Source organism: Lissotriton vulgaris, chromosome 5 (assembly GCF_964263255.1).
Source record: "Lissotriton vulgaris chromosome 5, aLisVul1.2, whole genome shotgun sequence".
Classification (NCBI taxonomy): domain Eukaryota; kingdom Metazoa; phylum Chordata; class Amphibia; order Caudata; family Salamandridae; genus Lissotriton; species Lissotriton vulgaris.
Genome location: NC_141693.1, coordinates 44,979,153 through 45,123,331, shown reverse-complemented (window position 1 = coordinate 45,123,331; position 144,179 = coordinate 44,979,153). Strand labels below are relative to the sequence as shown.

Below are 144,179 nucleotides of genomic sequence, written 5' to 3'. Positions count from 1 at the left end.
GGTGTGGTGATGAAACAGAGGGTGGCATGGGTGGGCCAGAGGGTGGCATGAGTAGTCAGAGAGTGGCAGTGGTGACAGAGAGTGGCAGTGATGAAGAAGAGTGTCCCAAACAGGCTGGACACGTAGAAACAACAAGTTCGCAAAACTTGCGACCCGACAGGTAAGTTCGCAAATTGCGAAATTGTAAAAACCCTCGCGAACTGGCAGAAACACGGGCGAACACAAAAAAAAAAAAATCTGCAAATTCGCGGGAATTCGCGGATTTTGCGGATTGCGAGTTCGCAAATCCGCAAAATTCGCGAACGCGAGATCCGCAAAATTCGCCCATGCTTACCGCTCATACACGCGCTCCTGTTTTCTTATGATTCCGACTTCATGCGCACACTTTCTGTTAGGTGCACATGAAGTCTAATGTTAGCCTTTGTATATTATTGTTTAAACATGCATTCTCGTGAGGGCAGCCTGACTCTCTGGCATGGACGGTGGTACTTGTCAGTTACCATTCATGCTCCGGAGAGGAAGGACGCACTCCTGTGATGTTCTTAATATTAACCTGGAATAAATCTACATTTCATCTTTATTGCTCCCTGTGGATTATTTCTCCTTTGAAAACATCACCTTTTACAGAGGGGCATCTCTGGTGGGGGAGGGGATTCACTGGTGGAGGAGGGGCATCACTGATGGAGAAGGGGCATCAATGGTGGAGGAGGGATCGCTGATGGGGGAGGGCATTAATGGTGGAGGAGGGGCATCACTTGTGGCGGAGGGGCATCACTGGTAGGGGAGGGGCATCACTGGTGGTGGAGGGGCATCACTGGTAGGAGAGGGACTTCACTGGTGGAGATGGGGCATCACTGATGGAGAAGGGGCATCAATGGTGGAGTAGGGGTATCAATGGTGGAGGAGGGATCGCTGATGGGGGAGGGGCATCACTGGTGGAGGAGGGGCAACACTGGTGGCGGGGCATCTCTCGTGGGGAAGGTAAATCACTGGTGGTGAGGGGCATCACTGGTGGTGGAGGGGCATCAATTGTGGCGGAGGGGCATCACTGGTGGGGGAGGGGCATCACTTGTGGGGGAGGGGCATCACTTGTGGATGAGGCGCATTACTGGTGGGGGAGGGACATCACTGGTGGGGGAGGGGCATCACTGGTGGAGAAGGCGCACCACTTGTGGGGGAGGGGCATCACTGGTGAATCTGATTCAATGCACCTCCACTATGTGCTGATTTCACAGGGTGGAGAGGCCCGTCTGGGTTTTACGATTATTTCCGCATTTGTATGATGGGCAGTACCCGGGTGTTTAGATCATTGTACACCTGCTTCACTTTTTAGGGAACACCGCCCACCTCCTAGCAGAACAAACATTTGCAATGCAATAGGTCCCGCATTTGCCAGTGTGTAAGCTTTTGCCATTGTAAATGATAATGACTTTTATTTATCTGTTTTGCTAATTAACACATAAATAAAAGACTTTGTCGTTTACAATGCCAATAGATCAAAGTCTCACAAATGTGAGACCTATTGCATTGCAAAAGCTTGTTTTTAGGAATGTCTAGGACCATAGAAAGTCTCTCAGATGTTTTTGTGTGAAAGTATGATTCAATATTGTTTGGCTTCATGTTGGCTTGAGGCAGCAGAAAATTGGTAGTAAAATTCTGATTTCTTCCGAACAGTGGGGCCCCAAAATCTTCCTTGCCCGGGGCCCTGAAAATACGTAAGAGGGCCCTGCATTTAGATCTCTCACAGCGCCACTGTTGGGCCTTTAACACATGTTTACCATGGCTTGCACACAACTAATGCACTTTCTTACTATATCTGTACTAATTGTGCTGTCTTTTGTTTCGATTGTATGTTATATCCGGTGCTCAGGGGAGTGCTCACTGTACCCCCTAATGTTTGTGGATGGCAGGACGGTTCAGGGTCTGTGCTGTCCTTTCCTCTGCCTGTCCTCGGCTACTCCCTTGACACTCACCTTTAACAAATGAAAATAGGTCGGACTTATGGTTCTCTTCTATTCCCAACATGGGGGCACACTGCCACCTAGTGGAGATGCTTCTTATCGTGGTTAAACCAACGCCACATAGGGCCAGTACCGCGCATGCGCAGACATGCAGCACACGTGTCCCTCCCCAGCTCTCTCTTCTCTGCTCCTCAGTGTGGCCTGGACCCTCATTCTCTTGTGCTTCCTGATTCCTCATCAGTGAGTCTCAGATTCTCTTTCTCTGCTTTCTTTCTGAGGGCCTGCGGCTTCTTACCTTTGAATTCAAGCCATGCTCTTTACTGTAGCCATGGCGGGGCATGGGCAGGGATGTATGACATTACAACGCATGCTTTTACAACGCGGTTTTTACAACGCATACCATTACAACGCATAGTGCTTTTAGGCGCTGGATAGTGAATTGTTTAATTTACTATTCCAAGTCCAGTCCCCGTGGATAGTAGGGAAGGTGTTGGATAGTACATTAAACCTATTCCCTATCCTAGAGCGCCCCCCAGCGCAATGCATTGTAATGGTTTGCGTTGTAAAAGTTGCGTTGTAAAGGCACTGCGTGGTAAAAGTTGCGTTGTAAAGGTTGTTTACCCATGGGCAGCAAGGTATTACATTATAGCATTTATATATCGCTTACTACTCTTGTGTGGGGCACTGAAGCGCTTAAGCAGATGGATATTATGCTACATCGTGTAGGGTGTGTGGTTGGAAGTAGTTTGTTCCTATGTGAGAAGTGTTTCCAAGTCACGTGTGATGACCACTGAGGTGCGGTTATCGAGGTTCAGGATGCGGCGCTTGGTATTGGGTGAGGATACGCGAGAGATGGAGGGGCAAATTAGAAACATAATAAGGACTAATCAGCTCAGTCAGGGGGTGGCAGGGTGCGGTGTCCACATCAAGATGGGTAAATCCGAGAAGGTCCAGTCATCCATCTGCTGACATGCAGAGGTGGTTCTGATGAGTAAAGGGCACCAGAAGGGCAACAATAGAATTGGTGACGTAAGCAGGAGCCTTGCGCCATTTTATCTTCTTACATTAATTTCAAGGCAGGATACTGCCTACAGCTGAATACACCATGAAGGAGGGCAGAGGTGCAGGGGCACTCCAGGCAGCAACCAGAGCAGAAACTGCACACTCTTTAAAAGGACCGGATTCCACCTACTCCCGCTAGGCTGAAGGAGGCAAAGTGATTGGAGCAGGGGTTCACACCCATAGCCTCTCTCAAGCGCCCACTGGCTCTCAAAGGCAGACAAGCCCTAGTTGGTGCGTGGGTCAGGCCCCAGCCTGACCCACGCACCAACGTCTGTGGGTGAGAGACGAAGCGCTTGGAGGGGGGCTCAGGGCCGGACTGGGAACCAAAACCGGCCGTGGCAAAGTGCTCGGCTGCCCCCCCCCCCTGCCCTAGGGGGGTTGGGGGTTCGACCGAGCTCTTTGCTAGGGACGGTTTTCGGCCGTTTTTGTTACCAGGTTGATTTTGCAGCTATGCCCCCCCAGGGGCCCAAAACCGGCCCGCATCCTTGCGGCCCACCGCGGGACTGCCCGGTGCCCACAACAGCCAGTCCGGCCCTGGGGGGCTGCTCTGATAGCGCTAGAGCGAATCGGCTTGCTTTGTGTTACTCTGTAGCCCTCACTCCTCTTTGCAAGCCCAGTACTTTTCTAAGACCTCGGACACCCTTGTTCTTTTAGTTTGCATGAGAAGGCTTTCTTCTGACCTTTAGAATTTCCTCCCAGAACAACTTCCACTTTCATTATTAGAAGTGGATGATATTTCAGGGTAAAAAAGAGACATTAGGGCGAAAGGAGACTTGCCCCGCTGCCATTGTTTCTGTAAGGAAAGCTGCCTGGCATTGATGGAGTAGTTGTCAGTTTGTCCAGCCTCTACAGGTGCAGGGACAGCTGGAGACAAAGAAAGGGACAACCCGTGCAAGAGAGACACCGGCAGAGGAGGGAGACACACAGACACGCGCAAGCGCTTCCAGTTCCACTGTCACAACTGTGCCCCCTACTGCTGCGAGCACAGGGTATCCATGACATTCTCCAACAGAGATACTTTCTCTAGACGTAGAGGCAGGCAGTGCAAGGTTGGCAGCAGGCCCAAGCTAGGGACAGAGGGTTTGCCATGGGCGAACGTTGCAAACCAACGAAGAACGCAACGCTGAGTGTGCAGTGAAATCCAAACAGGTCCACTTAAACAAAGCAGTTCACTATGAAATTTGCTCCTTAGCAGGTTGTGTGACAGACGTTCCACAGTGTTGCGCGTCACTTCATTCTACATTGCACCTGCAATTGAACTTTTTTGAGGCTTTTTGCTCCTGTACACCTTAATTGCGATGATAGCACGTGCTTGTTGATGGGGCCATTATTGTGAATGTAGTGAAATACTAAACTCTCATTCAGACCTCAAGACTGCTGATTTCATGCCTACTGGACATTCCTGAGGTAACACAGGACATTGGCCCCACATTCCTCAACAACCACATAAACTTCCACAAACCCAACCAGACACCTCTGCTCAGCCAGACTCCTACTCGCACCCCCCACCCCCGCATATGCTGAACCAGATCTGGCGGTCGTGCCTTTTCCCACCTAACTCATAAAGCCTGGAATGACCTGCCCCAGCACATTAGAGCCGCCTACTCAGGTCTTGGATTCTGCAAGAAACCGAAGACCTGGCTCCTCACCTCGCCCATCCCAGGCTCGACTCATACAGAGGCTTCCTTAGCATCATGATAACTTCCTGGGTCACCTCTCCCAGCCCAGGCTCAACTCATACAGAGGCTTCCTTAGCATCATGATAACTTCCTGGGTCACCTCTCCCAGCCCAGGCTCACCTCATACAGACACTTCCTTAGCATCATGATAGCCGACAGCCCAAAACACACTATCTATACCCAAAGCAGACACCATAATAGAATACCCCTTCCCATGAAACCACCTCCTTAACTACAGAAGATAATGTGAAACACCATGACGACATTCCAATACACCACTTCCATATCACAACACCAAACCAACATCTCCATTTCCAACCGTCATCTAATGACAACACATTCAAATGTCAACCTTCCAATTCCTAAGGATAAGGGTATTACTCACATTGGTTGGTTCTGCCATTATTGCTTTAGGAGTCACCACGCCAATTTATAAATCAATAGGGCCCCTCAGCTTTCAGACCTGCAAATTTCTCCTCTAATTTTCAATAAGAAATAACACAGAAAAACATACAGAGCCCAAGTCACTGCATGCATAACCCAATAAATAATGCTTGGACAGCACGCTCGCGTGCCAAGTCACAACATTCATAACCACCGACTATGCTTCCGTCGCACCACATGCCTCTCCCTTGGCATCACATCTGTAATCTAGAAGTTCATTCCTACAAACCAAGACTCAACATCCACAACCGAATAAGATAATGCTACAACACCACTCACAGATCTCAAGACATCGCAGCTGTAATACAGAGGGATATTTCTACAAACCAAACTCATCATCCACAACCGAATAAGATAATGCCGCAACACCACACACAGATCTCAGGACATCACATCTGTAATCCAGAAGTTCATTCCTACAAACCAAGACCCAACATTCAAACCGAATAAGATAATGTCACAAGACCACACCCAAAATCAACCAACCACATTCACAGTAAGTATTCCAAGATGAGGCTGGCATCCTTTGACATCACACTTCACAACAAATTGATTCTGCCCAGCCACAGCTCAACATGTCACATCCATAGTTGTGCACCTCCACCACCCCCAAACAGTGCACCAATAGCCCAAGTAGAGAACGGTGCAAATCCAAACTCACTTTCCAAGACACCAAGCATATTCACCTATCATAACAGTAATTTCTTTTATCACAATCGTACACTTTGATAGAAGGCTTCTTGCCACTATAGAACAAAGAGTAGATTCTGAAAAAGATAATAAAGGGCAAGATGGCAATTAAACAAAAACAGAAATGGTTATTGTTTGCACAGTTCCTCACAACGCTGCACCTAGATCACAAATTACCAGTTCCGTCCCCTAGTTGATTTCTGCTACCGACCCTGATCCAAGACAAAACTCATCCCCTTAAAAGAGAATACCATAGCCCATACCCACATTTGAAAATGTCCCTTCAACACCTCAAAAATAGAATGCCACAGCAGTACATCCAAAGACATCTCCAACAAGACACCAGCCTTAGTACAACCCAAGATAGGAAATCCAAAATAAATTGCTGATGGCCAAAGTCAATGTCCTCACAACAAATCCCCAAACTTCTTCCTCTGCAGGTACCAAATGCCCCTGATGTGCTCCAATAAGTAGGGAGAGGAGCCACTCAAAATGCCTTTCAGGAACAAGGAAGACCACGCTTAGGGCTTATTTACAAACCCCCTGCGGCACCGATGTGTCACTCTTCATATGGGAAAAGGTCACGCATCAGCGGAGTAAGGGGCTTGTAAATAAGCCCCTTAAAGTCTTGTACATAATATTCACAATTTGATCCTTTATTTTCCAGGCTACTTTAAAATCTCTAGCCGACAAGTGTTTCGACTCGCATCACAGCCTAGACTTCCTCAGGGCCCAGTACTAATGATTCTCGCAAATATCTTCTATCTCACCACAGTAACCATGCTGCTAAAAGTAAACAAAACGATTAAAGTTCTCAGAGTATGGGTTGTCATGTTCAGTCAAACCGATATATACCTCACATCGGACACTTCATGTCGGGATGCGGTTACTGGCAGTGAGGTTCTAAGGTACCTTGCATTCCGGCTCACACTATGGTCGATCATATACAGATTTGACAGAACATGATAGCCCTCACTTGTGGAACTTTAATCCCTTTCAATACTTTTAGCAGTGTGGTTACTGCGGTGAGATTGAAGGTATTAGCGAGAATTATTAGTACTAGGCCCTGAGGAAGTCTAGGCGATGATGCAAGATGAAACACATGTTAGGTAGGCTAGAGGTTTTGAAGACATAATGAAAATAAAGTAGCAGATAATGCTTACTACATGCAACACCCTGCTACGTGTAATGTGTGTTCCTTGATTGTGCTCACAAAGACTGAACAAATGCAAACTAACCTGCCCAAAAGCCACCATAACAAGGCAACCTGACACCTCATGCAGTATTGTTAATCAGAAGTATGTGTAACGTTGGTCCTTTTAATACTGTGTGCGGTATTGCTGCCTGAATATATAGGGGTGCCTGCCACCTGAGAGTCTCTTCAGACCCCTGGAAATGAGTGTTGTTTTCTCCTATCTGCACCACATTACTTATCTCTCTACTATCACCCTTACTCTCAACCTTCACTAAACTTTTCCCCTATCGCTGCTACATTATGTATCTCTCTACTATCTCCCTTACTCTCTACCTTCACTGTCTTTATCTCCTATCTCCATTACATTACGTAGTTACGTACCTCTCTACTATCACCCTTACTCTCTACCGCCACTGTCCTTATGTCCCATCTCCTGTACATTACATGCTTCTCTACAATTATCCTTTTATACGTCTCTACCATCTCCCTTACTCTTTACCTCCACAGTCTTTTTCCTCCTATCTCCACCTCTTTACATATCTCTCTGCTATCACTCCTACTCTACATTCCTGCTGTCCTTATCTCCACTCTTTCCCCAATGTTCTCTCACTGCCCTGCCTCTGACTCCTTCAACACTCTGGACTAGTTCACTAGTTTACTCTTTTATCCCTGCCTTTCATTTGGGATCTGGCGATATATGGTTTTTATGTCTCCTGGGTAAAACAACAGGAGAATCCACAAATGGTGCCTGGTTTCAAGGTGGCGTGAGCGGAAGCCCTGATGCAGTAGCTTGACGCGCTGTGTGTATGTGTGTGAAAAGTGTGTGTTCTCCCCTCCTTATACTCTGTCACTAATCATAAGATCAATAATGTGCATCCGCAAATTGATAGATCCTACAAGACTTGCCCTCGACCTGTGAAGACAACAGACCAGCTCCATTCCAACCACTCCAACTCCAGCATCTTCCACCCTCTGGTACTCAACAGACAGATCGTGATGTTCTCAAGCGCCATCGCACCAAAGAGGAAGGAGGACAACATGAGGGGGAGGAAAAGAAGGATAATCAGCGGTCAGCAGCACCACCACTCGCCTTGGCTTGAGTAGGATATGGTATTTTCAGATCCATTTTACATTGTCCTCTGCTTGGACACACCACGGACAGGGTGAAGGATGAGTTGACCTGGACCAGTGAGTACCTAAATACCAGGACACCTTTTCTCTACAGAATCAGATCTTCTTTAGATGGTCTAGAGGTGGTGCATTATTTGATCCTCAGCGGTCAACAACAGTGAGCATGACTTTTAAAGTTGATAAAATCATCCTGCAAACTAATAGACATATATAAATGACAAACTGCTGCTTATTGCATGGTTTAATTACTGGGGTAGAGAGGAAGTAGTCAGGAAAGAAAAAGAGTTATGAAATTGAGTTTTTTATGATTTGGTACATGCAAGTTTTTTCCTAGTGAGCTCAACCTGCTCTCTTCTCTTTGTATCTTTCTTCTCAAGTGAGGTGATATCGCTCTTCTTTTTTATTCATTTTTGGCATGCTGGTCTATGATTCCCATCCTTTTATACCAAACTAGCAGCCCGTCCGAAGTTGTCCGGGTATGAATTGCTTCCGACCAGTAGTATATTGTTTTGTAGGATTTCGTTTGATAGCATTTCTTATCTGTGACAGGCCCGTGAAATGCTCCGATTCACAGTGCACTGCTGATGCACTTAAGAGTGCGCGTTCAGTAGTGTGTGTACTCGAGTTTCCCTACTTTATTTTTCCTTGCAATATTATATAGCGCAAACTCGACAACATGGCATGAGCACAATTTACATTACAGAAGAACACATTCATTTGTGGTAGGCACGGGGAGACAAAGCGATTTGCCTGGAATCACAGGATGTTGAGCTGATGCCGAGATTCGAATGTAGCTCCCCAGCTCTAAAGTTCCCAATTCTAGAACTTGTGGTGTGAGATGTGTCTAAAAGTGTATGTCGTGCTGGCCATCAATGAGAGAGACCTGTGCATTTTTCAAATCGCTGGTGCAAAGAATATGAGTATGTTGCTGGAGATGTGGGCCGCCGTGCCACCAATGTACTTACCGGGGAGGGTAAACACCCATTATTCCGCAACTTTCTTTCCGCATACCATCACTCCGCATACTTTCATTACGAAAGTACCATGACTCCGCAATGCCATTAGAACGCATGGCATTATATTTTATATGCTCTTACCACGCATACATTTACAACGAAATTCGGTGTAAATGCATGAATGGTAAAAGCATGTTGTTTTTTTTAATGTTTGGATAAGGTAAGTATGGGTATAGGGGTATATGTTTTGCGGGACTGAGGTATATGTTTTGGGGTGTTTGGGTATTTTCAGGGTTCAGATATAGTATTGGGTTCTGGGGTACAGGGGTCGTTTTAGGGTTTAGGGTTAGGTATGGGTTTTGGGGTACAGGGGTATTTTTAGGGTTCAGGGCTAGGTTTGGGTTTTGGGGTACAGGGGTATTTTTAGGGTTCAGGGGTAGGTTTGGGTTTTGTGGTACAGGGGTATTTATATATATATATACACAACAACTTTTAAATACAAGGTAATGAACTATGCACATATTTCCACTGAAGCATCGGTAATTCTGGAGTGTGATGGAAACAAAGATTTTAATAGGCTCAAAATAATCAAGACTCTATACTGAATGATGCGCAAATGATAAATATTTGCTGAAACCTGATTTCCACACATTATCATTTGTGTGCTGTATAGTTTTACCTGTAAGTTAGTAGCCATTTCAATGGAGAATGTGCGCACTATAACGGAAGCAGCTGCCTCAGCGTCCTGAGCCTCGGCGAAGCGGTCGCTCCCCTCGCTACTCCCTGCACATCAGCCTGCTTCTGCTGGTATCGTTATAACCTCGCTGTGCACGCTCTGCTCTCTGTAGCGCCTATTAGCAGACTTGGTTAACACTGCTATTTATTTATTTACTGTAGCGCCGTACCCCATCTCGTCCTGCACTCTTTGAATCACTGCCATTTTGTGTGTTTACTTGCTGTTGTTGTTGTTTAGCCTCGCCTACCAGCCCCGCACCGCCTCCCGGCTGCTCCTCCCTCCCACAGAGATTAAATCCCCTCACGGCCGGAAATAGCGCTGTGACCGTCCTGAGCCTCGGCGAAGCGGTCGCTCCCCTTGCTACTCCCTGCACATCAGCCTGCTTCTGCTGGTATCGTTATAACCTCGCTGTGCACGCTCTGCTCTCTGTAGCGCCTATTAGCAGACTTGGTTAACACTGATATTTATTTATTTACTGTAGCGCCGTACCCCATCTCGTCCTGCGCTCTTTGAATCACTGCCATTTTGTGTGTTCACTTGCTGTTGTTGTTGTTTAGCCTCGCCTACCAGCCCCGCACCCGCCCCCCGGCTGCTCCTCCCTCCCACAGAGATTAAATCCCCTCACGGCCGGAAATAGCGCTGTGACCGTCCTGAGCCTCGGCGAAGCGGTCGCTCCCCTCACTACTCCCTGCACATCAGCCTGCTTCTGCTGGTATCGTTATAACCTCGCTGTGCACGCTCTGCTCTCTGTAGCGCCTATTAGCAGACTTGGTTAACACTGCTATTTATTTATTTACTGTAGCGCCGTACCCCATCTCGTCCTGCGCTCTTTGAATCACTGCCATTTTGTGTGTGTACTTGCTGTTGTTGTTGTTTAGCCTCCCGGCTGCTCCTCCCTCGCCCCTCCCCCCTCCACTATCTATATATGACAGATGTTTTTACGCGCAGCGTCCACACGCAGCGGTCGCGCCCCAGTTGCGCCGAAGGTGCGCCAAAGGTAAGCCCGTCTACGCCCGTCCGCGCCAAGCCCGTGCCCAGCGCCAGACCCCCTGGCCCCCGTCCCACCCACCCCACCCGCATTTCATACGACGCCTCCACCCTCTTAGCCCTAAATCCCGGCCGTCTCCCCAACTGCGCCCAAGCCGCTCCTGGACACACCCATGGACCCTTCACATGCAACTCCTGCAAGTATGACGGCACCAAGACCAACTCTACATCCACGAACACCAAACAGAGATTTGACACCAACCACCTAAAATGTATCCTACTCAACACCCGCTCGGTCCACAGACACGCCATCGACCTTTGGAATCTACTAGACACCATCTCTCCGGACGTCGCCTTCCTAACAGAAACATGGATGAACGCCTCCTCAGCCCCAGACATCACCATTGCCATCCCGGAAGGATACAAGATCATCCGTAAGGACCGCACCAAGCAAACAGGAGGAGGCATCGCCATCGTCCTTAAGAATTCCATCCGCATCTCAACCAGCTCAGACTTCAACCTCGCTAGCGCCGAACACCTTCACTTCCAGATCCACACCGACCCCAAGACCACACTCAGAGGCACCCTCCTCTACAGGCCACCTGGACCCCGTGCACAATTCAGTGAAGACATCACTGACTTTATCACCCCACACGCCCTCCCCTCCGAGGACTACATTCTACTGGGAGACCTCAATTTTCATCTGGAAAAGAGCAACGACAGCAACGCCACCACCCTACTGGACAATCTCGCCAACCTTGGACTCAAACAACTTGTTAACACCCCCACTCACTACGCAGGTCACACACTCGACCCCATCTTCACCTCCAGCAAACATATCTCCTTCAGTCACACCACAGTTCTCCATTGGACGGACCACAGCTGCATTCACTTTGTCTACAAAAAGACCACAACCCACAACCATCCTCAACCTACTCTGCGAAGAAACTGGAACAAAATCACCATCGACCAGATCTCCTCATCGCTTATTCAAAACCCCCCTGCCCACTCTTCGAACCCCAACCAAGCAGCCATTAACTTCACTCAATGGCTAACCAACAGCGCCGACAACCTAGCACCTTTGAAAAAACGTCAAAACAAACTAGGCAGCAAAAACGCTCCCTGGTTCAACGATGATCTTAAGAAATCCAAGAAACTCTGTCGCTCCCTCGAGAAGGCCTGGAAAAAAGACCCAAACACCAGCACCAAGGACGCCTTCAAAAACGCCACCCGCACACACCACCAGCTGATCCGGACTGCCAAGAAAGCTGCACTTAAAGACCGACTAGACAACAACGCCCACAACAGCAAGGAATTATTCAACATCGTCAAAGAATTTACCAACCCCTCAGCCAACTCCAACAACATCACTCCCTCTCAAACCCTTTGCGACTCCCTAGCCTCGTTCTTCCACGACAAAATCGCAGACATCCACAACAGCTTCGACAACCAACCCGGAGACCAACCCTCCCAACCTTCTGCCGTACCCTCACCCCCCTCGAACATCCTCAACGACTGGAACCCTATCTCCACCGAGGACACCATCCGCCTGATGAACTCCATTCACTCTGGTTCCCCCACAGACCCATGCCCTCACCATATCTTCAACAAAGCAGACTCCATCATAGCACCACACCTCCGGGACGTCATCAACTGCTCCCTCAAATCCGCCACCTTCCCGGAAAGCTGGAAACACGCCGAACTCAGCGCCCTTCTGAAAAAAACCACAGCTGACCCCACCGAACTCAAAAACTACTGCCCCATCTCGCTCCTACCATTCCCGGCCAAAGTCATCGAGAAAGCTGTCAACAACCAGCTCGCCGCCTTCCTCGAAACCAACAAATCCCTCGACTCCTCACAGTCCGGCTTCCGAGCCAAACACAGCACTGAGACCGCCCTCATCGCAGCAACAGACGACATTCGAACTTTACTGGACAATGGAGACACAGTCGCCCTCATCCTCCTTGACCTCTCCGCAGCCTTCGACACAGTCTGTCATAGCACCCTCCTACAACGCCTCAGAAACATCGGAATCCAAGGAAAAGCACTGGAATGGATCACCTCGTTCCTCAGAGAGTCCGCCTTCCACCATTCAAGTCAGAGGCCACTGAAGTCATTTGCGGCGTGCCACAAGGATCTTCACTCAGCCCCACCCTCTTCAACGTATACATGAGCCCCCTCGCGACCATCGCACGCCAACACAACCTCAACATCATCTCCTACGCTGATGACACTCAACTGATCCTCTCACTCACCAAAGACCCGAACACTGCCAAAACCAACCTACATGAAGGAATGAAAGAAGTAGCCGAGTGGATGAAGCACAGCCGTCTGAAACTGAACTCAGACAAAACAGAAGTCCTTATCTTAGGTACCTCCCCCTCCGCCTGGGATGACTCTTGGTGGCCTGAGGCCCTTGGAAAAGCACCCATCCTGACGGACCACGCACGGAACCTAGGCGTCATCCTGGACTCCTCACTCTCGATGAACAGACAAGTCAACGCTGTTTCATCATCCTGCTTCAACATTCTTCGCATGCTCAAAAAAACATTTCGCTGGATCCCCACCGAAACTAGAAAAACGGTCACCCACACACTGGTCACGAGCCGCCTGGACGACGGTAACACCCTATACGCCGGTACCACCGCAAAACTTCAGAAAAAACTCCAACGCATCCAGAACGCATCAGCCAGACTCATACTAGACATCCCGCGTAAAGACCACATTTCTAGCCACCTGAAAAACCTCCACTGGCTCCCCGTCAATAAGAGGATAACATTCCGCCTCCTAACCCACGCACACAAAGCACTTTACGAACTTGGACCCGAATGCCTCAACACTCGACTTTCCTTCTACACCCCCTCCCGCCAGCTACTCTCCTCCAACTAAGCCCTTGCTACTGTACCTCGCATCAACCAAACAACCATGGGAGGAAGATCCTTCTCCTACCTGGCAGCTAAAACCTGGAACTCGCTTCCCACTCACCTTCGCCTCACTCAGAACCACCTAGCATTCAGAAAGCAACTTAAAACTTGGATATTCGACAAGTAAATCCCCACCCCTCTTCAAGCGCCTTTAGACCCTCTGGGTATGTAGCGCGCTATATAAATTATTTGACTTGACTTGATTTATAGCGCTTTAGAAATATATTTGCGACAGCGTGATCCAAAATTCAACACTGGTCCATACTCCACACTCACCACCGGCTCCCTACTTCACCCTCACATCGGCTCCATACTTCACCCTCACCACCTGTTCCATACTCCACCCTTACCACCAATCCATACTCCACCCTCACCACTGGCGCCATACTCCACCCTTACCACCGGTCCATACTCCACCCTCACCACCGGCTCCATGCTCCACCCTCACCACCGGTCCATACCCCACCCTCACCACCGGCGCCATACTCCACCCTTACCACCAGTCCATACTCCACCCTCACCACCGGCTCTATACTCCACCCTCACCACCGTCTCCATACTCCACCCTCGCCACCGGCTCCATACTCCACCCTTGCCACCAGCTCCATACTCCACCCTTACCACCGGCTCCATACTCCACCCTCACCACCGGCTCTATACTCCACCCTCCCCACCGTCTCCATACTCCACCCTCGCCACCGGCTCCATACTCCTCCTTCGCCACCAGCTCCATACTCCACCCTTACCACCGGCTCCATACTCCACCCTCACCACCGGCTCCATGCTCCACCCTCACCACCGGTCCATACCCCACCCTCACCACCGGCGCCATACTCCACCCTTACCACCAGTCCATACTCCACCCTCACCACCAGTCCATACTCCACCCTCACCACCGGCTCTATACTCCACCCTCACCACCGTCTCCATACTCCACCCTCACCACCGGCTCCATACTCCACCCTCGCCACCGGCTCCATACTCCACCCTCGCCACGGGCTCCATACTCCACCCTCGCCACCGGCTCCATACTCCACCCTTACCACCGGCTCCATACTCCACCCTTACCACCGGCTCCATACTCCACCCTCGCCACCGGCTCCATACTCCACCCTCGCCACCGGCTCCATACTCCACCCTCGCCACCGGCTCCATACTCCACCCTAGCCACCGGCTCCATACTCCACCCTTACCACCGGTCCATACTCTTGATGTCCAGAACATGACAGACTGCAACAGTCCCTTCAATCTTCCTCACGCAGTGACATATGTCTGCCACAGCTGGACCGACATTATTAGACACATGTAGAGCTCTGATAGGTTTGCGCAGGGATAAACATACCAGATACCATGGAATGTTTGTGTTTGGAGCGCTTCCATTGGGATGACTGTAGTTCCTGGGCCTGGAGCCCCTACGGAGACGTACCAACCCAGCAAATTTCTCAAAATGAAAGAGTAAGAAAGATCCAAGGGTGAATTGGCTCGCTTGAATCCCAGCATGGTTTAATTTCCAGAATACCCACCCAATGTCACAGTATGGGTTGAAATCACTATTTCTTAAGTTTTCTGGGACTGAAAACTTCACAATTCAAGCAAGCTGCAAAATTCTCACCACCGAATGTTCCCACCCCCAATACAATGTTTGTATGAACCTACAGCACGGAACAAGAGAAGGAGAGAACTTTAATCATGTGAGGACCACTTAGAGACCACATTTGCTGCCCACCATCACAGTGATGGCCAGTGTCTGACCATTACAATAGGCCCACCCACACATGTGAGGGGTTGTTCATATTGGTGGATGGGTGGAATGCAGGGTGGTGGGACTTCTGCTGCTCTCCACACATTCTGTAATTTACTGCCACAGAGATGTGGAGACATTCTACTTGTGAACCAAAGTTTGAAGTTTACAGGTAATGAAGGTAGGAAAGCGTGGAGGCATCTCTGTCACATCACTCAGGGTGACTGTGGTGGCTTTTATTGTGAAGTTTTGGGGGTTGGTAGGTTCCGGCCATCCCCAACCCATTAACCGCAGCATCCAGCTCCCAAAATTCAAATCTATATAAAGCTTTGTCTTGTGTTTTCCATGGACGCCTTCTTAGGCCTCTTCTACCCCCAGAGATGAGTCCACGCTTGTGGGGGCGGTGCTGATTGGGAGAAGTCTGGGAACAAAGAATGGAAGGACATTTGGTGTTGTCTCCTGGATTTCCCTTTCCATTTGATTTATGTCCATCTCAGGATCCACAAACAATGTCTCAGTGACACAAATGGCAGCCGGGCCTAAGCTCATTAATAAAAATGCTCGGCTTCCTTTCACTTGATGCTTTATTGATTCCTGATCGAGGGGTGCCTGGTCGTTACACTGTGAAACTCATTGTAAATCAGGGCTCGTCGCTGCCTTTGGATTTCTTGAGTTTTGATCAAGCTTCGAATGCTGCCCAGTCTGCACCAGGAAGAGGCTGATGGACAGAGCTGGGCTCTTTTGGGGGTCTCCCTTGTGTGCATGACATTACCCATATCTCTTTCTTTCGCACTTACATTCACTATTTATTTATTTCAACCCTGAGTTTGTCTTGGAATCCTAACGGAATTTGCATATCTTACCTTACACAACAGTGTGCCTACCTCTCAGTAATCTAGAGGTTTCTGGCAGTTTTTGGGGTCTCTGTTGGTTCCAAACACACTCCCACTTCATGAAATCTGCCTGATTTGAAATGTTCAAAGGCTCCGAGCTGGGGTGACCTCAGTCCAGGGTCACGAGGAGCTGTGTCCATGCTTTGATGGCTGTCGTCATAGTCCAAGGTCACACTGTGCACAGGGCCCTCATGACAGCTACAAACCCTTGTGGATATATTCTTCTTCACAAAAAACTTGTATTCTTCCAAATCAGAATCTTTTTAGTGATCTTCCAAAGGCAACTTGCAAATATTCGACAAATTAAAAAGTTTATCCAAACTTTTATCAGTAAGGATACCTACGCATTTCGGACTTCCAGTCCTTCATCAGTGGGACATTTACAATATACAATTATACATGCTCACTTGCTGAAACATGCAAGAAGCACACAGTCGTGTCCTAAAACTGCAACCTGTCTCAAATAAAAATTGTGATGTGAGTAAAAATAAATGTGTGAAAAAATAAAGCAAATGTATTCTTTCAAACTCCAAAGGAAGAGAATGTGCCACCATCACATGTGTGCAATTGTTACAAAAAGTGGAGCTGTCGAGTCACCGCGACATGCTCACCACCATCGGTCACCCGAAAAAACAATCCAAAGTAGAACAAGCATTGGCATAGCCAATAGGTCTCGCCTTTGGGACCTTATAATAGAGATTGTTAAGGAGATCGCTTTGCCTGTACTTAACGGTGTTGTTTAAGCGTTAACACATTTAATGTAGCCTCCTTCATTTTTAAAGCTGTCTACCAGAGAACCCCTACACTAACTTGTTATAAATGTTGAAGAACGTCATGAAAGCCTCCCTGTGAGGGGGAGGAGGGGGCTACAACTGCATTCCCAGATCTCGGAGAAAACTGGGAAAAGAGTATCGGTGGGGAGAGAGAAAGGATGGTAAGTGGAGAGGAGGAGGAAGCGGTCCCGCAAACAAGGACGTGATAGCTAATGGAAAGGAGGAAGGAGGAGAGGAGGACAGAGGATGGGTGGGGAGAGAGAAAGGATGGTAAGGAGGAGGAGGAAGTGGTGCCGCAAACAAGGACGTGGATAGCTAATGGAAAGGAGGAAGGAGGAGAGGAGGACAGAGGATGGGTGGGGAGAGAGAAAGGTTGGTAAGTAGAGAGGAGGAGGAAGTGGTGCCGCAAACAAGGACGTGGATAGCTAATGGAAAGGAGGAAGGAGGAGAGGAGGACAGAGGATGGGTGGGGAGAGAGAAAGGATGGTAAGTGGAGAGGAGGAGGAAGCGGAGCCGCAAACAAGGAAGTGATAGTAATGGAAAGGAGGAAGGAGGAGAGGAGGACAGAGGATGGGGGGGAGAGAGAAAGGATGGTAAGGAGGAGGAGGAGGAAGTGGTGCCGCAAACAAGGAAGTGGATAGCTAATGGAAAGGAGGAAGGAGGAGAGGAGGACTGAGGATGGGTGGGGAGAGAGAAAGGATTGTAAGTGGAGAGGAGGAGGAAGTGGTGCCGCAAACAAGGAAGTGGATAGCTAATGGAAAGGAGGAAGGAGGAGAGGAGGACTGAGGATGGGTGGGGAGAGAGAAAGGATGGTAAGTGGAGAGGAGGAGGAAGTGGAGCCGCAAACAAGGAAGTGGATAGCTAATGGAAAGGAGGAAGGAGGAGAGGAGGACTGAGGATGGGTGGGTAGAGAGAAAGGATGGTAAGTGGAGAGGAGGAGGAAGTGGAGCCGCAAACAAGGAAGTGATAGCTAATGGAAAGGAGGAAGGAGGAGAGGAGGACAGAGGATGGGTGGGGAGAGAGAAAGGATGGTAAGGAGGAGGAGGAGGAAGTGGTGCCGCAAACAAGGAAGTGGATAGCTAATGGAAAGGAGGAAGGAGGAGAGGAGGACTGAGGATGGGTGGGGAGAGAGAAAGGATTGTAAGTGGAGAGGAGGAGGAAGTGGTGCCGCAAACAAGGAAGTGGATAGCTAATGGAAAGGAGGAAGGAGGAGAGGAGGACTGAGGATGGGTGGGGAGAGAGAAAGGATGGTAAGTGGAGAGGAGGAGGAAGTGGAGCCGCAAACAAGGAAGTGGATAGCTAATGGAAAGGAGGAAGGAGGAGAGGAGGACTGAGGATGGGTGGGTAGAGAGAAAGGATGGTAAGTGGAGAGGAGGAGGAAGTGGAGCCGCAAACAAGGAAGTGATAGCTAATGGAAAGGAGGAAGGAGGAGAGGAGGACAGAGGATGGGTGGGGAGAGAGAAAGGATGGTAAGGAGGAGGAGGAGGAAGTGGTGCCGCAAACAAGGAAGTGGATAGCTAATGGAAAGGAGGAAGGAGGAGAGGAGGACTGAGGATGGGTGGGGAGAGAGAAAGGATTGTAAGTGGAGAGGAGGAGGAAGTGGTGCCGCAAACAAGGAAGTGGATAGCTAATGGAAAGGAGGAAGGAGGAGAGGAGGACTGAGGATGGGTGGGGAGAGAGAAAGGATGGTAAGTGGAGAGGAGGAGGAAGTGGAGCCGCAAACAAGGAAGTGGATAGCTAATGGAAAGGAGGAAGGAGGAGAGGAGGACTGAGGATGGGTGGGTAGAGAGAAAGGATGGTAAGTGGAGAGGAGGAGGAAGTGGAGCCGCAAACAAGGAAGTGATAGCTAATGGAAAGGACGAAGGAGGAGAGGAGGACAGAGGATGGGTGGGGAGAGAGAAAGGATGGTAAGGAGGGGGAGGAAGTGGTGCCGCAAACAAGGACGTGGATAGCTAATGGAAAGGAGGAAGGAGGAGAGGAGGACAGAGGATGGGTGGGGAGAGAGAAAGGGTGGTAAGTGGAGAGGAGGAGGAAGTGGTGCCGCAAACAAGGACGTGGATAGCTAATGGAAAGGAGGAAGGAGGAGAGGAGGACTGAGGATGGGTGGGGAGAGAGAAAGGATGGTAAGTGGAGAGGAGGGGGAAGTGGTGCCACAAACAAGGACGTGGATAGCTAATGGAAAGGAGGAAGGAGGAGAGGAGGACAGAGGATGGGTGGGGAGAGAGAAAGGATGGTAAGTGGAGAGGAGGAGGAAGCGGAGCCGCAAACAAGGAAGTGATAGCTAATGGAAAGGAGGAAGGAGGAGAGGAGGACTGAGGATGGGTGGGGAGAGAGAAAGGATGGTAAGTGGAGAGGAGGAGGAAGCGGTGCCGCAAACAAGGAAGTGATAGCTAATGGAAAGGAGGAAGGAGGAGAGGAGGACTGAGGATGGGTGGGGAGAGAGAAAGGATGGTAAGTGGAGAGGAGGAGGAAGCGGTGCCGCAAACAAGGAAGTGATAGCTAATGGAAAGGAGGAAGGAGGAGAGGAGGACAGAGGATGGGTGGGGAGAGAGAAAGGATGGTAAGTGGAGAGGAGGAGGAAGTGGTGCCGCAAACAAGGACGTGGATAGCTAATGGAAAGGAGGAAGGAGGAGAGGTTGGCCAGAAGAAATGGTGGTTGCTGATTGGTACACCTGGCCATGAGATAACTGTTCAAAATCTCAAGATTTGGGGACAGCCATCCGGGTAAAGTTGTTCCAATCTGCATTAAGACTTCCATCGAAAGTCACGTTTGCTCAAAAACATTTAAGAAAACAGGGCTGCTGCATTAGAAAAAACATCAAAAAGAAGGCTGCTTTTTGCATGTAATTCGTAAAACATTGTATGCGTGATAACTGGCTGTAAAATAGTCTCTCGTGCATTTCTCATGAATTGCAATGCAAGCCTTCAATAGGCAGACTGATAACCAAACAGCCAATACCATGAGGAGAAACAGTAATACTCCTGTGGGTGGGCCCACAATACCCCTGTAAGCATGCGTTTAAGAATTACTAACACATCATTTGCTAGATAGAAAAAACTGTCATTCGTCAGATTTTAAAATATGGGGCATAGCACTGTTGAACACTGGTTTGTATGCAAGTTAAAACGGTATATTCTGCTACAGGTGAGACCGGCCGGGAATACTACCTGTGTTGACACCTGGGGGCGCACCACCAGGCCTGTCCACACATATCGGGTCATTGGAAGCATGTGGTTAGTAGTGTGCTAGATTTGGTTTACTTACAACTGGGCCAGAGACATACCACTTCCCTATTTGTTGCTAAGAGGGGAGCGGAGGAAACGGGGCAGACAATAACCAAACAAACTTCAGGACTATAGCAGGGGTCTCCAGGGGAATCAGAGGAAAGAAGGCTCAGACACAAAGGATTCGAATATTATATTTACTGCAACACCTCTTTTACAGCTCTATTTCAAGGAACTGAAACCACAAATGTACCACTACGTTTGAGTCCTGAAACGGAAAACACTTGTGAACAAAGAAACTACTGTATGCTCTTAAGTGCCTGTGCTTAGAATAATAAATGCTGAGCAGAAATGCTCTGCTGACTGTGACCTCCTTCCGTGTATGCATCACATGCCCACACTATTGGCACAGTCACTAACAAGCCACAGACTCCATCATATTCAAATAAACGCACACTTTAACATGCACACGTGACCAAGATGTACATCATGACATGCACAAGTCGCGGCAGAACACAGCATAACACACGCAAAATACTGCCACAGATGTCATCCCCAACATATCACACTGCCATGTAACCACTACATGCACGAGTTACCACAATGACAACATCACATGCACACATCACCATAAAGAAAATCAATATGTTGCACGGCTGCAACCCAGGCAAGGTAAGCTCTGAAGAGGGAAAGGGGAGGAGAGAGGGGGAGGGGGAGAGAGGGAGGAAGAGTGAAGTGGGCGGGGAGACAGTGAAGAGGAAGGTAGACGGGAAAGAGAGATAGAAGTAAAAACGAGTCACAGGTAACACGCAGGAGGAAACATCGAGCAAAGATATACCTAGTCACAGGAGAACACGCAGGAACCAAACCTACACAGGGCAAACAACTCTTACACAGAGGAAAGCATCATAGTGGGGATATCACGTGCCATTCGTCTTCCACACGCCAAACACCCTCCCCAAAAAGAGTCTCCACAAGGAAATGGTGTCCACTGCGTAGCTTTTATTACTTATGCAAAAGACACCATCTTTATTTGTTACCAAAACTGTCCACATTGATCCTTTTATTACTCCACACATGTGCATATTAAGGCGCTTCATACCAACGCGCCACAGGTTACCATGTGTTTACAATTCAGCATTTCTTGGGGGGGGCGAGGTGTACCAGCAGGACACAACCCAACCCCTTTTCCACTATTTCCATTTGAGGTAGTAACACCAACAGAGCCTCCAAGCACCGGCTACTAGGGTAGGGCCAGAGAGTCCAGGACCACCAGCAAGACGGCCCCCTCTCCCGCCAGCCCCAGAGCCCCAATGACAGCCTCCCAGCTGCAGGGTCATGCAGTTTCCACCCAAAAGGAGTCCCCGGCCTTTTTCCTCTGGTCCGGGACCCGCCAAATCTACCTGGGTGGACCAGGCAGAGGAGACACAGATGAGCACCGTGTGTTTTACTTGTCAGCGGGTTTCTCTTTCACATAATGTAAGAAGGGACAGGTCCAAAAGGTGACTGTACAGGCCATCCAAGGTCCTCACGCGCTCCTTTGCCACTTCCACACCTGATGCACTTCCTCGTCTTTGGGACCAGGTGCTCTTTAGACACTTATGTGTGAGGTTTGCCCTGTGTGTGGGACACGTTCTCCGTGCCGGCTTCGTGGGGTGGTGAGCCGAGACAGTGGCTTGTGCATGGTGCTGCTCAAGCGCTTTTTATTTACCTGAGTCGTGCGCGGTACCATTAACTAGGCACTCCCCGCAGTGCAGGTTTCAGGACTCTGGGAGCGAGGGTCTAGTCAGGCATGCCTACGATGTAAACATTGTGGGCATGCGAGACAAAGAGTGCCAATTCATCCACCAATGAAAGAACAAACAAGTGTTGAAAATGCAATCGGACTCGTATTTCCTCAAGACCGATTGCATTTTAAATGACAGTGCGCTAGTGAAAGAAGGCACGAGCGAGAGGGGGTGAGGGAGGGTGCGGTCCAAGAAGTTACGGATTACGGGAGGGATCAGGGAGAGGCAGGGAAACAAAACAGTTTTTTAAGTAAAGGGGCCGATAGCCATGGAAGGACAAAATGATGTCATGGCAGTCAGGAGGCGGGAGTAATAAGCTGGTCACTAATCAGAATGCAGCATTTCAGATATAAGCCAATCAAAAGCATGGGCGGAAAGTGGGTGGAGCTTCCCTCATTATACTGTATACAGCATCTCTCGAGGAGACAGCGCATGCGCTGCCTAGCCGAGACCTAAAAATTACAATGACATCACAGCATCCAAACATGCACGTCTTAATTTCTTCTTCATTCACCACTTCTAAAAAATGCTCTTTCGGTGTCTGTGTGATGGTTTTCCCCCTTTCTTATGGATGGGGAACCCGGAACTTAGAGCCTTTACTGAGGATAAGACACGTGGTCTTTGGGAAGATTACAATGTAGTACTTTATTCAACACTAACAGTCCGACAGTCTATGTGCACCACAAATAATGTTAACGAAATGAGAGGGTAACGAGGTCCTGAATCATGGTCATCTAGCGTAAGGCCTTCTTCCTCAAGCCCTATCTCTCCAATACTTCAACCAGGGCTGGCGTCCCCAGAAGGTCACTGTCCGGACTGTATTTTACTACTCTATAATGTGCTCCCCGTCACCATCATTCCTGGATCACCGATAAGTAGTGAGTGAGAGGAAAGGAGAACTGAAGGACAAGGAAAGTGAGGTTCTGTAAGGGGTTGCAACTCAGAAACTACAAGTGCCCTATTCGTGCCAGAGACCCTTGAAGACCTTCACCGCCAACCTCCTCCAACCTTTCCTCCAAGACACTTGCCTGGGGCTACTGTCCTCCAGGACCGTAGCTCGGGTGTCGCGGCGTCCTGTTCCCTCGGGGGACGTCCAGATACTTGCACGGTGTTTGTTGGGGAACTCTCCGGTGCTGGTCCGTCGCCTTCTGCTCTTCCGCCGGTCTCCTCCATCCTCCAGTCTCCTTCCTCGAACACTCCAACTCCTCTGGTGTTTCCTCCTTAGTGCCGCTTCTCCGCCTCTCCCTCATAATCAACCGTCTTTTCTCCTCACCTCCTTCTTCCGCGAGGTCATTCCTCCTGCATCCGGTGTCCTGTCGTGTGACTCTCTTCCGTAAATCTTGTTAGCGGGAATTGCATGCACTTAGCCTCATATTGTTTTAGTTGCTTTTCCCAATTTACTGTGTGTTTTAAACTGCTCATTTGCACTGTGTTACGAGCTGGGAAGAGCTGTGTTAAAGCTCGGGGGGAGATACTTTATCCACAAGTTAGTGCTCTAGTCTTTGACGCTAACGCACGTCATACTCACATCGATAAATTAGCCCATGATGCGACTGCGCTCCTGGGCCTTCCGTAAATCTTGTTAGCGAGAATTGCATTCACTTAGCCTCATATTGTTTTAGCTGCTTTTAACAATTTACTGAGTGTTTTAAACTGCTCAATTGCACTGTGTTACGAGCTGGAAAGAGCTGTGTTAAAGCTCGGGGGGAGATACTTTACTCTCAAGTTAGCGCTCTAGTTTTTGACGCTAGCACGCGTCATACTAATATCTACTCTTGACTCCATTCAAAACTGGATGTCAACTCATCAACTGATTCTGAATCCCTCCAAAACTGAATTCCTCCTCTTCTCCTCCTCACTCTCTCCTCCCCCGGTTCAATCATGGATGGATCAGATGAATTTACTAAACAATAAACCCATCATTGTCGACTGCGCAAAATCCCTTGGTGTCATTCTAGACAAAAAACTCAATCTAACTCCCCACATCAATTCTATTGCAAAATCTGCTCGCTACCAACTGCGCCTTCTTTGGGGAATCCGTCGCTTCTTCCCGGAGCAGGACCTTATAACCCTGGTGCAATCTCTGGTCCTCTCCAGACTAGACTACTGCAATTCTCTTCTTACTGGATTCCCCAAATCTCACCTGTCCCCACTTAAGTCTGTCTTCCATTCAGCAGCTCGTTTCATTTATGGGGCCAAAAGAAGCGATCACATCACACCGATGTTATCCACCCTCCGCTGGCTTCCCTTCGAGGCTAGAGATATCTACAAGACCGCTTGTATCACCCACAAAGCCTTGCACTCCTCCTCTCCCCGCTACCTGGCGAATAAACTGAAACTCTCTGGAGGCTCTAGACCTTCACGCAATGCGGAGAATCTACTGCTTGAACCTCCCACTTTCAAGAAGGAAAGAACAATGTCCCAATCCTTTTCAGGCAACGCAGTGAGAATCTGGAACTCGTTTCCGCCTCAGCTACGGACCACCGCCTCCTCCCAGGCCTTCAAAAGGGACCTCAAAGTTCTCCTCCTCCAGAGACACCTCCAAAAGTAATTCACGTCCTCTTGCTATTTGGAGGAAGACTTCCCACTACTGATAATTTCTACTTTCCATGACCATGGAAGTGCCTTTCCAGTGTATTCCTGTCGTTGGAGTGTCTGCCTTTTTGCAGTATTCTCCATGTACTTGTGTTCGGTGCCCTTTTGTAACATGCACACACCACTTTGCCCTTGTAACACACGGTTGCTACCTCTCACATGTTTTTACCTTTGATACTTGCACAAGTGCCACCTTGCCTACGTAACGCTTGTTCTTGTGCCTAGCACTTATTGCAGTATTGTACCTCAAATTATACTCTGTTTTCTCTTATAACTGCACACTTGTCACTTTTCCTCTTGTGCACTTTTGACTACCTCATGTATTTTTGGTTGCTCACAATTTTTACTACCTCAAGTATTTTGTTTGCTCACAATTGTCACTATTACCTTTACTACCTCATGTATTTTTGGTTGCTCAAAATTTTTACTACCTCAAGTATTTTGTTTGCTCACAATTGTCACTATTGCCTTTACTGCCTCATGTACTTTTGGTTGCTCACAATTTTTACTACCTCATGTATTTTGTTTGCTCACAATTGTCACTATTACCTTATGTAAGTAATGTATGCTTTTGTAATCTGTTCTTTTGTAATGTTTCTCATTATGTTTCATTTCTGTTCCTAATGTGAAGCACTCTGACGCCTTCGGGTAAAGTCCGCGCTTTATAAAAATGCATAAATAAATAAATAAATAAATAAATAAATAAAAATACTCGCATCGATAAATTGGCTGATGACATAACCGCGCAGCTGACGCGCACTGTGGGCGCGCCGTGCCTAAGGCAAGCTTGTCTGCACCCGTCCGCGCCCAAACGGGGCCAGGGGCAGAAACCGCCGCCAGTTTTGGGAGGGACAGAATTACTTTTAATGTGGCACAAATCTATGATCTTAGAAGAGAGGCTATTAGTAGGTGTGCTCATGTTATGCTGCCAGGTAACACGAGCTTGCAATGTACTAATTGCAAATTCAACTTCCAAATCACCACTCGAACCTTAGTAAATTCCCCCAATAATACTTAACCGCTGCTCGCTCCCTAAACATTCTACTAACATGTATCTACCCCTTGAAGAGAGAAACCCTGATGTTTTATTTCTAACAGAGACCTGGTTAAATAAAGAAACAGATTATGCCATTGTCCAATCTCTTCCCTCAAATTATTAATCCAAAGGCTTGACCGCAATATAGGTCGTGGAGGTGGCTTGGCCATAATCTATAAGGACAACTTCACATGTAGAACAACCGCAACCCCCATCCCGACTGGGAAGTATGTCCTTTGTGATTGATTTTGCCACCCACGTACACATTTTCAGGGATTCTTGTTTACCGACCCCAGGCCCTTTTGACTTACCCGACGTTGGGGTAAATTTAGCCAGCGCCTCCCCCAACTTTACAATCTTGGGTTACTTTAACCTGAATTTTGATGATGATCAATCTGTTTCTTCATCAGAATTAGTTGATGAATTGTCAATGTTCCAACTCGCACTAAAAGTGGACAGTCCCACCCATATTAAAGGCCACTTGTTGGACCATATGTTTTCAAATATAAGTAATCTTTCACTAGAGGATGCTGTTCATATCCCTTGGTCAGACCACTTCTTACTCCCTTTCAATTGGGCACTACCAGATGCTATCCCACCATTTGTTAGAGCTACTAAATTTACCCGCAATTGGACGAAACTCCCCTTAGATATCTTGATAAGCAACCTTAAGGATACTTTTCCCTTATCTCACCCAAACCCCATTGTTGTTAATGACAATTTTAATAAGTGGCTCGAATCTTCACTCAACTGTGTCCTTCCAAGGAACGAGATCTCAGAAAAGGTGGGAGCAAAAAAAATAATCCTTTGTATTCCCAAAAACTACGCAAACTAAAGCAAATATGTAAAAGACATGAAAGAAGCTGAAGGAAGGACTTCTCCGCTTCCAGTAAAACCACATATTGAGAAGCCATCCAAATCGATACAAATTAAATAAAAAATGCTTAAGTCCTCTACTATCAAGAAAATATTTCAGCAACAAACACTTCCAGTGAGATATTTAAAATTGCCAAATCCCTTCTCACACCCCTCTAATGTCTCAGACAATGTTCAATTGCGGTGCGATCAAATTGCTGGTTTCTTTTCCACCTACTACAGATTCACAAGCGTCTGTATCAACTGATATAGTCACTCATCTTGATCCTGCTGGAGGAATTCCTGCCTCTGTATCTTACTACCCTGAAAGGGTTGCTGAGAGAGCTCAAATCAGGTTCCCCTTTATATTCCACCGCACCCCCTTCAATTCTCCATAAAATCTCAGAGGTGGTGTCAATAGTTATACTCAATTGTATAAATACATCACTCAAGACAGGGATTGTGCCTCCCCAATGGAAACAAGCAAGGGTCAAAGCACTCCTAAAGAAACTGAACCTGGATCCAAATACCTGGGGAAATTATCGACCAATTTCCTTACTGCCAGGAGTTAGTAAATTAGCAGAGAAATACATGAATTGGATTTTATCAGCCTTCTTGGAAAACAATAACCGTCTTCATCCATCGCAGACTGGATTTAGACCCCAACAAGGCACAGAGACGGCCCTTCTGGGTGCGGTAGAGCAAATCAGGAAGACCCTGGATAATGGAGGCTGCTCTGACCTTCTCTTATTGGACCTCAGCGCAGCCTTCGACACTGTAAATCTCCAGCTAATAATACAAAGACTGAGGGAGGCCGGAGTGACTGGTCTGACACTAAAATGGCTACAGTCTTTCCTCCAAAACAGGGTCTTTACATTCTTCAAAGAGGAATGCTCTTCAAAACAAATACCGTTGACTTCTGGGGTCGCACAGGGATCTTCCCTTAGCCCCACGATGTTCAATGTCTATATGAGCTTGCTGGCTGAAAGGGTATGCCCATTTGGTGTACAGATCGTCACATACGCCGACGACACTCATTTAATTATCTCCTTGAAGTAATTTAACCACCTTGACCCTGATCTAGCCACCTGCCTTGAGAAAGTCTTTAACTGGATGAGTGATTCTTTCATGAAACTCAATGGATCAAAGACCGAATTCCTGCTTTTAGGGAAGTCTGCTCCCCCAAACATAGACCACCTCTGGCCTAGCTGCCTAGCCCCCGCTGCCCCAAAAAAAACAAATAATAAGTCTAGGAGTCTGGCTTGATGATATTCTCAATTTTAAGGAACAATCACGCATAGTGGCAGCGAGTTGTTATGGTCTTCTAAGAATGTTTAGAAAGTTACTCCCCCTGCTCCCTTTTGCTGCTAGACGACTGCTGGTTCAAGCTCTTGTACTTTCACGACTCGATTATGACAATGTCATATACCTGGGAACCCCCCAGGCCACCACCAAAAGGCTTCAAATAGTACAGAACTGTGCGGCCCGCATGCTGTTGACCATTTCCAGATGATCCTGTGCAAGACCCGCTCTTGTTACCCTGCATTGGCTCCCTGTCCTGGAAAGAATTTGATTTAAGGCTCTGTGTATCACCTGTAAGTCATTCTCTGGAAAGGATCCACCTCTGATCCATCGCTGGATCAAACCATATGTACCCAACAGAGCTCTTAGATCTGAGAACAAAGGTTTAATCTTAGTTCTCAAGATTAAACGTGCACGTAGTGGAGGCTGACTGTTTACATACAATGCATCCGACTTTGGAACAGTCTCCCTCTCCACTCATGCTCTGATCCTAACTACCTCAAGTTCAGAAAACTTTTGAAAACATTTCCCTTTCCTTAATCTCCTCACAGTTTACATGGTGTCGTAGCGCTGGGATGCCCCTGGGTAACCATGTGCTTTATAAATGCTCTGTCATTCTTCATCAGAGATCTTCATGCTCCAAGAAGCTCCAGCCTCAACCATCTCTTGCTACCAAGATCTGTGCCCCCAACGCATCCTCTCCACTGTGTGCCTTCATCATTGATGAGCTGCTGGAGGTCCTCTTGTGACTTCTGTGCCTCCGGCCTGTGGGTCCTCTTGAGGGTCTTCTTTGGCTCCAGTGGGCTCTGCTGCTTGCTTGGGCCTGCTCTGACTTACATGTTCGTGGTGAGTCCCATGGACCTTGCTGATCCCGACATTGCACCTTTTTTTGTCTACGATGTTTGTTGCCATTGCCAAGGCTTGTTGGTGCTCCTGGCAGACACCAAAACCCTGGCTCTTGACATCTGACGTGTGACAGCTCATGATCAGCTCCTGGTCTTCCACAGCGTTGTCTGGTCCGCACACCTGCAGCTCTAAGGTCTCCGTCAACTCTCCTGCACCTTCTGACATCGGTGGACATTCACCTTCCATGCCTCCTGGTTGCTCCTGAGTGGCATATGCTCTGTCCCTTCAGCTTGGAGGTAGTTCTCTTCCTGAAGCCACCTTTGGGTTCCACCGGACACTTTCACCTTCTTCACCAGCGGCATCTTCACTGAAGTCCTCCATTGTGGTCTACAGCGGTTTCCGACGTCACTTCACACGTATGCACCTGGCTTCCCTGTTGCAGGTATCCTGGTTACCAGTGTATCCATGGATGAGGTGACTCTCCAACCTTCCATCTTCCACTGAGTTTCTTCAGGGTCCTCTAGGAAGGGCCCTTCTTCTTAAAAACTGCAACCATGACTTACCAATTGACTTGTATAGAGCTCAAGGTGTGTTCCCACTCTGCACACAGCCCCGTGCGGTTCCTGGGTACTTACTTCGAGTGATTCCTTGGGTCCCCAGTTCTTCTACGTCTTCTAGTTCCAGTCTTGATTTAGGTCTTGGTTCGCATTCCACTTTATTAATTTATAGTTTTGTGTCCCCTTGGGAACCACTCTGTATTTGTGCTACTTACTTGTTCTATTACTAAAGTATTGTGTGTATTGTGATTATATCTCTGAGTAGGAGATAATGCAATGTGTTAGTGAGTGTTTATAATACATACACATTTTTATAACTACACTGTGTGGTTCTTTTTCACTTAACCTGCACTATATGATTAGTACTGGTAAAGAAGCTGCTTTACACTCCTTCTGGACTAAGCCATAAGCCTGCTCTCCACAGCTACCTCTTAGAGAGCTTCTACGGTTGTCTAAGACCTCTAAAATCACCATAAGAGTTGTCTGGATTGGTGCTGGGACCTATATGAGCCCTCTTAGAGGTGGGCTCTAGAGATCTCCATTAGTCTGGAAGTCCTATAGGCAGACAGGGGCAGAGCCGGACATTCTGCAACCTGAGGTCCATCTTGCATGAGAGCTGCTCTCTGCATACATTAGCTTCTACACTAGACAGTGTTAATGATGACCTCAAACCAAGACTGAACATCCACAACCAAATACAATACAATAATGCCACCACACAACATCTCGATCCCATGGAATCACATCTGTAATCCAGAGGGCCATTCCTACAAACCAAGATCCAACATCCACATCCAAATATATCTTCATTGTTCACTTGAACTACTTCCAAGACACCACAGTCCAGAACCTCACAAACCTTCTTGAAATGAACGACCATAAACAACTCTGTAATAACCCAACTCATATTAAAGGCTACTCTCTCAATATGATAATAACCAAAAATGAGCTTGTATCATTTAGGTCCATCCTACCCATTGACTGGTCCAACCACCATCTCATACTGTGTAATATCGATACCCAGGTCCGACCCCACCCAGCCTCAACATACAAACCTAAGCACTGGGCTAAGAACATCAATTAAGTCCCAAATATTGAACTGGAATCCAGAATCTGTGCCCCACTACAACATCAACCCCTCACTCATAGCGTCGATGACCTCACTGCCCACCATAACACAACGATGACTAAAGTTCTTGACCAAGTGGAAGGCTCAAACTAAAACAATCGGGAAGAATCCAATCAAAGACTTGGTTCAGCTCTGACCTGAACAACAAGAGGAGACAACTCAGACAGACAGAAAGGATATGGACACAGAACCCCTCGACAATGCACCTAGCACTACTAAGAACCGCACAGCTTTCCTATAAGAAGCACATTTTTAGAGAAAATACCTCTTTCTTTCGAAACCAACTTGACCGCGCTAAGAATAGACCCAGGGAACTCTTCAACATCTTTAAACAACAAACTACCCTCACCTCCCCTCACAAAATAACAGCCACCAAGGAATGCTGTGAAGAAATTGCTGGCTTCTTCACTGACAAAGTCGCAAAAAATGAGCAATCCTTCATCCAAATCACAAATCTGCCAGCTCTCACTCCCTTTCCCACTGACTCACTTCCCTTCACTGCAGCCACTCCACCAAAGATAAATATTGACCAAATGGCCCAAAATAAACATAATGTCAACTATGACCTCACTCTACTGAAAAACAATGCTAATATATCTGACTTCACGCCCATGACAGAAAATGAAGGGCCTGATTCACAGAATGAACTTAAGACTCAATCATAAACTTACTACTATTTTGGTATTCACAGAATGCACTTACTACTTTTAGCATTCACAGAATGAACTTACAACTTTTGGTATTCACAGAAGTTAGGATTTTGTCTTAAGTCTGTCTTGGGTATCAATGGAACAGTCCTAAAATGGTTCACATCTTACCTGCATCACCGCTCACAACAAAGTAAAATTAGCACTTTTCTCTCTAAACCCACACTAGTTACTCTTGGTGTAGTCCAAGGCTCAATTCTCTCCCCCTCCCATTTCAATCTCTTCGTGGTACCCCTTACAACCACCCTGAAGCAAGCAGGGGTCAAATATCACCTATATGCTGATGACACACAACTCTACTACAAAATCAAATCACCCAATGACATCCTACATCTCAACGCCACACTACTCAAGATACAAAGCTGGCTCAATTCAAACTACCTGATGTTGAACCCCAACAAAACCGAACTACTAACGTTCTCCCCTAAAAATAACCCTCCACCAATCCAATAATGGCTCAAGAACCAAGATGCCCTCAATTGCCCTCTTACTCTGTCCAATTCTGTAAAGTCCTTCGGCATCACCCTGGGCAAAAAACATGTCAATGATCATCAGTAACTCAGTCAAAGGAGCGCTTTACACACTCAAACACCTCAAGAAATCAAAACATTCATTCCCCAGATGATCTTAAGACTGTTGTACAATTCCTAGTCCTCTCTAAACTGGACTATGGGAAGGCCATTTTCACAGGGACACCAAAAATTCACCTGGCCCGCCCAAGAACAGTACTAAACATGGCGGCCCGGCTCCTAACAGGTTTTAAATGGTTTGAACACATCACACCAGCCCTCAAGATCCTCAACTGGCTTCCCATCAAAGGAAGATTTATTTACAAGACTGCTTGCATTACCCACAAAGTCCTTCACAAGCATACATTCATCTATCTAGACAACAAACCTATGAAAGCAGGATGAACCAGAACTCTGAGAACTCCAATCCACTTCTTCTCATACCTCCCAAACTGAAAAGGAAATCCACCTAGATTCACGCTTTCTCTGGAAATGCACTCAGGAAATGGAGCTCACTTCAGAGAGATCTGTGATGCAGCCCCTCCTTCTCCTGCTTCAAAAGGTACCTGAAACTCCTTCTACGCAACAAATACTTTAGCACGCATGCTAACTGAACTGTGGTCCAATACCTAGTTATCGAAGAAAGAGAGCGGCTGACCAAGGTTATGCACAAGTACTTTCAATGTATGATATGTAAGTCCATAGGATGTGCACAGTACGTCAAGAGCGTGCCGCACCAACACTCTCCTGCAAAGCGGATCCCAAAGTTCATATACAAAAAAGGACGGTGCACCAGAAGAGAGTATTCAATAGTTCCAATTCGTATTCTCGTTTAAGTAAGGCAGCCAACGTGCAGAAAGAGACCTTTAAGATCCTGTCGGTGTTGACTAAAAAACCAGACAGTGTTCAGTCCCCCATAAACTGCAATTCCTTTCAGGGATACTTCCTGGAGAAAGTAAGAACCATCATCCAGGACATAAAAAGTGGGATGCCTAACGGGATGGCCATACCTATAGGCCCTCGTAAACAAACTGACTGTTCTATCACACTGTTTCCAGAGATTGACACCCTGAGTCTGCAGCAGTTGATGGATAGAATCAAGTCTGGATCCCCAGCGGACCCTTGTCCACCTAAAGTCTTTCAGGCAGCCCGTCCCCTATTGGAGGAGCATGTCATCTCCCTCCTAAATAGGTCTTTGAAAACAGGACAACTACCAGCAGAACTCAAGGAAGCGCGTGTAAGACCGCTGTTAAAAAAAACAGGTGCAGACCCAGCAATACTAAAAAATTACAGGCCGATCTCTCAGTTACCATTCCTCTCTAAAGTACTGGAACAACATGTACTAAAATCCCTGTCCGTGTACTTGGAGTCCCATTCCCTGCTTCACGAACGACAAGCAGGGTTCCGAGCACATCACAGCACCGAGTTGGTGATGCTCTCGGTGCTGGATGAACTGAGAGGCCTGGCTGACGGTAAAAAACCGAGCGCCCTGATTCTGTTAGACCTTTCAGCGGCGTTCGATACCGTCAGCCATGCGTTGTTGCTGGAAAGACTGAGTGATTTTGGCATCAAAGGCCTGGCCTTTAGTTGGTTGCAGTCATTTCTGTCAGGAAGGACACAAAGAATACAACTTGGAGAAGAAGCCTCCGCAGTGGGAAAGCTAGAATGTGGGGTACCCCAGGGCTCAGCCCTATCCCCACTGCTGTTTAACTTATACCTGCAGCCTCTGATTGCCTCCCTGGCGAGTATGGGCTGCACAGTATACAATTATGCGGATGACACGCAGCTGTTGCTGAGTGTCGACAATACAAGTGCCGCTCAACTCCACACTCAGAATATCTTGAGATACACGGTCCAGTGGATGACAGGAAACCTCCTCAAAATCAACCCAGATAAGACTGAGGTCCTGGTGATTCCATCCGCCACCTCACCATGGTGTCATCTCTACTGGCCCGCAGAGCTAGGCCCGGCCCCAAAACCCAGCCTGAACGTGAAGAGCCTGGGGATCAAATTGGACTGTGACCTCTCTATGGTCAACCAAATTTCCTCAGTAGTTGGCAGTTGCACTAATATTATCCGACAGCTACGGAAATTAGTACCTATCATTTCCCAATCTATGCTACGTTCCATTGTCGCAGCCACCGTGATCTCAAGAATAGATTACGGAAACGCCCTCTACCTTGGCCTACCAAAAACTCTGACAAATAGGCTACAGGAAGTGATGAATGACGCTGCCCGTCTTATTTTCAGATTGCCAAGACGTACTAAAGCATCCCCCCTGTTACAGAGCCTCCACTGGCTCCCTATTAAGGAGTGAGTGGAATTTAAAAGCTTGTGTATAGCCCACAAAGCCATCTATGGCATGGCGCCCGCATACATCAAAGACCGTGTGGCGGTGTACAGCCCAAAGAGAACTCTCAGATCCTCAGACTCTCAACTATTGGTCTGCCCTCGGTACAAACTTGCCAGCAAGGGTGGAAGAGCCTTTTCGGTGCTGGTTCCTCAGCTATGGAACACATTACCTGAGCCACTGCGCAGGGAAGAGAACCTCCTACGCTTCAGAAAGGGGTTGAAAACGCTGCTGTTTAGGAGGTCCTTGTGAACCACTTAGGCTAGTGGATGCCTTTCTGTATTGTCAAAGTTGTTGTTTTACCATCGATTCCCGAGCGCTTAGAGGCCTGTAGGTGATTGAGCGCGCTATAAATCAAAAATAACAATAACAATATTCCAAAATTTCTTTATTCAATTCCAATAAAACCAAACTCCTCAGCCAACGCGTTTCGCTCACAAAGAACTTCGTCAGGGCTATTCGGTAAAGGGAGTATCCTGTGGATTCGTACCCATCGTTGGAATTTATTACGAAATATTGCAAGTAACACCTTCACAGTGGGCCAATAAATATGTAAGCCAAAGGACAAACCATATACGTTGTCCGTTCTAAATAGAATGAAGTAATCAGTTTGGTTTCCCGCAGTATAGTGACTTTGGGAGTATTCGACCTAAGTTACGGCCGCCAGTTCGGGTAGCTGGTAGTGTGAAGAGCGAGATAATCGTAATACCTCACTTTCTCTATGAGCAGACCCTTTGCCGCCACAGTCGGTTGGATGATTGTTTCAGCTGCCTTATATGTCATTTACTGCTTTAACTCTTGATGTTCTAATTATCCGAATACTGTAACCACCCTTACTGCCTTTGTCTCTATTGATACATGTTCTTGAACCAAGGGTCTTGCATGATATGTAAAGCCTATTTTTATGTAAAGTGCTCTGATACCTTCGGGTCCAGCTAGTGGTATATAAAACTTATAAATACAAGGATAATGCCACAAGACCACACCCACGATCCATCAACCACATGCATGCATCCCACAATAGGTATTCCAAGATGAGGCTGACATCCTTTGACATCACACAACAGCACAAAGAAATAATGCTGCCCACCTTCATCTCAAAACATCACATCCATAGTTGTGCACCTCCCCACACCCTAGAGACACTGCACCAATAACCCAAGCAGAGAACGGTGCAAAGCCACTCACTTTCCAAGACACCACGCCTACTAATTCATCATAATGGTAATTTTGTAATCACAATCGTACACCTTTGAAAAAGGCCTCTCGTGCTATAGAACAAAGAGAATAAAGAACAAGATGTCAAACAGCCAAAACAGAAAAGGTAAATTTTTCCACAGTTGCCCTCAACACCACACCTACATCACAAAATCCCGCTTCCAAATCCATATAAGATGCTTCCACAGAGACTGAACCAAAGCAAAATTCATCCACCAGAAAGTTAATGGCATATCACAGGCCCACATTTGAAGATGTCACAGCAACACCTCAAAAATAAAATGCCAATTGCCATTGCATAACTCGAGACAGCAAATCCAAAACAAACTGTTAATGGCCTGTGTCAATGTTGTGCAACAAATACCAAAACTTCTTGCTCTGTAGGTACCAAACGCCCTTTATGTGCTCCAACGAATAGGAAGAGGATCCCCCCAAAATACATTTCAAATATAGGGAAACCCCAAACATCACTGTTCAGTCTCTGTCAGCGCAAAAAAGTCTTGTACATAAGATTCACAATCTGATCCTTTATTTTTCAGACTACTTCAAAACCTCTTGCCAACACGTGTTTCGACTCACATCCCAGCCTAGACTTCCTCAAGGCCTAGCACTAATAAATCTTGCATATATCTTCGATCTCACCACAGTAACCATGCTGGCAAAAGTATTCAAAAAGATTATTAAAGTTTTCCAAGTAACAATTGTCATGTTCAGTCTAACCAGTATATACGTCAAGTTGGACACATCATGCCGGGATACGGTTCCTGGCAGTGTGGTTCTAAGGTACCTTAAATTCCAGCTCATACTATGGACAATCATACACCCATGTGACTGAAAATGACAGCCCTCACTTGTGGAACTTTGATCCCTTTGAATACTTTCAGCAGTGTGGTTACTGTGGTGAGATTGAAGATATTAGTGAGGATTATTAGTACAAAACCCTGAGGAAGTCTAGGCGATGATGCAAGAGGAAACACATGTAAGGTAGGATAGAGATTTAGGAGACATATAGAAAATAAAGGAACAGAACATGCTTACTACATGCAACACCCCCAGGTGTAATGATCTCACAGAGACTGGACAAATGCAAAGTAACCTGCCAAAAAGCCCCCACAACAAGGCAGCCTGAAACCTCATCCAGTACTGTTTATCACGTGTATGTGTAAAAAAGACCTTTTACCTCTCTGTGCACTATTCTTGGCTGATCATATAGGGGTGGCTGCCACCCGAGAGCCTCTTTAGAGCACTGTACATGTGTCATTTTCTCTTATCTGCACTGCATTATGAGCCCACTACTATCACACTTACTCGCTACCTCCGCTGTCCATCCTCCACCCTCTGGTACTCACCAGACATGTCGTGATCTTCTCAAGAACCATCGCACCGCAGGGGATGGAGGAAAACATGAGAAGGGAGGAAAAGAGGGATAATCAGCGGTCAGCAGCACCACTGCTCTCCTTGGTTAAGTTGGATGTATTATTTTCAGATCCATTTTACATTGTCCTCTGCTTGGACACAGCACAGACAGGGTTGAGGATGAGTTGACCTGGACCAGTGAGTACCTAAATACCAGGACATCTTTTATCTATAGAACCAGATCTTCTTTAGCAGGTCTAGAGGTGGCGCATTACTTGATCCTCAGCGGTCAACAACAGTGAGCATGCCTTTTAAAGTTGATAAACTCATCTTGCAAATTAATAAACATATACCAGTGCCAAACTGTTGCTTATTGCATGGTTTTAATTACTGAGATAGAGAAGCAGGGTCAGGAAAGGAAAAGAGTTATCAAAATGGTGTTATTTTATGATTTGCTACATGCAAGTTCTTTTCAAGTGAGCTCAACCTGCTCTCTTCATGCTGGTCTATGAGTCCCATCCTTTTCTAGCAAATGGGTTTCTCTCTTCCCCACGCCTTCTTTGGGAAGATGGCCTTCCTCCATCATCTGCGGTGAGTCTGGAACAGATTGTCTCATTTGACTATGATGTCCTGTTGCTCAGCTCCATCCCCTCCAATGGCTTTGCGTAGTCTGGCCCAGAACAGAGGCTGCTGGCCCAAGTCCTCCTCCCACTCCAGGTATGTTTTCTTCTTCACCAGCTTGGCCAGTTGGTGGTAGCGGGAGAGGCTCCTCGTGGACACTTTCTCCAGGAACACCATCACCAAGGAATCCTTTCTCTCTGCCAGTAGGCGGTATGTGGCCATCCGCACTTCCAAGGAGCACCAGTGGCTGCGCAGGTAATGGCGGCTGATCAGACACACCACCCAGCGGCTCTTATAGATGCTGTCCATGATGTTATCCAAGATGTCTTTGCCCACTTCGGAACCCCTGCGATGCAGACACACTTTAAAGAACGGCGGTCCCCTCTCTTCCAAGTTGGGCAGGAACTCGCGGACAACCCAAGCCTCATCACAGCTGCTGTAAGAGACAAAGGCATCAAAGTCATATCGCCTCTTCCTGCCACGTCTCCCATGATAGTTCCACCAGGTCCTGAGCATGTAGAAGAGATACAGGAGGTACCAGCGCACCTTGTGATACAGCAGGGCCGTGATCAGGAACAACATGTTGAAGGAGAAAGTCCCAATGCAGAGTGAGTAACCTATCAGCAAGCTGCAGTCTTTCTCCAGGAAATTCAGGAAATTCAGATCCTGTGCCCCACTAGAACATGTCTGAATTCCCAGCTGTGGCACTCTCACTTGGGGGTGGGTGGTCACCCATCTTCTGATCCAGGCTTGTTCACACAAACAATCTAGTGAAACATCCTTCAGATATATGTAGCGTAGACTTTCAGTATGGTCGAGCAGACCCTCCTGTAGGGTTTTCACAGGTTGGGACTTGAAGATTACAAGCTCCAGAGAGACGAGGTCTCTAAACATGGTGGCCGTAAAGTGCTCTATCCCAGAATCCTCTAAGATTAAGGTTCTGAGGTGCGTCAGGTTCCAGAACAGCTGCTCTGGAGTAAGGAACCCCTTTTCTATGTCAAACTTTAGGTTTCTGAGATGGAGATGACGTAACTTGCGAAGAAGTGGCAGGGTGGCATTCAGGGGGCTGTAATTTTTGATATAGTGCACAAAACCACTGGAGCTATAGTATAAATGTTCCAGGTTGGTGAAGCACGTTAAAGCCAAACGACTAGGCACAGAGTCTGGGTGTGTATGACATTCCAGTTGTTGATTTTCCAGTAGATGAACTTCTTTAACAAATTACAAAGATGGGCCAGCCTTCAGGTCAATGAAAACATCTTCAGCTTTAATGTGAAGTACCTTCAAGAAGGTACAGTTTTTCCGACATTTGAGGTAAACGGTTGATCCCTCAACTGCAAGGTAGGTCAAGGGATTCTGAAAAAATGCAAACCCTGGTACATCTTTGAAGGTGAGCCTCATATCTTCAAGCCGGTGCATTCCTAAATAAGAATCATTGTCACTTCTAAGCTGGTTTGCCAGAAGGTCGAGAACCCTCACGTTTGTCAAGTGATTGAAATAGAAATTCTCCAACAGAAAGAGCCCATTTGAGCTCAGGTTGAGTGATTCCAGCTGCTCCAGACCCACAAAGGCATGTTTTTCCAGAGTTGGAATGTGATTCTGGCTTATATCCAGTGTCCGCAGATTGCCCAGACAGGATAGGCGCCTGGAGCCGATGCTGCTGATGCGGTTGGTAGAAAGATCCAGGTGTGTCAGGTTGGCCAGAAGAGCCTTGGGATGTGTCCCAGGTGGGCAGATATCTAGACTCTTTATCTTGTTTACAGATAGAATGAGGGACCTCAGGCTCAGCAATTTCTTGGCCATGTCACTTGTGAAAGTCCTTATGAAGTTGTCAGACATGTTGAGCGATAGTAGGTTGTCGCATCCTTCAAACAACTTTGTGGAAAGCTTAAAAATAAAATTGTGAGCCACACTTAAGTAACTCACTTTCAGCTGCGACACCACATTGCAGACATCTTTGATTTCCCGAAAGTCTGCATTTATCATGGCATTTAGGGACAGAGTCGCAATGCTCTTTATTCCAGAGTCAACCAGCTGAATGACCTTCAGAGCAGTGTGATCCGCCCTGAAGACCGTGAGGTGAGGGAAATTACAGAATGCATTTTTCTCAAGTCTTTCCAACTTATTACCCGATAAATCAAGGGTGGAAATCCTTGGAGAGAAGACTGGGCTCCTCGTATGTTCAGGCAGCTTGGGGAGATTGGCTGTCCTAATGCAGTCCTCTTCACGGGCACTCGTTATACCGTTCCTCATGATTTCCAGGACCTCTAGCGATTCCAGGGACTGAAGCAGAGTGGTCAGCCTGTATAGCCTAGGACAGTCATTCTCATATAACGATATCACCTGTATTCTATGTAATGGCTTGAAAAGACTTTGTTGAAATTCTGAGTAAAGCACCACGTTTTGAAGGTCCAAGCGGGTTAGGTTCTCCAATCCACCAAACACCTGATCATCCATGTCTACGGGTGGAGTATGATTAGTGTAATCTCCTTTGATTCCCAGATGTCTCAGGTTGGCAGCACCATTGAAGGCTCTTGCAGAAACATAAAACGATCCATACAGATAGAGCCGGGTCAGGTTCTGATACCCGGAGAACAAGTCTGTGGGAACGGTTGGTACGTGTAACACCAGGCAGAGGGTGTCCACGTCCACTGGAACCTCTCTTAGATCCACCTCCATGTTCCTCACTGGGCTGCATTTGCTGAAAACCCTGAACCCCTCCAAGGGGAATCCAAAGCAGGTGGGGGCCAGCACTCCCAGGGATCCCAGCTGGTCCCACTCGTAGATGTCACACTTGGCAGTGGCCGTGTCTGACACTATGGTCCACAAACAGATGACAAATGGGCAAAGCACGGCTACAGGGAATGATCTCAGCGCCAATTCAGGCCTCCGCTGTCTAATCTGTGGTTTGAAGTGCAGGTCTCTGGGCCGTGGTTTGCTGTATCACCTTAAAAGTAAGTGAAACATCCCCTTCCTCTGTGCTTGTCTGAGGAATAAGGGAGGGCCCTATGAAAAAGGAACTGAGAGATAGAGATTTATAATTAGAAAAAAGAAGAACAGAGAGTCTGAGTGTATAAAAACAGAGCCAAGAGCAGTAATGTCCACTGCAACATGTTCATTCATGGGAATGTGAGATCACCTTCCTATCCGTCATCGAACCCTGACCCTAATTAGAATTGTTACAAAGGCCCCGTACAGACCAAGAATCTTTATGCATTAGCTCCAAGCATTGGCTACTCCAGGAGGTAAGAATGACATTCATGTTTACTGCGCCAGCCTTAAAGTCCTTAGACATCAACAACCGGCACAAGTCCACTCCACCCTAAATACGTCCAGAAATCCCAGAGGGCAAGCACTTCTACGACTGGAATCAAGATGATTTAAGGCTTACTGAGTCCTTTTTCAGGGGCTGCTCCGGCTTTATGAAACTCAGTACCTGAGGGCCGGAGAAGCCAGAAAAACATTGCTTCTTTCTGGAAGAAAAAAAATATATATATATTTTGGCGCGTATCAATATTTATGTCCATATTTATCAAGGTTTCGCGTTGCCTTTGTGCAGCGCAAGGGGACGCAAGGGCGACTCAAAACCTGAATGAGATTTATCGACCCTATGTGATTTGATAAATCTAAAGTAACGCAGGGCAACGCCAATCCGTGCCGTGTGTTACTCTGCGGCAGGGAGGCGTGCCATGGGTGAAGCGTGGGTGGAGCGTGGGTGGAGCATGGGTGTCTCTGCGGCAGGGAGGCGTGCCATGGGTGAGGCGTGGGTGGAGCGTGGGTGTCTCTGCGGCAGGGAGGCGTGCCATGGGTGGAGCGTGGGTGGAGCGTGGGTGTCTCTGCGGCATGAGGCGTGCCAGGGGTGGAGCGTGGGTGGAGAGTGGCTGTCTCTGCGGCAGGGAGGCGTGCCATGGGTGGAGCGTGTGTGTCTCTGGGGCAGGTAGGCGTGCCATGGGTGGAGCGTGGGTGTCTCTGCCGCAGGGAGGCGTGCCATGGGTGGAGCGTGGGTGTCTCTGCCGCAGGGAGGCGTGCCATGGGTGGAGTGTGGGTGTCTCTGCGGCAGGAAGGCGTGCCATGGGTGGAGCGTGGGTGTCTCTGCGGCAGGGAGGCGTGCCATGGGTGGAGCGTGGGTGTCTCTGCAGCAGGGAGGCGTTCCATGGGTGGAGCGTGGGTGTCTCTGCGGCAGGGAGGCGTGCCATGGGTGGAGCGTGGGTGTCTCTGCGGCAGGGAGGCGTGCCATGGGTGGAGCATGGGTGTCTCTGCGGCAGGGAGGCATGCCATGGGTGGAGCATGGGTGGAGCGTGGGTGTCTCTGCGGCAGGGAGGCGTGCCATGGGTGGAGTGTGGGTGTCTCTGCGGCAGGGAGGCGTGCCATGGGTGGAGTGTGGGCGTCTCTGCAGAAGGGAGGCGTGCCATGGGTGGAGTGTGGGTGTCTCTGCGGCAGGGAGGCGTGCCATGGGTGGAGCGTGGGTGTCTCTGCGGCAGGGAGGCGTGCCATGGGTGGAGCATGGGTGTCTCTGCGGCAGGGAGGCATGCCATGGGTGGAGCATGGGTGGAGCGTGGGTGTCTCTGCGGCAGGGAGGCGTGCCATGGGTGGAGTGTGGGTGTCTCTGCGGCAGGGAGGCGTGCCATGGGTGGAGTGTGGGCGTCTCTGCAGAAGGGAGGCGTGCCATGGGTGGAGTGTGGGTGTCTCTGCGGCAGGGAGGCGTGCCATGGGTGGAACGTGGGTGTCTCTGCGGCAGGGAGGCGTGCCATGGGTGGAGTGTGGGCGTCTCTGCGGCAGGGAGGCGTGCCATGGTTGGAGCGTTGGTGTCTCTGCGGCAGGGAGGTGTGCCATGGGTGGAGCGTGGGTGTCTCTGCGGCAGGGAGGTGTGCCATGGGTGGAGCGTGGGTGTCTCTGTGGCAGGGAGGCGTGCCATGGGTGGAGCGTGGGTGTCTCTGTGGCAGGGAGGCGTGCCATGGGTGGAGCATGGGTGTCTCTGCGGCAGGGAGGCGTGCCATGGGTGGAGCGTCGGTGGCTCTGAGGCAGGGAGGCGTGCCAAGGGTGGAGTGTGGGTGTCTACGCGGCACAGAGGAGTGCCATGAGTGGAGCCTGGGTGTCTCTGTGGCACAGAGGCGTGCCTTGGGTGGAGCGTGGGTCTCTCTGCGGCAGGAAGGCGTGCCATGGTTGGAGCGTGGGTGTCTCTGTGGCAGGGTGGCGTGCCATGGGTGGAGCGTGGGTGTCTCTGTTGCACGGAGGCATGCCATGGGTGGAGCCTGGGTGTCTCTGCAGCAGGGAAGCGTGCCATGGGTGGAGCATGGGTGTCTCTGCGGCAGGGAGGCGTGCCATGGGTGGAGCGTGGGTATCTCTGCGGCAGGGAGGCGTGCCATGGGTGGAGCGTGAGTGTCTCTGTGGCAGGGAGGCGTGCCATGGGTGGAGCGTGGGAGTCTCTGCGGCAGGGAGGCGTGCCATGGGTGGAGCGTCGGTGGCTCTGAGGCAGGGAGGCGTGCCACGGGTGGAGTGTGGGTGTCTACGCGGCACAGAGGAGTGCCATGAGTGGAGCCTGGGTGTCTCTGCGGCACAGAGGCGTGCCTTGGGTGGAGCGTGGGTCTCTCTGCGGCAGGAAGGCGTGCCATGGTTGGAGCGTGGGTGTCTCTGTGGCAGGGTGGCGTGCCATGGGTGGAGCGTGGGTGTCTCTGTAGCATGGAGGCATGCCATGGGTGGAGCCTGGGTGTCTCTGCAGCAGGGAAGCGTTCCATGTGTGGAGCACAGGTGTCTCTGTGGCAGGGAGCCGTGCCATGGGTGGAGCGTGGGTGTCTCTGCCGCAGGGTGGCGTTCCTTGGGTGGAGTGTGGGTGTCTCTGTGACAGGGAGGCGTGCCATGGGTGGAGCGTGGGTGTCTCTTTGGCAGGGAGGCGTGCCATGGGTGGAGCGTGGGTGTCTCTTTGGCAGGGAAGCGTACCATGGGTGGAGCGTGGGTGTCTCTGTGGCAGGAGGCGTGCCATGGGTGGAGCGTGGGTGTCTCTGTGGCAGGGAGGCGTGCCATGGGTGGAGCGTGGGTGTCTCTGTGGCAGGGAGGCGTGCCATGGGTGGAGCGTGGGTGTCTCTGCGGCAGGGAGGCGTGCCGTGGGTGGAGCGTGGGTGTCTCTGTGGCAGGGAGGTGTGCCATCGGTGGAGCGTGGGTGTCTCTGTGGCAGGGAGGCGTGCCATGGGTGGAGCGTGGGTGTCTCTGTGGCAGGGAGGCGTGCCATGGGTGGAGCGTGGGTGTTGCCGTGCATCCACCCATGCATTCTGACACATCCCCAGATTTACCAACACGGGTAGACCTGGGAAGGCGTTGTTCTCCTCTCCACCAGAGGCGCAACGAGGAGAAATATCCTTATTTCTCCTCATTGTTTCCTCTTTATAAGTGAGCTGCATTGAGCAGCACGCGTAGAATGAGTAAAATGCCTCTGAGGATGGTTTTGTGCAGCAAGGTGTCCCTTCCTGCACATAAACAATCCAGCCTGTAACACATGCACCCTCGCTCCATAGGGCATAAATGCCTGCGTTGGTGCTCGGCAGGAGTTCTGTGCGCCAGCGCAGGCAGCAGGAATGCAGCGTATAATGTTAAATACAGCGCATGGCTGCCCTCTCCCTTTCATGCAGCGCGGGCATCAGGAATGCAGCGTATAATGTTAAATACAGCGCATTGCTGCCCTCTCCCTTTCATGCTGAGCAGACAGCAGGAATGCAGCGTATAATGTTAAATACAGCGCATTGCTGCCCTTTCCCTTTCATGCAGCGCCGGCAGCAGGAATGTACCGTATAATGTTAAATACAGCGCATTGCTGCCCTTTCCCTTTCATGCTGAGCAGACAGCAGGAATGCAGCGTATAATGTTAAATACAGCGCATTGCTGCCCTCTCCCTTTCATGCTGAGCAGACAGCAGGAATGCAGCGTATAATGTTAAATACAGCGCATTGCTGCCCTTTCCCTTTCATGCAGCGCCGGCAGCAGGAATGCAGCGTATAATGTTAAATACAGCGCATTGCTGCCCTTTCCCTTTCATGCAGCGCCGGCAGCAGGAATGCAGCGTATAATGTTAAATACAGCGCATTGCTGCCCTTTCCCTTTCATGCAGCGCCGGCAGCAGGAATGTACCGTATAATGTTAAATACAGCGCATTGCTGCCCTCTCCTTTTCATGCAGCGCCGGCAGCAGGAATGCACCGTATAATGTTAAATACAGCGCATTGCTGCCCTCTCCCTTTCATACAGCGCGGGCAGCAGGAATGCACTGTATAATGTTAAATACTGCGCATTGCTCCCCTCTCCCATTCATGCAGCGCGGGCAGCAGGAATGCACCCTATAATGTTAAATACAGTGCATTGCTGCCCTCTCCCTTTCATGCAGCGCACACAGCAGGACTGCACCGTATAATGTTAAATACAGCGCATTGCTGCCCTCTCCCTTTCATGCAGCGCAGGCAGCAGTAATGCACCCTATAATGTTAAATACAGCGCATTGCTGCCCTCTCCCTTTCATGCAGCGCGGGCAGCAGGAATGCACCATATAATGTTAAATACAGCGCATTGCTCCCCACTCCCTTTCATGCAGCGCGGGCAGCAGGAATGCACCGTATAATGTTAAATACAGCGCATTGCTGCCCTCTCCCTTTCATGCAGCGCAGGCAGCAGGAATGCACCCTATAATGTTAAATACAGAGCATTGCTGCCCTCTCCCTTTCATGCAGCGCAGGCAGCAGTAATGCACCCTATAATGTTAAATACAGCGCATTGCTGCCCTCTGCCTTTCATGCAGCGCAGGCAGCAGGAATGCACCGAATAATGTTGAATGTAGCGCATTGCTGCCCTATCACTTTCATGCGGTGCGGGCAGCAGGAATGCACCCTATAATGTTAAATACAGCGCATTGCTGCCCTCTCCCTTTCATGCAGCGCAGTTCAGCAAGGTGGATTGTTGCGTTGCGAGAAACATTGATAAATATGGGCCTAAATCTCTATTTTTAATTTCCTCAGTGACAGACACATTGGTGCAGACTCATCCACCTTCTAATCTACCCAGCCCCTCCCCCGTCCAAGCCTGATTTATTAACTGTGCTGCATATGGCTTCAGAATATCGGCAACCCGGCCATGGGTGCTGAAAGTAGGGTGTGGGGGGCTGCAGCACCCCAAAAATAACAATGCTGGAGTTTGGAAGGAGAACGAACAATAAAGCGCCTTTCAGATTCGTATTCATCTTGTCACTTTTGCTGTGACATTGGTCAAAGGCCCGGCTGTGTCTTCTGCTCATTCTGAAACTGGTGTTTACTGATAAAGTCAGTGGCTGCAAAGTGAGAGGATTTTGTAAAGTGAACTATCTGACAATCTTGCTGGAAAGAGGAAGTGAAAGGGGAGGCCATAGGATGTCCCTTCTAACACACAACAACTTTTAAATACCTGGAAATGCACTGTGCACGTGTTTCAACTGAAGCATCTGTAATTCTGGAGTGTGATGGAGACAAAGGGGCAGATTTACGATTCCTGGCGCATCCCTGCAAAGCAGCAGGGATGCGCTAGGAAAGATGCGTGAAGCAAGTTTTCCCTTGCGCCACCACAGATGCGCCGCATTTACAATGCAGTGCATCAAGGAGCAACGATAAACAGATGCGCGTCACATCTGCCGGCGTAACGTTGGTGCAGTGCTGCGGTTGTGTCGCGGGCGCGACGCAACTCCAGCACTGTTCCAACCTGGCCTATCCTCAACATGGTGCGTCACGCCTTACGCCTGCTACAAGCAGGCGCAAGGTTTTGACAAAGCGGCGTTGGAAAAGTGACTGAGTGAAATCCTGTAGAATTCACTCAGGCACTTTTCCAAAGCATTCCTGCAACGGAACGCCCCTCCCTGCGCCAGAATGCACGGATGAAACCTGACGCAGGTTTCATGCGGCGCAGGGCTTTACAACGTAACGCATCTCCCTAGGTGTGTCACGTTGTAGACAGGGTACAACGTGGCGCATGGTTTATGCCGCAGCTGCGTCACAGAAGTGACGCTACCGTGGCGCAAATGTGGCGCACAGGGCTTGTAAATCTGCCCAAAACATTTTAATTGGCTCAAAATAATCCAGACCCTATACTGGATGAAGTGCAAATGATAAATATTCGCTTAAACCTGATTTCCACACATTATCATTTGTGCGCTGTATACTTTTACCTGCAAAACTGTGCGTTAATGCAAACTTAGTGGCCGTTTCAAGGGAGAATGTGCGCTCTATAACAGCAGCGGCTGCCTCATGGCGCTTTAGTAATATGTTTGCGACAATGTGATCCAAAATACACCACTGGCTCCATAATCCACCCTCACCACCGGCTCCATACTCCACCCCCACCACCGGTCCATATTCCACCCTCACCACTGGTCCATACTCAACCCTCACCACCGGCTCCATACTCCACCCTCACCATTGGCTCCATACTCCACCCCCACCTCCGGTCCATACTCCACCCTCACCACCGGTCCATACTCCACCCTCACCACTGGTCCATACTCAACCCTCACCACCGGCTCGATAATCCACCCTCACCAGCAGCTCCATGCTCCACCCTCACCACTGGCTCCACCTTCACGACCGGCTCTATACTCCACCCTCACCACCATTCCCTTCTCTACCCTCACCACCGTTCCATACTCCACCATCACCACCGGTCCATACTCCACCCTCACCACTGGCTCCATACTCCACCCTCACCACGAACTCCATACTCCACCCTCACCACCAGCTCCATACTCCACCCTCACCACAAACTCCATACTCCACCCTCACCACCAACTCCATACTCCACCCTCACCACCAGCTCCATACTCCACCCTCACCACTGGCTCCATTCTCCACCCTCACTTTTGGCTCCATACGCCACCCTCACCCCCAGACCATACTCCACCCTTACCCCCGGCTCCATACTCCACCCTCACTACTGGTTCCATACATCACTCTCACCACCAGCTCCATACTCCACCCTCACCACCGGCTCCATACTCCACCCTCCCCACCGGTCCAGACTCCACCCTCACCACTGGTTCCATACTCCACTCTCACCATCGGCTCCATACTCCACCCTCACCACTGGCTCCATACTCTACCCTCGCCACTGGTCCATACTCCACCCTCACCACCGGCTCTATACTCCGCCCTAAGCACTGGTTCCATACTCCACTTTCACCACTGGTTCCATACTCCACTCTCACCAACCGGCTCCATACTCCACCCTCACCCCTGGCTGCATACTCCACTCTCCTCACCAACTCCATACTCTACCCTCACCACTGCTTTCATACTCCACCCTCACCACAGGCTCCATACTCCACCCTCACCACCGGCTCCATACTCCACCCTCACCACCGGTCCATATGCCACCCTCACCACTGGCTCCATACCCCACCCTCACCACCGGATCCATAATCCACCCTCACCACCGGCTGAATACTCCAATCTCACCACCAACTCCATACTCCACCCTCACCACCGGCTCCATACTCCACCCTCACCATCGGCTGCATACTCCATTCTCACCATCGGCTCCATACTCCACCCTCACCACCGGCTCCATACTCCACCCTCACCACCGGTCCAAACTCCACCCTCACCACCGGCTCCATACTCCACCCTCACCACTGGTTCCATACTCCACTATCACAACTTGTTCCATACTCCACTCTCACCAACCAGCTCCATACTGCACCCTCACCACCGTCTACATACTCCATCCTCACCACCGGTCCATATTCCACCCTCACCACTGGTTCCATACTCCACCCTCACCACCGGCTCCATACTCCACCCTCACCACCGGTCCATACACCACCCTCACCACCGGCTCCATACTCCACCCTCACCATGGGCTCCATACTCCACCCTCACCATCGGCTGCATACTCCACCCTCACCACCGGCTCCATACTCCACCCTCACCACCGGCTCCATACTCCACCCTCAGCACCAGCTTTGTGGCATTACTGTCTAATGTGTGTGAGAGTGGGACAGGATGTGGAGTTACTGTCTAATGTGGTGAGAGTGGGACAGGGTGTGGCGTTACTGTCTAATGAGTGTGAGAGTGAGACAGGGTGTGTTGTTTCTGTCTAATGAGTGTGAGAGTGGGGCAGGGCGTGGTGTTACTGTCTAATGAGTGTGAGAGTGAGACAGGGTGTGGTGTTACTGTCTAATGAGTGTGAGAGTAGGACAAGGTGTGGAGTTACTGTCTAATGAGAGTGAGAGTGGGACAGGGTGTGATGTTACTGTCTTATGAGTGTGAGAGTAGGACAGGGTGTGGCGTTACTGTCTAATGTGTGAGAGAGTGGGACAGGGTGTGGCGTTACTGTCTAATGAGTGTGAGAGTGGGACAGGGTGTGGTGTTACTGTCTAATGTGTGAGACAGTGGGACAGGGTGTGGTGTTACTGTCTAATAAGTGTGAGAGTGGGGCAGGGTGTGGCGTTACTGTCTAATGTTGTGAGAGTGGGACAGGGTGTGGTGCTACCGTCTAATGAGTGTGGGAGTGGGACAGGGTGTGGTATTACTGTCTAATGAGTGTGAGTGTGGGACAGGATGTGGCGTTACTGTCTAATGTGTGTGAGAGTGGGACATGGTGTGGTATTACTATCTAATGTGGCGAGATTGAGACAGGGTGTGGAGTTACTGTCTAATGTTTTGAGAGTGGGACAGGGTGTGGCGTTACTGTCTAATGAGAGTGAGAGTGGGACAGGGTGTGGCGTTACTGTCTGATGTGTGTGAGAGTGGGACAGGGTGTGGTAGTACTGTTTAATGTGGCGAGATTGGGACAGGGTGTGGAGTTACTGTCTAATGTGGTGAGAGTGCGTTACTGTCTAATGAGTGTGAGAGTGGGACAGGGTGTGGCGTTACTGTCTAATTTATTTATTTTGCGGTTTTTATAGAGTGCGACACTCATCCCAAGGGATATCACGGCGCTTATACCAAATAGGGGCTACTGATGGCGGATACTGAGATGCTAAAGATTGGGGAAGAGGTGGGTTTTCAACTTTTTCCAAAACTGGAGATGGTTTGTAGTATGTCTTAGGTCAGTAGGGAGCTCATTCCACCTTTTTGCTGCCAAGTAAGAGAAGGAGCGACTACCTGTTCTAACTTTGTAAATGCGTTTGGTTTTAGCCAAAGCTGATTGACATGAGCGTAGGTTCCTAGAGGGGACATAAAATTCGATCTTCCCTTGAAGAATTGTGGGGCCAGTATTATGTAGAGCCCTATGGGCATGGCTAAGCAATTTGAAAGCAGCCCTCTGACGCATCGGGAGCCAATGAAGTTTCTTTAAGCATTCCGATGCCGAGTCTAGTTTACCTTTGTTGCAGACGAGTTTGGCCGCCAGATTTTGCAAAACCTGTAAGCGGGAGAACAAATGTTCATTCATCCCTACAAACAGCGCATTGCCATAGTCCGGGCGACTAACCAATAGGGCCTGTGTGACTGAGCGTCTGCAATCCAGGGGTATCCAGGGAAATATCCTGGCGAGAAGTTTTAAGATGGCAAAGCCCTTGCCACAAAGTGATCGGACGTGATCCTTCATGGACAAGGCATCATCCATGATGATTCCCAGGTTCCTGGCATGTTATTTTGGAGTGGGGGCCAAACCCAGTGAAGGTGGCCACCATGTGGCATCCCACACCCGTTTGGCACCACCAAACAGAAGAATCTCAGATTCAACTTTAGGCAGTGATCATGCCTCCACTGGGCCATTTCGGAGAGGCAGTCATGTAGCCTGGTTTTGGTTGCATCAGGCCCTTCGTCCATGGCCACCATCAGCTGCGTATCATCCGCATAGGAGCAGATGCCAATGCCCCACTTCCTTCCAATGTCGGCAAGAGATGACATATAGACATTGAAAAGAGTAGGGCTCAATGAGGCTCCCTGGGGGACCCCGCAGCCGATGGAGTTGGGCCTTGAGTGGATCTGACCCATAGGTACTGCCTGAGTAAGGTTGCTCAGGAAGGAGTGTAACCAGTTCAATGCCGTAGATTGGACTCCTTTGCTCCAAGGTATAATCAGCAGGCAGATGTGGGATACCGTGTCAAACGCCGCTGACAGGTCAAGCAGTATCAGCGCCACCGCTCCACCTTGATCGGTGGAGGATCTGATACTGTCCGACACTGCCAGCAACGTTGCCTCGGTACTGTTATTAGCTCTAAAGCCGGTCTGGAAAGGATCCAGAAGGGAGTTACTTTCTAGATACCTAGTCAGCTGTACATTGATCAATTTCTCCAGAGCTTTGGAGAGGTAAGGAAGCTGGGAGATGGGTCTGTAGTTCTCTGGATTGAGAATGTCAGATCCCGCTTTCTTCAGAAGGGGGGTCACAGAGGCGTGCTTCCAAGCATCAGGGAAGATGGCAGTACTTAATGATTTGTTAAAAAGTTGTGTGATCAGAGGACAGAGCGTGGACACAATTCTTTAGAACACGAAGTGGGGACAGGGGTCCGAGGGGGATCCAGATTTAACTGTGTTCAAAGCTGCTAGGACCTCGTCTACAGAGAGTGGTTCAAAACCGGTTAGGCGGGGTACATTTCCTGAGTCTGGTCAAGCTGTGGGTACTTCCGATAGCATCGCAGTCTTGGATGGGTTGTCTGAGTTACTGTAAGTATGTTGGGGAGTGAAGGTAGAGTATATTTTCTTAATTTTTCCAGAAAAGAAGGTGCAAATACGCTCACAAGCCTCAGCCAAAGGGGTGAGTGTTTGTGAAGTGCTAGATGGTTTGCTAAGCTCCTTCAATATTTTAAACAGTTCTTTCGCTGAATTACTATTTTCTTGAATGCGCTGAGTAAAATAATCCTTCTTTGCATTTTTGATGGCAAGAATATACCGCTTCCGTTTATGGGCATAGTTTAGTCTCGCTTCATGTGTGTGAGAGTGGGACAGGGTGTGGCGCTACTGTCTAATGAGTGTGAGAGTGGGACAGGGTGTGGCATTACTGTCTAATGTGGCGAGATTGGGACAGGGTGTGGAGTTATTGTCTAATGTGGTGAGGGTGGGACAGGGTGTGGCATTACTGTCTAATGAGTGTGAGAGTGGGACGGTGTGGCATTACTGTCTAATGAGTGTGAGAGTGGGACAGGGTGTGGCGTTACTGTCTAATGAGTGTGAGAGTGGGACGGTGTGGCATTACTGTCTAATGAGTGTAAGAGTGGGACAGGGTGTGGCGTTACTGTCTAATGAGTGTGAGAGTGGGACAGGGTCTGGCGTTACTGTCCAATGTGTGAGAGAATGGGACAGGGTGTGGAGTTACTGTCTAATGAGTGTGATATTGGGACAGGGTGTGGCGTTACTGTCTAATGTGGTGAGAGTGGGACAGGGTGTGGCATTACTGTCTAACGTGTGTGAGAGTGGGACAGGGTGTGGTGTTTCTGTCTGACGTGTGTGAGAGTGGGAAAGGGTGTGGCGTTACTGTCTTATGTGTGTGAGAGTGGGACAGGGTGTGGCGTTACTGTCTAATGAGTGTGAGAGTGTGAGAGTGGGTCAGGGTGTGTGGCGTTACTGTCTAATGTGGCGAGATTAGGACAGGGTGTGGAGTTACTGTCTATTGTGGTTAGAGTGGGACAGGGTGTGGCGTTACTGTCTAATGAGTGTGAGAGTGGGACGGTGTGGCATTACTGTCTAATGAGTGTGAGAGTGGGACAGGGTGTGGCGTTACTGTCTAATGAGTGTGAGAGTGGGACAGGGTGTGGCGTTACTGTCTAATGTGTGAGAGAGTGAGACAGGGTGTAGAGTTACTGTCTAATGAGTGTGAGATTGGGACAGGGTGTGGGGTTACTGACTAATGAGTGTGAGAGTGGGACAGGGTCTGGCATTACTGTCTAATGTGGCGAGAGTGGGACAGGGTGTGGAGTTACTGTCTAATGAGTGTGAGATTGGGACAGAGTGTGGGGTTACTGTCTAATGAGTGTGAGAGTGGGACAGGGTGTGGCGTTACTGTCTAATGTAGCGAGAGTGGGACAGAGTGTGGCGTTACTGCCAGAACTACTCACTTTGGAACTGGAGAACCCATATCGAGTCTCGGCCCTAGCTCAATATCCACCGATTCTGTGCAAATCACTTAGGGCCATATTAGCAAGGACTTGCGCTGATTATCGCAAAGCGCGCTTAGCTCTGTATTTTTTAGCACCGTCTATCGCTGGTTTACATCGCGGAGAGAACGCGTTATTATAAGCGTTTATCTCCAAGGCGATAATAAACCAGAGATAGCGCCGATTCTCCAGTAATAACGCGGGGAATTGCAGAGATGAATTTCCATCAGTAAGGAAAAGGTCGCTTTCAAGTTGGGAAAGCCTCCTTTGCTTGTCATTTGCGATAATTATCACTGACATGCAAAGCTACACCCAAAACGGTCGCTTTTGCCATAAAGCTGTCGCTAACAGCTGTTAGCGACAGCTTGCTGATAGGGCGATAAAAATATTGCCGCTTTAGCGGCAAAAAGTGCCGCTAAAGTGGCGATACTGCCCTTGGTAATATGCCCCTTAATCTTCCCTTACATACAAAAAACAAGCATTGGCAATGACTAGAGGTCTGTGTTAGCTGTCAATCTTTATTGGCTTTAGCTATTCTTGTGTTTTTTTCTATCGTGGTTCTAGAAAAAAATGTTGGGTAAACTTGTGGGCCCTCATCAATCTACCCCAAAAATGTATTGAAGGCAAAAATATTTTTGGGTCAGCAAACAACACACAATATTAATATAGTCCCTGGAACTGAAGATAACTACTTTGTGCGTGCATGTACTCTTTGTGAAAGGGTAGTGTGCTTTAACTCACAGTGAAGTCAGCCAATGGCTGAAGGGGACTGACATGTGGCATGATGCAGGCTAGGTAGGTGGCAGGAGTGGCCCATGCAGGTAAGAGCGGTGGGGTGGTGGTACAGGGTGGGGGAACTCGACAGACAGCGAGGGAAGTCTAATTATTGAGGGAAAAATCATTATTTATTTTATTTTCCCTCATCGTCATCTGTCAATTCCTACCCCGCCCACCGCCCACGGCCCACTACTCTTAACTGCACGGGTCGCTCCTGGTAGAGGGAAGAAGATTATGAACAACACAACAATGGATGAAGTCCGGCTGAGAAGCCCTATATCCAGCTAGTTGGCTTGTGTTCTCGTTTTTTTCTGCTGCTTTGTTTTATTGAGGCCAGAGTGTCAGCGCAGTTGGTGATCCACTTGCTGAAGTTCTGAATGTTGTGTGCTAAGATGGCTGTGGGTTTGTTTGTTCTCTGTTAGGTTGTTTCAGTGTCAGCGTGCTGCACCCACTGTGGTGGCTCTTCTGGGTTGATGGCTGTTGATTGTGAAACAGTCTATGGAATGGTCTGACCTGGTGATCATGATATTGTTGAAAGATGTGAAAACGGGGTTTAGGGGGTGTCCAGCAGTGGAGTGGCGTGTTTGGTTAGTCCTAGGTTTCTGAGGTTTTCAAGAAGGGTGGCTGAGTTGGGGCTGGTTTAGTCTCCAAGATGTAAATTGAGGTTTCCTAGGAGGATGAAAGCACTGGTGTTGAGCACTGGGGGGGGGATGAATTCTGTGATGATGGTTGTAAAGTTAGCTAGAAGGCCCGGGGGTAGGAGAAGCAGTATATTAGGCTTCCACCCAGTGTGCAATTTGCTGTGATTTGGAAATTGAAGTGCTCCATGTAGTTTGTACTGGTTTTGGTGGAGGTGGTGCTGATGAAGGTCTCTTTGTAGACAATGGTGATTCCTCCTTCAGGCCAGTTTTGGCGGTCTTGCCTAGTGATCTTGTATCCGGTGGGGATGGTGGTGGCGATCTCTGGCATTGAAGCTGTAGTCATCCATGTTTCTGTGAGGAAGAGGAGGTCTGGGCGGAGTCTTCTAGTAGAACCCCGATCTCTGTGGTGTACTTGCTGAGTTAGCGGTTGTTGAGGAGTATGCATGCTGCTGGTGTGGGGGGTAGATGTTTGAATGTGTTTGGAGTGGGTTGGGTGTGGTGGGTATGTTCTTGGTTGTGGTAGCGGGAGCAGTGGTGCAAGTGAAGCGGCAGAGGGAGCAAGTGAAGGCTCTTTCCATGTTGTGTAATGTTGCACACCAGCAGAGAGTGGCTGGATATCCGGGGTTCAAGGCACAAAGGAGAGAGGCAGGTTAATGGTGGGTTGGAGGGGACAAGGGCTTCTGGTGCTCGGCACCAACCAGCACAGAATGGGCTTGCCTTTGATTCGCCAACTGCACGTGTCTCCACTGCCACTGTCATTAAGTAGGTCCTTGGAGGGAGAAGAAGCACGGTGGACGGAGCTGAGTTGAAGCACAACTGCAATTCAGGAGAGAGGTGCAAAGGAGCAGGGAGAGGAGGGAGGGGGTTCAGGGAGGGCAGAAGGGTGGGAAAGGGGTGCAGAGAAGATGGAGAGATAGCAAAGGTCTGAAGGAAGATGAGAAATGTCACACAGAGGCAAAAAGAGCAATGGAAACAGTACAGAAAAGTTTCAGAAAGACTGGGGAAATAGGTACAAAAAGTGATTAAAAGGCACAAAACATTCCAGTGAGAGATAGAGAATAGGCACAAAGAGTGAGAGAAAAGGCACAAGGAGCGAGGGATAGTGTACAGAAAAATCGCAGTAATAGTGAAAAAAAAGGTAGGAAGCGTGGCGAAAGAGGTGCCAAAAGTCACATAGAGAGAGAGAGAGAGAGAGAGAGAGAAAGAGGATAAGGTGAGAGAGCCAGAGGGAGAGAGGCAAAGCGGGTGCCCTTGAGACGCTGGAACTGGGTCCAAAAGAGCCTTGAGCAGTTGGAGGATGGGTCTCAGGTAACACCGTAGGGGGGCAGGGCCTATGTACCTGCTCAACCTTCAGGGGGACATTGCGTGTGATCAGCAGGCAATTGTGTGTGCATGTGTTTTCCGCCTGAATTCACGTGTGATCAGCAGGTCATCACATATGATTAGTGGGACATTGCACGTAATCAGGGGGACATCACGTGTGATCAGCCTGACATGATGTGTGTGATCAGTGGTTTATCACATTTAATCAGCAGGACATTGGATGTCGGAGTTGAACAAAAACTCTGTGAAACTCTGCTCCATAACTCCGTTCCGTCTCACCCCAATAAATAAACCAGAAACCTCACATACCTTTGGTAAAACAACAAGTAACTCTATCTTTACATGCTAAAATGCATATAGTCATCTCACAAAAGTGAAAATGAAAATATAGCAAGCAGTGAGAGAGGTGATGATTTTGGGGGCCTCCCTAACCCGGGGAGACAACAAAGCAGATGCCTTGAGCACAAAGAGCACATAATGCTGAACGATTCGGTGGTGGTCCCATCCGCCTAGGACCACCCCAAGCCCAGTTATGGGCAAAAATACAACCCCAACCAAAGGCCCTGCAAAGCATTATGGGATGATATTCTAGAGTGCAGAGAATAATATAGTATCCAAAATCAAAACATTTTTCAAACAGCAGCGGCTCTCTGGGCTCAGTATCGTCGGCGTAGAAGACGATGTTGATGTCATTCAAGATGGGCGGAGAGCTGCTTGTTAATTTCTTGCTCCAGGATGGCAGGAGAGAGATGGGCCTGTAGTTGCTGAGGTCTTTCTTTTGCTTGGTGATCCTTGGGTAGAGGGTGTTCCCATAGTCCAACTTGCTGGTGACGAGAGCGTGAAAGACAGTTTTTCTTTTGCTGTCTGAGAGCCATTTGAAGATCTTTCTAGGTATCTTCAGTGTGTGGTCATGTCCAGTTTACTGTCTGATAGACCTGGCACCTTGGCGTGTGTCTCCCTTCCCTATTTTAATGTTTCCTCATGTGTTTTTGCTGGTTATAGATGCTTTGGGCACTGTGCCACTGCTGTCCAGTGCCACAGTACAAGGGCTCCCTATCGTAAATTGATGTATGGATTAGTGACTCCATGATTGGCTGGTTTGGTTTACTTGTCAGACCCTAGTACAGTGCACTGAGTGTGCCCAGGGCTTGTAAATAAAATGCTGCTGGTGGGTTTGCAGCACTGGTTTGCCACCCACAGAAGCAGCCTGTAAAATGTGGCTCAGGTCTGCCATTGCAGAGCCTGTGTGCAGTCTGGTACTGTCATGTTGACTGGGCAAGTGCACCCACTGCCAGTCCCTAAATCTTCCCTTTTCTGCATATTAGTCACTCCTATGGTAGGCCCAAGGGCCGGATGCATTGTAGGTAAAAGGTAGGACATGCCCTAGTGTGTGTGGCATGTCCTATTAGTGAATTACAGCCATTTTAGTTTTTCACTATTGCAAGGCTACCTGTTCCCCATAGGCCAGAATGGGCAGTTTGATTATAACATCTTATAATCCTAACTGACTCAGGGAACTAGATAGAAATTTGAGTTTAGTTTGCCTGAACTCAGAATGATAAAATACATTTTTTTAGTGAAGTTGGTTTTAACATTCTGTGCTTGAAAATACCACTTTTAGAAAGTAGGTATTTTCTTGCCTAACTATCCAAGCCTGCCTCTGCTAGGTTGTGTATTCCTTGTCTGGAGTTTGAGTGACAGGGGCTGGGGTATTCCAGGAGACAGGGCGAGTCAGCACAAGGCTGAATAGAGAGATCTGCATGTTGATGGGTGGGAGGGGTTGCATCTGGGACCTAAATAGGGCTGTGCATTCCATCCACAATGCTGACTCCACCTCCTGTGGTGCGTCTGATGTCCCTGGCCTACACTGTGAAAGGAAAGAAGGAATCTTGTCAACAAAGTGCTCCAGGACTGACCAGAACTGGTTTGGACTAGGCAAAGGCCTCTCTGCCTTCAGAGAACAAAGGGAAAATTAGTATTAAAGAGGGGACCCAAACCCCAGAAATTTAGAGCACTTTTTGGGAAACAAGAACTTTTGCTGAGGAGAAGAACCAGAGAAACTGAGGAGGAGACTATCCCTAAGCTGGGTGCTTTTTGGGAGATTGGCCTGCAGTGGTTGCCTGACTGCAAAAGAATGGATAAAGGATGTTGTGCTACTTTCAAATCAACTTGTCATGGATCTCCAAGGGCTTGAGATAGAGCTTGCCTCCTGCTGAAGTCTCAGGGACAACAGACTTCACCAACCAGCTCCCCTGCCTTCCCTTGCTGGGAATTGAAGTGCCTACTGTTTAGCTGCGCCTTCTGAGAGACTGTGTGTTGCTGGGAGCTGGAAGCGCGATTCAAAACGAAGAAGCGTGTCACCGCCGCAGCCGTTGTCGTTGCATCACCGGAGAAAAGTGTAGCTGTCGCAGCAGACGCAGTTGCTTCACCGGAGAAGCGTACCGCCGCTGTCGCCATCGCATCACCCGAAGCGCCTTGCTTCATCGGAGAAGAGTGTCGCCATCGCAGCAGACGCCGTCGCATCACCGGAGAAGGGTGTTGCAGGGCTTGTCGGTGCACAGAAGATTGACTTGCCGCACGGCCGTCAGGCATGCACGCATCGTTGTTGCATCAAGAAGAAGACGCCATTTTTTTTCACTGCACAGGATCTTCATCGCATCATAGCGTTGCTGTTCACATCGCCACAGAAGCGCAGTAAGAAACTGTCGCATCACCTCCCCATGCGAAGAAGAACCGGCGCATCCCCTATGCAGCAGTAGGGCCCCGACGCATCACTGTTCTTGCGTGTAAGTAACTGACGCATCACCTTCCCGGCAACACTTTCATTGTATAGCGTTACGCATCCAAAGGTACATTGAACTCAAAGTGTCGCATTTTACAACTAAAGAGAACTAAGCTATTTCTACCATTTTTAAAGTACAGTATTGTGGATATTTGTCATTTGTGGTCTTGTAATAAGTCTATATAAAAATACTTATTTTTATACTACAATTTGTGTGGTGTCCTTTTGTAGTGTTGTCACTGTATTGCTGTATGTGTTCACAAATCTTTACACACTGCCGCTGAGATAAGCCTGTCTGCTCGTGCCAAGCTACCAAGGGGTGAGCAGGGGTTATTTTAGGAGTGTAGCCCCTTACCCTGACTAGATGCAACGGTCCCTATTTGGTCAAAGGTACCGACCTCTGCCAACTAAAGATCCCCAAATCTAACACTTTCGATGATTATTCCGAGGTTCATGGTGTTGGTGCTGGGTGTGGGTGCAGGACCTAGTTTAGCTGACCACCAGTTGGAGTCTCATGGTGAGGTGGTCTTGGCAAAGATCAGTTCTTGTCAGTTTTGAGCTTGAGGCAGTGGCTTTCATACAATTAGTGACTTCAGACATTCAGGCAGTGAACTTGTTTCTTGTGTTGGGAGTCTTGTCAGAGAGGGAGGGTATGAGTTGTGTGTCTTCAGCATAGGAAAGGATGTTGATGTCATGTGAATGAATAACGTTAGCCAGAGGGATCTTGTAAGCAGTGGGCGCTGGCATGAATTTTGGGCAGAATCAGGAGGCACGGGGAAGAGATAGAGAACAAGATGCAGTAGATGCAGCATGAAGGGTGGTGAGAAGCTGACGATATAAGGGAGGGCAAAAAGACAAGTTGCAGTTGATGCAGCATGGAGGGATGTGAGACACAGAGTAGGAGACAAAGGACAAGATGCAGTGGATGGCTGCAGGAAAGATAGAGAGAACCAGACAGCACAGTGGAGGAGGCAGAGGACAAGATGCAGCGGTTGCCAGCAAGAAGGGGGGTGAGAACCAGGAGACAAGGAGATAAGACAAGGGCAAGATGCAGCGAACGCCGGCAAGAAGGATGGTGAGAACCAGGAGGCAGAGGGGAGGAGACAAAGGACAAGATTCAGTGGATGGCTGCAGGAAAGATAGAGAGAACCAGACAGCACAGCGGAGGAGGCAGGAGACAAGGTGCAGCGGTTGCCAGCAAGAAGGGAGGTGAGAACCAGGAGGCAGAGGGGAGGAGACAAAGGACAAGATTCAGTGGATGTAGCAGGTAGGGAGGTATAAGCAGGAGGCACAGGGGAGGAGACAGAGGCCAAGATACAGTGGACATCAGCTGAAAGGGAGGTATAGGCAGGAGGCAGAGGGGAGGAGACAAAGGTCAAGATGCCGTGGATGCAGCATCAAGAGTGGCAGAACTAGGAGGCAGAGGTGAGGAGACACAGAACAAGATGCTGTGGACAGCAGCAGGAAGGGAGATGGTGATAGAACCAGGAGGAGAAGGGAGGAGACAGAGGACAAGATGCAGAGGATGTCAGCAGGAAGGGAGAGGGTGATAGAACCAGGAGGAGAAGGGAGGAGACAGAGGACAAGATGCAGTGAATGGCATCAGGAAGGAAGGTAGAACCGAGAAGTACAGAGGAGGAGGGTGAGGTTAAGACGCAAGAGGAGGATACAGAGGGAAGACATAAGGGCTTGGAGCCATTATGGAGAAAAAAACGGAGACTTTGCAAGACACCCAGGATAAGGAGAACATGATTTTGACTTTTGATGGTTACGATAAAGTTTTATTCACATCAGCTGATCCATGTAACCCACCCAACTGCGAAATTATGATTGATGGAGTCATATCTGTAATGCTGGTTGAGTCAGGTTCATCGTTTTCATTAGTATTGTTGGCTTTTTTCAAGGAACAATGGAAAAACAGAGAATTAGAAGATAACAATATAGAAGCCTATGGTTACGGGTAAATGATTATTAACATTCTAGGTTACTTTGTGGCATCTATTTCATGTTTGCCTCACACTATTCTAGGAAAGACATATGTAGTTAAGAACGGCCAACATGTTTTGGGCTAGAGGCACCAAGAAAACCTTGGACCTTTTCTTGATCCATCATCTGATTTCTCACTATATTGTATGGTCAGTCTCAAAGATAAGCATTGTGGTATTTCCCAGATCAAGGATGAAATCAGAAAAGAGTTGGGATTGTTAGGGGATTCACTCATGAGATTAAACTTAAAGGTGATGCATCTCCTGTTAAACATAGGATTCAAGATGTACCCCTTAGGGTCAGTAGAGATTTAGTCCAGAACTGTAAGCTGATGGGGTAATTGAACCAGGAGATTCCATTTTAGTGGGTTTCTCTCATTGTGTTGGTAACACAAATCTGGTTCCTTCAGGGTATGTGCTGATTTCAGATCTCTGAACAAACAAATCAAAATATTGTTGACTGCCATCTCCTGTCTAAAATTCTGAAGCTGGTAGCGCAGTTGGAGGGTGTAAAATGTTTTACGTCCTTAGACCTCAAATCTGCTTATTACCAGATCGGACTGGAAGAATGTTGCTGACATCTGACTACATTTATCACTCCCGATGGAGCTTTTTAGGTATGTACACATGTCCTTTTGATTAGCATCAGCCGCATCTATTTTCCAGAAACTGATGTTCACACTGATTAAGGGCATGCAGGGGGTCATGGCTTTTCAAGACAATATTTTGTTTTTTGCTGATTCTATTGATTTGCATAACTCATGATTGTCAGAGGTGTAACATCATTTTCAAGAAAAGATAAATACATTGCACATGGAGAAGTGTAAATTTCTTACTCAGGAGTTTGAGTATCTTGGTCATACCATCTCTGGTAAAGGAATTTCCCCCAACCTGAGTTTGATTGAAGCAACTGAAAAGGTACCCACATCCACTGACAAGGACCAACCTTACATGGGATTGCGTAAGTTTTATTCCAGCTTCGTATGCAGATTTTCTCACTTAGCTTCACCTTTAAAGGAGTTGCTAAAAAGGTGTGAAGTACAATTGGACAAAAGTACATCAGGATGCTTTTGATAAGCTGATGTGTTCCATAGTCAATGCACTACCCCTATTTCCTTTTGATCAAAAATTGAGATTTTATCTTTATATTGATGCTAGTGCTGAAGGTCTTGGGCTGTGCGCAATCAAAGGCTCCAAGGTGTGGAAACACGTTGTATTCATTCCATGACACCCCACCCCGTTCTGTTCCTTTGCTCAGATTTTCCCAGCAGGCCGTGGGATAAACTTGCATTGTTGCATGTTTATCTAGGTTCCTGATCGATACTGTGACCTTATGCCCCTATTCGGCTATAAATCCATTTATTCCCTATATTGGCATAACCGTTCAAGTGCGATTTTCAGAAAAGTCATCTCTGGCCTCACACGAACAGAGCCACATTCCAGCATAGTTCTCTGCCACTTCCTTTGCAACCAATTAGTGCAATGACAGAGCAGAAGTCACTATCTGATATTCCTAGATTAACACTCCGAGTTCTTCAACAAGATAAAAACTCAGCAAACCTGGAAATCCCCGCTTGCTGTGTTTTGATTAGTAATGGAACTCTAATGAGCAACTGATAACTGTCACTTCCTAGTGACATCTTTAATTGACGTCTTATGTCCAGCAAACTTGCGTCAAACCCGGCACCTGTCAGGTATAAATATTACCAACGTTGCCTTAAGCAATGAGAGAGCTGAGAGCTGTCGTAAGCTGCCGTGCACCCTGTTGTGCATCCCATTGCTGCTGCAGGCAGTACGCTGCTGTTGTCCCTTGGTGGTGAAGCTACTGATACCATTATCGCTGCTAAAGCACGAACGATGGTGCAGTACGCTTAGGAGCTGAACAGCCGTCCCTCTACGAAGAGCCCAGCAGATTCCAGCTGCCGCAGACGCTGTCCCCCACCTCCTCCTCCCGACGCGCTGAAGAGACCCGCTGCCTTTCTCCTGCAAAGAAATCCAGCTCCAGCGTTTCCGGTCTGCCCTCGCGGGTGACTGGGATATTGAGTGCCCCCTGAAGGAAATACCAGACTTCCATCATTCTATTCAGAGGTATGGTGTTGACTAATCCCTTAGATGAGAATTCTTGAAGCAAACCTTGGCAAAACCAACTTAACTTAAAGCTACTTACTTACTCCCCTTCCACGTGTTAGGCTTAGGTCAGGCACACTGGGGTAGGCGTAGTTAGAAGCGCCAGTTGAGTATTTTAGCCTAATGTATATATGACTGTATATATATATGTTTTATTACTTTTAAACCATTGTATGGCTAAGAAACCATATCAATGCTTTTACAGTTCTATTTCGCAATCCTTATCTTACTGTACATACTTTTTATCATAACAAGTCTTGCAATTGTGGCAATACATTTCTCTTGTACGAGAAGAAAGACTGTTCAATAAATGTTAACCCTTTATTGACAAACGCCCGTCTCTCTATTCTCTACATCTCGTGAAAGTAAACTGCACAAGACTGACTGAGTGAAATACATGTCTATTGTTTCACACGACCCTAGAGATTGACTCTTGATCTGAGGAACAAAGTTGTCATGTTGCACGGTTGTTGGAAAGCTGAATCCCTTCTTGTCTGTGCCAGGGAAGCTGATCACTTCCCATGCAGAGAAGAAAGTTTCCAGTGACCTCTGAGCTAGTTGGTAACACACCCAATTAAGTTTAGCATAGTCAGTGGAGGCCTGGAATATCCGCAGTTCCACGTCGATACTACTCTTTATGTTATTCCAATGCGCAGGGCCTAGTGGGAAACTAGGAACTACACTACATGGCGCCCAAACGTTTGGTAAGGCGATAAACTAACGCAAGACGGTAGAGTAACTCAGTCGTGCATATTTCACACAGACCCCTTTCTCCCGTAAATACTCCAATAGACGTCTGGAGTGGGTTAAAAGTTAAAATCCGCCCGACCTTAGTAGGAAGAGATTCCTATGTAAAGCTCTGGTTTATTCAACGTTGAAGGATACAGTGTTCCAAAATATTGTGCACCTAATCTTTGTGTCCTTGGAGACCAACTCAGCAAAGCCTGCATTTATATAAAATGACATACAGTGAAGAAGAAAGGGAAACAGTTAGACTGGCATCTCTACTAATAGAGGAGGACTCGAGTCTCCTACAGACAGACCCAGATGCTATTATCATCCCGGTCCACTTAAGAAGATCTATAACATTAAAACTTATAGATAACGGACTGACACCTCAAGGTGGTACAGTAATTTTCGTGATAGAGGCTCACGAATATCGGCAGACAGAGGTATTCTATTCATGGATAAACTTTCCAGCGGTAAACGCTATAACAAAAGAGTTTCACTATTACAAAATAGAGAAACCCCCGGAAGAGTACGCTCCTTTCGAGGAGATTGAAATTCCACTTAAATTTCAAGAGCACCTGCTCTGGTTAAATGGCGCCCTAAAACATAATGATCACATTACCAGGCTCGGTCCACTAGGTAGACCAGGAGCAACGTGGCCGGTTCTAGCCAGCTACACACCACATCCGGACATTGTAAAAATGTCAAAGGAAGAGCTGTTAGTACAGCTAAAAACACTAATAAAATTACACCACAGAATATACAGTCATGTCTTGGTAAAACACCCGTAAAACGGGAACAAATTCCTTTCTGGTTAGCACAGAAAATCACTCAAATAGAGGCAGTATTTCCTGATACTACCCCTATAGAGAAACACAGAATTTTGACCATCTGCCTTCCTATGGGAATCGCACCACACGTGGAGGACTGTGACACTTGGGGTACAGTCTTTGCTTCCATTTACACGAAAACACACGGTGTTCCGTCTATGGCGGTAATACCAGAAGTGCTAAAACAGATTCAAAATGAATACGGTCCAGAGCCCGCTTTAAATCTAGGTATGAAATTACTGAAAGACTTCAAGCAGGTCTCGGCTATATTATTAGCCAACATAAAAGGAGAAGCAGCATCTGTGGCGATCCGCCAGAAGTTGAAGGAAACAGATATAAAAGATCCTGTTGAGCTTGCAAAAATCATAGAAAAATGCTATGAAGAATTAGGTAGAGACAGTTTGGGTGGGAAACCGGTAAAGCCCCAACTGCTCGAAAATCCTGAAAAATTATTTATTAAAAATAATTCAAACACTCCTAAAAAGAGCTGGGATGGAAATAAACAATCCACTCCCAAGGAAAAAGTTTTCCAGTCCAGAGGAAGGTCTCCTCGACGGAGGGAAAGAACTCCGACTCGAGAACGCCAGTCTCCCCAGAGGGAGCCCTCTGAGAAAAGATATAACCTTAGAAATAGGGATAATCTGAAAAAACCTGATAGATATCAAAGTATTGATACACGTCCCTCTCGATCTTTTCCACAGAATTCGGAAAGAAGAGGACGGTCAGACCCAGGAGAGCACACCAAGTCCAAAGACAAGGAACCTGCTCAAAATAAGAAATCTCAATTTCAGAAAAAGAAGGTAGCCAGTATTAGAGTAATCAACCATGCCGAGGATACTGAGGACACAGTCATTGACAATGTTGGACAGTGCAGCAGAAATCAGTATAGCGCGCAAGATCTTGATGAGTCATCTGGAGACAGTGGACACGAATGAATACATTCAGGTTGAAACTGCCGACACCAGACTTAGCGAGCCCCATAAAATATACAAAATAACATTGCGTATAGAGGGTGATAAGACTAGGAAAATAAGAGGTCTATTTTGGGATAAGCTCTCAAAAGGCTATGATATTCTGTTAGCTGAAAAAGATTGGCCCCCGGAGTTTGTCAGGGAGTACCCTCGTGGCGAAGAAGTGATTATGCCTGCCTTCTCGAATCACATTCCGATTCACAAAAAATATACATATGCAAGGAAATGGGCAGTGGCCCAGGCACCTGCATTATATAAAAATCATGTAGGATGGGATGAGGACTCACCTCCTCACAAAATCCAATTAAAAAGTGAACCAACTGCCCAACGGCAGTATCCCATAAAGCAAGAAGCTAAAAAACAAGTCAGGGAGATCTTAGATCAACTTGAGTACCAGGGGGTGATTGAAACATGCACCTCTCAAATGAACAATCCTTTGTTTCCGGTCTCCAAGCCAGACAATTCATATCGTCTAGTTTTGGACTACAGACATCTTAATACATGTTGCAAAACTTTTGCAGTACAAAACTCGCATAGTGCAGCCCTAATGAATAACATAGTTAGGAAAAAATATAAAACGACACTAGATATATCTAATGGTTTCTTTTGTCAAAACATTGCACCAGAAAGCAGATATTTGACCGCTTTCTCTGCATTTGGGTCGCAGGAAAAATTCTGTCGACTCCCACAGGGGTTCAAGAACAGCCCAGGACTATTCTCAGCTAGGGTAACAGAGTTACTACAAATATATGGTGATGAGGCATTATCTTACGTAGATGATATCTATCTCACAGACGACGACTTGGATACTCACTTGAAAAGAGTGAACACCATTATACTTGGGTTCGCAGCAGAGGGTTACAAATTCAACTTTAAAAAGTCCCGAATTGCCCATCTGACAGTACTATTTTTAGGGTACGAATTATCAAGTGAAGGGAAAAGCCTATTGGACAACTTCTTAGAGAAGTGCGCTGTACTCCAAGCTCCAAAAACGCTGAAGAATTTACAATCCATACTAGGTTTTCTGAATTTCGGAAGAACTTACATTCTAAATTACGCAGAGAGGGTGAAACCTCTCTACGAACTAATTAAACCTGATTTTAAACAAATCAATTGGACTCAAAAACACACAGAAATGTTGAGATCACTGCAAACAGACATGTTAGCAAAAACAAAATTAGATACACGTGACAACACACGTGATCTTGTAATCCGAGTCATCCCAGGAAGATGCGGATTCACATACCTAACCTCTAATGAGGGAGAAAAGGTTCCAATAGCTTACAAATCACTGCGGTTCAGACTGCTGTAGCGAAAGAAAGGCCCCTAGCACAAGGTAAACGAATAATAATCATAACACCTATACCGGCTTTAGAAGCGGTAACTAAAGCAAGCATTCCTAATGCTAAAGCTTTGCATCCGAGATGGATTCAGTGGGTTAATTCTCTTGCTGCAACAGACGTAGTTTACGGATTTGATCCGAACTTAAAAACACAGGACTTTTTACAATATGAATATGAATGTCCTCTGCCAATTGAAATCCTGCCTCTCGAAGAATACGGAAGTATTATATATACTGACGGATCAGCACAACCCGCAGTTGGGGGTAAGCAAGCTTACAGTGCTGCGTGCGCGATTGTAAAAGGTCGCTGGCACAAAGGAAAATTCAGACCACTGGTCACTAAAACACAATCTCTAGGAGATTGCTCGGCTCAACGAGCTGAATTAGTAGCATTTAAGATGGCGCTAGAAAATACCGATCGCGAATTCCCCACACTAATAGTGTGCGATTCTTTTTATTGCGTACAATCTTATAATGAATACTTGCAGAATTGGGTGGAAAATGGTTTCAAAGATGCAAAAGGTGGCACAATAAAGAATAAAATGCTTTGGGAACAGGTAGTTCTTTTACAGAAAGAATTACAAAAGACTCACGTGATACATACACTGAGTCATCAACGTGATGGCGTTCACGTTGCAGGGAATTCATTGGCTGATGAAGCCGCGAAGGCAGCTGTGCAAACGGCTTCCGTAGCTGCGATAACTCGGTCACAAACAAAAATAGACAGCGATATTCTACAAGCTGTCAGTGCGTCAGTAAAAAATTATAAGAAAACACTCCCAAAAGGCTTTCCTGAAAAGTACTTGTACTTAACAGATACTAATAATGTTCCTTTTGCTCGAATCCCTGGAGTGGGGGATAGAGTAATTCCAAACAGGGAACACAGATTAGGACTAATCAAAGCGGCACACGAAGGGCTTGCTTCTGCACACGCTGGCGTTTCCGCAACAATATCACTATTAAAACAGAGATATTGGTGGCCTCGCTTGAGAATACAAACTAAAAAGTATGTATTAGAATGTGACATATGCCAAAGGATAAAAGTATCAACAGTAAAACGACCAGCGCAGACACCCCTTCTCATCTCGGATAAACCATTTGCATGCGTTTACCTGGACCACTGTGGTCCCCTACAAAGGGACGGCAACTATAGATATATCATGGTAGCAGTGGATTCCTGTACGAGGTTTATATGGATGTGGCCCCAGCGCTCGGCTGACGCTAGAACGGTTATAAAAGATTTGCGAGTCTTTATCGGCACATACGCAATTACCACGTTCCATTCTGATCAGGGTCCTGCTTTCAGCTCTCGAGCTTATAAGGAGGCCATGGCCAGCATGGGAATTGGGTTGCGGTATTCTTGTCCGTCGCACCCCGAAGGGAACAGTGTGGTAGAAAGAAAAAAACGTGACATAAAGCAATCTATAACAGCGAAGGTATTAGGTTCAGGCGCTGGGTGGGTCAAACATTTAATAAGTGTCCAGACTAGTCTTAATAACATGCCAAGAAATTCTCTAAAAGGTTTCAGCCCATACGAACTATTGTTCGGAATTAGAATGCGTATTCAGGACCTCGATAGTCAGATGTCAGTGGTACAGGAAGAAACAACGCACTTTGATGTAAAGGATCGTTTGGCTGTTTTACAGGAACTGAATGAAACAAGAAAATCATTAAGCAACATAAAGTTAAAGCAACAGCCGAGTACCACTCACGAGGCACCACCAGCAACAGCCCCAGCAAGGCCTGTCTGGATTCCAAAGATTGGGGATCTAGTCAGAGAAAAGATCGCGGTTAAGAAGGAATTTGGGCCTTCTTACAGAAAAGCAGTACCTGTCTTGGCAGTCACCGGAACAAGATCAGTTGTGCTACCGCCCCTTGCTGGTAAAAAGGAGAACAGAGTTGTGTCTATCGATCTGGTAAAACCACAAGCATGTGGCCTATAATCAACAGTAGGCCCAGTGGACTCCCAAGAAACAACAGAATACCCAAACTTGCAACAATCCAAGAGGTTCAAACTGAAAGACTAATCACATTCGATCAGCCTGCAGTGCACAATGAAGGACTATGCAATAATGCCATGGAACTCGTGCCTCTTGGAACACAGATTGAAACAGTTTGTCAAGAAACAACACCAGTCTACAATGATGTGGCATCAGAAAGTGCTACCGAGAGACAGATTGAAAGAACAATCCCATCAATTGACAGAACTGCCTCTGGTTATTTCATCAACTTCGACAACTTCTCTGAAGATCAAAACGACCCCGAAGTGATGCCAGAAACAAAAAAGACTTTTAAAGAAAAAGCAACAGAACTCTTTCATCAACTGAAGGAAATCTACCTTATTTCCCCTTGGCTAGAGTTCTGGTTCGGTCTAGGTGTATTTTTCCTCCTGCTTTGGCTCATCATGGTACTGTGTTTGGGAAAATTCATTGAAGGAAAATATATCACAATGGACACAGCAAGTCAGAACATCAACCTAGTCCTGAAACCACACAGATCATCCCACGTGAAGAAAAGAGAACTGTCAACAGTAAATGTCACAGCAATTCCAATACCTGGTGGGGTAGTATGGGAGAAAACAGACTATGAGATATATGGTCCGGTCGAAATCCTGAAGTATCCTCATCAACTGAAGGTTTCCTTAAGTGACTTTGTAAAACACAGTACATTCTCTGATGATTGGGACTTTAACAGTATTAATGACATGATGTCTGATTTAGTAATGTCAGCTAGATTCACAGATCATGAATATTTACAAGGTTCATCTAGTTATGAGCAGTTATTCTGTTACACCCACTATGGGGATCATTACCTGCATAAATCTGCACAGCCTAGAAATGTTTTTATGTATAATCAATGGGAACATTGTTCTACACCACCTAAAAGCAGTTCTAAAGCATTTTTTGAAAAATTCAAATACTTCTCAGGGTTTAACACCAGTAATGCAGAAACGTTTTATTACAAACTGTTAGATAAAACAGGAATGAAAACAATGCTGACAAATTGTAAATTGATATATTCAGAAGCATTTTATGACAAAATGATGACATTTGGTTTTGATTATTGGAAAAATAATATTGAAACGAAAACAATTTGGGGTACAAAAGATTGGCAGGTACAAGGCATTGAAGCACTATTTAGAACCTGCATGATACCAGAACAAATGTTATTTTTAAATGACACAATACACCAAACATCCTGTCTTGGCCTAGCTAAGATCAAAGACCTTAAAACACCGTCTATTCCAAAGCCAATACCTGAAAATATAACTGCAGATATTGAGTTAGACGTGTCACAAATTTTACATTTTAACAGATCACATCCTGATTGGAAAAAGTGGTTAATCTGGCCTACAGACACAAACAGCTGTCAAGATAGATTCCTGAATAAAACACAGGGGTTAAAAATGACCAGACTAGACCCGAGATATTCCCAGAGACAACATCCAGGAATCATAACAACATACAGTGTAGGGAAACTCTGCCTTGAATGGCTAACAACATCCACACTGGCTGAAATTAAGCAACACTTGTCTTTACTAAAAGATGGTGCTGATTAGCGCGATTTCATTCTTGGACCACGCAAACAGCGTCAAAAGCGTTTCATAGCGACCAGTATCTATGCTGCTTACAACGAGGCTTGGAAAGTAAAGCAAATTGAAACTGCTGAAAAAATACGAGAAATTGATCGTATTAATTTGGAGAAATCACTTTCTGTAGTAGACAATGGGTTAATGACTCTGTCTTCCAGAATATATTCGTTGGACAATATTGTATCATCTGCCTTTGATGTGATAGACAGAGACTTGCTAATGTTACAACATGGCCAGTCTCAATTACGCTCTATTATAGAATTAGGCTGGACGCTGCAAAATCTTCGTTCAGGCTATGTGCCTTGGCGTTAATCAACACAACGTCATTATTTTCCATTTTTAACCTTACTGATAAACAGATCAGTTTGGCACAGAAAGGAGCAGACTATACAATCCTGAGCATCGAAAAACTTGAGAGATTACCATTGACAATGTCAGAGAGTCCTGTCATTGAATGGATAATACACGGGATTATCACAATTCCGATAACAACTTTCCGATTTAAAAAGTGCCTTGAGTACATACCTGCTGGCCAGTATGAACAATTGGGTAAAGGATATGTAAAATCTGAATGGAAATTACCATACACACATTCTTGCTACAGTGACAGCAACAAAAATATATTTCTTAGTGGTAAAAATTGTAAACATTCGCTAAGCGGTATACTTTTGTGTCAGGGTATTAATTTACACGGAGCATGTGATGGGAATTCAAACAACCTTTCATGCCACCAGCTAGTCACACCTGCAACTCAGATAGAGCCCTTCTTTATGCAACTCGCAAACGGGAGTTACATTCTTAGAACGGATCACAGATGTTGTGGCCTTGTGCCAGGGAAAAGTTATCTAGTAAGAGTAACATCCATGGTCAAATGCTGTATGCAAGCATTGTTCCCGAGTGGGCCTGCAGACACAGTGACTCCCATCTGGCCTCGTCTGAATCTCTATTCTATACGAATTGATACATTAAGCAAAATGAAATCTGTACTTTTACAGACCACAGTGCCTATAACGTCATCAAAAGAGACGCATGATCTTCTAGTTGCAAGGACAGCTACTGAAGTTCATGACCTTTTATCAACAAATTGCCCCGTGCATTTCGTAGAAATGTTGAGCCAACTCCTTAACATGTCTAGTGCAACAAGCATCCCAGGCATATTTAAGACAGTCTTTACGGGACTTCTAACACCCTTCCAGGCAATTTTTGGAATCGTTCCTAATTTTGTACACTCTGTTTTTGGCGGCATACCATTATTTTTGGGACTTGTTGCAGGGATTTTATTTTTGACCCTCCTGCTTCGTTATGGCAAGCCTCGGCTCAGACATAGCTCCCATGGGAATGGAAGAGACAATCCTAGCAATGCGCTACCGGGACAGGATAACTAACGTCCTCGGATTGGCCAGGCTGAGAGATCTAAACATGACCTGGTTCCTTTCATTCAGACCGATATGGCAAAATTGCATTTTACCTGTGCTACGGTGTATGCTTTGCGGCGACGAATGCGTGTTGGACATCTGTCTTTCACTTCCATCAGCAGTACCAATGGACGTCGATACTTTGCTCAGTCCTATAACGGCTCACGCATTGTGTTGTCCCCAGCGGCTACCAATCCTGATGACGGCATTCGTGGAGACTCCTGTGCTACAACCAAGTGGTAACAGTGGAGCGAGTGACAAAAGCAACATCATCCAGGTACAACGTTCTGTGTAAGCATGAGCGAATTTTGCGGATCTCGCGTTCGCGAATTTTGCGGATTTGCGGATTCGCAATCCGCAAAATCCGCGAATTCCCGCGAATTTGCGGATTTTTTTTTTTTTGTGTTCGCCCGTGTTTCTGCCAGTTCGCGAGGGTTTTTACAATTTCGCAATTTGCGAACTTACCTGTCGGGTCGCAAGTTTTGCGAACTTGTTGTTTCTACGTGTCCAACCTGTTTGGGACACTCTTCTTCATCACTGCCACTCTCTGTCACCACTGCCACTCTCTGACTACTCATGCCACCCTCTGGCCCACCCATGCCACCCTCTGTTTCATCACCACACCCTCTGGTTGTCCAGTGTACATTATTTTCGGCAAAGCAAAGCACACCTTCCCTGCCTCAAGTGACCTGAATTAATTTGGGGCTGATTAATGTGCCACAGAATATTTTTTTAGCTGGCACCTGCTTCCTTAGTGCGCCCTGATTAGTGATCTTTTGCACTTGCTAAGTGCTTTCATTGTTGCAAAATTAGTTACAACACCTGCCCTGCCCCAACTGACAATAATGAATTAGGGGCTGATTAATGGATTTTAACTTCCAGCCTGGCTCCTGCTTGTCTCCCTTAGCTGTAATTCATGACCTTTGTGGCATATGTGTAACTATTCTGAGGTTCAGAGCAGGGTCACATAATAGTTTCAACTGGCAACTGAACTCTGGAGGGGCCCCTCAGGAAGCACTACAGGAAATGGCTACTAATGATGTGCCTGAACTTTTGAACCTGGTAAGTAGTTACTTTCAGTTTTGCTTAGATCGTATTTCTGCAATTTCGCACTTATTCGCGGGGCGCGAACTCACGCGAACAGTGCGAGCAGTGCGAGCAAAATCCGCTGCTCGCGGATTTGCGGATTTTGCAGGAAATTCGCAAATCTCGCGGATTGCGGATTTCCCGAAAATCCGCAAAATCCGCGAGCGGAACGGATTTTCCGCCCATGCCTAGTTCTGTGAGCATTGCTGCTCCCGACTATGATGACAGCAATCATTCTCACACCTGCCAAGTTACAGCGCTATCTAATTTGGTTGAACTATCACCTGATTTTGTAGACCAATTCTTTGAGAGCCTGTCTGATACGATGTTCTCACCCATACAGAAACAATAACTTTGGAGAAGCTTTCCGACACACAGCGTTCCCATGAACTCTGAATTCGGCCTTCAGTTTTGATCAACAAAAACTGCAAAAAGCTTTGAAACTCTATTTCTCCGTTCAAGCATTAATTCTTTTGAATTGGACATTTTTAATATTCACCTTTTTTTTTTGGCACGAACAATTCTTTGCTTAACGTAAAAACTATTCTTAGAGAACAGAAGCTTCACACTTCTATTTCTAATCACATCTAGAGACATAACAACATTACATCAGCCTCTAGCACATGTTATTACAATGCATTTATATGTGATGATTTATCTCGCCCTTCTTCTGTCAGAGATACTTCATGTGTAATTCTTTTTGCATAATCGTTCATTGATTTCATATGCAATAATTTTTGAATGATTTCTATGCTTCAAAAACGTACAGTACCTAAATTTCACGTATTACAATATACGCCTATTTCGAATGCATTTATGTATTTTGGGGTGGGCAATGTTACACATGCATCTAATTGCTCTAGTTTTAGTAATTTGATGGACATGAAAACGTGGAGTGGGTGTTGCGTGTTTATCTAGGTTCCTGATCGATACTGCGACCTTATGCCCCTATTCGGCTATAAATCCATTTATTCCCTATATTGGCATAACCGTTCAAGTGCGATTTTCAGAAAAGTCATCTCTGGCCTCACACGAACAGAGCCACATTGCAGCATAGTTCTCTGCCACTTCCTTTGCAACCAATTAGTGCAATGACAGAGCAGAAGTCACTATCTGATATTCCTAGATTAACACTCCGAGTTCTTCAACAAGATAAAAACTCAGCAAACCTGGAAATCCCCGCTTGCTGTGTTTTGATTAGTAATGGAACTCTAATGAGCAACTGATAACTATCACTTCCTAGTGACATCTTTAATTGACGTCTTATGTCCAGCAAACTTGCGTCAAACCCGGCACCTGTCAGGTATAAATATTACCAACGTTGCCTTAAGCAATGAGAGAGCTGAGAGCTGTCGTAAGCTGCCGTGCACCCTGTTGTGCATCCCATTGCTGCTGCAGGCAGTACGCTGCTGTTGTCCCTTGGTGGTGAAGCTACTGATACGATTATCGCTGCTAAAGCGCGAACGATGGTGCAGTACGCTTAGGAGCTGAACAGCCGTCCCTCTACGAAGAGCCCAGCAGATTCCAGCTGCCGTGGACGCTGTCCCCCGCCTCCTCTTCCCGACGCGCTGAAGAGACCCGCTGCCTTTCTCCTGCAGAGAAATCCAGCTCCAGCTTTTCCGGTCTGCCCTCGCGGGTGACTGGGATATTGAGTGCCCCCTGAAGGAAATACCAGACTTCCATCATTCTATTCAGAGGTATGGTGTTGACTAAACCCTTAGATGAGAATTATTGAAGCAAACCTTGGCAAAACCAACTTAACTTAAAGCTACTTACTTACTCCCCTTCCACGTGTTAGGCTTAGGTCAGGCACACTGGGGTAGGCGTAGTTAGAAGCACCAGTTGAGTATTTTAGCCTAATGTATATATGACTATATATATGTTTTATTACTTTTAAACCATTGTATGGCTAAGAAACCATATCAATGCTTTTACAGTTCTATTTCGCAATCCTTATCTTACTGTACGTACTTTTTATCATAACAAGTCTTGCAATTGTGGCAATACATTTCTCTTGTACGAGAAGAAAGACTGTTCAATAAATGTTAACCCTTTATTGACAAACGCCCGTCTCTCTATTCTCTACATCTCGTGAAAGTAAACTGCACTAAACTGACTGTGTGAAATACATGTCTATTGTTTCACACGACCCTAGAGATTGACTCTTGATCTGAGGAGCAAAGTTGTCATGTTGCACGGTTGTTGGAAAGCTGAATCCCTTCTTGTCTGTGCCAGGGAAGCTGATCACTTCCCATGCAGAGAAGAAAGTTTCCAGTGACCTCTGAGCTAGTTGGTAACACACCCAATTACGTTTAGCATAGTCAGTGGAGGCCTGGAATATCCGCAGTTCCACGTCGATACTACTGTTTATGTTATTCCAATGCGCAGGGCCTAGTGGGAAACTAGGAACTACACTACAGCATTGTACATTTTAGGACCATATAGAAAGTGTTTCAAGGTGCGAAGTGTATGCATTTGGCCTCATGCACTTTTTTTTCCAGGTGGGCAGAGATAAAATGGGTACCACTGATACCCCCAGAGAGTATTTCCACAAAGGAGGCTTGCCATCTATTATAGTGATGGATAATGGCAAACAATTTACTTCTTTGAAGTTTCATAAGAAACTGAAATTTTAGATTTGAAGATATCTCTTTATGCACCTAACACGAATGGCCTCATTTATTTATTTATTTTATTTATTTTTACCATTTATTAAGCGCACTGTTACCGGGCAGGTGTCCTGGCGCTCATAGTAAGGTTTATCTGATAGAGACATCTCGCTGCTGATTCCTTACCTTTGAATTTCCCAGGTGTCATATTGGATCCAGAAGACTTTTCCTCGAGCAATACCCTGGCATGCCAGTGAGTGTGCGTCGGCTGGCTGTGTGTGACATCGTCAGCACCATCCATGACAGAAGTGACGTCTGCCTCACCTATAAAGGTGCCACCTCGGCGAGCTGACATCAGTTATTCCCTTTCCACCTGTGAAGAGAGCTACCTCCTTTCACTTTTTGACAGTCTTTTTCAACATTTTGTTGATGAATTTGGTGTGCAGGTTTTTTTACAAACATGTCAAAGAAGACTTCTTGATTCAAACCATGCGGTGCCTGCCATCGCGCCATGTCAGTGACGGATCTGCACTTGATTTGTCTCTGATGCCTGGAGCGTAACTGCAACTTGAAGTCATGCTCTGACTGCCAGGTCATGGCTCTGAAAGCTTCGAGGGAGTGGTCCCTAAAGCTGCTTGCAGCTCAGCGCTCGGCACCACGCCGTTTGCCCCGGAGGTCTTGTTCTTAGTCCCAGTCGAGAAAAAGATTTGGGCACTGCTCTGGGCATCCTAAGTCCTTCCCCTACTACTCAAATTCATTGGGTCGGTCAGGTAAGAGGCTTAAGAAACACAAGAAGATGAAGCGTGCTTCAACTTCTCCCCATCACATCGGCAGTAACAACGCACTTGGCCTATGTCTGCAGAAACTGTGCCTGGGTCGGCTCCGTGCTGCCCTGCCTTTCCAGGAGCTGGAGCAACCCAAGGCAAGCTTAAAGAATATATGACACCATGTGCCTCATATTTGTCAGTTTTTGTCAGTTTGCAACATCTCCCTGGATACTGCTACCTTCCCAAACAAGTGGAAGAGAGCCTCGATTAAACCTCTCTCACAGAAAACGTCTGCAGACCCAGCAGAGATGAAAAAATTATAGGCTGATAGCTCTGCTGCCCTGTTGTTAGAAAGTCATGGAGAAGATGATCAATAAACAACTTACTGATTATCTAGAAAAACACCAATTGCCGGACCCTGCCCAATGATGCTTTCGCGCAGGTCACAGAATGGAGGCGGCCTTAATCGAAGTCACAGACAGCGTTAGGATGTCCTTAGATAAAGGGATCCCCACCATGCTAATGCTTCTTGATCTCTCTGTGGCCTTCGACACCATATCACAAAACATCCTGCTTCGCAGATTGCAGGACATAGGTGTCAGAGGTCAAGCATTGGCTTGGCTTCAGAGCTTCCTGGCAGAGAGATCACAGTATGTTAAGCTAGACGCATTTGTGTCCTCAATCACCCCACTTGACAAGGGAGTATACCTCAAGGGTCCATCCTAAGCCCCACTCTGTTCAACATATACGTGGCCCCTTTGTCCGCCATCATATGAGCGAATGGCTTTGACACCATCTCTTATGCGGATGACATGCAGGTGATCATTCCTTTCGAGTCAGACCCTGCTGTCACCAGAGCCAAGTTCAGGACCTGTATGTTGAGCATAGCGGAATGGATGGGGGACAATTTCCTCCAACTGAGATTGTCCTGTTCGGGAAGGCAGAGGAACTTTGGACACCGGACTGGTGGCCCACAGAGCTGGGGGAACCCCCTTCCCCTACAAAGCAGGTCAGGAATCTGGGAGTTCAGTTGGACAGCAAACTGCCGTCCGAAGACCACATAAAATCACTTTCTGGCACTTGCTTCGGAATCCTGAAGATGCTGAGAAAGGTATTTCCTTGGATCCCCCTGGGTGCAAGAAAGACCCTGACTCCGGTGTTTTTTGTAAGCAGGCTGAACTATGGTAATGCCCTACTGGTCAGATTCAAGGAAGAACTGTTCACTAGGCTCCATGTGCTGCACAATACTGCAGCAAGAATGGTCTTGAACAAACCCAGATGTTCCCCCTCGCGACCCTTGCTCAAAGCCCTACATTGGTTGCTTGTTAAAAAAAGAGCAGTTTTCAAACTTCTCACACTGGTATTTAAGGCAACTCGAGACCTGGGGCCAGCTTATTTAAGGAAGAAGACGAGGCCTTATGTCCCGGTCGCCTCCTCAGGTCAAGTAATCAAAACCTGTTAGTGCCTTGCAAGAATAATAAATCTAGAATGGGAGGGCGTGCATTTTCCAATCTGGCCCCCTTTCACTGGAACAGTTTGCCGGAAGAGAAACGTCTTTGTACCTCTCTGGGACACTTCAAAAAAAGCCTCAAAACCTGGATGTTTTAGGGGTTTGCATTTGCTCCTGGTCCCTGTCAGTGTCATGCCAAGGCGTAGAGAGATCCCTCCGGGGATGATACGATGCGCCATACAAATGTTAAATAAAGTTGGGTGACATGACCCTGACCCTGACCCTCCCAGCTCTCTTTTGGATCGGGTGGCAAAGAGGGGGCTCCATTGGCTTGGTAGATCCAGACCGGCGCTGGTCATGCCACTGCGTCCTTTCCCTGAAGGAGGCCCCTGCCCTGAGACTCCAGCCCGGGCAAGCCGGAGCCGGATTGGCACCTACCGACACCGATTCAGGTGCCGACAGCACCCTTGGGTCCCCAGCCCTATTTTGAAGTGCTAGGAATGGAGGCAGATTGGAAGGGGCCACTGGAGCCTTTACAAGACCAGTCTGAGCATGAATAGGCTGGTATGAGGAAGTGGGTGAGGCTGGTGGAATACATACCTCTCCAGATTCTGGCCTACTTTCTCCCCTTACCATGGCTACGGAGGAAGAAGATTCATATGCTATGGTGGGAGAAGGGCAGCTGATGCCCTGGACCTTCAGCTCCCTTCCGTAGAAGTCAAGATGACCATCTTGACACAGGTCCTGCAGCCGGGTGTCTCCTCCTCAGAACCCCTCCTGCCTTTCAACAATGCATTGACTGATGCTCTTCTTGGAATCTGGTCCAAGCCCAGCATAGGGGCTCCTGTGAATAAGACAATCATTCCCCACCATCGCCCTGCACCGAATGACCCAAAATTCCTCACCAACCACCCTACCCCCAAGAGCTTTGTGGTCCAGACCTCTACCTCACAAGGCACATTCCCTTCCGCACCCCGACAAGGGATACAAGAGGCTAAATTGTTGGAGAAAGACATGTTTTTCTTACGCCAGCCTTGCATAGTGGGCGTTGAACACCACATGCCTATTGGTCTGTTACTCCCACTCCTTGTGGGAAATGGTTGCGTAAGTGTTGCCACAGGTCCTGGAGGAGGATTGTGCCATGCTCCAACAAGCAGTATCACTCAGGAAGAATGTGGCAAAGATCACCCTTTGCTGTGGGCTTGACACCAGCAACTCACTGAGCAGAGCGATGTTATCGACGGTGGCTGTTCTACGCCATGCCTGGCTGAACATTTCTGGCTTTTTTGAGGATATCCAAGCTTCCCTTTTGGACATGCCCTTTGATGGCACCCTTCTATTTGGAGACAAGGCAGACATGACCCTGGAGCGCTTTAAGGACTTTCGGGCTACTGTCAATTCCTTGGGCCTCTCAGTGGCCACCCATCCCCCATCTCCCGTCTGACTGTCACTCCTTTCATGGCCTTGAAGGGGCTTTCAGCCGCACCAGCCATATCCCAATCACAAGACCGCACAAGTTCAGCAACCTCTGCACGGCTGTGGGTGAAGCTCCTTTTGACCACGTGGGTCAGGCGGCCAGAGGTCGGGTCAGTCCACTCCTCTCCCTGCAGCCTCCAGACTTTCCTAGTCTGACTATTCAAGATCATGGGCAGCCACTTGGTGGCAGGATCAGACATCACCTCCACTACTGGAAAAACAACAGGACGGACAGGCGGGTTCTTAAGATACTCCAAAGGGGCTGCTCCCTCCCCCTTTGAGACTACCTCTGCTTCCATGCCTCCAACTTATGGCCGGCTGATGGAGGACCACCCGAACTTGCTTTGAGAGGAAGTCAGGACTTTCTTGGACAAGGGCGCTATAGAGAGGGTTCCAGTGCCAGAAGTACGTGGTAGTTGCTATTCCTGCTACTTTCTGGTGTTGAAAAAGGACAAGGGCCTTTATCCTATCCTATCCTAAATCCGCAACTACTAAGGGGTAGTGATATGGCGCCTATTGTTCCTTTGTAGGTTGGACACAGGGGAGGTTTTATCAGTTATGGTCTCATCTTAAGGGACGATTAATCCTGTCCGACGAATCCGAGTGGAATCATGCTTCTGTTAGTTAGCTTGATATGTCTTTTAAGTCATAGAATTAGACATATCGGCGGTGCCGCAGTCAGATCCACTACTGCAGCCCAACAACACAACGGACTGTGACCGTGATTGGGCCCACAAGTGGACACAGAGACCAATATCTAATGATCGCCGAATTATTTGCGGCCGATCCACAACTAATGATGAATACCTATTGAATTGAACACCACGAATCAAGCTAACTAACAGAAGCCTGATTCCACTCGGATTCGTCGGAGAGGATTAATCGCCATATCACTACCCCTTCCCCCGTCCTGAAGAAGTCCCGCTCGAGACCCATAACTAAGGCGTCAACAGGGTCGAAACGGCGACGATAAAATACCATAGGACCAGTCAACTGGGTCCAGGTTACCATAGCTAACTAATGTGGCACACTGGACAGAATAATTACTAACTATAAGCTGGCCTTGAGAAGTCCTTCCTTTTCCTCCCCCCTCCCTCACGCAAGTGTATATAAATCACCATTTGCCATGTCGCTTTTGCACAATATGGCACAGCTCACTCACCAGAATTGATGCGCCGTTTACCATAAAGTATTACTTGATTGATTTTTTTGAGTTATGTTCTATGCATTGTTACAGGGTCTCAATAAGACAAAAAACAAATCATGAATGAAAAACAATTTAATGATTAAAACCTTTTATGACTCTTTTTGCTTGTTTGGATTTGCATTTAATTATTTATTCTAGAAGTCATAATAATTGACATAATTATGACAAAACATATGTTGAAGGATGTGCGCAGGTTTTGAAGCTATCAGGTTCATACTCGACCAAACCATTGTTTATATTGAAATACTACTTATTATCGGCCACATAATGTGGTTTGACCAGGTCGATCAATACACCTCTGTTCTCCCTTTCACCAGCAAGGGGCAGTAGTAACACTGATCTTGTTCCGCGGATTGCTAAGACAGGTATTGGTTTTCTGTAAGAAGGCCCAAATTTCTTCTTTACCGCAATCTTTTCCCTGACTAGATCCCCAATCTTTGGAATCCAGACAGGTCTTGCTGGGACAGGTGTTTTTTCTTCAGTGGTCGTTGGCTTCTGTATTGTGTTACTCAGACTTCTTCTTGTTTCATTTAAGTCCTGTAAAACAGCCAAAGATCTTTGATATCAAAAGGGTTTTTGTTCTACCACTGAAGTTTGACAATCAGGTCTTCGATTATCATTCTAGTACCAAACAGTAATTCATATGGAGTGATTCTACCCAGAGAATTTCTTGGCAGATTGTTAAGACTACGTTGGACACTTATTAGATGTTTGACCCACCCGTCACCCGAGCCTAATACCCTAGCTGCTATAGATTGCTTAATGTCTCGTTTTTTTCTTTCCACTTCCGCATTTCCCTCAGGATGGAATGGACTTGAGTACCACAATGCAACGCCCAAGCTTACCATGGCCTCCTTGTAAGCTCGAGAGCTAAACGCAGGACCCTTGTCAGAATGTAGCGTGCCGATTGCGTATGTGCTGATAAAGACGCGCTAATCTTTTATAACAGTTCTGGCGACAACCCAGCGCTGAGGCCACATCCAAATGATTCTTGTCCTAATAGTTGTGGGACCGCATTCGTCCATCGTGACGTTTGCATGTAGAAAGTCTAATGCTGTCCAACAATGGTGTCTGATGTGGGCTGGCTACACCGTAGTCAGGTATCTGGTGGCTTTCAAAGTTATGATCTCTGTAACAGGCATCACAGTTAATTCCAAATTCGTAAACTTGGACGCTCATTCCTGGCCACCAGTACATCCCTTCTAATTCTATTAGAGATTTTAAGAAACCTTGATGTGTCAGACCCTCTCCCATATGTGCTTTGTGAACCAAAGCACCTCTCCGGTTCCTGTTTGGAATTACTCTGTCCCCCACTCCAGGATTCGAGCAAAAGGAACAGAGTTTGCATCAATTATGTATGTATACTTGAGTGGATAGTTTAGAGGTAATGCTGCATAGCTATCTTTCATTGAGGCTTTTACTGCTAGCAATGTTTCACCATCTATGTCTCTTTTTGTACGAGCGATTGTAGCTACGGAAGCCATTTGCACAGCTGCCTTTGCGGCTTCATCAGCAAATAAATTCCCTGCAACGTGAACGCCATCACGCTGGTGACTCAGTGTGTGGATCACGTGAGTCTTTCGTAGTTCTTTTTTCAAAAGAACTACTTGTTCCCAAAGCATTTTATGCTTAATTGTGCCACCTTTTGCATTTTTGAAATCGTTTTGAACCCAGCTCTGCAATTGTTTGTTGTAAGATTCAACGCAGATATACGAATCGCACACTATGAGTGTGGGGAATTCGCAATCTGTATTTTCAAGCGCCATCTTGAAAGCCTGTAGTTCAGTTCGCTGAGCTGTACAGTCTCCGAGTGATTGAGTTTGGTGACCATAGGTCTAAATTTACTTTCGTGCCAGCGACCTTTAACAATCGCGCACGTAGCACTATGCGCTTGTTTACCCCCAATTGCAGGCTGTGCTGATCCGTCTGTATAAATTATACATCCGTAATGTTCTAGAGGTAGAATTTCGGTCGGCAGAGGACATTCGTGTTCGTATCGTAGGAATTCTTGTGTTTTCAAGTAGGGGTCAATAACGTATTCAACGTCTGTTGCAGCAAGAGAATTAACCCATTGTATCCATCTCGGATGTAAAGCCTTAGCATTTGGAATGCTTGCTTTTGTTACTACTTCTAAGGCAGGTACAGGTGTAATGATCATTATGCGTTTTTCCCTGCGCTAAGGCTCTCTCTTTTGCTACTGCAGTTTGAACAACTGTCAGAATTTTTTCTGTAGAAGTGAATTTCATTTCAGCTTGTGTGTACAAGTGTGATTTGTATGCTATTGGTCCCTTTTCACCTTCAATAAAGGTCAGGTACGTGAATCCGCATCTCCCTGGGATGATTCGGATTACAAGATTGCGCATAGTGTTGCGTGTCTGTAACTGTGTTTTTGCTAACATGTCTGTTTGTACTGAGCGCAAAATTTCTGGTTTTGAGTCCAATTTGTTGGTTTGAAATCAGGTTTGATTAGTTTGTAGAGAGGTTTAACCCTTCCTGCGCAGTTTAGAACGTAAGTTCTTCCAAAATTCAGGAAACCTAGAATTGACTGTAAGTTTTTCAGCGTCTTTGGAGGTTGGAGCAGCGCACATTTCTCTAGAAAGTTTGCTGCCAGGCTTTTGCCTTCACTTGAAAGTTCGTATCCTAAGAATAGGACATTGAGGTGGGCAATTTGTGATTTCTGATAATTGAATTTGTACCCTTCAGAAGGGAACCCAAGTATTATGGTGTTCACTCTTTCAAGTGCACGTCCAAATCCCCTGGGGGAGACAGCAAAATTATCGCTGTGGCCCCATAATTGAGAAAGCGGTCAAGTACCTGCTTTCTGGTGCTATGTTTTGACAGAAGAACCCATTTGAAATGTGTAATGTCGTTTTGTATTTTTTGTGCACAATGTTATTTATCAGTGCTGCACTGTGACCATTTTGTACTGCAAAAGTTTTGCAACAAGAGTTTAAGTGTCTGTAGTACAAAACTAGACAATATGTATTGTCGTGCTTGGAGACAGGAAACAAAGGATTGTTCATAGATGAGGTGCATGTTTTAATCACCCCTTGGTATTCATGTTGATTTAAAATCTCCCTGACCTGTTTTTTAGCTTCCTGTTTAACAGGATATTGCCTTTGCATTGTTGGTTGAGCTTTCAACTGGATTTCGTGGTGAGGAGATTCCTTATCCCATCCTACGTGATTTTTGTATAATGCTGGAGCCTGAGCTACTGTAGATTTCCTGGCATAGATGTATTTTTTATGAATTGGAATGTGATTTGAGAAGGCTGGCATAATTATCTCTTCGCCATGTTGGCACTTCCTGACAGCTTCTCCCAAAAGAGTGCTTTTATTTTTCTAGGTATGTCCCCTCCATTCAGAGCGGTACTTCATATAACTTATGAGGTACACTAACCCTGGTGTCGGCAGTTTCAACTTGAATGCATTCATTCAAGTCCACTGTCTCCAGATGATCCTTCAAGATCTTGCGAGCTATGGTGACTTCTGCTGCGCTGTCTAGCATTGTCTGGCCCCACTTCCCGTTTTTAAGTTGTGTCCTCAAGATCCTCGGCATGTTTGCTCTTTACACTTGCTACTTTCTTCTTGGTGAATTGAGTTCTCTTATTTTTTGGAACGTGCTGTTCGTCTTTGGACTTCACTTGTTCTTCTTTCTGTTCTGATTGTCCTCTTCTTTAGGATTTCTGCGAGGAAGTCTGAAAAGTACTAGAGGAACGTGTATCAGTATCTTGATATCTATCAGGTTTTCTCAAATTATCCCTATTTCTGAGGTTGTACCTTTTTTCTAAGCATGGGCAAATTTTGCGAATTCGCGGTCTGCAAATTCGCGCAAAATCGTAAAAAAGTCCATGAATTTGCAGATTTTCCCACAAAATCGCAGATTTTTTTGAGATTTCCATCTACTCAACTGGAGTACTTTTGACTGACTAATCAGTAAGTGCTACCTCGTTGGGTAAACGTAGAGTGCTTTTCCTACACTGCAGCTGCGATAAGGGTCAGAAGATTTGTCTCCACTGACCATGTGTGCCTGTAACTTTGCCACTGCACCAAAAGGCGCCGAGGTACCTTGAATGAGCTGTCCATCATAGTTGGGAAAGGGGGGGAAGACGTTTGATACCGCTAGTGTGTGGTGCGGGGCTTCTATGCTTTTGGGCTGATTAAAATGGTACTGAATTTGAGCTTCAACTCGTGCACCTGCTTTAATTATATCTGTAAGTGCTTCCTGCTGAGGTTTAATTTTTGTGACAGGAGCCTCGTGCCAGAATGAATCCTGCCCTGCATAGTTATCCATGAAGATGCCACCGTTTTGTGGAATACCTCTACTCAACTGGAGTACTTTCTACTGGCTAATTCCAGTAAGTGCTACCTCGTTTAGTAAATGATCGTGCTTTTCCTACACTGCAGCTGCGTATGCCCAGAAGATTTGTTTCCGCTGACCATGTGTGCCTGTAACTTTGCCACAGCACCAAAAGGCGCTGAGGTCCCTTGAGTGAGCTGTCCATCATAGTTGGGAAAAGGCGGGAAGAGGTTTGATACCGCTAGTGTGTGGTGCGGGGCTTCTATGCGTGTCAACATGCCTCTTGTGTATAAAGGGTCAGAGAGTGAGCAGGGCAGAAGGGGAGGAGAAAGCAGCCTCCTGGTCACAGGAACGGGGATTGCGCTCGAGAAACTCAGGGATGCAAAGACCTCCCTCGGGTAGTACAGCTAATATTCGACGGCAGATATGGGGTTAAAGCACACTTGCCCAACCTCGACCGTGCTCACTAATGCTTTTGGGCTGATTAAAATATTACTGAATTTGAGCTTCAACTCGGGCAACTACTTTATTTATATCTGTAAGTGCTTCCTGTTGAGGTTTCATTTTTGGCCCACAGGAAGCACTTACAGAGTCAAGGCAGGTGCCCGATTTGAAGCTAACTTTGCAAACATTTTAGAATGGCGCCAGCAAGCACTCTGGCAGCTTGCCGGCGCCATTCTAAAATTGTTACTAAGTTAGCTTGAACTCGAGCACCTGCCTTAACTGTGCTTCCTGTGGGCCAAAAAAAAAATCCGCCCGCTCGCGAATTCGCACATTTTTCGGCAATTTGCGAGTTTCGCGGATCGTGAAATTGCAGAAATTTCACAAATTTCGCGAGCAGAGCGTTTTTTGCGCCCATACTTACTTTTTTTAGAGGGCTCCCATTGGGGAGATCTACCTCCCCGTTGGGGAGATCTTCCTCTGTACTGGGAACTCTTCTCTTTGGGAAATGTTTGTTTAGTGTTTTCCCACTTCTTTTTAGGATTTTAAGTTAGTTGAGGTTTTAGTGGTTTCCCACCCAAACACTCTCTACCTAGTTCTTCATAAGAGTTTTCAATAATTCTTGCAAGTTCATATGGTTGCTCAGTTATATCTATTTCTTTTAGTTTTTGGTGGATTGCCACTGATGCTGCTTCACCTTTGATGCGGTACAAAAGGGGGTGGTGATGGACGGAGCATCTGAATCAATCAAACACTCACACCCAGTCAAAAGATCTGGGTTTATTCCATCACCGTTCTTTAGCCCACTCGGCCACCCCAGTTCAGACATGGCTATATGGAAATCAGTCTGACCCTGTGCCTCATGTGAACAGTCCAGCCCGAACCGCCAAGCCATGTCTTCCCTGGACCGGAAACAAGCTTCCGAGGACCGGTTTCTGGTATTCCAGCCGTCTTCAGCCCGGCTTGCTTGAATCCAGTGGCAAAGTGAGCAAGAGACTCATGTCTGAGCATACCCTGCCACACTTATGGCAGCCAAAAGCGGTACAAAAGGGGGTGGTGATGGACGGAGCATCTGAATCAATCAAACACTAACACCCAGTCAAAAGATCTGAGTTTAATCCATCACCGTTCTTTAGCCCACTCTGCCACCCCAGTTCAGACATGGCTATATGCAAATCAGTCTGACCCTGTGCCTCATGGGAACAGTCCAGCCCGAACTGCCAAGCCATGTCTTCCCTGGACAGGAAACAAGCTTCCGAGGACCGGTTTCTGGCATTCCAGCCGTCTTTAGCCCGGCTTGCTTGAATCCAGTGGCAAAGTGAGCAAGGGACTCACGTCTGAGCATACCCTGCCACACTTATGGTGGCCTAAAGAGGTACAGGCCACCGATTCAGATGGACGGAGCATCTGAATCAATCAAACATTCACACCCAGTCAAAAGATCTGGGTTTAATCCATCACCGTTCTTTAGCCCACTCTGCCACCCCAGTTCAGACATGGCTATATGCAAATCAGTCTGACCCTGTGCCTCATGGGAACAGTCCAGCCCGAACCACGAAGCCATGTCTTCCCTGGACCGGAAACAAGCTTCAGAGGACCGGTTTCTGGCATTCCAGCCGTCTTCAGCCTGGCTTGCTTGAATCCAGTGGCAAAGTGAGCAAGGGACTCACGTCTGAGCATACCCTGCCACACTTATGGTGGCCAAAAGCGGTACAAAAGGGGGTGGTGATGGACAGAGCATCTGAATCAATCAAACACTCACACCCAGTCGAAAGATCTGGGGTTAATCCATCACCGTTCTTTAGCCCACTCTGCCACTCCAGTTCAGACATGGTTATATGCAAATCAGTCTGACCCTGTGCCTCATGGGTACAGTTCAGCCCGAACCGCCAAGCCATGTCTTCCCTGGATTGGAAACAAGCTTCCGAGGACCGGTTTCTGGCATTCCAGCCGTCTTCAGCACGGCTTGCTTGAATCCAGTGGCAAAGTGAGCAAGGGACGCATGTCTGAGCATACCCTGCCACACTTATGGCGGCCAAAAGCTGTACAAAAGGGGGTGGTGATGGACAGAGCATCTGAATCAATCAAACACTCACAGCCAGTCAAAAGATCTGGGTTTAATCCATCACCGTTCTTTAGCCCACTCTGCCACCCCAGTTCAGACATGGCTATATGCAAATCAGTCTGACCCTGTGCCTCATGGGAACAGTCCAGCCCGAACCGCCAAGCCATGTTTTCCCTGGACCGGAAACAAGCTTCCGAGGACCGGTTTCTGGCATTCCAGCCGTCTTCAGCCGGGCTTGCTTGAATCCAGTGGCAAAGTGAGCAAGGGACTCACGTCTGAGCATACCCTGCCACACTTATGGCAGCCAAAAGCTGTACAAAAGGGGGTGGTGATGGACAGAGCATCTGAATCAATCAAACACTCACACCCAGTCAAAAGATCTGGGTTTAATCCATCACCGTTCTTTAGCCCACTCTGCCACCCCAGTTCAGACATGGCTATATGCAAATCAGTCTGACCCTGTGCCTCATGGGAACAGTCCAGCCCGAACCGCCAAGCCATGTCTTCCCTGGACCTGAAACAAGCTTCCGAGGACCAATTTCTGGCATTCCAGCCGTCTTCAGCCCAGCTTGCTTGAATTCAATGGCAAAGTGAGCAAGGGACTCACGTCTGAGCATACCCTGCCACACTTATGGCAGCCAAAAGCTGTACAAAAGGGGGTGGTGATGGACAGAGCATCTGAATCAATCAAACACTCACACCCAGTCGAAAGATCTGGGGTTAATCCATCACCGTTCTTTAGCCCACTCTGCCACTCCAGTTCAGACATGGTTATATGCAAATCAGTCTGACCCTGTGCCTCATGGGTACAGTTCAGCCCGAACCGCCAAGCCATGTCTTCCCTGGACTGGAAACAAGCTTCCGAGGACCGGTTTCTGGCATTCCAGCAGTCTTCAGCCCGGCTTGCTTGAATCCAGTGGCAAAGTGAGCAAGGGACGCATGTCTGAGCACACCCTGCCACACTTATAGTGGCCAAAAGTGGTACAAAAGGGGGTGGTGATGGACGGAGCATCTGAATCAATCAAACACTCACACCCAGTGAAAAGATCTGGGTTTAATCCATCACCGTTCTTTAGCCCACTGTGCCACCCCAGTTCAGACATGGCTATATGCAAATCAGTCTGACCCTGTGCCTCATGGGAACAGTCCAGCCCGAACCGCCAAACCATGTCTTCCCTGGACCGTAAACAAGCTTCCGAGGACCGGTTTCTGGCATTCCAGCTGTCTTCAGTCCGGCTTGCTTGAATCCAGTGGCAAAGTGAGAAAGGGACTCACGTCTGAGCATACCCTGCCACATTTATGGCGGCCAAAAGCGGTACAAAAGGGGGTGGTGATGAACGGAGCATCTGAATCAATCAAAACACTCACACCCAGTCAAAAGATCTGGGTTTGATCACCTTTGATGTTAGCTATTAGTATAGCTGAGACCTGTTTGAAATCTTTTAGTAATTTCATACCAAGATTTAAAGCAGGTTCCGGTCCGTATTCATTTTGTATCTGTCTTAGGACGTCTGGTATTACCGCCATAGACGGAACACCATGTGTTTTTGTATAGATTGAAGAAGAGACTGTACCCCAAGTGTCACAGTCCTCCACATGTGATGCTATCCCCATTGGTAAACAGATTGTCAGAATTCTGTGTTTCTCATGATGTGTACTATCGGGAAGTACTGCCTCTATTTGAGTATTTTTTTTAGCTAACCAGAACGGGATTTGTTCCCTTTTTGTGGGCAATTTACCAATGACTGATTGTATAGTCTGTGGTGTAATTTTGTTTGTGTTCCCCTGATGAGGGGTATGCTGTGGAATTCTTACAATAGGTTGGACTGTTAAGGTCTGCATGACATATTGTAACCAATTGTCTATGTATTTTAATTAACTGTTTTAGCTGAGCTAACAGTTCTTGACCTGTCATGTTTTCAATGTCAGGATGTGGTGTATAGCTGGCTAATACAGGCCATGTTGCTCCTGGTCTACCTAGTGGCCCGAGCCTGGTAATATGATTTTGATGTTGTAGGGTGCCTTTAAACTAGAGCTGATGCTCTTGGTAAGTTAATGGAATTTCAATGTCCTCGTAAGGAATGTATTCCACTGGAGGTTCCTCTACTTTGTAGTAGTGGAACTCATGTGTTACTGCATTTGCTGCAGGAAACTGAATCCATGAATAGAATACCTCTGTCTGCCCATATTCATGTGCCTCTATGACAAATGTTTATGTTCATGTTTATTAAGCTTATAGAGCGCACAGATACTCAAAGTGTCCCGGCGCTAGCTCCTGAAGAGAGAATGAACGTCCGTCATGATTAAAACAGCAAGGTCTTGAGTTTCTTTCTAAAAAGCACTGGATCCTGGGTAGTCCTTAAGGCTAATGGCAGTAGATTCCAGGCCAGGCCAGCCCTACGCACAAAGGAGTTTCCACTGAGACGCTGGCGCTTGAAGTTCGGGATCTGCATCAGCCATAGGGCCGAGGACCGCAACACTCTGCCAGGCTCATAGAAAGCAAATCCTCTCTGTAGGTAAAGGGGGCCCATATCGTACAAGGCCCGGTGAGCAATGGTAAGCATTTTGAATTTCAAGCGGGACTCAACTGGCAGCCAATGCAAGGCGCGCAAATGAGTCCACACACTATCTCTGGGAGAGAGCCCCATAAGGAGTCTGACCGCTGAGTTCTGCACTACCTGCAGTTTTTTAACCAGAGACCCTGGGCAGCTTACCAGGAGCGCATTAGCGCAGTCCAGGCGGGACAGAATTAATGCCCGGACCAGGGTTTTCCTAGAGGCACTCGGCAAAAGAGGAAGGAACTTCCTCAAGCTCTTCAATAAGCCAAAACATGAGCCCGCCAACATCTTGACGTGCGTCACAAAGTGCAGGTTTTGGTCGAACCAAACGCCCAGGTTTTTAACTGCGTCTGATCTTTCAGAAGGCCGAGAGAAAATCAAAGGCCAAAGCCTTTCTCTGAAATCAGAGGGAAAGGAGCCGAACAATAGCACCTCAGACTTCCCTTCATTACATTTCAACTGGGCATTGGAAAGACAGCGAAAGACAGCAGACAGGCAGTTTTGGGCCAACCCGACCGAGTCCACTTCCTTAGGCCAAGTGAAGAGCAGCTGGGTGTCATCGGCGTAGGCCATCACCTTAGCCCCCAGTGACTCCGCCAGACACACAAGCGGGGTCACAGAGATGTTAAAATGGAGGGGGCTAAGCGATGAACCCTGTGGCACACCCGTAGACACCGGAAGCGGCGCCGAGACGCTTAGGGGAAGCGACACCTGCTGCTGCCGGCCCTCAAGGGAGGAACTAATCCAGTGTCAGGCATTGCCAGTGATGCCGATGGCAGACAGGCGATTGAGCAGCATGGCATGGGGGACCGTGTCGAATGCCGCCAAGAGGTCCAGCATGACTAATGCTGCCCTCCCGCCGGCATCCTGACACTCCCTGATAGCCTCTGTAATCTCAAGCAAAGCCGATTCCGTGCTATGAGCTGCACGGAAACCTGACTGAGCTGGATGGAGACCCTTGGACTCCTCGATAAACTTAGTAATTTGAAAGGTGGCGGCCTTCTCGCACACTTTCGCCAAGCTGGGCAAAAGCAAAATAGGGCGATAGTTCTCTGGCACCAGAGGGTACAAGGACGGCTTCTTTAACAGCGGGAGGATCAGGGCAAGTTTCCAAGCTCTATGCACGGAGGCCGACCAGAGAGACTTATTACCTTACCACTTCTCGATGATACCCCATTATTTATCAGTTTGTAAGTTATAGTTTTTCTCACATTTGCCGGGATGATTATAGCATTATCGTCGTTTTGTTGAGGACTTGTGTCGTCTAAAACTGCTTGAGCAGCTCTAGCTAATTCTTCGTCACTATTCATTATTTTGTTGACGGAAAGTTTGCAGAGCAAGTTTTCAAGGAAACAAAGATAAGGTGCACAATATTTATGGAACACTGTATCCTTCAACATTGAACAAACGAAAAACTAATACATAGGATTTTTCGTCCTACTCAGTTTTGGCGGATATTATCCTTTTACCCACTCCAGACGTCTATTGGAGCATTTTACGGGAAATAGGGGTCTGTGTGAAAAGCACGACTGAGTTACTCTAGTATTTAGCGTTAAATTATCGCCTTACCAAACGTTGGGCGCCATGTAGTGTAGTTCCTATATTCCCAATAGGCTCTGCACATTGGAATAATATATCCTGTATCTTAGACGTAGAACTGAGGGCGACTAGGTCTCTACCGAGCATATTAGACTTAATTGTGAGTGCCAGCTACCTCAGAGATCACTAGAAACTTTCTCAAATACACAAGAAGGGATTAGTTTCTGATAACTGCATAAACATGACAACTTTGTTTCCCAAGAATAAGAAATCTATCTCTAGAGTCGCGGAAACAATATATAGCTATTTCAATCGTGCATGCTTTGTTTCACCAGAGGTGCAGAGAAATAGAGAGACAGGACTTTTCAATAAAAAGTATTTATTGAACAGTCTTTTTTCTCATGCATAAGAAATGAACTGCTACAATATTAATACTGGTCATAATGTACAATGCGTACAATACGAAGAGTATAATAAAATAATACTGTAAAAGCATGGTATGGTTTCTAAGCCATAAAATACATAAAATACATACACTAATAAATAAAGACTAAAAGTACTCAACTAGTGCTTCTAAAATACGCCTACCCCGATGTACCCAACCTAGGTCTAGTGTAAGGGAAGAAGTAAGTGAGGTGTAGCTTAAGTTTAGTATTCTTTTGCCAAGAATCTATTTCAAGTATTCTCTAAGGGTCTAATCAGCTCCGTACCTTGGTTTAGAATGAAGGAGGTCTTGTATCTCTCTCTCAGGACTCGATTTCCCAGCAACCCGCAAGGGTAGCCTGGAAACACTGGAGCTGGATTTCTCGGCAAAAGAAAAGACAGCGTCTCTCTCAGTACGTCAGCTGGAGGGTCGGCTTCCTTCGGCCCTTGCTGCGGCGAGATGCGTTGGGCAAGTAGATAGTCGAACTGCTCCAAACCACCGTGTGTTTGCCTGGGCAAGTGTGGGCATATTTATACCTTAAAGGTGCCGAGATTGACGTAAGGTTGGACATAATAACGTCATCAAAGACTCAGTTCTTTGAAAACTCCTTGATTTCTTGGATAAATCAATATTCACGCAATGGAAAGTCCCTTACTGCTGAAGGTGGGTTTCTCCTAGAAATCGTTGTGGATTCTCCGGAATAGTGGAAGTAGCCATGCCGTATTTGGAATGCATAGGCTAAGTCTAAATATGGTTATGATTTCTATGCCTATATAAGGATAGGGTGATTTATACCTATATATGGGCATGAATCGGGAAAATGACACTAGGGTCCTAGATTCATATACAACACTGGGGAAAACAAAGGAAGACTGGGCTGTTCCTGGGGGGGTCAGACGGTCACTGAGGTGCAGGGGGGAGGGCTCATAGGAGAACTACCCCAGGGTATCCATTATGTTGGATATAATGGCCTCACACGCCCTTGCGAGTGTCATGCTTCATCATAGGCAATGCTCCTCGTTGGGTAGGCGGTGCAATTCCCAACGGGAAACACATCTAGGAGGGGCTCCTTGGCGGAGATCTTTTTATCCATCTGCCTATGGGTGAAGTGGGGGGTTTGGGGCCAGGACAGTGTAGACGGTGTTAGTGAGGGTAAAATGAAGCAAGAGGTACCGGAAAACAACTTTATTCAGGTGATCCTTTGCCTCAATTAAAATAACGATTAGTCTGTACTCGCTGGAACTTAGGTTTCCGCGTACGGGACAGTAATAAGGTGTAAAAGTTATGGTCAACATGTTTCTCGCTATACGTTCATTGACATGCGATTCTTCAGGACGTAAAATGGAGCAGAACTACTGTCTACAAAACATGACTTACATAAGTGTCAGTTTACCGAAGCACAGCATTGTACTACCTGTTTAACACTTTCTCTTGCCTAATAGTCAGAGTTTATATTTGTCAACAGTGCCCAGCGGGTCAGACATCAGGGGTGAAGCCAATGTAGCTTAGGTTCTTCCGCCTGTGTCTGTTCGTTATTGCCTATCCCTCACCGCCGGGCCCACCATGGGCTATCAACAAGAATATCCCTATCCTTGTAGTTTTATCACTGCATTACCAGTGATAACCTCCCAAAATGCCGATATCGCTGGATTTTTAATTGCTTAGGCGGTTAGCGTTGTTAATAACGCGATAACCAGGGATATTATCCAGCGATAGCGGTTGTTAAAAAAATTAACGCTAAGCGACCTTAGCGTTAATTTTCCCTGTTCCTTGTCAATATGCCCCATAATGTTTACAATGAAGTGGAGGGGGAGATTACCATCTTATCCCGCCAAAGTAGTGATTCACTATCTATTAAGGAAGCAAATATTATGGACTGCCGTCTCAAGAGAGACATTACAACTAACCCTGGTCGTAGTGTGCGGAGTGGGGCTACGCGGAGCTATGCAAAGTGGGCACAAAACTACGCCCACCCGCGCACTCCGCGTAGCCCCACTACGCGCCGCCCGCCTCCCTCCCGCCCTCCCTAAATACTGCAATAAATGGCTAGAAAGCTTTTAAAAACACTTACCTTGTCCGCCGCGTCCCCGGGGCTCCCTCTCGCCGTCCCTGGATTCGCGCCGTCATTTCGAATACTAATGCGCATGCGCGGGCGCCCGCGCATTTCTCGTGAGAAATGCGCATGCGCGGCCGCCCGCGCACGCGCATTAGTAATGAAATGGCGGCGTGAATCCAGGGACGGCGAGAGGGAGCCCCGGGGACGCGGAGGACAAGGTAAGTGTTTTTAAAGGCTTTCTAGCCATTATTGAAGTATTTAGGGAGGGCGGGAGGGAGGCGGGTGGCGGCGGCTATGCACCGTCTGCGGAGCGCGCGTAGTGCCGCCTGGCTACACCCTCTACGCAAAATGCGTAGGAGACGGCACTATGCACACTCCGTGCACGGAGCGTAGCTGGCCGCCCACCCCTAATTACAACAACCAAAAGATTAAGGGCCTTATTTACAAGGAATTAACGCAGAGCAGTACCTCAAGCCATTTGACTACGCCAAGCTGCATTTCTTCAGAAGCAAAGGTATGCATCATATCTACAACAATATGACAGATCCCTTTGCTCTCCCCTGCCCTGGGGCACAATTAGCTGCAAGGTGCGGACGCAGGCACCCTTGCACCATGGTGCAAGGGTGCCTGTGTCACAGGGACAAATGTTTTTGTGGAAAAAAGGACACCCTCCCGCACAAAAACAATGATGAGAGGTGATTTACTCTCACTATGTGTGCTGCAGAATGCAGCATGCATAGAAAGAGGAAAAAAGAAGAAAAATTAAAACATTTCTCCTTCCTGCCTGCCTTCCTACACCGCCCTTGGGGAAGCGTAGCATTTGGACGCATTTCCAGGTTTACGATTTCTCGTAAATCTGGAAATGTGGCAGAAGGCAAGGGTGTTGCGTAGGAACACCCACAACAACACCCGTGGCACGCCCCGTTCATGCAAAATGTTGCGTGTAAAAAGGTCATATTTAGAAGGACGCGAAAAGCCATGCAGGGTTGCTTAATATGTCCTTCTAAATATGGGGCAGCAGGTTGCGTCGCCGGTGCATCACAAAAAGTGACGCAACGGCTGTGCAAGCGAATTGTAAATAAGCCTCTAAATGATTTTATTTGAGGTTAATGTTGTTTTAAATGTATATTGCTTTGAACATTATTATTATTTTGGTTTATTTTGTGATCCTTCTGTATTTTGCTAAATAGTTTACCTCCTACTTTAGGCGTCGAAAGAGAAGCGTCATTTCCAATCAGTGCAAAGTCCTCGATGCATGGATTCTGCTGGGTCAGCACAGAAAAGTCACTTCCAAGGGCAGAGGACTGGGTTGGCACCACTTGGCAAGGCAGGACTCACAGATGGCAGAGTCCAAGTGCTGTTGCAGGGCTGTAGGAAGTCTTTGATGGCCCTAAAACTTCAGAACAGGGGCAAGCCAGCAAACCCTTGGATTTACTCTGGGTTAAAGTGAGATGCTTCCAGTCCTTTACTCAGCAGGGCAGAGGGTAGCAAGCAAAAGGTAGCACATCAGAGCCGAATATAAGTTCTTCCAGAGCAGCTGTCCAGCAGAGTAGCAGTCCTTGTAGCAGCACAGCAGTCCTTCTTCCTGACAGGGTTCTTCACAAGACCAGTAGGGAACTGTCTTGGTAGGGTCAGAGACCTAGGACCTCATTAATGAGTTTTGTGCTGTAGGCAAAAGAAAAGAGCAGGAATGCGCTGTATCTATCAGATAAGGTGCATTCCTGTCCTTTTCCCCTGGGCTGGCGCACAATGGGCTGCCATGCGTCAATGCAGGCACCTTTGCACCATGGTGCAAGGGGGCCTGCATTGCTGGGATGATTCTTTTTGAACACAAAGGAAAACCTTCCTGCACAAAAACAATCACAAGAGGCTTTTTCCTCTTTCTATGTGTGCTGCAGAAGCAGCACACATAAAAAAAGGAAAAAAACAAGGCGAAATAAAGATATTTCTCCTCGTTGTGCCTCCCTAACGATGCCTCCCCTGGGGAGGTGTACATTTTTGGCACTGCCTTAGAATTATGATTTCTCGTAACTCTGGAGCAGTGTCAAAAAGCCATGGAAGCTGCTGGGAACGCCCCAGCAATACCCATTTCATGCCCCTTTAACACAAAAAACTGCATTAAAGAGAACAATATTTACAAGGCAACATTAAGCCAAAAAAGTGGCTTCGTGCTGCCTGGGAAATATGGAGCAGACTCGTGCACCACCGGAGCGTCACAAAAAGTGATATACCGGTGGCGCAAGGGGCTAATAAAAAAGCCCCCTAATACTTATACCGAGTTGTGCCTTTGTAGTGGGGATGACTTCAAAGAAGGGTCTTTGAAGTGTACAGATATTCTTTCTACCCACCCCTGGCTCCAGACTATCAGTAGGGGGTATTCAGCCCTGTGGGTGGAAAGAGGACACTGCCTATTCAGGTGTGTCAGCTCCCCCTCCCTTCCTGTCCAGAAAAAACCATCAGAATGCAGATGAGAATTCAGACACACCTAACCATCTTGTGTTTGTGGTGTCTAGAGGGAATGCACAAAGTGTAGTTGTCACCCACCCCCAGATGTATTGGAGACAGGCCGCAGGCAAGCAGCAGTAAGAGCAGAGAAATGTCCACTTACTAAAAGTGCCATTTCTAAAACAGCAATTTTAAAATCCAACTTCATCAGTACAGATGATTTATCATTACCATTCCAAAGATATGAAACATGATGCAACTACTCCTTTCTAATCAGGAATTATAGCTTTAAAAAGTGTGAAGGAATACCCAATGTTAACCTATGCGCAGAGTATGCCTCACAGTAGTGAAAAAGAAAATGTGGGTGTTTGTCGCTATCAGGATATGCAAAACCTAACAGTACATGTTCTACCTTTTACTTACAAAGCACACTCCCCTATGGGCTATCCAGGGCCCACCTTAGGGGTGACTTAGGTGTAAAAAAGGGGTGTTTTGGCTTGGCAAATGGATTTAAATGCCATGTTGAAGTGGGAGTACTGAACACACAGCCCTTGCAGCGGCAGGTCTGAAACATGTTTGAAAGGCAGCTTGTGTGGGTGCTGCAATCAGTGCTGCAGGCTCGCTGCTTGCATTTAATTTACAGGCCCTGGGTATATGGTATACCTTTTAACAAAGGATTTATAAGTAAATAAAATATGACAACTGTGTATATACCAATGCTATAAAAAACACAGAAAGGGGTGCTACTAATCAAAAAGGGCTAGAGAGTGTCTACTTTCTCATGTATGAAATGTGTGCATGTACTGTAAAGTATGAAGGGTGAAGAGAAGAAAACCCATCAGCCCACCCGTTGGCGGAGCTTCATCATTTGGGATTTTTTAAAATGGCAAACTGGTATCCACTAGGTTGCTCACTGTTGTTATTGTGAGTCAGCTCTAGTTACGGATCCGCCAGCGATGATCAGCCATAGAGTGGTGGTGTATATGAAGCCGTTGGAAGAGAGAGTTGCAGTGCTCAAAAAAATGTGTATGTGCTACAAGAAGAGTGATGTATTAAAATTGACTATCATGATGCCAAAAACTGAATTTTATTATGGAGGTCATCATGGTGCCAAGGTTAAAAAACAGAGTGTAGATAGTGTTTAACAAATACAACTATTGTGATGGAATAACAAATGGTTGACATGTTTCAGCCAAAAATGGCGTTCTTCAGGACCTATAATTACACTACTGCAACTGTAAAAAAAGAAGTGTAATAAAGACTACATACCATGCATGAATAACCTACCATCTGAATATATGTTATATGGTAAGTTGAATGGTCATGGTTGTACAATCACCTCTCCTGAAAGAGAAACAGTATATACAAACACATATTGTATCAAATCAAAGCAAAAAGACATATATCTGCCAACGAGACATTGATCATTCATTATTTAATAAAGCTATCATTCACCCAAAATTTACTTGGGAGTGGCCTCACATCGCCTGGCACTCGCTCAGGTAAAGAGGCCCCGCTCTGAAGAAATGGAAATGAGAAATACCAATAGTGTTACTTTGCTGGTATTGATTCCACTTCTTGATAATCTATACTACTATTATAAAGAGAGAACACACACCTTTGAGCCAGGTAAACTCGGGAACCACAGCGCCAATCAAAACACCCAATACATCATAGGAAACGTCAGGGTAAGCAGATGGACATAAGCGATATACCATAAAAAAATATACCTTAGAAGGGAAAAGTACGTTCTTTCAGAAAGTAGTCCCTTGGAAGTAGCGCCATGTCTGAGGTGGGCGTGTGCGTTTAATGCGTGCTGACATCACAATCACGGGTCCGCCATGTTAGTTAAGTAGTAAAGTGCAGGACAGGAGCGCCGAACCGACAGACTACGGAGTTTTACATGCCAAAAGCGGACAGGAGCGTGACCTGAAGCGGGCAGGACAGGAGCGCCGAACCGACAGACTACGGAGTCAGGACAGGAGCGTGGGCAGAAGCCAGGGGCGTAACACAGGCCCCCGCAGCCCCCGTGTTGCGGGGGGCCTCTGCCCTCCATGGGCCCCCTGCGCTCCAGGGGCCCCCTCACTCAGCAAGCCTCTGCCCTCTTCATCATGAACTGAAATGGTGCGCACGTCCGGCATCCTTTTAATAAATTAAATGGTGCAGGCGTGTTGTAGCTCTGACATCAGAGTGACCTTGCTGCTCGCTAGAAAATGGAACGTCAACAGGTTTGTGTTTGAGCCGAAATCTGTGCACCCATTTCTGCCTGTGTGCATTTTACTCACGCTGCGTTCATGCACTTGATAGATTTACGCAATCCACCATCATGAAGAAGCTAGCCAGCCACCTAGAGGGCGGCGTTCGTAAAATTAAATTTGCAAAATCTCCGGCCCATATCAGTCATAGCTAAACAAAGAAGTCGATTTCCTCTAGCTGGACAGTTAGATTTTACTTTTTCATTAAGCACTCATTTGTGTAAGCTTTGGTACTTCCCACTGATTGGTTAGGTTGAATGCTGATGCGTTTGACACGTGGTGAATCTAGCTTCTATTTCTGTTGTGTACAGCATCGGAGGTGGATTGAGAAACGTTTGGTATTTACCATAAACTCAGCATGGTATCTGCGTTTTAACTATAGCAGCCGCTTAATATAAGCTGACCATGCTCTATTTCCCACCATTCTCTGTCTCACTGTGTACTCAACTTAAGATCAAGGCCCCTGGAATTATGTGATTTTTGTGGCCATGAGTTTTCCTTAAAATTATGGATGTCCTGCATTTAACACATAATCCATCACCTGCTGTGTTATTTGCGCAATTTAACAAATAAAATGCATCTCTACCTCAAACAACTCAACAAGTTAGTAAAAACGTGGTGACATATACTGCATACAGGGCAAGTGATGACTGGTCATGTTTGTGTTGTTTATTTCTGTATTGGGGTCTCAAAATGGTACTAAAGAGGTAAACCTTTTTCCAGATGATGATAACGTGTAAAAAGGACAAAATGATGAGGTAATACTGTCATGAAATATGACGCTTTATGCCACATAAATTGCCTTTTCTTGCAACTGAATTTAGTGTACACTGCCACATAATTTTGTTCTCCCTGCTGCATAATTCCAGTGGCCCTAATCAAGGCCCGATAAAAGCACCCCTCTGGTCGCTCACGCTCGACCCCGAAATGCCTAATGAGCTTCCCTCTCCCCCTTAGTTTTAATCTATACTACTATTATAAAGAGAGAACTTGCACCTTTTGGCCAGGTAAACTCGGGAACCACAGCGCCAATCTACACACCCGATACATCTATGAAAATGTCAGGGTGTGTAAATGGACATAGGCTATATAAATTTTAAAAAAAAAGTAAATTAAAAAAATTTAGTTTGTAAACAAAGTAGTCCCCTGAAAGTAGCGCCGGCCGGGACCTAGCACTGGCCGCGACACGGCGTGCGTGATGACCGCGACGCGACGTGCGTGATGACCGCGACGTGCGTGATGACGACGAAGGAGGAGCGGCGGTGCAGTGATGAGCGGCTGTGCACTGAGGAGTGGAGGCACAGGTAAGGAAAGGGAAAGTTCAGTGCAAGACTGTGATGCAGGGGGAGGCAATAAGGAGGCAGCAGTAAAGGAAAATGTTGGAGCGCGAGTGAGTCGGGGCGGGAGGGGGGCGCGAGTGAGTCGGGCGGGAGGGGGGCGCGAGTGAGTCGGGGCGGGAGGGGGGCACGAGTGAGTTGGAGCGGGATGGGGGCGGGAGTGAGTCGGGCGGGAGTGAGTCAGGGCGGGAGGGAGTTGGTGCGGGAGGGGGTCGGGCGGGAGCGGGTGTACTGCCCCCAGCCCCTTTCTGCCCCAGGCAACGCTGGGGCGGGCTGCTAGTGTATATATCTCTATATAGATCCCCTGGTGTCGTGGATGGACATGGTAAGGACCACGGTACTATGCCAGCCCAGCCGGTTGATGATGAAAGAGTTTAAGACTTTTTGGAAGCAAGGACATGTGCACGCTGTCAATGAACCATATGGCAACTTTGCATAAAAGGTAATGCTCGGGACAACAACAGAGGAAACAGTATTCACTTCATCTAATCACAAGGTTTAGAAAAGGGAAAAAGTTCAATTTTCATAAGTAAAACCATGGCATAGGGTTGAATACTTGTTGTCAAAGAAGTGCTTATCAAACGATTTTAAGAGAGAAGCAGCAAAAATGGCAAAAGAGTTTGGCCCCATAACGACAGGGCTCTAAAAAGCAGAAGAAATGCTCCATAGAACGCATGTTCTGAGAATGACGTGATCTACTGCACTCACCTGTCCGTCGGTACCTCAATCCCCTTCTGAGCTGAGGGGGAGGTAACTCGACGGACCAGGTCGACTGCTTAAGTACGATGTATGCGGACTGTAGAGAGAACACATGACCGGAAATACCCATGGCCAAGGCTGTGCAATGCTAAACTTGAACATGAAGGGCGGACCATGCAGGGATGTTCGCTCGCCCCAGGTAAAACGCAAAGCCGAGTAGACAGAGATTGCTATGAGAGCGCCTGATAGGGTGGCTACGGCCCGATGATATTATCGGTCCTGTTATTGGTTCATAAGATAGCCAATCGGAGAACCGCATCTGCCCTATTGTGGAGAGGCAAAGTCGGCAAAGTAAAGGTAGTTATATCACGTATTATTGAGCGCGTGAAGAAGTCTGGAGTGTGCGGACCAGGGAGGGAGCATATCTGAAGGGAATGCCGTTTTTCATAACACTTCAAAGGTTATCTTGTTCCAATAACCAAACGGAGCGGCAGACCAGAGAGAGAGCCGCGATAATGTGTAAAGCGGCAACAAATAAGGCGAGAAATGTAAATAGACTTCGCCATACCGAAATGTGACTGCTAAAGCAGGCTGCTTCAGAGGTTAACCAATCGGAACATCGGACCACAGAGAGAGCAGTGATTCCTCACAGTGATGTGTTAAAATGCATCGAACAAAGTTGAAAATGGAAATACACTTCACCATGTGTCCGCAATGTTGATAAGCACTTCTTTGACAACAAGTATTCAACCCTATGCCATGGTTTTCCTTTTGAAAATGGAACTTTTTCCCTTTTTTAAACCTTGTGATTAGATGAAGTGACTACTATTTCCTCTGTTGTTGTCCCGAGCATTACCTTTTATGCAAAGTTGTCATATGGTTCATTGACAGCGTGCACATGTCCTTGCTTACAAAAAATTCTTAAACTCTTTCATCATCAACCGACTGGGCTGGCACAGTACCGCAGTCCTTGCCATGTCCATCCACGACACCAGGGGATCTATATAGAGATATATATGTATATATACATTATCAAGAAGTGGAATCAATACCAGCAAAGTAACACTATTGGTATTTCTCATTTCCATTTCTTCAGAGCGGGCCTCATTACCTGAGCGAGTGCCAGGCGAGGTGAGGCCACTCCCAAGTAAATTTTGGGTGAATGATAGCTTTATTAAATAATGAATGATCAATGTCTTGTTGGCAGATATCTGTCTTTTTGCTTTCATTTGATACAATATGTGTTTGTATGTACAGTTTCTCTTTCAGGAGAGGTGATTGTACAGCCATGACCATTAAACTTACCATATAACATATCTTCAGATGGTATGTTATTCATGCATGGTATGTAGTCTTTATTACACTTCTTTTTTCACAGTTGCAGTAGTGTAATTATAGGTCCTGAAGAACGCCATTTTTGACTGAAACATGTCGACCATTTGATATTCCATCACAATAGTTGTATTTGTTAAACACTATCTACACTCTGTTTTTTAACCTTGGCACCATGATGACCGCCATAATAAAATTCAGTTTTTGGCATCATGATAGTCAATTTTAATACATCACTCTTCTTGTAGCACATACACATTTTTTTGAGCACTGCAACTCTCTCTTCCAACGGCTTCATATACACCACCACTCTATGGCTGATCATCGCTGGCGGATCCGTTAATAGAGTCGACTCACAATAACAACAGTGAGCAACCTAGTGGATACCAGGTTGTATTCTAAAAAGATCCCATATGATGAAGCTCCGCCAACGGGTGGGCTGATGGGTTTTCTTCTCTTCACCCTTCATACTTTACAGTACATGCACACATTTCATACATGAGAAAGTAGACACTCTCTAGCCCTTTTTGACTAGTAGCACCCCTTTCTGTGTTTTTTATAAGTAAGGTTAGGGGATAGGGTGCACTCGGGTCATTAAAGCATTTCCCATCCGGACCCTCCTTAAATTTTGTGTTTTTGTCATTATATACAATGCTACCATGTTTAAGGGAGAAGCACATGCCACTTTAGCACTGGTCAGCAGTGGAAAAGTGCTCAGAGTCCTAAGGCCAACAAAAAGAATCAGCAATAAGAAGAGGTAGCAAGCAAAATATTTGGGGGAAGACCACCCTAAGGATGACAGGTCTAACATACCCCCTCCCACTGTTCCTTCTAGGCAGAACTGCAACCTTTTTGGCTATCATGAGACAGCTGGTCCTTTCACCCCACACACATCACCTATGGCCTGTTGCAGCATTCAAACGCTCATCCTTCGGCTTCTATGGCAGCACCGGCAGCAACCTAAGAATGATGAAACTGCAGAATACCTCCTTGAGTAACCTGGCAAGATTCACAGAGGAGAGTCAAACACTTGTGTCCAAAGGGTTTTGTTTTATTTCAGGACACGTATTTACAGTGAGACCCTGCAACAGTGGACAAGTACTCGATTCTCTAGTCAGGGTGTAAGGAAGGGGATGTGAGCACTGACAGTGTGACTTCACTACATCCTCCACGCAGGATGACTGCAGACCTTACAGTGCAACCCTACTGGCCCGGACTTTATCACAAGGCTCTAATCAGCCTCCAGGTGAGAGAAGGTGAGTCCTTATAATGAGATGCCAGCCCTGGTCTCAAGCCTCTCGTCATCCTCCAGGTGAGGGAAAATGATTCCTTAAATTGAGATCCCAGCCCTGTTCTCCAGCCTCCTGTCAGCCTCCAGGTGAGTCCTTATAATAACATCTCAGCCCTATTCTCCAGCCTCCTGTCAGCCTCCAGGTGAGGGAAGGTGAGTCCTTATAATGAGATCCCAGCCCTGTTCTCAAGCCTCTCGTCAGTCAGGCGAGGGAAGGTGAGTCCTTATAATGAGATCCCAGCCCTGTTCTCAAGCCTCTCGTCAGTCAGGCGAGGGAAGGTGAGTCCTTATAATGAGATCCCAGCCCTGTTCTCAAGCCTTCTATCAGTCAGGTGAGGGAAGGTGAGTCCTTATAATGAGATCCCAGCTCTGTCCTCAAGCATCCCGTCAGCCTCCAGGTGAGGGAAGGTGAGTCCTTCTAATGAGATCCCAGCCCTGTTCTCAAGCCTTCCATCAGTCAGGTGAGGGACGGTGAGTCCTTGTAATGAGATCGCAACCCTGTTCTCAAGACTCCTGTCAGCCTCCAGGTGAGGAAAGGTGAGTCCTTATAATGAGATCCCAACACTGGTCTCAAGCCTCCTGTCAGCCTCCAGGTGAGGGAAGGTGAGTCCTTATAATGAGCTCCCAGCCCTGTTCTCAAGCCTCTAATCAGCTTCCAGGTGTGGGAAGGTGAGTCCTTATAATGAGATCCCAGCCCTGTTCTCAAGCTTGCTGTCAGTCTCCAGGTGTGGGAAGTTGAATCCTTATAATGAGATCCCAGCCCTGTTTTCAAGCCTCCCGTCAGCCTCCAGGTGAGGGTAGGTGAGTCCTTATAATGACATCCCAGCCCTGTTCTCAAGCTCTTGTCAGCCTCTAGGTGAGGGAAGGTGAGTCCTTATAATGAGATCCCAGTCCTGTTCTCAAGCTTCTTGTCACTCTCCAGGTGAGGGAAGGTGAGTCCTTATAATGAGATCCCAGCCCTGTTCTCAAGCCTCCCGTCAGCCTCCAGGTGAGGGAAGGTGAGTCCTTATAATGAGATCGCAACCCTGTTCTCTAGCTCCCGTCAGTCTCCAGGTGAGGGAAGGCGAGTCCTTATAATGAGATCCCAGCCTTGTTCTCAAGCCTCTCGTCATTCAGGAGAGGGAAGGTGAGACCTTATAATGAGATCCCAGCCCTGTTCTCAAGCCTCTCGTCAGTCAGGTGAGGGAACATGAGTCCTTATAATGAGATCCCAGCCCTGTTCTCAAGCCTTCTATCAGTCAGGTGAGGGAAGGTGAGTCCTTATAATGAGATCCCAGCACTGGTCTCAAGCCTCCCGTCAGCCTCCAGGTGAGGGAAGGCGAGTCCTTATAATGAGATACCAGCCCTGTTCTCAAGCCTCTCGTCAGTCAGGTGAGGGAAGGTGAGTCCTTATAATGAGATTCCAGCCCTGTTCTCTAGCTCCCGTCAGTCTCCAGGTGAGGAAAGGTGAGTCCTTATAATGAGATCCCAGCCCTGTTCTCAAGCCTCCCGTCAGCCTCCAGGTGAGGGAAGGTGAGTCCTTATAATGAGATCCCAGCTCTGTTCTCAAGCCTCTCATCAGCCTTCAGGTGAGGTAAGGTGAGTCCTGTAAAGCTCCTCGCATTAAAGGGTCAATTTGTGGATTCCTCCCAGAGATGCCACTAGGACCGCTGCTTAATTTACATATCTTTTTCTTCCCAGAATGCATCTGTGCAGGATAATCATCCATATTTATTGTTTTGTTTACGCTAAAGCTCGGAAATAAAATATAAAAAAACAATACCACAATAAACTTTGCCCGTACTGATCCTTATTCAAAGATGTAAATCAGAAAGTTAACAACAACCAAATTATTATCAACCTCCTCAGATATTATTAAAAAATATATTGTATTTTTCGTTTTTCAAAAATCCTTTTGTATTTTAGATAGTATCATGAATCAACGATGTTTGACGTTATACCACAAGACCAACAAAACAATTTACCACAAATTTAATAACTCCAAATAAGTACTTCAAAAATGAACAACATTCAAAGACGACTTACTCACATACGCAACATAAAACAAAGAACATATACACTGAATGGTCTTTTTCACAATTTTTTTACATTGATGAATCAAACTTGAGAAGCCAAGAACAACAGTGTGAATGCTTCAACGGAAACATTTCTGCATTCTGCCAATTTATGGACATGCATTTCATAATTCTCTTAACCATGCAGAAAAGACATCTTGTCAATGATCACACTTGTTTTATAATCACAAAAAAGGGGGTTGTTTCGATAATCACAACAAAAGAAGGTCGACGTGTTTTGAGCCCCGTAAGTTGTAAGCTGGGGGTTCTCTTCAGGACCAAACACTATTTAGCGAAATTAGACTATTTCTCATCTAGACTGAATCAATAGCTGACTAACAAACGTATTAGTCTTGTATAATGTCAAAAATCGTTGATTCATGATACTATGTAAAATACAAAAGGATTTTTGAAAAATGAAAAAAAATATATCTTTTTGAATAATATCTGAGGAGGTTGACAATAATTCGGTTGTTGTTAACTTGCTGATTTGCATCTTTGAATAAGGATCAGTTCGGGCAAGGTTTATTGTTGTATTTTGATTAATGGCTCAGCCTTGCTGATTAGAGCCAGACCCTGTTTTGTTACAAGCTCAGAAATAAGCAGTTAAAGCTCAGTGCTGCTCACAAGAAGATTTCAACCACAAAACCTGTGAAATCTAAAGTAGGATCCTGCAATTTATAACTACTTTAATGTGTTTGAGTTTAATATCTTTGGAAATGATAAATGTTCTTTCAATTTGTTTTCACGGGTATCTCATCATCTCAATAGCAGTTTTTCATCCCTTTAACTGTGTGTGATGTTATGCATTCTCTATTTACTGGATATGACATCATAACTTTCCTATAACTGTTGGTGATGTCATGCATTGACCATTCCCCCTTTATAGCATCCCAAATTTATCTTGCCTGCTTCTCATACAAAGTGGTAATGATCAGTCATGTGTCCAACATAACCCCATCCATTTAACTGACTGTGATGGCATACCGTGAGTATTCCATATCTATGACATCACACCTCACTTGCATACTGTGATGTCATATATTCAATAATCCCTGTCTATGACATCACACCATCTCACTGACAGACTGTGATGTCATACATTGATTATTGCTTTTTATGATAACACGCCATCTCATTGTTTTATTGTGATGTTCTACATTGACTATTCCCTGCCTATGAGATCACACGATCCCATTGATTAATCCCCATCAATGACATCACACCACCCCATTGAGTGCTGTGATGTCATATATTGATTATTCCCTATAAATCACCACGCCTTTTCATTAACTAGCAGTGGTGTCTTCCATTGACTATTCCCTGTCTTTGACATCTTACTTGACTGGCTGTGATCTCATATACTAATTAATCTCTTTGTATGACATCATGTCATCCATTGAGTGACTATTATGTCATAAAGTGATGAATTCCAGTCTGTGACATCATACCATCCCATTGAGTGACTAAGATGTCACAGGAAATTAATATTCAATACACGAACAGTCGATGGAATATCAATACATGACATCAAACAATTTAGTGGCACCGCATGGACCAGTCTTTTCTTAATACCTAATTTGATATATGATTTTAGGGAGAAGAAACAGATCTTAAGACTAATCAAAAAAGGAATTAGGTGAGGAGGAAAAAGCATGCTGCCTGTTGCAGAACCTTCTTGCTTACTTCAATGCAGTTGTGACTCAGTACCTGGATCTGCACCATTACTGGCCAGGAGAAGAAAGTCTGCGAGTTTAAGATGATCCTCCATGTTGGTGTGCGCCTCTTCCCTCATGACCAACATCAAACCCACACCAATCTGCAAACCCTTACCAAAGTATGCTAGATGTTCACCCTCAAATGAGATGCCGCTACCACTGACTCACTGTAAGCCCTAGTACTCAATCCTATCCCCTGGTAGTCACTCCAAGACCCATCAGTTGTTATTGGCATAGTCCAGGTCCTCGAACTGTGTTTTGTACCGGTCTGTTTGTACCGAGACATAGAGGGGGTCTTGAGCCTCCACGGCCCGCGGGGCAGCTCTCCTCTGCTTCCCAGGGTCCTACCCAGGGGCGGTGGGCTGCGGCGCCCCATTCAGCAGAGTCACCACGTCTGCGTACTGGATGCCGGAGTCAGTCGTCTGCTGGACCGCTGCTGGTTTCATCACCTTCAGATTGGCGTAGCACATCTTCTGCAAAGAGAGAGAAGAGAGGTTTGTAGACTCTTTAGAGGTTTTGTGGACCATGAAGGCTTCTCAATGCTCCACAGAAGAGAAACAACCAGATTAATTCAGGACAAACTTACTACATGATAAATTCATATCTGCAACTAGATGAGTGAGAACCAGCTGTGCCTGAAACCAGTGTAGTGTAGTTTCTATTTCCCTAATAGGCTCTGCGCATTGGAATAATATACACTATAGGTTTGGCATAGGGCTGAGGCCAGTATACCCCTATCAAGTATATTAAACTTAATCTACTTTGCACCAGCTAACTCAGAGGCCACTAGAAACTCCTTGAAAACAAGAAGGGAGTAGTTTCTGGCAACCGCATAAACATGACAACTTTGTTTCCCTTTAGAATCGGAAAATGCCTCAGAATCGTGGAAACAATAGATAACAGTTTCACTTAGCTAATCATGCATGCTTAGTTTCTTCAGAGTTACACAGAAATAGTAGATGGGAGTTTCAATAAAAGGATTTATTGAACAGTCTTGTTTCTTGTGTAAGAGATAAGAGCTGTTACAATCATAAGACAGTATGCGAGATATCTTATGTACAGCGTAAGCAGTAGAAATAAATAATACTGCAATAGCATTGTCTTTTAGCTATGACACATATTCACATACATATGCATAAATAACACAGGCTAAAAAGTGGATACTCATATGATGCTTCTCTAACTAGTTCTACCCCAGTGTACCTAACCTAAGTGTAGTACAAGGTAAGAAGTAGGTGCTGCATTCTATAGTATGGTATGCTATAGGTTGGTATGCCAAGAGTCCCTCTAGGTTCTAGTCAGCTCCATACCCTAGAATGAGAAAGGTGGGAATCTCTTTCCGGGTCTCAAACTCTAACACCCCGCAAAGGGAGTCAGAACACTGGAAGCTGGATTCTCTGCGAGCAGGGATGACAGCATCTCTTGTCAGTGAGTCAGGCTGGGACACAAATTCCTTTAAAGTCGTGGTCTCTTCCGAACTTGCCGTGGCGAGCCGTATCGAGCTGTGCAGCCGAGCAGTGGTTTGCCATGGCAAGGGAATGTTTATTTATACCTGGAAGGTGCTTAGGAATGTTTGCATTGACGTAAAGTCGGGCAGAGGAAGACGTCATGAATGTACCCTTAAGGAATAGCGGTTCATGCATAATAAATGAGTTCTTGGAGAAATCAATAATACCTGGCTAGGGAAACTCACAATGGCTTAAGGGTCTGGTTTCTAAAAACTTGTTGTGACGTTGGGGTGGACGGATGTAGGTGACCATGCCTGTATTTGAATAGCATGGCTAGTGCCTAAATAAGGACTGGCATCTCACGCCTAAATAAGGGCAATGCGAATTGTGCCTATATAAGGATATGATTTAGGAAAACCTATATACGGACACCTAGGGCGGAATACAACACCAGGGGACCCAAAAGAGAATGATGCTCCTCTTAAAAGAAGACAATACATACCATTTCCTCTCCTACAGTCATCTCCCTGTTCTTTCATCGCCTTCGCCTGCCATCTCATCATCAAGGTGTGTGTAGCATTATTTTATCAATTACCTTGCCATAGCATCCTCTATTTACTACTCACACAGGCCTGTCCTTTTTCGGAATATTTTATCAATTACCTTGCCATAGCATCCTCTATTTACTAGTCACGTCTTGCCTTTTTTAGATTACTTTTCATTGAATATCTAATATTTAAATATTTCTGACTTATCCGAACCTCTATTGCTAAATGTAATTAATACTTCCCCTCATTTAATGGTATTACATTTTTTACTTATTTAAATGCTTTTCACATTTATTTTTAATACCTGAATTTAATGCTAGCGCTGTGTTGTATCTCTAAAAATCACTTCCTCATAGCCATTTGCACCCCCTCTTGATTTTAAGTTATTACATTCATGCAAAAATGATTTTACTTGTTCAAATGAATTTAATTTCATTGGGGGACCCATATTTTGACACTATGCTAATCAGAACCCTAACCGATGACTTAGGACCATATTTAGAGTTTGGTGAACTGGTTCCTCCATCTCAACAGTGGTGCATAAGTGGACACATTCCTGCACAACAACAATCCTTAGAGTAATTGGCCTCTTTCAATGGGTGCTGTAGAAAGAGAAAAACCGAGGAGAAATGCAGATATGTTTCCTCGTTACGCCTCACCGGGAAAGACGAAGTATTTTGACACATTCCCGGGTGCACCAGTGTTGCTAAATCTGGGAATGCACCAAAATCCATGGGTGGATGTGTGGGACCACCCACGCTCCACCCATGGAACGCCTCACTGCCACAGAGACACCCACGCTCCACCCATGGCACGTCTCCCTGGGCAGAGACACCCACGCTCCACCCATCGCACGTCTCCCTGGGCAGAGACACCCACGCTCCACCCATCGCACGTCTCCCTGGGCAGAGACACCCACGCTCCACCCATGGCACGCCTCCCTGAGGCGGAGTAATGCAGCGATTTGTGCCGCGCTGCGTTACTCTAGATTTATCAAGACAGTCAGGGCCATGCAAGGTGGCCGTGCATGTCTTGATAAATCTGGCTGAGTAGTTGTGTCGCTCTTGCACCCCCTTGTGTGGCAAAAGGGCGACGCAACTCAATGATGAGTCTGCCCCTCTGTGTTTTCGTCTCGTTCGACAACTTTTTCATTTTTTTTAAAAAAACTCCCAAAGTGGGAGCTTCCTTTTGAAAAACAAAAAGGGCCCTAATGTCCTTGTTTTATTGTTGGATTGAATTGTGCATGAACAGCATGCCTTGCATGGTGGTCCGGGGCAGGGTCTCTGTGACCTGACGATCCAGGAGCGGACAGGCCACCGGGTCAAATGCTTCCACCAGCAGCGCCAACTAGGGTCACTTGTGGAAACCCTGTGGTTTCCCCTCATCTAAGTGGGGTGGGAGACCTGTTTACTTGGCCAGCTGGGTGCATTTATGGCCATTTACCGACTGCGTCTTTTGGCTAGGTTTCCCAACACAAACACATGTATACATATATACACACATTTATACATTATTAAATGTTTTTTTCTTTGCCTATCTGCAACATTGTACCGTGACAGAAACATAATACATGTAAATGTAAAATTTGTAAAGGTAAGTATGGGACAACTTTATCCCCCATTCTCATTTTTCTCTTCTCAAGGAATCATATTCCCTACAGTCCAATTCACATCACCTATTGTTTTTAGATCTTGATTATAGACAGCGTCAGCTGTCTGTTGTTGCGGACTTATTGTCTTTTCTTCTATTCCGTTGCTTTCCAAAGATGGCCACTTTCTATTGAGTCACATGTGAAAAACAAAAACAAAACAGCATTGACAAAGTCAAGAGATCGATGTCTGGTAGCTAAAGTGACCTATATTGGCTTTGCCAATTCTTAACGATTAAAACTGCACACACACACACACACCCTCACACACACCCACACACACACACACACATTTCCCTTAAAACTATAGTTAAAGTGATGGTATTGTTACAGCACAATGCACACACACACATCCCCATATTATAAAATGTCATTATATTTACAGTAAAAACCTAGAAAACAAGCAAATCCCCAAGCTTTGGCTGCAGAGTCCAACCTTATGCTGTGCCCATTACTTCACACATGGCATCAGTGATGACAAACATCACATTTCCAATGAACCAATCTAGTAAAGAGTAGCCCTGCTCTGAAGCTTGCACATCGAATCTTTTAGAAGATGTTTTGGAGGTGAGTAAAGTTATAAAGTCTTAGACATGCCATTTTAAAATTTTAAAATATCTACTTTATTCATCATGAAGTCCAAAATCAAATCAGTTTCCGTGCTCAAAGCTAATTGCTACAGTCAACACGTGTTTCGTAGACAGAGCGCTTCCTCAAGGCTAGAACATCGCACCAAGTACATGAACATCAGAGTTTGTCCTAAAGTGCAGTATATCATTTGATGATCTAAGAGTGACTGGAAACTTGTTCCAGAACTGGGCTGCTTCCGTTAATGCTTGACCGCCTTGTATGGTCTCACGGGATCAGGTTACACATAGGAGGTTGTCTGATGCCGAACAGAGGCATCTCTCTGGAGTATATATCTTTAGGCTCCTTTGTAAGGGCACAGGGCCTGTGCCCTGAAGGGCCTTGGAGACAATACACAACGCTTAGACTCTACGCAGTCAATTGATAAGATTGTCCGGTGCTTCGAGTAACAGCGAGTTATAATAATCAGGCCTGCTCAGAATAACGCCACACGGGAATCAGCATTCACAACGCAGACAGAACTACGCAGTTCCATTAAAATGCAAGCACTACAACGAACGCGTCGTTACCGCGTGTTCCATTACAACGCAAGTCGTTGCAACAACTTGCTTTAGGGAACTCATTGTTGGATTTTAAATCCATCCCCTTCCCTACTGTTGCACAGACTGGAGTTGGAATAGTAAAATAAAATATTCCATAGGCCTGCTTTTCCCTAAGGCAAGGCTTTTGTTGTATTGCTGGCGTTGTAAAGACATGCTTTGTAAAGGCATACATGAATACATCATACATCCACGCTGCACACTATTTGAGATTTAGCTTGAGCTGGCAGCAGGGGGAAATCCTTCCTAAGACCTCACAGGAGCACGAAGGAGGTACCTGCTACTTTGGTGACATGGTTCTCCAGGGATAGTTTTACATCAAAAGTAACCCCAAGGTTGCGGACCGTGTCAGGAAGAAGCAGCACTAGCTCAGTTTGGGGAGGCCAGACATTAGAGGGAAGTGTCATAGGGCCCGATTCACAGAATGAACTTAAGACTAAATCCTAAACTTATTACTATTTGGTATTCACAGAATGCACTTACTACTTTCGGGATTCACAGAGTGAACTTACTACTTTCGGAATTCACAGAATAAATTTACTACTTTCGGTATTCACAGAATAGATTTAAAACTACTAACTTTACGTCTGCACTCCAGCCGGAAATTCTGGCCCGGAGGCGGAGCTTCCGGCGTGGGGGTGGAGTTTGTGGCCCAGAGGTGGAGATTTCACCCATGGCTAAATCCCCACCTCCGAGCCGTAAGCTCCGCCTCCGGGCCGCAAGCTCCGCCTCTGGGCTGCAAGCTCCGCCCCCACGCCAGGAGCTCCACCTCCGGGCCGGAATTTCTGGCCCGAGTGCGGACGTAAAGTTAGTAGTCTTAAATCTATTCTGTGAATACCGAAAGTAGTAAGTTCATTCTGTGAATCCCGAAAGTAGTAAGTTCACTCTGCGAATCCCGAAAGTAGTAAGTGCATTCTGTGAATACCAAATAGTAGCAAGTTTAGGATTTAGTCTTAAGTTCATTCTGTGAATCGGGCCCCATAGAGACTTTGTTCGCAGAACAGCACAGGATTGCAGTTTTTCCATGTTAAATTTGGAGGAATTTGCATTCAACCAGTTAACAAGGTCTGTCGCAAAGTTATCAAAGGTGTTGACGGCAGCCTGCTGGTTATTATTGAGGTCCAGGATCAGCTGCGTGTCATCAGCATTGTTAACTAGCCTGATATTATGGGTTTTGATAAGGGTGATGAGCGACCTCATATAAATATTAAAGAGGATAAGACAGAGTGCCAAAACCTGTGGATCTCCATGTTGGATAGTTTTAAAAGCAGAACAATAAGGGGGCAGGGCAATTGCCACCTGAAAGACAGGTGCTTATCCACTTCAAAACGGTCCCACCAACTCCAAACGAGGCTAGTCTATTCAGGAGGGTTTGGTGGCTGACCGTATCTAAGGTGGCCGACAGATCGAGCAGTATAAGAAGCGTGCACTGGCCGCTGTCCACCTCCAACAGGAATGTGTGCATGGGAAGGAGTAGGGCCAACCCAGTCCCATGCCCTGGCCTAAAGGACAATGTTCTTCCAAATAGTGGGACAACTTCCTACTGACAAAGCACCAGAGTATTTTTACTATAAAAGGAAAGAGAGATATCGACCTGTAATTACTGAGGATCAACGGATTTGCTGTAGATTTTTTCACAAGGAAGGAGGGTGACAATGGCCCTTTGCCACCTCTGTGGAACAGTACCCGACTCCAAAGATTGTTGCATAGCTGCAACATAGGGGGGATCAGCTCCTATGCAATCTTTCTGATCTTCTTCTCAAAGAAGTCCGCAAGATTATCGCAGAGATCTTGTGAAGGTGTTATTTCCCGTTTTTGACACTTGGGGTTATCCAGATAATGTAAAATGTCAAATCAATCAGTCAATCAGGGGCTTGTATAGCACGGCAACACACCTGTGAGGGTCTCAATGTGATGGTTGCACTGGGTGGAGGATCATTTAAAGAGCCAGGTCTTGAAGTCCGTATTGAATTGAGTCAGCGATTAGGATTGTCTGAGGTGGAGGGGCAGGGTGTTCCATGTCTTGGCGGTGAGGTAGGAGAACAAACTTCCTCCGGTTCTGGTCTTGTGGATCCTGGGTACGGAGACTAGGGCGAGTTGGGCGTAGCGGAGTTGTCTGGCAGGTATGTGGAATGCGAAGCAGTGGTTCAGGTATGCTGGTCCTTTGTCATGTAGAGCTTTGTATGCATAAGTGAGAAGTTTGAAGGTGATTCTCTTGTTGACTGGGAGCCAGTGGAGTTGTCGGAAGTGTTGAGTGATGTGGCTGCGGTGGGGGTTTCGAGGACCAGTCTGGCTGTGGCATTTTGATAGTTCTGTAGTTTCTTGAGCTGTTTCTGGGTGACGCCGGAGTAGAGTGCATTGCCGTAGTCGAGTCTGCTGGTGATGAGTGCATGGGTGACCGTCTTTCTGGATTCTGTGGGGATCCATCTGAATGTCTTTCGAAGCAGGCACAGCATGTGGAAGCAGGCTGAGGAAACTGTGTCGATTTGGCAGTTTCATTGTGAGCAATGAGTCCAGTATGATGCTGAAGTTGCATGCGTGGTCTGTCAGTTGGGGGGGAATCCCAGAGCGGCTGGCCACCAGCAGTCTTCCAAGCCTGAAGGGGTGGGCCCCTGGATGATTACTTTGTCTTGTCCGAGCTGAGCTTGAGGCAGCTGTCTTTCATCCAGGTAGCAACGGCCTTCATTACACTGTGGAATTTGGTTCTGGTAGTTGTGGGTTCATTGATGAGGGAGAGGATCAACTGGGTGTCCTCGGAGGCGTAGGAGATGATGTTGACTCCGTAGCTTCTGAAAATGGTTGCAAGGGGGGCCATGTAGACACTGAAGAGGTTAGGGCTCAGGGAGGAATCCTGGGGCACTCCACATCTGATGTCTGTGAGATCTGAGTGGAACAGTGGTAGTCTAACTCGCTGAGTCCGGCTGGTGAGGAAGGAGTGGATCCAGTCCAGTGCCTTGTTGTGGATGCCAGCGTCGTAGAGTCTCGTAATTAGGGTGCGGTGGGAGATGGTGTTGAAGGCAGCCAAGAGGTCTAGTAGGATGAGGGATTCGGTTTTGCCTGGTCGAGGAGGGAACGGATGTCATCGGTGGTGGTGAAGATTGTGGTCTCTGTGCTGTGGTTGCTTCGGAAGCCGGATTGGAAGGTGTCCAGGACCTGGTTCACTGTGCTGAACTCGGAGAGTTGGCCAATGATAGCCTTATAGATGACCTTGGCTGGGAAAGGAAGGAGGGAGATGGGTCTGAAGTTCTTGAGGTCCATCGGATCTGAGGACGGATTCTTCTGCAGGGGGTTGATCTCAACGTGTTTCCAGTCATTGGGGAAGGTGGAAGTTTTGATGGATCAGTTGATGGTACGGGAAGCTGGGGGGAGATGGCGACGGCTTATCTTTGGAAGATGTGGTACGGGCAAGGATCCATCAGGGCTCCTGAGTGGATGCTCTTCATGGTCTTGAGTGTGTCCTCTGTTGTGAGCGGGCTCCAGCAGAGTACGATCTGTTGGGGTGCAGTGTGGCTGTGTGCAGTGGTGGTGGGCGTAATGGCCGGGTCTAGGATGTCGAAGCTCTCGTTAATCTTATGACACATTGTTCACCTTGGTGCTGTTCTCCGGCTCTCCTTCAGGCAGTCACTGGGGCACAGGCTCCCGACACAATCCCAGCGATGCTCCCAGTAGCATGAGCGCAACACCAGGATTGGTCTGAGCGGCCCGCGTTGCCGCTCAGACAGTGCCTTGGAGTATGTGCCGTTTCTCCAACCCGGCTGTGCAGCAAAGCTGGTTTGGAGAAACCAAAGTGCGCATGTCTGTTTGTCCAGCCTAAGATTCGCACTTTACAGTGCCCATCACTCCTCCCCATGGTCCGGCCCTACACTGACATCGGGTTAGTAAGTCAGTGGAAAATAAAATCATAATATTGTTTTATTATTATTTTATTTTTCTCCGATTGACTTTGACAAGTGGGGCTATGCTCCTCCGCCATTACAGAGGAGCCGCCCCTGGTGGAAGCCCCGCAGCAGGCGCTTAGTCTGCAAGTAAAATAAACCGTTCACCTGGTGCTTGCTTTGGTCGCAAAAGTCACCAGCCCCCCTCCCTTAAAGTCCCTGCTTGTAATCTACTCACAGATGAGGGGTGAATGGAATGCTTGTTACTATGGTAACCATCATTCTGTTAGTCCCAGGATGCCCCCTCTCAGCACAGGCAACTGTTCATCAGTAAACCCAGTGTCACATACCTGCCAACTTACAAACAAGTTTCACTGTGTGAGAGGGCGCGGGGCCTCATGCTGAGAGCTATGAGGGGTTCTGCCCCTCACCAAGCCCCCCAACCCCTCACAGAAAATAAACCCAAAACAAAGGGTCATTGAGGCTGTCACCGATGTCCTGGGGTGTTTTCACACCTCTCGATGGTCATCGGCTGCTTACAGCTTCTGAAAAGAAGCTGAAATACACCGCTTACAGCGCTTTGCAGCTCGGTTTCCCTGGAACCCCGTTATTATAGCTCCTTACCAGGTGACCGTGTGAGGGGAGTCGGAATTGCGTGACACACGGTGGCACCGTGTGAGTTGGCAGGCCTTGCATCATGCTGTGTAATGATGGGGGCAATAGCCTTGGGGTGGGCCTCTAGGCGCTGCTGGAGCAGTGACCAGGTGGGTGGCAGCTGTAAATGGGCCCCAGATTCAAATCCTTAGGAAGAGGTGGGGATTCGTCAAACGGCGCCAGTCTCTGGGTCTGTGATAGACAAGTCAGTGTGACCCGGAAGAGGAGCTGCCGTAATAAACGTCACAAGGTCTGTTTAATACTTGAACCATTGTGAGAACAGACAGGCTGTCCAGTGCAAGCCCCAGTGGAGGGAAGTGAAGCTGTGTCCAGACCACCTCTGACTCTGAACTGGAGTTAGGTAAATGCTGTTCCTCTAAATCAGGTGGAATGGAATGTGGAAATGAGACTGTTAGAACCCAGGGCTGGCACCAGGTATGGGCAGTGTGGGCAGCTGCCCAGGGCCCCGTGGCCGTCTAACTACGACAGGGCCCCCTCACGAGTCCATCATCATTTTGAAATGGTGCCATTGTAGAGTTACAGACGGGCTTCTCCCTCCCGTGGGGGTTACAGCCCTGGTGCAGCGTGAAAGACACAAGGCGGGCCCCCCTCACCTGGGTCTGGGTACCATGAGCTGAAAGCAAGGGCACTAGGACACCCCATCCTTTCAGATGCTGCAGACTGGGCAGGGCTGGGCTTGTGGCCGTGATCAGCTTTCCTTTGCTGGTGACTCTTTCTCTTATCCTAATCGCTGCATCCGCATGATAACAGCGGTTAGGCAGCTACTTGAACTGGTGTGAGGTGGGAAGTGAGCCCTGCCCCTGCATGAATGAAACGCAGAGCATCCTGAGCTACTTGAACTGGCGGGAGGTGGGAAGTGAGCCCTGCCCCCGCATGAATGAAACGCAGAGCATCCTGAGCTACTTGAACTGGCGGGAGGTGGGAAGTGAGCCCTGCCCCTGCATGAATGAAACGCAGAGCATCCTGAGCTACTTGAACTGGTGTGAGGTGGGAAGTGAGCCCTGCCCCTGCAGGAATGAAACGCAGAGCATCTGAGCTACTTGAACTGGCGGGAGGTGGGAAGTGAGCCCTGCCCCTGCATGAATGAAATGCAGAGCATCTGAGCTACTTGAACTGGCGGGAGGTGGGAAGTGAGCCCTGCCCCCGCATGAATGAAACGCAGAGCATCCTGAGCAACGTGAACTGGCGTGAGGTGGGAAGTGAGCCCTGCCCCTGCATGAATGAAACACAGAGCATCTTGAGCTACTTGAACTGGCGTGAGGTGGGAAGTGAGCCCTGCCCCTGCATGAATGAAACGCAGAGCATCCTGAGCTACTTGAACTGGCGGGAGGTGGGAAGTGAGCCCTGCCCCCGCATGAATGAAACAGAGAGCATCCTGAGCTACTTGAACTGGCGGGAGGTGGGAAGTGAGCCCTGCCCCTGCATGAATGAAACGGAGAGCATCCTGAGCTACTTGAACTGGCGGGAGGTGGGAAGTGAGCCCTGCCCCTGCATGAATGAAACGCAGAGCATCCTGAGCTACTTGAACAGGCGGCAGGTGGGAAGTGAGCCCTGCCCCTGCATGAATGAAACGCAGAGCATCCTGAGCTACTTGAACTGGCGGGAGGTGGGAAGTGAGCCCTGCCCCCGCATGAATGAAACGGAGAGCATCCTGAGCTACTTGAACTGGCGGGAGGTGGGAAGTGAGCCCTGCCCCCGCATGAATGAAACGGAGAGCATCCTGAGCTACTTGAACTGGCGGGAGGTGGGAAGTGAGCCCTGCCCCCGCATGAATGAAACGCCGAGCATCCTGAGCTACTTGAACTGGCGGGAGGTGGGAAGTGAGCCCTGCCCCCGCATGAATGAAACGCAGAGCATCCTAAGGTACTTGAACTGGCGGGAGGTGGGAAGTAAGCCCTGCCCCCGCATGAATGAAACGGAGAGCATCCTGAGCTACTTGAACTGGCGGGAGGTGGGAAGTGAGCCCTGCCCCCGCAGGAATGAAACGCAGAGCATCCTGAGCTACTTGAACTGGCGGGAGGTGGGAAGTGAGCCCTGCCCCCGCATGAATGAAACGCAGAGCATCCTGAGCTACTTGAACTGGCGTGAGGTGGGAAGTAAGCCCTGCCCCTGCATGAATGAAACACAGAGCATCCTGAGCTACTTGAACTGGCGTGAGGTGGGAAGTGAGCCCTGCCCCTGCATGAATGAAACACAGAGCATCCTGAGCTACTTGAACTGGCGTGAGGTGGGAAGTGAGCCCTGCCCCTGCATGAATGAAACGCAGAGCATCCTGAGCTACTTGAACTGGCGTGAGGTGGGAAGTGAGCCCTGCCCCTGCATGAATGAAACACAGAGCACCCTGAGCTACTTGAACTGGCGGGAGGTGGGAAGTGAGCCCTGCCCCCGCATGAATGAAACGCAGAGCATCCTGAGCTACTTGAACTGGCGGGAGGTGGGAAGTGAGCCCTGCCCCCGCATGAATGAAACGCAGAGCATCCTGAGCTACTTGAACTGGCGGAGGTGGGAAGTGAGCCCTGCCCCTGCATGAATGAAACGCAGAGCATCCTGAGCTACTTGAACTGGCGGGAGGTGGGAAGTGAGCCCTGCCCCCGCATGAATGAAACGCAGAGCATCCTGAGCTACGTGAACTGGTGTGAGGTGGGAAGTGAGCCCTGCCCCTGCATGAATGAAACACAGAGCATCCTGAGCTACTTGAACTGGCGTGAGGTGGGAAGTGAGCCCTGCCCCTGCATGAATGAAACGGAGAGCATCCTGAGCTACTTGAACTGGCGGTAGGTGGGAAGTGAGCCCTGCCCCTGCATGAATGAAACGCAGAGCATCCTGAGCTACTTGAACTGGCGGGAGGTGGGAAGTGAGCCCTGCCCCCGCATGAATGAAACGCAGAGCATCCTGAGCTACTTGAACTGGCGAGAGGTGGGAAGTGAGCCCTCCCCCCGCATGAATGAAACGCAGAGCATCCTGAGCTACTTGAACTGGCGGGAGGTGGGAAGTGAGCCCTGCCCCTGCATGAATGAAACGCAGAGCATCCTAAGCTACTTGAACTGGCGGGAGGTGGGAAGTAAGCCCTGCCCCCGCATGAATGAAACGGAGAGCATCCTGAGCTACTTGAACTGGCGTGAGGTGGGAAGTGAGCCCTGCCCCTGCATGAATGAAACGCAGAGCATCCTGAGCTACTTGAACTGGCGTGAGGTGGGAAGTGAGCCCTGCCCCCGCATGAATGAAACGCAGAGCATCCTGAGCTACTTGAACTGGCGGGAGGTGGGAAGTGAGCCCTGCCCCTGCATGAATGAAACGCAGAGCATCCTGAGCTACTTGAACTGGCGGGAGGTGGGAAGTGAGCCCTGCCCCCGCATGAATGAAACGCAGAGCATCCTGAGCTACTTGAACTGGCGGGAGGTGGGAAGTGAGCCCTGCCCCTGCATGAATGAAACGCAGAGTATCCTGAGCTACTTGAACTGGTGTGAGGTGGGAAGTGAGCCCTGCCCCTGCATGAATGAAACGCAGAGCATCCTGAGCTACTTGAACTGGCGTGAGGTGGGAAGTGAGCCCTGCCCCCGCATGAATGAAACGCAGAGCATCCTGAGCTACTTGAACTGGCGTGAGGTGGGAAGTGAGCCCTGCCCCCGCATGAATGAAACGCAGAGCATCCTGAGCTACTTGAACTGGCGTGAGGTGGGAAGTGAGCCCTGCCCCCGCATGAATGAAACGCAGAGCATCCTGAGCTACTTGAACTGGCGTGAGGTGGGAAGTGAGCCCTGCCCCCGCATAAATGAAACGCAGAGCCTCCTGAGCTACTTGAACTGGCGGGAGGTGGGAAGTGAGCCCTGCCCCCGCATGAATGAAACGCAGAGCATCCTGAGCTACTTGAACTGGCGTGAGGTGGGAAGTGAGCCCTGCCCCCACATGAATGAAACGCAGAGCATCCTGAGCTACTTGAACTGGTGTGAGGTGGGAAGTGAGCCCTGCCCCTGCATGAATGAAACGCAGAGCATCCTGAGCTACTTGAACTGGCGGTGTGTGGGAAGTGAGCTCTGCCCCTGCATGAATGAAACGCAGAGCATCCTGAGCTACTTGAACTGGCGGGAGGTGGGAAGTGAGCCCTGCCCCCGCATGAATGAAACGCAGAGCATCCTGAGCTACTTGAACTGGCGGGAGGTGGGAAGTGAGCCCTGCCCCTGCATGAATGAAACGCAGAGCATCCTGAGCTACTTGAACTGGCGGGAGGTGGGAAGTGAGCCCTGCCCCCGCATGAATGAAACGCAGAGCATCCTGAGCTACTTGAACTGGCGTGAGGTGGGAAGTGAGCCCTAACCCCGCATGAATGAAACGCAGAGCATCCTGAGCTACTTGAACTGGCAGGAGGTGGGAAGTGAGCCCTGCCCCCGCATGAATGAAACGCAGAGCATCCTGAGCTACTTGAACTGGCGGGAGGTGGGAAGTGAGCCCTGCCCCTGCATGAATGAAACGCAGAGCATCCTGAGCTACTTGAACTGGTGGGAGGTGGGAAGTGAGCGCTGCCCCTGCATGAATGAAACAAAGAGCATCCTGAGCTACTTGAACTGGCAGGAGGTGGGAAGTGAGCCCTGCCCCCGCATGAATGAAACGCAGAGCATCCTGAGCTACTTGAACTGGCGGGAGGTGGGAAGTGAGCCCTGCCCCCGCATGAATGAAACGCAGAGCATCCTGAGCTACGTGAACTGGTGGGAGGTGGGAAGTGAGCCCTGCCCCTGCATGAATGAAACACAGAGCATCCTGAGCTACTTGAACTGGCGGGAGGTGGGAAGTGAGCCCTGCCCCCGCATGAATGAAACACAGAGCATCCTGAGCTACTTGAACTGGCGTGAGGTGGGAAGTGAGCCCTGCCCCCGCATGAATGAAACGCAGAGCATCCTGAGCTACTTGAACTGGCGGGAGGTGGGAAGTGAGCCCTGCCCCCGCATGAATGAAACGCAGAGCATCCTGAGCTACTTGAACTGGCGTGAGGTGGGAAGTGAGCCCTGCCCCCGCATGAATGAAACGCAGAGCATCCTGAGCAACTTGAACTGACGGGAGGTGGGAAGTGATCCCTGCCCCCGCATGAATGAAACGCAGAGCATCCTGAGCTACTTGAACTGGCGGGAGGTGGGAAGTGAGCCCTGCCCCCACATGAATGAAACGCAGAGCATCCTGAGCTACTTGAACTGGCGGGAAGTGTGAAGTGAGTTCTGCCCCCGCAGGAATGAAACGCAGAGCATCCTGAGCTACGTGAACTGGCGTGAGGTGGGAAGTGAGCCCTGCCCCTGCATGAATGAAACGCAGAGCATCCTGAGCTACTTGAACTGGCGTGAGGTGGGAAGTGAGCCCTGCCCCTGCATGAATGAAACGCAGAGCATCTGAGCTACTTGAACTGGCGGGAGGTGGGAAGTGAGCCCTGCCCCTGCATGAATGAAACGCAGAGCATCCTGAGCTACTTGAACTGGCGTGAGGTGGGAAGTGAGCCCTGCCCCTGCATGAATGAAAAGCAGAGCATCCTGAGCTACTTGAACTGGCTGGAGGTGGGAAGTGAGCCCTGCCCCTGCATGAATGAAACGCAGAGCATCCTGAGCTACTTGAACTGGCGGGAGGTGGGAAGTGAGCCCTGCCCCCGCAGGAATGAAACGCAGAGCATCCTGAGCTACTTGAACTGGCGGGAGGTGGGAAGTGAGTTCTGCCCCCGCAGGAATGAAACGCAGAGCATCCTGCAGAGCTCAGAACAAAAACAAAGTGACCTCACATCACACTAAGCGCCGCTCACTTCCACTGAAGAGAAAGGGAGAAGAGATGTTCTTTTCTTTTTTTGCAACTCGTTTTTTTTCCCACAAGCACGTGCAGCCAAAAGAAACATGAACAGAGTTAAACATGAATAGAAACTCGAGTTATAAGGGCTTGGTGTTGTTTATTTTCATGTAATTTACATGAAACAAAGGAATATTAAACAATTGGGTCTGTAAAAGAATAGTGGAGATGATAGCATTGAGTTAGGGGGAGGGAAGGAGGGGTGACCCCACATCCATCCATTCCACCCGAGGGGCGTGCAAGGAACCCTCCAAGATACAACCAAGCTATATAACTCGTGAAATCACACACCGTTCCTTGTTTTACACTTCTGAAAAGGTAGCACTACTCCCCAGCATCATGTTTATTCTCATCTGAAATCCCGAATTCCTGTGTCCCTGGGTGCATCTAAGGAGGTCTGGTCTCTTTTGCTTTTAATAGAAGTATCAAGGGAGAGGCACATCTAAAAGGGGTTAGGCAAACAAAAGAAGGTAAGAGATGGGGACATGACAGAGTACAGTGTAGTAAGTAATAACGTAGGCTGACACAAGGCACTTCTTTAGTTTGCAGCTTTAATCAGCAGAGAAGGGAACAACGGCCACCTCACCAGCCAGCCAGACTCTAACTGCCCAGTCTGGAACATGCTGGTCAAATAAACCTAGAATGCACACACACATTCCAAATAGGACTTAAAGGGGAAAGGAACATAGCACTGCAAGAAAATACAATATACAACACACCTCCTTCCCTTAGGGTGAGACATGTTGACAAAACACTAGCATATGTAATCATTTAAGAAAACAGGAAGTCTATGGAGTCGTGAGCATCTAATACTACGAGAAGAAGAATGATCTTGAACAACCACCCTTTGGTCATTGGTATGAACACTGACATGATCATCCACATTGACCTGACCACAAGCATCACCACCACCATCCTCCCTGCGATTTGAAGCATTTGAACTCAAAGGTACACACGCTTCCTCAGGAGAAGAAAACATATAGCCACTATTTTGTGAAGGAACACACACATCATGACCAGAAACACAATCACGCAAAAGAGGCACAGGCCCCTTTGCAGACACCAACCTCTGATACAAAGCTACTCTGCGTACATTCCATTTCTCACCATTCTCCAACAAAACATAGTCATGAAACACTTTCAAGATCCGAAAAGGACCTTTGAACTTGGCAAGACCTCTAGTTACTCTACCTGGCTTAACCTTCACCAAGTCACCAACAGAAAACCTGCCCGCTTTGATATTGAGAGATGAAGAATTAGCATCTCTCACCTGATGGTTCTTAAGCCAGGAAGGTGTAAGTTTCGTGCCAGCACGCCATCCGCGCATAAGCTCAAAAGGACATTTTACATCTTTCCCATGAGCAGTGGTGCGATAAGCCCACACCATCTCTTAAACTAACTCATTGGAGAAAGAATTAGATGCACATGACATCTGTATTATGCCTTTGACCACCCTGTTGACCCTCTCACAAAGGCCATTCCCTTGCGGATTGTACAGAGTGGTGCGGTGATGTGAGATTCCACAACTGGATAAAAACAATCTCATTTTATTGGATGTGAGCTGGGTGCCATTGTCCATTATAAGCACGGACGGAAAGCCCTCATCCAAAAATAATCTCTTGAGGAAATGGATAGTACAATCTGTCGTAATCTCCTTCACAAACTCAACTACAAGCCACTTAGAAAATACATATATGGCTACTATGGCAAAACGATAAGAGACTGGCAACTCATCCATGGGGCCAGTAAAATCGAGACAGACACTGTGCCAAGCTTGATCCGGGGACACAATGTGAGACACATTATGGCTATTAGCAACCTTTAACCTTTTCTCTCCTTCTCTACACGTAAGGCAATTCTCAACCCATGAAGCAGGTTGCATGTCAATTCCTGGCCACCAGAAATCGGCTTTGATCCTACGCTGGGTAAAGTTCTGACCCAAATGCCCCTTATGAGCCAGTTTTAACAATTTATGCCTCAGATCAAAAGGAGGAATAAACCTATCACCCCTCAAAAGAATAGCATCACCATACAGTGAAAACTCATCCAAAATCTTGATAAAAGGACGTACTGAAGGTGCAACACAACTTTCACGCTTTGAACCCAGTTTAACCATGTCTATAGCTTCCTTCAATACCACATCTCTATCCATAGCCAGGAACCACTCTTCCTTGGTAAAAGTGCCTTCAGCTAACTGCGCAATGTCATGAATATAAGCAACAGCACTCTTTTCTTGACACTCAAAATTTCCAATACCAATGCCTGCACCAGCCATGAGAAGTCGAGAAAGGCAATCAGCCTGCACATTCCGCCAACCCTGAACATAAGAGATGTCATATTGATACTCTTGGAGCTTAGAAGCAAGCCTCGCAAACCTAGGGGAACCTTTACCAGTACCCCCTGAGACAATACACTTAACAAAGGCTTGTGATACGTTTTTAACTGAAACTTTGTCCCCCACAAATAGATTCTAAAGTAATGCACGCCCCATGCAGCAGCCAATGCCTCTTTTTCGATGGCTGAGTAGTTCTTCTCAGACGTCGTGAGGGTGCGAGAGATATCTCATAACCTAAGTAATCTATTTCTTGCACCAAAAACTAACACTTATCCTTCCGCAGAGTTAAACCTGCCACCCCAATCCTATTCAGAACCAATTTCAAAATGTGATTATGCTCAGCAACAGTGTCACCAAAAATCAGTATGTCGTCTTGAAAGAAAACAACGTTATCAACGCCCTTAAACAACTCCGTGACCATGTGCTGAAACACACTGGCAGCCGATATCAACCCAAAGGGAAGCCTGGTGAATTGAAAAGTGCCTTCACTTGGTATAAACGCCATTAGATGTTTAGACTCCTCATGCAGACGAATCTGATGGTACGCGCTCTTCAAGTCCAGCTTGCTAAAGAACTTCGCACCATTCAGAGTTGACACCAACTCCCCAATATTGGGAAGAGGAAACACATCCGCAACCACACACCTATTTAAATATCGCAGGTCCACACAGAACCTGATCTTTTTATCAGCCTTCTGGGTGATGACCACCGGAGAAATCCATGGTGACGCTTCAACAGGCTCAATAATACCGCCCTGCAACATCTCATCTAATACTCCTTTCACTTCATCCTTAACAGCAAGGGTATCCTCCTTACTTTGTGTTGAACAGGTACAGAGTTACTTTTGATCCGAATTTTATGGACATATCCTTTTAACTCACCCAACACCTCCCTAAAAGCTTGTTTCTCACCATTGACAATGTCTTCAACAGAGTACTCATCAACAACCATGACCTGTACCGCCCCCCTGGGATTGACCATAATGTGGAGGTCATACTGATGGATCCATCCCAAAATGGGTGGACCATCCACTGAGACATAAACTCTACCATGTGTAGACCAGTTCTTAAAAATGATGTCAGAGTCAAAACATCCTATTTAATCAATGGTATCACCCTGATAGCTCGTGGGACATATGTCAACATCATTCAAAGGAACATCACCCCACACACTCACAAACATATCCTCAGGTATGATGGTATTTCTCGATCCAGTATCTACCATGAGGCTAAAAGTGTGACCATCAATCACAAAATCGGCTTTGGGCCTGTTCTCTCTCAATTCGTTAAAAGTGACAACATCTGGAATTGAGTCTTCAACCACCAAAACCTTGTTCCTATCTCTCTTGACAACTGCAGGTTCAGCCTCAACCACAGCAATTTTTGACTTTAACTTGTTGCGACACACACTTGAAAAATGACCTATTTTACCGCCTCAGAAGTATGTGTATTACTCCCACACTTCATACATAACATTTTCCCAGGCGTTCTGTTAGAAAAAAAAATATTTTGCACATTCTTACTCTTACTCTTGATTGCCGCCACACTATCATCTTCAGCATGGATTTCATTATTCAACAACCGTTCAGACACCGCCGATATCTGACTCTGAGTGTTACATTTTTGCAATTCCCTCATACACCTCTCAGATTTCTCCACTACCTTTGCCAAATCAATGGCTAATTTCAGCGGAGGGTTCTTGGCTGCCCACAACCTCTCCTGAATGTTCCTGTTATTACATTGCACGATGAGTTGATCCCGTATCAGCTCATCAGTCATCTGCCCAAAGTTACATTTAACTGACATCTCACGAAGGCGTCCAACAAAATCATCTATGGTTTCCTCTCCTCTTTGCTTGTTTATATAGAACTTATACCTATTCATGACCAAGTTCTCCTCCTTAGCAAACCTTATTTCCAGTCTTGTGACAGCCTCTTTATACTCGTCAATAGATGATTGTCCAGGTTGCAGCGCTTGAGGCAGATATTGAAATACTCTCTGGCCCTCCTTCCCCAAAGCACTTAACAGTAACGCTTTTTTTGGTTTCGCCGAGAAATCTTGACCATCCAACGCTTCAATATATTTATCAAACATTTTTATCCAGTCCTCCCACGAAATAGATGGCGTACCAGGCTCACTCAAGAACTGCGGAGGCAGAGCTACCACTACCTGCTGAGCCATCATGGAAAACAAGCAACACAAATCACCCCCTTAAACGTGACACCTTTGAAAACACCCCAAAACACCATGTAACAGTATAACCTAACTAGCATGTGTCACATATAGAGTTACAATATTGATTTGTGATATCCCAAGAGTTTCAGCGCAAATAATCCTTGACAAGGAACTGTGATGGCAGAGGGAACCCTCACTCCGGTGAACCCCTCCAGTGAGCTCCTCACTTACTGATCCAAAGGCTTCTGACAAGATGAGCTTGTCATCGAAAACGCGCTCGTATGATCGTCCGCTGTGACCACCTTCAAGATGCTCTCGTAGTCCAATGCACCTGACAACAACAACATTGGCCGATGTGGCACAATAAAGCTGACTACACACTAGCTCAAACGTGAGCTTCAGTATGACACAAGCTGTGAGGACGCACACCCGAACATGAGGAAAAGAAATCCAATTTCACGTCACGAATGCACGCCGGCGTCGGAAAACGTAACGCAGTTGCTAAAGGACTTTCCTCAAACGCCACATCACAACCACACACAGGCGTCGGAATACGCCACGAAGTTGCCAAGGAACCTTCCTCAGGAACCCCAGCAGTCACGCGAGGACGCTCGAGCTCACCAATAGTTTGCCACTGACGTCAACGGATGGGGATTTGCCCAAAATACCTTTCCCTAGGTATCGGAAACCGAACGACGCCTCACATTGCCGCACGACGCGGATTCGTGCTTCCGCGAGGTAAGCTCACGTTGTTTCACGCCGCTTGCTGCTCTCTTCCTTGCTCCCTTTGTGCTCGTGTATTCACCTCGTCTGGCCAGCTACCGGGATCGTCAACCGGGATCGTCGCCAAATGTAGTAAGTAATAACGTAGGCTGACACAAGGCACTTCTTTAGTTTGCAGCTTTAATCAGCAGAGCAGGGAACAACGGCCACCTCAACAGCCAGCCAGACTCTAACTGCCCAGTCTAGAACATGCTGGTCAAGTAAACCTAGAATGCACACACACATTCCAAATAGGACTTAAAGGGGAAAGGAACATAGCACTGTAAGAAAATACAATATACAACATACAGCATAGAAGGGCGAGCTGAACATGAGGGGCAAAACAGCTGCATAGAGTAAGATGATTAAGGAAAGGGAGACGCGGAAGGAGTTGTGTATATGTAATGGAAGAATCAGTGAGTAGGGAAAGAGTCCCAGTTAGGTAAAAGGAATAACGTGCAAAAAAGAAATATAACAGGCTTGGGGCGAGAGGGGAGAATGATGTAGAGTTACACAAGGGCAGTGGTGTAACACAAAATGATGGGGTCCCTCTATGCAGAATGCAATAATGGGCCCCCGGGTCTCCCACATCTCACAAATTGTCATTGGCCTGGGCTGAATGAGAGCCCCCTGGTTGGTTGGGGGCCCCCTGAATGGTTGTCGGCCCATCTGTGCTGCAGGGGCCTGTACTGCATCCTGGCAAAAGACGTGAAGCAAGGTAAAAGACCGGGGAGAAGAGAGTTGAATAGCAGCGCATGTAGGGGAGAGGTGGAAGCTTGGGAGGCAGAAACAGTGAATGGAGAGTACAGGTGAGAGAGAGAGAAAACATGAAGAGTTGAGCAAGGAGGGGAGAGGTGACCATCTAGGGGGCAGAACCAGTAAATAAAGTTGAGGCTGGAGAGAAAGATGAAAGGCAGTGTTTAGATAGGAGAGGTAGAAATAAGAGAAGCGAAACCATCAGGAGAACATGGAGAGGGAATGGTGAGTGTTGGATGTAAGAGGGCGACAAACAAGAACAGGTAAGAGGCTGGGGGGGAGAGGCAGGGGAGAGGCAGGTTTCAGAGAGGTAGAACCAGTGAGAGAAGGTTAGAGACTGCAGAGAGATGAGAGGTGAAGTGTTCAGCAGGTGGGTAAGAGGTGGGTGTAATAGAGGCAGAATTCGTGAGAAAGGTAAGAGACAGTAGTAGAGATAAAGTGAAGTGTAGAGCATGGAAGGGAGACATGGATAAGAGGCAGAAAGAGTGAGACAAGGTAAGAGGCAGGGAGCTCAACGAGGAGAGGTAGATGTAAAGGGGACAGACCAGCAAACAAATGTTTGGAGGCTGGAGGAAGAAATGAGAGGTGAAGGGCAGTACATGGATGAGGTATGTAGATGTAAGAGAGGCAGAACAATCAAGAAACCTTAGACAGAGAAGAGAGAGGGAATGGTGAGAGGTGGCTGTAGAAGGCCAGAATCACTGAGACAAGTAAGAGGCATGGGGGAGATGAGGCATACAGCACGGAGGAGAAAGGTGGATATAAGAGGGACATAACGAGAAAGAGAAGCAACAAAGCTAGGGATAGCAGAGAGATAGATGTAAAAGGGCATAATCCACAAAATATGGTTCAGGGAAGAGACAAGAATAGGAGTAGAGCATGAACGGAAATAGGTGCTGTAAGGGGCAAAATTAGAGCAAAAGGATTAGAGTGTTGAGGCAGATGAAACGGAGAAAAGATGTAAATGCGGCAGAGCCAGTGAAAAAAAGTTAAAAGGCTGGGGTAGAGCGGAGCAGTGAAGGTAGAGTATGGGTAAAAGCCATGGCTATAAGAGAAACAGAACCAGGAAGAGTACATAAGCAGAGTGGCAAGAGAGAGAAAAGTGTATGGAAGAGAGAAGACCCACCAAGAGATAGTTAGAGGTTGGATGAAGAGCGAGAGAGGAGGGGAAGGTAGATGTGCAAAACCAGCAAGAGAAAGTTAAAGGCTTGGTGAGAGATTGGAGAGGAAGAGTAGATCAGGGAGGTAGAGTTCAAAGTAAGAAGGGCACAATCATCAAGAGGAGAGAAGGAAGAAGGAAGGGGAGAGGTGTATGTAACGGGGCAGGAGCAGCAAGAGAAGATAAAAGGAAAGGAAAGGGGAGAAGTAAAAGGCATAGCTGGATTTAGGATGACATAACCAGCAGGTAAGATAAAGACAGGGTGGAGAATTGAGAGGTGAGGAGAAGGGCAGGGAAGAGAGATGTGGATTTAAGAGGGGCAGAATCAGCAAGCGAATAGGAGGGGCAAAGTGGAAAGATGAGAGGTAAAGAGTAGAGCATGGAGGTATGATGGTCAAGATGGATGAAAGAGTGGCAGAACCAGAGAGAAAAGGAAAGGGTCTTGGGGATTGGGGAAAGATGAAAGGTTAAGAGGAGAGCATGCAGAGAGAGAAGGATGTAAGAGGGGATTTATCAGCAAGAGAAGAAAATAGGCTGAGCAAGAGCTGAGGTAAAAAGTAAAGCATAGCGGAGAGAGGTGGATGTAAGTGGGCAGAATCAGCTGAAAATAGTAGGAGACTGGAGGCGAGATAAAAGTGTCTTTGAACTAACATGTGCAGCTAAGTACATTGAGCCTTCAGCCAAAGTTTGCAATAACCTGTCGCTTTATTTTCCAAGTAGAAGATTTTGCTTCGGTTTGCGTTGAGTGTCATCCTTCACAAAGGTTTGTGATCTTGAACCATCTTCAATTTGTCTGCGGAATTACAGCCTCCTCTCTGTGTACTCTTTCTCCTCTTGACCTTTTCATTAAATCTAGCTCCCATTTGGGACCCTTTCCTGCCCTTTTCATGAATGGACATCTAATGTTCAAAGCCCCGGCCCTGACCTGCATTTGCAATATCGCCCTTGCCTCGTTTTCTGTCCCTACCAATGTAGAAAAAAGCAATAAAACCCTAAAAAAGCTGCGTTTGTTCCTCTGCTCAAACATCCTTCAGCAGGTTCAAAGCTTCTCGGCATCTTCTAGCATCTCTTTCCTGCCTTTCTTTTAAAATCCTTGAAAAGTAAGTCAATCGTCAAATCTCTTCCATAGAAACTAATTTACTTATTGATCGCTTGTCAGTTGGATTGTGACCTTACCATGAGTTGAAAGTAGCGTTTTTTGCTGTGTTGGACAGTTTGTGCCCGATTCTTGCTCGGGAAGCCAGCGCAGTCTTGATATTACTAAATTATAGTGTGAAATTTATCAGTTTCCCATCTGGTGCTTTTCAATCAACTGGAACTACCTGGAATTCAAGGCAATCCCCTGGCGTGGCTTTAGCTGCATCCTTTCTGAGAGGCCTTGTCTCTAATCAAGAGAATGTTTTGGACTTGCATGCAACCAGTTGCTTTTTGGATGAAGACAAATTCATTAAAACTATCTAGCAAAACATCAGGCATCTGCATCTTTAAGGGGCCTGGTACCATATACACTGCCCTTTGGTGGCCTCTGGTGCTGGGCCAATCAACCACCATGGCTGGGTCTCTCCGTGTCTGGACAAACAGTGTGCTATCTACTTCTACTACATCCATATGCAACACAAAATCCTGCATTTTCACCCATCTCTGCCGCAAGACTGTTGTACCGTCAATTATCTTCTCATAACCAGATTACCCAGGTGTTCCCTGCCTTGAACTTCCCACCTTTTGCCTTTGGGACCCTTCAGATCATCTTGAACAGTGATAGGATTCTGATCTGAGGCTGCCCCAGATGCTCCATCTGCTTTCTGTTGATTCCCGCTACCAAACGATCTATCCATTTGCCATTGTGCACCGCATAAAAGGGCACGCTCATTTCTCAACACTATATCATTCCTTCTGTTTATTCCAGAACCTTACGCTGTGTAACAGCCAGGCTCCTACGCCATATTGGAGGTAGATCCGTCTCCTTTCTAGCCGCACAGGGCTGGAAATGTCTCAGTCTTGAGCTATAGTGGATCTTAAATCTTCTAGGACAAAACGTAAATACATAAGTACAGCCTGTATCTTTTCCTTGGAAATCCCTTAGCGCCAGGAGACCCTCTTGGTGTGGTATTTTCATTCATCTCTTTCAACAGAACAATAACTAAAGACATTTGCATTATTTGTACAATTTGATGTAATTTAACAAAACATTCTTAGAAAAGGAGAAGGTGAAGAAGCCCAAATATCTTGAAAAAGTAGTTTGAAGGCCTATTAACTTTTTGCTCTAGTGTGTTTTTAAGTTTATCAACTGTCCAAGAAACTAGAGCAATATATTATACTACATATCAGTTATCCTGTCGAAAAGAGTATTAAATACATTTACCAGGCTGCTGCAGGGTCGGTGTTACATTTGTTAAAGGTGCTCATTTGCATATGTTCTCCTTCATTCAGTGTTCTCATTCGTTGGAATGCTCTGGTAGGATGTTACTCTCCTCTGGATCAGTTGCACTGCTACTCTGGAGATGTGCAGTGCTTGTTGCTGTGCTGTCTATATATACTTACATTAAATGTAAATAATTTTGTTAGGAATTTGGAGTCTTTCACTTCTCACAACTAAAGGAAGCAGCACAGAGGAGTGGTGTTCTTAAAAGAAAATATTTATTGGACTCCGTTTTTTTGTGTGGTTTTTTTAAAAAGAAAAAGTAAAGAAAAATATTGACATTGACTGGAATTGGGATACTGCTACCATTTAAAGGAAAAAGGATGAATCGGAATTGAAGGTGGATACAAGTGTGAAAAAATTGCACCAATACAGAGAAAGATACAAAACGGCAGATGAGGAACAGGAAACAACACAAGGAAATCGGTACATTTAAACCAAGTCTTTCAGTCGGTCTGGGCAGGCTCCCAAAGATAACCTGACCCCTGTCAAGAGCAGAAGTACAATGGCCCGGCCTGGACAAGCTCAAGATGATGGGCGCCTCTTCCCCCAACAAATTATCCCAAACCTCCAGGAGTGACGTGAGGCCGCGGGAAATGGCTGCTTTTCAGGAGCACGGTTTGAATTAGCCTTGCTTTGGAGGTGAGAAGAAGGGTCAGTTTACAGGAAAAGGGGTCTGCAGAGGGGAGCTGGCTGAGGAGCGAGGGCCTCCTTCCATAGAGTTCATCATCACACACGGAGCGGTCAGCCAGCCACTGAGCCTAGGTGAGTGGGTGGCCAGCAGTTTTAGGATGGCAAATCTTGTATTCGCGATTGGAAGGACCAGAAGTGTTCGATTAGGTAGCCTGGGGCATGACTGTAGTAATCTATGGATGATGGACATGGTCTTCCAAGGATCTTGCATTCAATCGTGTCTTTAACCAAGACCCAGTGCATCTGCCTGAGGGTAGGTGCAATTTGGGTGTTACTTCTTAGGTTACATTTTAGTCAAGCGACATGTGTCTGGACCCTTCGCAATTTGGCTAGTGTCTTCTCAGCTATTAAGGATATGAGACTTAAAATGTGACTTAAAATCCTTAAAAATGCAAATCTCAGGGATTCTCAGGGATTAAGGGAGATTTATTTTGAAAGACAAATACCACCTCCCCAACCTATTCCACATTGCTAGATTTCATTTCCTTGCAAACGAAAACTGCCCTGAATCTGCTATAATAAATCCCTCTAGTTTTGTTGCTTTATTGTACTACATGTCTGCTGAGGGACTGGCTCCCATTGAAGCTTTTGCCATTTTTTCTCTGGATACACATTCTTGTCTGAATTTAGCCATCTCATTTTTATATCTTTAAGTTAGTTCAGCTCTTTTAATCTCTTAAAAAGGAAGTTTGAGAGTGGTTGCTGGGTTTAAGCATTCAGTTTGTGGGAATGGTCTAGCTATTGGCGCTCCTGCCACCCAACCTGTGTATGTTTTCTGGGCCATCTCATCCTCTTATTTTCGTATTAAGTGCACTCTGTTGTTTACTGGAGCATTTGGGGGTCACTCACCTGAACCAGCATGGATCTCCTATTTTATTTATTTATTTTATTTGATGCTTGTAGAGCAGACAGCTACCTCCAACGGAGGTGTCCCGGCCCTAATCACGGATACAAGGAGGTATCGGCAGATTGCTGCATGCTACAGGTGCTAAGGAAGGCCAAAAAGCCAGGATTTTGGAAGTTTACGGAATGCAGATTCAGAGTTGGCCTTCCTAATATGTCCCGGCAAGGAACTCCAAGGATAAGCAGTTCTTACAGTGAATGACCAGCCACCTAACCTAGCTTTTGCAAAGCGGGGAGAAACAAGGAGTTCTTGATGACTGGATCTCAGGCTCCTTGTCTGAAGGTATTTACGGAGTCTCTTCATCAAGTAATGTGGGCTCATTTCTCTGATAGCTCTGTATGCGAGAGTCAGAGCCCTAAATTCTATCCTCCTTTTTACTGGCAGCCGCTGCAGGCTAAGCAGATGGGGGGGATATGTGGTGCGTATCGGGACATTTCTAATGAGCCTGGCGGATGCATTTTGTATAGTCTGTAGCTTCCTGATCAGGTAGTCTGGCAAACCCTAATACAAACTATTAGCGTTGTCCAGCTGAGACGTGATCAGTTTAAGGACCACAGTTTTTCTACAGCCCATGGGTATGAGATGGAGAAATCTCCATGGGGACTTCATTTTCCAAAAACATGAAGAAGATACATGGCGTATCTGGGTCTTGCATGAAAGGGCAGAATCAAACTTGAACCCTAGGTTCCTAGCAGAGGACACAGGTTGAGGGGGAGCATTGAGCTTGGATGGCCACCATAAGTTAGATTGTGGCGGGGATGGCTGCTTGAAGAACAGAACCTCCGTTTTATCAGTGTTCAGCCTCAGACAGTTGTCGGTCATCCAGGCTGAGATGTCGATCAGACACTGTTTAAAGTTGGAAAATGCTGCCTCGGAGTAATTCCTAAAGGAGAACACAAGCTGGGTATCATCAGCGTATGAGATGACACTTACACCGTGCTCCTCTATTGGCACGAGGGGCAAGGTAAACATTAAAAAGAGTCTGGCTTAAGGCCGAACTCTGGGGAACTCCACAGACTATAGGGCGAGGGGATGAGATGTGAGGATGCAGCAATATTTTCTGGGACCGGTCTTCAAGAAAGGAGCTAAACCAGGATAGAGTGGTCCCCGTCACTCCCAGTTGTCTGAGTCTATCCAGAAGGATCATGTGTGACACCGTATCAAACGCTGCAGACAGATCTAGCAGCACAAGCATTGCACAGTGACCATTATCCAAGGTCTCCCGACTGTCTCAGCTACTTCAAGCAGCGCTGTCTCCGTGCTGTACCTGGACCTAAATCCAGGCTGGGAGTCGTGGAGAAGTTTGTTGAACTCCAGGAATTCGGATAACTGTTTCTGCACTTCCTTCTCGATGATTTTAGCAGGTGCCGGCAGGAGGGAGATGGGCCTAAAGTTATTTAGTCCTGCCAGGTCTGCATCCTCTTTTGTGAGGATGGGTTGAACGAGTGCAGTTTTCCATATCAAAGGATAAATGCCTGCTTTCAGAGATGTTATAAAGGGGGGTAGAACCCAAGCAGTCACGGGGACATGGGCGTCAAGTAGTAAATGTATAGAAGGGTCCCCGTGGGAGGGAAAATATTTCTGCACAAACAATAAAATTTTTTTTGCAAGAACTAGGATGGTACTCAAAGGACAAGATTGTTGTCATTTATTCAACAACAACAGGTTTAACAATTTACAGCAATATTTGTAATCATTTATAGATGAAAAAGAGAAATCGAAAGTTCGAAAGGGCCCCAAGGGGGAGAGGGGGGAAGGAAGGATGTGCTCAAAGGTTGTGTAAAGGGTTAAGGATAATACACAGGTTTACACATACTGTACATATACACAATCAACAAGGAATTGCAAATTATTCCAAAAAACCAAAACGGCCTACATCAATTAAGGCAAAATTCAACAAAAAAGTGGGGCATTCCACGGTCACGTGTACAAATCAATCGAGTACTGGAAATGTGCCGGATGTCCCAAGGTAATGAGGTGTCGACGTTTCGACCCCTATGTCTAGGATCAATTTATTCCTTTACCGGGGTCTTCATCAGGACCGTTGTAGAAGGGAAGGGACGAGGAGGGGCCGTCCTATCTGAAAAATGGAAACCCGTATCAGGGAATGGAGTATCAATTAATAAACCTAAACAGTCATTAATACTGTGCACCAATGAGGTGGCATTGATTAAAAACAAAATGAAAACCATGGAGTCCGGGTCAAGAGACCTCTAGACGAAGGAACCAGAAGCTGAATATGCGATTCATCCATAAACACGCTTAAGAAATTAATTATTCCAATACATCAGGGACACATTAGCCAGGACATAGAGGTGTCCGCTCAGAATGGGGAACCCATTGGCAGTACTTTTAGTGATACATGCTTTGAGTGGCATGTGGGCGTTTAAACAAAAAGGCCCTGAATGCATATATACTTTAAGGGCACGGTAGTTAATAAAAAGAGAGAGCTGTGAGCAATTACCTGTGGTAGAATAAGACACACTCTTTGAAAATTCAAATGTGTGGGCTGCCTGTTTTAGAAAAAAAAAAAAAAAAGGCTGCTGGGCACGTCTTAAATGAAGCGTCTAAATAAAACAAGAGGTTTGCGTCAGTCAAAGTAACCACAAGGGCAATTATTTGATAAGGCCAGTTCAAAAAGTGGGAAAAAGGGTTACCTCAGTATATTGGGCTGCAACGTAGCAAGGAGGATTAGGCGCTGTGTTATAGTCAATAAACTGTAAATGCAAAACATACAGGAATTTAAAATTTGCAGCAATTATGATGTAACCGCAACGCGGTGGTCTGCTAAGCAGACTCCACAGTCTCGTGTGTCCATACCTTCAAAAGAGTCTGTACAGTGCCTGACGGACTGGGGAGCTTGACGATGTTTTAGGCAAAATGCCGATCGGCTCCGTTTGGTCGCGGAAGCAACCTGCAATAATTATGGACGCTCGTAAATCACACGGAGTTAAGACTATAGACAGCCGAGAAAAGCGGGACCGAAGGGTTCTCCACTTACTTTCAACGCAGACCGCGAGGCAGCAGAGCGTCTTGCTGCAATCCTATCACCGAATGTTGTCCACCGCTGAGTGAAGCAGGCAGGCTTCTCGCGTTGGGACACAAACCCTGCCGACCACTACGCGGAGTTAGGGGGCGGGGCTTGCGATGTGACGTTGGTTGGGAAAATAATAGAGAAAAGACTCCGGTGCCGTGGAAGACAGCCCTTTTGCAAAGAATGTAACCTATTGTAGCTCTTAGCTCTAATTAAAGAATTATTAAAGGAATTCACAAACAGTACATTTGCATCCAGCCCATATAGGCAAGTAAAATGAATTTAACAGTTAGAGTGGACTCGCGCACAGCCCATGCAAGGGAGTGAAGGCGAGTGGGGAGTAAATAAAGAATTAATTAAAGAAACCATTAAGAGACCGTACATTTGCATCCAGCCCAATAGGGCGAGTGAATTGAGATTACACAGTTAGAATGGACTCAAGCACAGCCCTTGTAAGGGAGTGAAGGCGAATACTCATCAAGGTCATTCTATTTAAAAGATTTCAACATAAGAGTTATTGAGGAGAAATGAGATCACATTATACAAGCACTGCATATTAACATTTTTGATGAATACTCGTGCACCCGTCTTACAGGATGGTGTAGACGAGTCACATGCATATTTCAAATTGATTGAATTGGATTTGAGCATATTGTACAGACACTGCATGTTGACCTTTGATACACTATCTACGCTTTTTGGAAAATACTCGTGCACCTGTCTCGCAGGATAGTGTAGACGAGTTACATGCGTATATCAAATAGTTAAAATGAATAGGGATCACCCATAGGGTATCAGGAAAGTATCAGTTTGGCAATGAGTTAATTATTCATCTCAGGGCGGCTAGCTGTGCAAAGCTGCCGTCCTGTTCATTTAGGCCATTTTTAATGGAGTCCAGGAGAGACATCCATTTGCATTCTCGTACATTTAGCACCACAGCTAGGTTACCGCCTCGTCTCCCTAGGGAAACTTTCTCGATTATAAGCCACCGTAAATCTTTCACGGTATGTCCAGCGGTCTGCCAATGGTCTACCAGGGGGGCACCTGGGACCTTGCAACGTAATCTACTGCAATGTGCGGAGATCCGAGATTTAATTTTCTGCTGAGTTTGCCCCACATATACTTTACTACATGGGCACGTTATTATGTAAATCACACCATCGGTGTTACAATTAGTGTGATGTTTTAGTTTTTAGCTGCGGTTGGTCAATTTCCGGGTTATACCACGCGCGAGAAAACGGGCCTGGTATAACCCGAGGGAGAATTTGCTGAATCCTGAGAGTCGCATAGATCCTGAGACGAATAGGATGATTTGCGTCACCACCTATACCACAAGGAGTAATGATGTCAAAAAAGTGATCAACAAGAATTGGCCATTAATAGCTCAGGAAATTGACCAACCGCAGCTTCCTCTCCACTCCTTTAAGAGATCTAGAAACATTCGAGATATAGTGGTTCACTCATACCTGGAACCGGAGAGCCCTCCAACACTCACAAGTCTATGGAACTTACCACCTGTGATAGGTCACTTTAGATGCGGGACCTGCATTGCCTGCGAGACAACAATTCAGACCAAGACCTTCACCCATGGACAACAGACTTTTAAACTAAAACATCACACTAATTGTAACACCGATGGTGTGATTTACATAATAACGTGCCCATGTAGTAAAGTATATGTGGGGCAAACTCAGCAGAAAATTAAATCTCGGACCTCCGCACATTGCAGTAGATTACGTTGCAAGGTCCCAGGTGCCCCCCTGGTAGACCATTGGCAGACCGCTGGACATACCGTGAAAGATTTACGGTGGCTTATAATCGAGAAAGTTTCCCTAGGGAGACGAGGCGGTAACCTAGCTGTGGTGCTAAATGTACGAGAATGCAAATGGATGTCTCTCCTGGACTCCATTAAAAATGGCCTAAATGAACAGGACGGCAGCTTTGCACAGCTAGCCGCCCTGAGATGAATAATTAACTCATTGCCAAACTGATACTTTCCTGATACCCTATGGGTGATTCCTATTCATTTTAACTATTTGATATACGCATGTAACTCGTCTACACTATCCTGCGAGACAGGTGCACGAGTATTTTCCAAAAAGCGTAGATAGTGTATCAAAGGTCAACATGCAGTGTCTGTACAATATGCTCAAATCCAATTCAATCAATTTGAAATATGCATGTGACTCGTCTACACCATCCTGTAAGACGGGTGCACGAGTATTCATCAAAAATGTTAATATGCAGTGCTTGTATAATGTGATCTCATTTCTCCTCAATAACTCTTATGTTGAAATCTTTTAAATAGAATGACCTTGATGAGTATTCGCCTTCACTCCCTTACAAGGGCTGTGCTTGAGTCCATTCTAACTGTGTAATCTCAATTCACTCGCCCTATTGGGCTGGATGCAAATGTACGGTCTCTTAATGGTTTCTTTAATTAATTCTTTATTTACTCCCCACTCGCCTTCACTCCCTTGCATGGGCTGTGCGCGAGTCCACTCTAACTGTTAAATTCATTTTACTTGCCTATATGGGCTGGATGCAAATGTACTGTTTGTGAATTCCTTTAATAATTCTTTAATTAGAGCTAAGAGCTACAATAGGTTACATTCTTTGCAAAAGGGCTGTCTTCCACGGCACCGGAGTCTTTTCTCTATTATTTTCCCAACCAACGTCACATCGCAAGCCCCGCCCCCTAACTCCGCGTAGTGGTCGGCAGGGTTTGTGTCCCAACGCGAGAAGCCTGCCTCCTTCACTCAGCGGTGGACAACATTCGGTGATAGGATTGCAGCAAGACGCTCTGCTGCCTCGCGGTCTGCGTTGAAAGTAAGTGGAGAACCCTTCGGTCCCGCTTTTCTCGGCTGTCTATAGTCTTAACTCCGTGTGATTTACGAGCGTCCATAATTATTGCAGGTTGCTTCCGCGACCAAACGGAGCCGATCGGCATTTTGCCTAAAACATCGTCAAGCTCCCCAGTCCGTCAGGCACTGTACAGACTCTTTTGAAGGTATGGACACACGAGACTGTGGAGTCTGCTTAGCAGACCACCGCGTTGCGGTTACATCATAATTGCTGCAAATTTTAAATTCCTGTATGTTTTGCATTTACAGTTTATTGACTATAACACAGCGCCTAATCCTCCTTGCTACGTTGCAGCCCAATATACTGAGGTAACCCTTTTTCCCACTTTTTGAACTGGCCTTATCAAATAATTGCCCTTGTGGTTACTTTGACTGACGCAAACCTCGTGTTTTATTTAGACGCTTCATTTAAGACGTGCCCAGCAGCTTTTTTTTTCTAAAACAGGCAGCCCACACATTTGAATTTTCAAAGAGTGTGTCTTATTCTACCACAGGTAATTGCTCACAGCTCTCTCTTTTTATTAACTACCGTGCCCTTAAAGTATATATGCATTCAGGGCCCTTTTGTTTAAACGCCCACATGCCACTCAAAGCATGTATCACTAAAAGTACTGCCAATGGGTTCCCCATTCTGAGCGGACACCTCTATATCCTGGCTAATGTGTCCCTGATGTATTGGAATAATTAATTTCTTAAGCGTGTTTATGGATGAATCGCATATTCAGCTTCTGGTTCCTTCGTCTAGAGGTCTCTTGACCCGGACTCCATGGTTTTCATTTTGTTTTTAATCAATGCCACCTCATTGGTGCACAGTATTAATGACTGTTTAGGTTTATTAATTGATACTCCATTCCCTGATACGGGTTTCCATTTTTCAGATAGGACGGCCCCTCCTCGTCCCTTCCCTTCTACAACGGTCCTGATGAAGACCCCGGTAAAGGAATAAATTGATCCTAGACATAGGGGTCGAAACGTCGACACCTCATTACCTTGGGACATCCGGCACATTTCCAGTACTCGATTGATTTGTACACGTGACCGTGGAATGCCCCACTTTTTTGTTGAATTTTGCCTTAATTGATGTAGGCCGTTTTGGTTTTTTGGAATAATTTGCAATTCCTTGTTGATTGTGTATATGTACAGTATGTGTAAACCTGTGTATTATCCTTAACCCTTTACACAACCTTTGAGCACATCCTTCCTTCCCCCCTCTCCCCCTTGGGGCCCTTTCGAACTTTCGATTTCTCTTTTTCATCTATAAATGATTACAAATATTGCTGTAAATTGTTAAACCTGTTGTTGTTGAATAAATGACAACAATCTTGTCCTTTGAGTACCATCCTAGTTCTTGCAAAACATTTTTTATTGTTTGTGCAGAAATGTTTTCCCTCCCACGGGGACCCTTCTATACATTTACTGCTTTCAGAGATGAGTTCCAAAGTAGATATAAATAGGGGTTGAGTAGTGGGGACAGAAGTTAAAAAACCTAGCTGGACAGGGATCTAATGGAGAGCCGGATTTCGTTTTTTACAACTGAGTGAGAGAAGCCTCAAGGCTGAAAGGTCTAAATTGTGACCAAGTATGAAGAAGGCGAGAAGAGGGCAAAGGTGTAGCTGGTGATACCCTCAAAGAGACTGAAGAGTAGATGGTTTGAATTTTCTCTTGAAAGAATGCCAAGAGGCCTTAGCAGCGGGTAGCAGAGGGTACTATGTTACTATGCATCGTATCAGGTTTAGTGAAATCTTGAACAATCTTAAAAATTTATTTTGCGGACTTATTTGAAGATTTAATTTGGTTTGCGGCATAGTCCCTTATGGACTTACATTTTAGTCTATGAAAATGTTTTAATGCTGTTCTGTAAGCATGCTTAGACTTTATGTTGTAGGTTTTCCGCCAGACCCGCTCGAGCTTCTTGCAGCGACTTTTCTCTACACGGAGTTCTGGTGTAAACCAGGGGGCCTAGGGTCTGTTCCTAGCCAGTTTCATGGTTTTTATAGGAGCTATAGTGTCAAGGGATGATGTAACCCAGTGATTGAAGATGGTGGCATCCCTGTTAGGTTCACCCGTTAGCAATATAGGAGTATTTAGTAGAACAGGGCCTACAGCTTTTGTGTAATTTTCCTCCAATTCCCTCTATCTTCATAGACGGGTTTCACAAAACTATTACACTTGGTCATGGATAGATTGAATTGTATGAGACTATGGTCCGACCAAGTAAGGGGGATAGGATCCCCTGTTGTTAGAGTTGGGATGTTGGTGAAACTAAGATCCAACATGTGTCCTGCTACGTGTGTAGGCATAGAGACCTTTTGAATTAGATTTTGCCCTTTAAGAGTGTCAGCCAACTGAGAGGCCAAGGGGCACTGTTCACTGTCCATATGGACACTAAAATCACCCAGGGCTATAAAATTCGCATATTTCAGTGAGAGATCTGGGATCAAATTGCAAAGCTCTTGTAGCTCAGCAGGTTTAGAGTCAGGGGGTCTGTGGACTAGTATCCCGCAATAGAAAAGGTAGGGGAGATTTTAATACGTAAGGACATTCCTTCGATCAGACCCATTAATTCGATCCTTTTGTGTGGAATCTCCTAGTTATTTCTCATGATCACAACCAACCCACCCCCCAATCTATTGCCAGCTCGATTGACTGTAATTATTTTGTAGCCTACAGGGATGGCCATCTTTATGCCAGGCCAGGGTTGGAGCTCTCTCTCAACCAGGTTTTTGTGAGAAATATGAGAGTCCAATCACTAGATTCCAGCATTAGCCAGACATCATCCGCATGTTGGGTGAGGGACCTGCAATTAATTAGACAAGCATCAGTAGTTTTAGGATTGGCAGACAGTGTTCTGGAGGCTGAGGCCATATCCATGACCTTACACTTTTTTTTCCCACGCACTCTTCATCCAACTCAAAGAGACACATAGTACAGTGTGGGCCCTGTCCGAGTAGCACCTGTTCCAGTGTATCGGGATCCAGACATGTTGGCTTGTGACAACTGTTTGATTTCAGCTCATAGATCTGTTCCCTGGACCACACTAATCTCGAATGGAAATGGGCAGCGTGGCTGGCGCTGGACGTGGGCTGGGCACGGACTGGCGCAGATGGGCTTACCTTAGGCACGCCCGCGGCGCCCCCGATGCGCCCGCCGCGCGCGTTTGCTGTCCGATCGGCTGAAGTAGGGGAGCGTCAGACTAGCTATGCCCCCTCTCAGCGCGCAATGGTGTCAGCTGTGAGGAAGTGAGTGAACTGTCCCGCCCTCCACACAAACAGCAACCGCCGCGGTGGACCAGAGCGTGGGTCAAAGTTAATGTGCAAAATACGCAAATATACACCAGGAAGTAAGTTTAAAACAATTTAAATGATTGTTTAAAACCACAGTTACCCCTATCAGTTTTAAAACGTTCCTTATAGCCCGAGCGGCAGCAGTGGCACTGACCTCTACCATACTCCGCTGCGCGTCTGCGTCGGTCTAGCTCCGCCCTCTCTCAGCGTGCAATGGTGTCAGCTGTGAGGAAGCGTTGATGCCCATGCAAGCTAAAACCAAATGCCTTAACCTTGAACTTCACTGGTGCAACAGGAGTATCGGGGAGCCACCTGAAGATCCAATGCATAGCTGTGGGGCAGACTGTCTTACAATTTGAATCATGCACTAATCTGGAATCATCGGTTTTGGAGAGATAGAGGCCTAGCTTTTCAACCCAGTTTGACGTGTTGCATTTCCACATAACAGAGCTTTAAAATATTTGAACTTATTTTATTAGGACTATTATTTGTATTTGTAGGCATCTCAGTGATATCCACATTAGAGAAGTAGCTTCTTGCAAAGCTACTTCAACAGAGAGAGAAAACGATTTCAGTTGATTCTTCCGAAAATGTCACTTGCTGTGATACTATATCTTATGCAAATTAGAGGGGCCTCACATGCTCCAATCCTACCCGGGGCCCCACAAATCCTAGGACCGGCTCTGACTTCTTGAGGGGCTGGTGTAACTTTGCTCTTTGCACGTTCTATTCCATTCTGCTGCTAAAATTGTGCTGCTATACTGACTGTGTTCATTGATTGATTTTTAGCCCGTTTTAAAAATATTTTATGCCTGCACTTTAATTGAACCTCTAATACCTACTTTTTCATTCCGTTGGTCCGGGGGTGCTTCCTCACTTCCTGTTTTCCAGCAAGCCAGTGAGAGACGCCATTTTTGTTTTGATTGGGAGCTCTCTAGTTGTTCTGGCTACCGGATCTATAAAAATGCACGCTGCGCGTTCGCACCGCTGGTTCGCCAAAGACGCGCCTAAGGCAAGCCTGTCTGCGCCCGTCAGTGTCCCGGTAGCAGCCAGGGCCAGTGATGCTGCCTGTCGGCTTATCGCCACTTCGGACCGTCGGTGTTTCACCAGTGAGTCTCTAAAGCTTTTAAGGTCAGCAATTTGTGGTCACCATGTTTATCCTGATCTATCTTTGAAAAAGGGTTTTCTTTGTGCTGCATGTGGGTTTAGACTTTGTTTGGATCCTGCCTCCATCAGCAGGTCGACTGGGGCGCCTTCCATCTAGGCGGTACTGATAAATGCTCGCTCATTGAAAAAACACTACCTGGATGTGTTTGAGCTGCTGTCCGACAATTCATTGGATCTTTTGTTTATTACGGAGACCTGTTTGGACAGTTGCTCCGATCCTATTATTTCATTGGCCACTCCCGGGGGTTACATGATATGTAGATTGGACCGCACTGAGGGAAGGGGGGGTGGGGTGGCTTTTATGTTTAAAGAAAAGTGGGATGTACTTAAGTGTGATTTTAGTGCCTGGGGCGAGTGTGAAGCTCTTGACTTTAGCATTCGCTTTTCGGCCCATTTCACACTGGGGGTTCTTTGATTTATCGACCCCCTGGCCCTGCGAAGGCCTTTCTTCAATCTTGGGGCGAGGCAGTGATCGCACGGGCTGTGCGCTTTTCCCACTGCATATTGGGCGATCTTAACCTACATCTCGATCAGATGAACTCTACGGATTCATCAGAGTTCTTTGATACTCTTCAGCTCACCCATTTTTCTCAATGGGTCACTCGGCCAACCCATCAAGGGAGCCATATTCTCGATCCTATCTGCTCTAATTGTTCCATCACAGCTGATGACCCCCTTCCAGTTTCTTGGTCTGATCATCATCTGACCTTTTTTTCCTGGGAGGTCGCCTCAGCTAGTCGGCCTATCCCTGCCTCCCGCAAATCAGCATTTAAAAGAATTGAGCCCGCCAAATTTGCAATGGCTTTGACCGTCTGTAGGCCGGCACTTCCACAGGATTTGGAAGGTAGCCTCTTGGCTTTTACCAACTGGGTTCGGTCTACTATGTCTACCATTGCTATTCCTACTTCGGCGAGGCGCACCAGGGAGACTCCTTCTAAACCATGGTATACAGCTGAGCTGACTCTATTGAAACAAGACTGTAAACAACTGGAACGCTCTTGGCGTCTCAGCGAGTACTGCCCGATGGCAAAGGGTATGCTTAGACAGAGACAGAAAATGTATTATGCTGCTATCTCTCAAGCTAAAAGTGACTATTATGCTGTCCATATTGATCAAGCTCAAAACAATTCAAAGGATATCTTTACAATTGTACAGAGCTTTATGTCACCCATAGCACAATCAAGCTCTCTGCCAACCACAGATGCCTGGTGTGGCACGCAGTCTATTTTTTTATGGACAAAATTCGAGAGATTCAAGCAAGATTTATACTGTGTCCACCTAATTCTTTGTCGTCTTCCTCTGCTCCAACCTCTCCTAGGCACTCTCTGGGTATTTTTTCCCCTGTTGATTTGCCTAGCACTTTGAACATTTTGAAGAGACTAAAATCTGGCTCACCTGCTGACCCCTGTCCTGCCAGATCAATGGCGGCAGTAGTGTAGGCTGTTAATCCTGAAGTAAACAGCATTATAAACTATTCTCTGCAAGAAGCCCGAGTCCCTGATGACTG

The 144,179-nt window shown here is 47.0% G+C and overlaps 1 protein-coding gene across 1 annotated transcript; it reads right to left on the bottom strand.

Annotated features, from left to right (window-relative positions):
* Positions 1–37,202: 37,202 nt before the first annotated feature.
* On the bottom strand, positions 37,203–125,636 carry LOC147710096 (uncharacterized). Its single transcript, XM_086919315.1, is given in 4 exon segments — positions 37,203–40,203; positions 106,272–106,396; positions 115,898–116,034; positions 124,979–125,636. Coding segments are annotated over 4 exon segments (3,867 nt in total). The 3' UTR covers positions 37,203–37,256.
* Positions 125,637–144,179: the final 18,543 nt, after the last annotated feature.